Here is a 143161-nt window from a genome sequence, read left to right on the forward strand (position 1 = left end):
GACGCAGAAAATACAGCAGGCAGTTTGATACAACAAGGTCCTGCTGGCTAACGAAGCGGCAGAAATCCTCTCTTTATCTCTGGTACTGACCTTCAGTCCCAAGACAAACTCAGGCAGGGAAAAGTAGCGTAAAACAGAGAGGGCAGCGATGATGTCGAGTCATTTTTTATTTTCGTCATTTTTTTCATAGAAATGTGACCGGGGGGGACAGACAGCGAAGCATCCTGACCGTCCCGACGGAGGAGCAGTGGGCACTTCTCAGAAGCGGGACACGCTTACCCGGCTGCGCCCTGAGGGATACCCGGGCTCGGCCTGGACAGCCCACACCCCTGGCAGGGCGGCCATTGAAGCAGATGCGTGTTTAAAACACCGTCTGGTCAAAGTTTCTCCTCCGCAAAGACGCAGCGCCGCACCACACCGCTGCGAGATGGCGGCGGGCGGCCGCCATTTTCCCCCCCCCTCTGACCACCGCGCCCCGCCCTGCCCGGCCCAGCTCGGCCCTGCCCGGCCCTGCCCGGCCCAGCCCGGCTCGGGGGCGGTGCCGCCGCCGCCGCGTTGGTTCCTGCTTCCCAGGGAACCCGCGGCGGCGCCCGGCTCCGGCAAGTCCCTCCTCCGCCTCGGCAGTGAGGGCCGCCTCCCCCGGCCGCAGCCTCCTCCGGCCGCAGCGGCGGTGCCCGCCGGCCCCGCGGTGTCCATGGCGGCGGAGCCTCAGCCCAAGGCGTTGACTCGCAAGCCCCTCCTGCTCAACAAAGTGGAGGGCTCGCAGGAGGTGGTGAACATGGCAGCGATAGTGCCCAAGGAGGACGGGGTCATCAGCGTCTCTGAGGACAGGTACCGGGAGCGGGCTTCCACGGGTCTGTCACGGTGGTGGACCAGCACCGCAGGACCTGTCAGCTCCTGCCATCATCAGCTGCTGATGGTGCTGGACCACCAGCGCAGAACCCTGTGGTGCTGATCCAGCAGCACCATCCCTGACGAGTGATGGTGGGAGGTGACAGACCACCACCATCACTGCTGTGCCTGCGGACTCCACCGCCGGAGTCCAGGCAAGCCTCAGGCAGTGGTCATGGGGACATGGCTTTAGGCACCCACATCTGGTGCCAGAGGAGAAGGAAGGAGCTTGGGGCAGGGGTCTCCAGCCCGGTGTCCATCTCTTCCTCGGCTGCTATGTGGGTCAGGGGCTGGGGCGCTGCTAAAACTTGCAGGACTTGAGTGACTTTTCCTAACGTGGGTAAAATGTGGTTTGAGAGACCCTTGATCACGAGGATTGCAGGGAGGCTGTGGAGATCTTCGACCTTGCCTAAAGATTTTGGTAGCATTGGCCGAAACAGTAGTTTTGGTTCCTGTTTCCCCTCTCCAAACGTTTCAGGGCAATAGTTTAAAAATACCATGTATCGGTGATAAGATCTTGGAGTTAAATCCCGTGTTGTAAGGCTGCCAAAGAGGAAAATGTTCTCAGGCCATTTAGTTGGGCTCTGCGGGGTCTGAGGCTGCCCAGAGGCAGCTCAGTCTTCTCTGAGAGAGCTCAAACTTAATTCAGTTCTGCAGCTGGAGCTTCCAAACTTCATCGTGAAGGTTTTTTCTTTGAAGTAATAGCTTAATTTTTTTTTGTGGAGTCCATAAATCTGAAGCAGTTTCTTTCCAGCTTGGGTTCATCATGTCGCCTGTGTCCCCAGCTTGAAAGACAAATGTTGACCAGTGTGTGAATGTGTGTTGATTCTCAAGTTTTTTTGTGTGTGGACTGTTTCTCTTGGATGCCAGTTATCCTGTTGGGTGCCTGCTTTTATGTCTCCGCTAACCTTTCGGAAAACTGTCAGTATTCTTTCATCTTGTCTGTGAGTTACTTTTCAGCTAATTATTGTGCAAATTTAAGATAATTTAAGGTCATCTAAGCTGTTGCCTCCAAGTGAACTTTCATGCCTGATAGCAAAGAGGAACTGAGCTACATAAAACAAGTACACTGCCAAAGGGGCTTTAAGCAGAGTTTTACATCACTATGGGCTCCCGATTCTATTGTCTTTAGATTCCTAATGAATTTGTTGGGAAGCTGAATAAAGCTCGAGTATGTTTTGGCTCATTGTAGCTCATTAGACTTACTTAGGTAATTCTTTTTATCTCTGAGAAAGTATTTCTGAATTTAATTTGCTCTTATATAAGTCCCTCTCCCAGTCTCTGCCTCTTGCCACACCTTAGAAAATATAAGTAGCTTCTGCTGTGTTAGACCTATGAGTTGTTGAAAAATAGATTGATGCTCCAAGCTGATACTTCTGTGTAGAGAAAGAAATTGATCAGATATCACTAATAAGTGAGCTGTCAAGTACAAGAAGCAAGTGTTGAAGTGGGAACCGGGGGTTCCACACTAGGAAACTTACTTGTCCATAAGCAACCATCCCTCTTCTTTCTTGTTCAAGGACAAATACGTGGTCTAGGTCAGTTAAGTCCTACTTGCTAGTGACACTGGGTAGAGAGATCTGCTGTTAGTTTTGCTGATAGATGTCTAAAGTTTTGCTGGTGATACAGAATAGTGCTATGGACATTAAAATACTGTAGTAAGTCTGGAGGTTTCCAGGCTATTTTCTTGTTTAAAGGCACTTGCCAGGTAATTTGCCTGCTTGTGAGACTGGTTTGCAGTGTCTTTGAGATGCTACAAGCTACAATCGTGCCTTTTATTTCTTCAGGCATGAAGATGTTGATTGATGGCTCTTTTTTTTTTTTTTTTTTTTTTTTTTTTTTTTTTTTTTTTTTTTTTTTCCTGCCTGCATTAGCATTCTAATTGTAATTAAAATTTTCAGAGTCTAAAACTTACTTGGAAGGAATAGCAGGTTAAGAGTCAAACTTGGAGGTTTCAGGATACCTGTAGTGGAAGCATCGTTTACCAGGCTTTCAATACCTGTGGCTTATGCTTAGGCTTGTGCAGTTCCTCATGGCACCTTTTCCTGTTTGGACCTGCCCTCTAATGTTAGTGTTGACATGATTGTTTAATGGTCTTGGAATGTGGAGAGCTTTTAGATATTCCTGGAAACTGTAAAAGACATTTATAGAGATGTTATCTGTCTCTTGTTAGCTAAATAAGTGAGTTTTGGCCATGTTTCCCAGACTGTGATATGTACTGCTCATATGAGAGAAACAGTCTGAAATTTCTGCAGACAACTTCAGCTGGAATTACTTGCCATCTGCAGCACTTGCTCCAGGCTTGGGGAGGACCATTTTTCTGGAGATGAAGAGGAGGGAATCATCCCTTGGTTCACTGGTTACTGGCTGAACATGTCATTATTGAAGTTGCTGATAGCCTTAGCATACACAACAACCAGGTACAGCTTTAGAGGTTTTCTGTAGTGCATAATGTGGCTCTGTACCTGTAAACTCTTCAGAGCAGGAGTTTGGTCTCTAGTCTCTATTTTGTATGGCACCAGTGGGTTTATTTGGTTTAAAAGACACAGAAGTGACTTCAGCTATAGCTTACATTATATAGCATAGACGGGAAAAGAAGGAATCTAGGGGGGCTACATATTTAACTAGATTTTCTAAACTTTATGTAACCTGCAATGCTGGAGTTTCTTTTCAGTGCACATCACCCATAAGCTTTACCTCTTTTCTCTTCTAGTCAGCTGAACAATATGCATTGTGTCCTAGTCGTAGTTAATTTGGCTAATCCCTTACTAGGGCAAAACAGACTGAGTCTGTACCTCCGTACTGTGCAGCTCACATGCATTGGGAAAGATAAGAAGTAATTTTAATTTGTTCTTTTCCTCTAAGGAAAAGGGATGCACCTGTCTAGGCAGGTGAGAGTTAAAGGAATAGTAGCATTTGTTGTCCAAGAATGTATAAATCTATTGTAGGAGTCCTATAAGAAAGAAATCAATAGTTTTCATTCTTGCTCTTTCAGATGCCAGCAAATGGGAGGAATAGACAGGCACATATATCTGAGCATGTAGAGTCTTGAGTGATCAATAGCATCCAATGCCCTAGTGCTACACATGAGGCTAAAGTGGGATTTTCTTAATGTGCACAGCTGGCCCTAAGTTGTCATCAGCTTCCTACGTGTTAAAAGCCTGTGCTACTATTTCAAAATTGCTGAGCATCCAAGTCTTTTGTTGCCTTCAGAGGGAGATGTGGGTGTTGGGCACCTCTGAAAATTAGGTCACGGGCATGTCAAGTTTAGACATATCTAACTCTGTGCTCCAGAGAAGCTTTAGTGTCATTAATCTCACCTGAGCAGGGGGATACACTGGGAGAAGTGCACCGACTCACCCAGCTATCGATATGAGCAGTTTTGCTTGGTCTTGGCACAGTTATGTGTTTCTCAAGATCCTGCTGGTGATGTGAATGGTAACTCAGCCGTGTGCCTGTGATCATATGTCACCGTGCAAGACTAACAGGAGGGGGCTAGGTGTCATCATGGTAAACTTGCACTTCTCCACTAGGAATCTTTTTTTCCCACTAGCTAGACTGTAGGTGAGGAAATCTTAGACACACGTATTGGTGTAGGCGACTTTCCTGATAATTATGAATTCTGGTTTGAACCCTCTCCTGGGTGTGAGTTCTGTGCTCTCTTCCATCCTATGATCTGCTCAGGTCTTTGGAAATGTAGGTGATGTAGTTAAGAATTGTTCTCCTTAAAGTATTCAAAATTGTCAATTTTTTTTTTTTTTTTTTTTTTTTTAAAAAAAACAGATATTCTGGTCTCCTAGAAGGTGACAAAACTTAGGCTGAAAAATATTTTTTTAAAAATAAAGGAACACAGACCTTTGTGTTCTGCACTACATCATCTGTATCATCTTAAGTTCATTTTGAACAGAGATGTCTCAGCTTCTTTTTATGGATGGCTGTATAAGCAATGAGCCAAGAGTGTTTGTCATGTACCTTCATATTAGTGTCTTTATCTGGCACAGAGAAAACTGTGCAGAGCTTTTATTACTAGGTTTGATTTGCAGTTCAAGTTTTTTTAATGCAGATGTGTACTTAAAGTGTTCTCCAAGGCTTTTGGGTATACTTACTAGCAGTCTTTTTAGGGGTTACAAATAATGAATGACCATCTTGTGTAGACTCACTCTCAGCTTCGCTGAACTGATGGTGAACTAGGATTGGAAATTAATATGTGACAAGAAATGTAAGGGTTGTCTTTGGCATCCTGCTGATGTCCCTTCTAGCATCAAGAAGTGTGATCTTTTCATCCTTAAATATATCAAAAGCAATCTTTTGCTCCTTGTGGTTTTCTTCTCCAGATCCAGAACATTAAGCGTATAGCCTTGTAGTTCATGCCTGTGAAATACCTCTAAGAGGAAGGTGGGATTTTTCTCTTGGTGATGCATCCAGGCAGAATGTGAGGAACCACAGACCCTTGGTAAACTCTCTGTGCTTCCTTTCTCCTGTGGTGGAGTGGTAGAGAGCAATTCCTTTGCGGAGCTTTGGTTGCAACACAGGTTTACAGTCCTCATCCAAGCACAGGGTTGTGTCACTGATGGCCACTCCTCTTTGTGGGTGTTGGTTCACAGCAGAAGTGCAGGTGGTGTGAAAACTCATTTTGTTGCTGGCTGTTTGTGTATGTTCATTGGTCCAAGCCTGTAGGTTTCACACCCAGGCTATTGCAGCATGAGCAATAGATCAAGCAGTACAGAAGGTGTGGATGTTCTTCACAGGTGTAAAAAGACTTGTCCCTGCCTGGAGGTTCTTTACATTTTTATGAAAACATCAGTCACCTATAAAACTGTTGGGGAGAAATAAAGGAAATCTGCATGAACAGTGCAAAGCTTTGTAAGAGACTGATTGCCTCAGATGAAACTTGTTTGCTCTGACTTTTTTCAACTAAGTGGATGTGTTGCAACTTGATGACTGTGTTTGGAATAAAGCACAGGGTGGAGGTTAGTGCTGGCTGAGTGAAAGAAATGGATGCTGGCAGGAGGTTTAAGAGAAGACAGGAGGTCCAAAAATGCTTGGAATCAGAAATTGTTGCAGATGTTGAAAAGTAACTGTTCCTGATTTGACTAACATGTATCCTGTTGAAATGCTGAAATACTCGGCCTAAAACATAACATGTGTTGCTGCGTCCTTGCTGAGGATGATAAACTGTACTTGGTAACTTGTGGGAGACCTTGCAATCTATTTGCTTAACCCCTTGTGGCGCTTTGTTCCACCAGGAGATGACTTGAAGTCTGTCAAAGCCTGTATTTACCTTTCCTTATGATGCTCCCCCCTAAGTGTTTAATGTCAGCTGAAGATTTAAAGCACAGGCACCTCATCTTGTCTTTCTGATTTGAGCTATCCTGCAGCTCTAGCTCATGTAGGTCAATGCACAAATTGTTGCAGCTCCTGCAACTGTATCAAGTTAATGTCTTAACTGCAAGGTGTCAGCTGCAAAAACATGATGTGATGTGGCTTGGATCAGGACATGGATGGACCCAGTTTCATCAGCACAGTTGGACATGAAAATGGAGCAGAACGACAAATGCTGGAGCATTTTAGAGATTCAGTGGTTTGTACTCATAGAGATAGTGGTTTGTACTCAAAGAGTGGTTTGTACTCAAAGAGATAATTCTTTATAGAAAAGATGTAGATGCATCTATTGTATCTTACAAGCTATATTTGGACCAAAATTTGTTAGTTACAGTTTCCATTTGCCTTCTGGTGGCTTCTCTTTCTGCCAGTCGCTGAACAAAGCTCTTGAGTTGCAGCAAGTTTCAGGATGGTGCATCTACTTCCCCTATTAATGAGTTCTCATTTTAATTCTTGTCTTCCCTGACCCCGTCTTAATTTCAGCAGCATCTGCTTACACAGAGACTGGATCTTTCATCAGCGTGTCTCATGTCTGTTAGGCTTGGGTGACCTTCCCCTGCAGTTTCTCCAGTTCTGCAGCTGAGCAATGCTCCTTACTAAGAGGGACACACAGTGACACCTCAGTGTGTGCCCTGCAGTCCCTGGAAGAAAAAAGATTGCTGATTATGGAGTATGTACAGTACAGAGCCAGCATATAACTAAAAATGTATTGTTGCAGGAAAACTGTTTTGAGTTTTTTTCCTAAAGCTAAAGATGGCTGGAGAAGGCAGTGATGCTGCAGAGTTAGATGGCTGCAATACCTTAAAATAAAGGTATTGCAACAGTTTTGAAGCTACCAGGCTAGTTTGTTAAGCCTGGCCTCATTGAGGCCAGTCACTTGGCAGACTGAAAGTCTCAAATTCATGTGACATTGCAGCACAAATAACACACAAAGTTGTAGCACAAGAGAACTATGTCAGCCTGCTAAGATTTTGGTTACTAAAGTTTTCTCTTTCCCTCTTTCCAGTTGCACCAGTTCCTGGATGGTATCTGCAGACAGTGAACTGTGCACAGGTTTCCCAACAACATCTTTCAACTATGTGATAATAACATGCAAGACAAAGGTTTTAAAGTGGCATGAGGGTTTTGGTTTGGGTTTTTTGTTGTTGTTTTGTTTTGGTTTTTGTTTTGTTTGTTTTTTTTTTTTTAAATGTTGTTTGCAACAGTCTTAAGAGAACAAGTAGGATGGGTAAGATAAGAGGGTGTAATGCAGACACACACTGCTCCTGTGCTTGGGAGTTCTAAAAGCTTCATAAATGATGTGCAGTTTTCTAAGGAGAGCAACTGGCTTTTGCACAAATGTCTTATGTACATCACTATGTTCTGTGCTTGTAAACTCTTGGACATTGAAAGACTATTTGCATAAAAGCACTCCAGGATCCATGTTTATTTGCTTTGCCCATGGTGCTTCTGCCATACACCTGACAGATATATAAAACTCTGCCAGTGTCTGCATGTATTTGCTCAGGGTTCTGATGAGAATTGCAATAGTCCCTGGTGTATGTTGCTAAGATGAACAAGAAGAAGCACAGCTGTTTCCCTTCTCCATATGGTGTGAGGGAGTGGTGGATGCAGCTGTGATGCTGCGGGATGCAGCAAGTTGAGATGGGCACCATGGGAGGGGATGGGAGCAGTGGCTGGGGGGTATTGGGAATAGCCACACACAGCAGGATGCATCAAGGACGAGGAGAGCCTTGTCCTGCAGGGCTCATTTCAGGAAAAAGAAAATAAAACTTCTTTCTTTATACTTAAGTGAGATGAAATATGAGATGCAATAAATGGGGAAACTATTAAACAAATATCTACACAAGGCTGGGAAGTACCCCAGCAAGTAGGTTGGGTGAGTGGCTGGAGCAAGCCTGAAGTAGGAAAAGGTCAATTTTGGGAAAGGAGAAGCTGGAGAGGACAAGTTTACCAGGCAGTCCTCCAGGGAGGGGTCTTTACCTAATCACAAAACCATATGTATCTCACAGGGTTCTTCAGATGTCACAGTCTGCATGCCTGATGGCTTGAAATTGTGCATAAGAAACTGTCAGATTGGATGTTATTTGGGTATCAGAAAACCAGTACTAAATTTGTAAGTTAGACTGTGTTGAAATTTTAGACAGATAAAACACTGCCTTGATCCTTATAAGAGAGTGGTTGTGGAGGCTGGGTTAAAAAAAATGGTGTTTTAATTTTTGCTCTGAGTTAGGCTCCAGGAAATAGTGTTGTGTAACTAACCTTGGCCAGACTTTGAACATATGGGTTTGCTTGTCATACCATGTGTACTCAGCTCTTAATTTAAGTTTTTTGGGGAACTCTTACGATTTTGAGCACTGAATTGAAGGCAATGCCAAAGCTCAGTTCTGGGTAGAAGAGCTTTGCTCTTCTTCTGCCAAGTTGACTGAGGAGTTTGGTCTGAAGTTACCTTATATTGTCCAAATCCTGTACCATTCCCTCTTGTAATGAGGTAAGAGATCAATATTCTTAGCAGAGTAGGCAGCAGGCAATGCTTGTGAGCCCTACAAGTCTGTAATAGTAATTTCCTGAGGAGCCACATCCCATTGAGAGAAATCTGAAAAAGGGTTATCCTAATGTAATTTGGCCTATTTTGTCACCAGGGTGAATTATCTGGAGTAGAATTATCTGAATTCAGGTGAACAGAGCAAACACAGTGCCCTGTCTTGAAGGATATGGAGAGAAGATCCTTGCCTTGCCTATATTTAGAATATGACAGATAATGAGATTCTGCACCTCCACCAGTGAGTGCAAATTTGATAAATTTACCTTTGCCTTCAAATTTACTTAACTTATAATAACAAAACAAAGGCTTAACTGTATTCTTAATCAGCTGGTACATCTGCCTTGTGGGGTGCTTTAGGGTCTTAAAGTGAACAGCTTTTTTTAAAAAAAAAAAACAAAACAACTCTTGTAAGGCCTAATAATGATTTGGTGCTCAAGCTTTTACATTAGCTGAGAAGGTAATAAGGTACAGCAAAAACATAAATACATTTAAGCTAGCTAGTGCATGCTAGAGGATGGGAGATGAGAAGGGCTTTTTGGTGTTGGTTCAGTTAGGTATATCACTATCCTCCTAGTACGATGGTTTCAAGATTTAGATATATGTGAACCAGCAGTCTCCATCTTTCACACTGTCTAGCTTATCCATAGCTTGGAATAAAAGATATAGGCAGTGACTGAAAGAGGAAATCCAATCAGGTTAGAATCACAGAATCATAGAATTGGCTGGGTTGGAAGGGACATCAGGGATCATCAAGTCCAACCCTTGAACTGCCGTTGCAGTTACCAGACCATGGCACTGAGTGCCACATCCAGTCTCTTTTTAAATATCTCCAGGGATGGAGAATCCACTACTTCCCTGGGCAGCCCATTCCAATGTCTGATCACCCTCTCTGTAAAGAAATTCTTTCTAATATCCAACCTAAACCTCCCCCAGCACAACCTGAGACCATGCCCTCTTGTCTTACTGATGGCTGCCTGGGAAAAGAGAACAACCCCCACCTGGCTACCCCCTCCTTTCAGGGAGTTGTAGAGAGTGATGAGGTCTCCTCAGAGCCTCCTCTTCTCCAGGCTGAACAGCCCCAGCTCCCTCAGCCTCTCCTCATAGGATCTGTGCTGGAGTCCTTTCACCAGCTTAGTTGCCCTCCTTTGGACCTGCTCCAGGACCTCAATCTCCTTCCTGAACTGAGGGGCCCAGAACTGGACACAGGACTCGAGGTGTGGCCTCACCAGAGCTGAGTACTGGGGCAGAATCCCTTCCTTGGACCTGCTGGCCACGCTGTTCCTGATACAGGCCAGGATGCCATTGGCCTTCTTGGCCACCTGGTTATTGGTTATTGTGAAGCAAGATAAGATGAAGCAGGTGAGCACTGAAATATAGTCTGTTCTGATGCTTTCCTTCTGGTTGCTGTTTAGCCTTCCTGTAGCAGTACAGCAAAGCTTATCTTGTAGATGTTTCCTCTGATTTGGATGCTTCTCCGAGAACATATATGCTGAGGTTTCTCTCCTTGCAGATGTTGGCTCAATCACAGAATCACAAAATTGTCATGGTTGAAAAAGACCTCTAAGGTCACCAAGTCCAACTCTCAATCCCTTGAGAGTTGCCCTCTAGCCCTTTCACCAGCTTTGTTGCTCTTCTCTGGACATACTCCAGCACCTTCTTCTAGTGAGGGCCCCAAAACTGAACACAGCATTCAGTGGTTTGGCCTCACCAGTGCTGAGTACAGAGGCACGATCATTTCCTTTCTCCTGCTGGCCACACTGTTCCTGATACAAGCCAGGATGCTGCTGGCCTTCTTGATCACCTGGGCACAGTGCTGGCTCATGTTCAGACAGGTGTCAGTCAGCACCCCCAGGTCCTTTTCTGCTTTCCAGCCAGTCTTCCCCAAGCCTGTAGCATTGCATGGGCTGTTCTGACTGAAATACAGGACCTGGCACTTGGCCTTGTTCAACCTGGTACAGTGAGCCTCAGCTGATCAATCCAATACTATAGGGTTGAATTCAGTATCCTGTAAGGTGTTTGCCTATATGTGCGTTTCTGGGCCAGTTTATTACACAAAGATCCAGAAAGCATTGCCTTTTTGTTTAAAAGAGTTTCCCTGTATGCCTTCTAAGAGTTATATGTTGGAAATTTAAGGAATCTCAGGGCTGAGAAACTGGAAATGACAGGTTGCATTTTATTTGTAATTTTATTTGCACCCATTTTGCATATGTGCAGAACTATCTTTCCTGTAAATATTTTGTTCTTCATCTGTTATTAAGCTGTATATTCTCACTCCCTTATTCATGCCTGTTTTCCTGTTTGATACACGGTTAATCTCTCTCCTATCTCAGCTCTGTGGTTTGCCCAAGCACACGTGGGCTACAGTGTTAACCAACACGTGGTTCAAATTGACATCATGAAGACCTTTACAGCAGCCTGTGAATGGCATGGGGGGAAAGTAAAAATTCAGAGAGGATGCTTTGTGCTTTGATCGTTAGGACACAGCCTGTGGTTCAGCCTAGCTGTTCCTGCAGGCAGGGTTGACTGAAGACAGCAGCAGCATTTTGATGGCAGGGGAGACACCTCCAGACTCACAAATCATGCCTTTTCTTCACTGGCCATTTCAGCAGCTTCACCAACAATAAGCTGCTGGCGAAAGCTGATTGTGCTCCTGCAGTTACTGGAAGTTCAATAGGAAAGCTCATGCCTGTGGTGTTCTCCAGCCTCAGGCAGACAGATCTTGTGCCTGCTCCTGACCTCTTGCTCCCATTGCTTCAAGCTCCTGTGGTACAGGAGTCCGTGACTGGCAGCAGCTTCCTTGTAGCCTGCTTTCTGCTGGCCAGGAGCTCATGGGGAGATGGAAGGACCTTTGCTGAAGAGCCCTGCATTTGCCTTCCAGAGATGAATGATTGCTGTGCTTTTCATATGCCACAGTAATTGTTTTCTTTATTAGTATCTGCTTCTGCCTCTGCTTAAGTTCAAATTAGGGCAGTGTGTTAAGTGCTGAAAGGGGGAAGAGAGATCTAAAGTTGACACAATATTAATTGTGCCAAGTGGGGAGGGTGAGAAGATAATGTATCTGTCAAACCAAAATCAACTTTAGCTTTATTTTACCATAGGTCTGGACTAAAGTTATTTAATACCTGGAATTAAGAAGTTGATGCTTTTTGCTGCAGTCAAATTATGCATTTATTCTGTTCCACTGGGCCCTATTTTATGTCCCATTCAGTCAGAATAACTACAATGAATCTCTGAAAGACCATGTGGGTCTACCAGAGCCTTGCCTGGGCCAGTCTTTGTGCTTCTTTAGCAGGTAAGATTTTTAGCACTATCTGATGAGCAAAAGCCTGTTTGATACTACGTTATGTTCTCTGGGTTGTGTTGCATGTGAAGTCAGTAGTAAGAGGAGTTTTTGGGACTGCTTTAGCTGCCGTTGGTAGCTAAGAGTGGACAAATGCTGGATTTCTCCAGACAGGAGAAAGCAGGGAAAGCAGTTAGGTTAAACATTGGCCCAGCGTGTTACATAGCAGGGGTTGGTTACACAATGTATAGGCTAATACATTTCCAAAGAGGAGCACACTCTCTTCCCTTCAGGAAATGAATCAGAGTTCATAAACAAATCTCTTCTCACTAACTTCTGCAACTGGCAGTGAGTGGGAACAGATTAATCCACCATCGTGCTTTCAAAATATCTACTAGCAAATGGTCCTTCCGGACTTCAGAAGGATCATCAGTTCAAGTCTCATACAAACACTGACGGAATCTTCAGGTTCACACTCTGGTTCCTGTTGTTGCTTGGTTTATTTGTAGCCAAAAAGCAAAAGGACATAAAATTTTGGAAAACTTGCTGGAGTGCTTGAAGTTCTGCAGAACCCTGAGTTGCAGTGCACTGGCAGATGAGGAGCCCCATTGAGTGAGATGGGCTGTATCAGGGATGCCCTCTCAGCCTGGCTACAAGCAGGGTTTCTGCAGGCTGCACAGCTGTGGATCCTCCTCTGGGGAACATTTGAGACCTGTTATTTGGGACCTCTTCTCCCCTTTGTGTGCTCTTTATGGTTGGTTGTATGGTGGGGAGTATGTGACTATCAGGTCACCTTCGGAAAGGTAGTAAATTCCACAGTAGCTTCTACCACTTCAAATTCCAATGGTTTTGAAGTAAAAGATTGAAATAAAAGGTAGGGTTATTTTTTTGTTAAGCAAGAAGTATGCTATAAATACTTGTGAGCATGGTCCTTAACTTTCTAGTGGTTAACTTTTCCTCAACTACCTTGGCTAAGCTGTATTAGATACCAGAAAAAACAGTAGGGAAAGGAGTTATGAATATACTGATGAAAAAAACCCCACATACTGTATTGTCTGAAAATGAATGAATGTTATCAGAATTCCAAAAGTTTCTCTGTGATTTAGGATGCTGTTACTTCTTCTTTCCCTCCTCCCCAGCAGGTTCTTTGTTAGAAATGAGATAAGCTTGGTCAGGATTTCCATAATAAATTTTCATTAACAGGAAGTCAAGCCAAGACAGAAGTCTTCATCTCCTACTTGTTTCATCCATAGCATCCTTTTGGTCAGAGCTTACATTCATTCTTCTGAAAACCTGTTGACTTAAGAACTCTCTTTTGAGTGTTTAGGAAAGAACATCACTGTCTGCTTTTTATGAGGTGTGAACACATTTCCTGAACAGCCCAAGGACTGCAAATATTGAGGTCACCAGCAGGAATCTTGGATAAATCTTGGCCTGCCTCTGTCAGTGTCTTCTGTGGTATTTTCTTAGCTCTACAACTGAGCTTGTGTTCACGTGTACGTTTTGACCTGAACAGACACTTTTACATAGCTTTAAGAGCCAGGTTCTTTTAGAAACAACTGTAATTGTTATTCACCTCTTCATCACAAAACCTTGGCTATTAACTACGTAGGCAAATGCTTAGTATACAAATTGATATGGGAGAAGTAGATAAATAACCATTTTGACAAAAAATCTGGATGCTGGAAAAGCAAAAGACTTGGGTAATTGATTAGTGATCTGTGCTTGAGTGTTTTGCATGTGGGTTACAATGTGCAAACAGTGGTTTCAGAAACCAGTGTGTGTGTATGTATTGATGCTCAGACTCAGTGGAATTCTTCCAGAAATAAAGAGCACTGCCTGTGTTTGCAGGCTGGTGCCTAAATTAAAAGCCAGACGTTGTGGTGCTGTGAAGCATTATCCTGGAAATGTTCATCTTTCTGGTTTGAGTTTGATTTCCCATTATGTTTGTGTGTGATGACTCTATTTAAGCCAGATATTGCTGTTTATTCAGTCATCGGTGCCTTTACACTGACCTTAGGCTAATAAAAATGAAGGAGGCAAAGTGGGAAAATATGGACCACCTTGGGATATCATCGTGGTGAACAAGGTAAAAAGAAAGCAGGGCTTTTGTGAGCAGAGACAGCAAACCCCTTGTTGTTCTGACTTTCCAGTTCCTCTAAACAGGCCCAGTATTGCACAGGGTGGTACACATAGGGCAGGCAAACTTCAGTGGGATCAGGATTGTTCCCCTTTTCAACAACTGTGTGAATGAGCTGGGACTGATGGGCAGCTGAACTTGGAGCCAGTTGCTGTAATGACTGTATTTCTAATAAATTAAATAGCACAAGGGTATGTATTCAGGCACGGTGATCTGGCTGGCTGTACCTTATTGTTTTTGGTACCAGGCATTTTTTTTTCCATGAGCCAATTTGCATGGTGTCAGAAAATTCTCAGACAGGGTTTCAGAGTCAACTTGGGCCAGGAACCATTCCCAGTATAAAGCTTGGATGTTGCTGCTCATTTCTATGCCATGTGGCCTTGATGTCAGTCTGGTCCCAGGCCTATATCAATTATTATTCCAGGTGTGTTTCACATCTCTAGGACACCTGGATCATGTGGCTGTCCCTGTTGCTTGGGAGTCAGTTTGCCTACAGGATATTGGTTCAGTGATTTAGACAAAAAAACCAACAACAAACCAAAACCATAAAACTAAGGTGCTGGTTTAAACAAGATGCAGCCCTTGAAACTGGTCTGCCTGTAAACATTTCTACTAGTTTGAGATCTGTAAAATAAATTTTAAAAGCCTGGGTTTGAGGTTTGAGGTTCTTAAGACCAACTTCAGATGATGTCCAGGGAAGGGCAGCTCTCCTGGAGCTGCAGCACTGAGCTGCCAAATTCCTGCATGTGACACCAGCCACCAACCCACAGAACCACAACCATGGCTGGGACCCAACTGGAATGCAGAAGTGGCACTCATGGCCTCTCTTGCCACATCCTCTGGTCAGACCTCTGTTCATTTGCTGCATCACCAAGCATTGGACTTGTCACCTGTGTTGGGTACACATTCTTCAGCAGCCATCAAGATAAATTTGTCTCCACAGCGTTTGCTTCTGACATCCCGGGAAATATCTTTGATGGGTGTGAGCAGAGCATTGCTTCATCCTGTCCTGTAGTTCTGGGAGACAGGACATGAATGATTCCTTACATGCCACCTTGTTCCCTGCTTACACCGTCTTGGGGTGGCATTCTCCCAGTGGCCTTGGTGTCACTGGAGCTGCACTGTGACTGCACCATGTACTGCCAGTAGAAGAGCCCAGGAGCCAGATGTGATAACTATGATTGTCCCTCCACTGTTGCAGGCCAGGATGAAAGCTCTGGTCCTGTATTTTTGAAGTCATAGAACAGTGCTAAGCTGTAGTAATTACCAGTTTTGAAATACAAGCCACTAATTGGCTACCCCCTATAACACATATGTAATTAGGTGTTATGTGCTGAAGAGAGAATTCTTCATTGAGGTGATCCATGTGTTGAGGAAAGATTGGAGAAGATCAAGGAAGTTCAGAGACCCTCTCCTCATGGAGACTTTACTTAAGCTTTTCATCTTTGGGAAGACCTTTTCACACAGAAATTACATTTCTGCTTCTTTCAGTCGTTTAAATACTTGAAACAAGTTGGCATATGGTTGTCACAAACCTTACTCCAAGCATTGTTTTCCATCTATACATCCTTTCATGTAACCAAGGCTTCAATAAGACCTTTGGTGTTGCTGCCAAATGACTATAGAAAACTCTAATATGATAGATAGATTGTATTAAAACTTCAAGGTGGTTAGAAGATAAAAAACTTGAATTTCCTGGTAAAACTGGTAGTGCCACAAAGGAACCAAGAAGAGGAAGTGTTTCTACTTCAATAGCTTGTGAGCTTTTCTACCTGAGAAAAGTGGAGAAAACTACATGTACAATAATTAAATTAACCCTTTAAAGCACATTTGCAATAGAAAGCACAGTACAGTTGGAGATGCTTGTTCTGTAACTTGTGTAGATCTTTCTGCCTTGTCCACTTTATCTGCCACTGATAATGTAACAGAAGTTACACATGGTGTTGTGCAAAGGTTTGTAGTGAGAAACTCTCTCCTCTATAATCTTGCATAGCTTGTTTTTGTACAACGTGTTTCCATTTGGGTGTCTGGTTGAGGATTCACATGATATTTATCTCAGTACTTTTGTTTGTTTGTTTTATGTTTACCCACTGAAGTGGGGACACTGATGTGTCTCCCCTTCCTTAGGAGGAAATAAACTTGCTTTTGTTTCAATATATAAACAAACACTATAACAATCACAGTTGGTTTCATCCTGCTCCAGTTTGTTGCTGACCTCACTGTGAGCAGGACCAGATGAATCAGACAAGCATTTAAGTGCAGCTGATGATTTGCATTCCTGGAGAAGTGCATCTACAGCTGCTGTGGGAGGCAGAAGGCTGGGATGTAGCCACTCCTGAGCTTTCACTGCCATAGTAATTGGTGTGGAGCCAGAAGATACAGACTGGATGCAACATCCTTGTTCTCACACTTCTTGGTGTGGTGCTGCCTGGTGGCAGATACTTTCTGCTCCTGCTCCTCATCTTGGCCTAAATTGCTAAGATGGGTTTTATGTTTTGGAGTCAGGCTTTCCAGTGGTGAGGGGTCTTGGGCTTCCTCATCCTTCACAGTTTGAGAGAATTTATATGCTCTAGTTTGGGTTTCTTGCATGAAGTGTCTTGTTGTAGGAGCCTTTTGTGTTTACTCCTTTTCTATGAAAAATTTCTTGTTCAGTTTTTAATATAATTTTAATTGTTCTTAGGGTTTTCAGTCTGAACTTATCCACTGATATGGGTCCTCTGGTACTGAGGGAATACTATAAAGTTATTTTTGCCCAACCTTAAGATGTTACAAGATTACGATTCTTTTGTAAGGTCCAAGATCAAAGGATCAATCAAGCAAAGAGATTTTCCTTAGGATCATGTGTACTTTGAATACCCAGGACATAAAGGTTTTATGACAATACTTGTAGTATTTTTCTACATAATCTGCTGCTTTTGTTGTACCACAAGATTGCACTTTCTCACTCCAGACCCAAGCAGGAATTCTGCTCAGCCTCCATTGCATCAAATCTTATGGAAACAACAATTTCAACCAGATACTAAGGGGGAGAAGAGCAGAATTGGAGTAAAAGAAACTTAAATTATGAATAACTCTCAATTATGCAGAAGTAACATAAAAAGAAACAGACAAAATGTCTAGTTTGGCTCCCTTTCCTCTTATGTAACCAAATTGATAATTGTTGCCTGAAATCACAGATCAGAGTGACAGCAGTGTTACCATGTGGCCATGTGTTTTGGTTATGTGTAATCAGAGAACATATTAGGCAGTTGAGGGAAAAATAAATCAATTGCTGAAGCTCAAGTAGAAATGGGAAGTTCTTTTGTAGTAGGAGGGAGCATATGAGCATCCATCCTGACTTGCAGAGGATTTTAATTCTTGCTCAATTGGTGCATATCCACTCTCAATGGTATGTTGTTAACTGCTGTTGGAGCTGACTGCTTCATCTTTGGTAAGTTTTTATAAGTGGCTGATGCTGTAAGAACTTAGCAGGTACCATGAATTCTGAGTCTCCTGGGGAGAAAATGGCCAGGCTGATGTTCATCCTACCAGTGACCTTGCATCAACTTTAATTATTTCCTCCCTTAGACTCATGTTTGAAATTTGATTCCGGGGAGGGTGTTGTCAGTTCCTGCATGCTCAGTAGATCTTAGAGCTTACTTTGTTCTCCTGGTTGATCTCTTTTACAGCTATGTTGTTATGGAGTAAAATCCAGTGTCATGAGGCAGAAGTTTGGAAAACAGGTGCCAGCCCATATTAGGATTGCAAGAGTTATGCCTGGATCTGGGGAGGAGGTGGAGTTTCATACATCTTTTTGGCATTTTGCATTGGTTGGTTTGAATTGCCACCTTTAATGAGAGTCCCATTTCTGAGAGTCCCATTTTTGAGTATCTGCCTCTCTACTGGGCACAGTGCTGCTCCCAGACCTGGGTACTCACCTTAGACTTGCTTGTGTTTGGTACCCCTGTCTCTAAGTTGTCTTTTGGAGCTGGTTCCTGGTGCTGCTTTCTGCACCTCTCCAGGATTGACTTGGAAGCATCTCAGAGGTCTGGTTTTCAGTTTTGACTAATATTAATATTTTGTAAATATTCTGTAAACAGGACTGAGTTTGAATCCATGGTGTGTGTTTATTTATTCAAAAGGTATGCTTCCTTGATTAAAGAAAATAAAAGTTTTATTCTTGAGACTTGGTAGTGAGTTGACTGCAACTGGGGAGGGAGCAAGAGGAGGAACTCGTTAAGGTCCAGTGCTGAGAACTGAAACTTTCTATGAGCACTCACTCCCTGAAAAATTGTGCCATGAAAATGTTTAATTTCAAGTACTAATTCTGTAGTATGCATTTGGGAAAGATCACTTGAAATTGAGTTCAGATAGTCTCAGTTGGTCATTACTTCCTTTTTCAAACTACTGTTTATTTTCCTCTATGCTTTGTTTTGCAATGATAGATAATGAACCTTTGTTTGCCTTAAATGCAGAAAACAAAGTAACCCTGTTAACAGGAAACTGATAGAGCCTAATGGACTTAGTGTCCCAAGCAGCAGAGCAAGAACGTCCTATGTATGAGGTACTGAGGTACATGCAAGTGCATTATTTAGAGAAACCTTAATGTAGGAAATACCTTCCATGTTAGATACTTGGAAGTTACACACAGGGAAATATTAATTTGTTGAGTGCAGCTGGAAGGGTTTTCATTACCACGTCCATCACCACCTCAGTGCTTCATAAATGCCAAGTGTGAAGCTGGACTTCTTCCTTCATTCTGGGGTAGGACTGACCTCAAGCACAGACTTCTTGACACCCCACTATTTGGAGTGTGAGGAGAGCCTTAGGGTTTGAAATGTTTGTACTCATCCCGTTGCCTTAATTTTGATAGATTTATTACTAAAATACTGTGTTTCAATTTTCTTTACTAGGGGTTACTGAACTGGCTGCTGTCCTGAACTGCAGGCTTTGCATCAGTCAAACTTTATAGCCTGCTCCCTACTGCTTCTTGTCATTCATGTGTTATCTCTAACACAGTTCCTCTCAGCTCACTCTCTCCTTTCCTTGCCTCATTCCTTTGGTGGCCTCATCTTATCAATTTGAAATTCAGAGGAAGGACAGCTGCCTCCTTCCTGCATGAACTCTTGGAGCAGCAGCACATTCCTGCTAATGCTGACTCCCATTAAATACCAATATCCAAGACTCATCTGATAATAAGTCAAGTGGGGCAGCTTGGATCAGGAAAAACACTGGCACCAGAAATCTGATAAAAGAACATCTTGTGCTTCGGTGATGTGAAAGGTGTTTGGCATGTTTAGCAGTTTTTATCTGCCTTCTGAAAACCTGCAGTACCCACTGTATCCTTCTGTATTCCATCAGCTCTTTCCTACCAGCAGCCTGTAGTGATCCCTAGTTTATTGGGTTTTTTCCTTGTTTTTAACCTGTTTAAATAGTACTAAAATGCATTCAGGTGTTTTGAATAACTTAGAGATAGTGAATGTGTGATGTCTCTCAGACAATAAAGAGTAGAGAAATAGAAATCAAATGGGAAGAGATTCGTTCCTTTGCAGTGAGGTGGAGCAAATGGCAATATTTGCCTTTGTCTCATTGCTTCAAAACCATGTTTTGCTTGGTGAGGAAGGGGACAACAGCTGCTTTAGCAGGTATGTGGGCTATGTCTGCAGTTGCTTGAGGGTGCACAAGTGCTGAAGGCTTGCTGTTGCCAAGGAGAGGTGACCTTGGTAGTCTGGTACCTGCTGGTTAATGTTTTTTTTCTGAAAACAGGAGAACTAGGATGCAGAAGGGAGTATCTGCACCTGTCCCCCCCACACACATATGCATTGAAAGCTTACATTCTTGCAAATAGTGTGGGTATTTTTAAAAGGCCAAGTCTAGCAGGACTTGTAAATCACTGTCAGCCCTTGCTGAACCTGATTGCTGGAGCTAAAACTCTGGGGAGAGAAATAGCACGGTTGAAATGTGCATAAAAATGAAGGGGGCCAGAGGATCAAATGGTGAGGGATGGCTGAGAGAACTGATCAGAGTGCAGAAAAATGTCTCTAAGCTTAGAAGTACATGGTTTGGAAGCAGACTACTGGACTGTCTTCTTTGGTTCCTATGTCTTAAGTGACCAAGTGACCCCACTTACTGATCAACTACCAGGAAAACCGGGATGTAGCTCTCCAGTGTTTAGTGACATCTAATTAGCATGTCACTGCTGTATCATGAGCTTTTCTTTTCCTCCTTCAGAAGCACTTTCCCTTAAAAAACTTGATCAAGCAAAACTATAAAATGTTCTAGTAAAAACCCAAAAAAACCAAACAACCCCCCCCCCAAAAAAAAAAACCAAAAACCAATAGTAAAAGCAAAGACAAACCTTGGTGTTTCTGACATATGTGAGTGAAGCATATTTTAAAGGTGGAGTGCCAAAGGGAAAAAGATGCATTTCTGAAATGGTCTGATTGTTGCATTTCTAAGAGCCTTTGTTTATCTGCATACTGTGCAACACAGATGAAAATTTGCATGTATTTCCAAAATAACCCATTTGTTCACTGCAGTGCTCAAGGTCATAACTGTTGTGGGTCCTTCTTGTAAAGTTGCTGTTCCTGTTTATTGGCATTTGGAGCAAGCTGCCCAGCTGATCTGTTTCAGGAGCCAGATCCTGTCCTCAGGATAGCTTTGTCTAATATTCTTTGCCTCCAACTGGAATAAAATTTGATGAATTGTCAACTGCCTCTGAGTAAATTATTAAAATCCTGCCCTCCGTGTGTGTTGCCATCTCCAAATGCTCAGTAGCTGGGACATCTCTGAAAGTAAACTGCTTAATCTGCTGCAGATTGTTAATGATTTACATTGCTTGATAACTGCTCACAAATTGTGTATATTCCCCCAAAGCTCACTCTGTGTGTCTGATAAGAAGGCACAATTCACTTGTATTGGATATGACATGTGGAAGAGACTTACTGAACTGCTGGCTTGTTCCACCTGGATATTTTCAGGGTGTCTTTGATACTATAACAGGAGAGTGGGTGGAGGAACTGCTTGACACACCATAAACATAGGAATTTTGAAACAAAAAAAGTGGGATTTAGTTTGTGGGAAGAGTATCTCATGGCCTGAGGTAACAGGAGGTTTTGTCTCAGCTTTTTTTCATAGTAGCTTAATGGCCAACATGAAAAGTTGTTCCTCTGCTCCCAGCCCTGTCTGTAAGAAGCAATCCTATCTGACCTGTGCATAGTGAAGCCAGAATTACAAACCTAGTTTAATTTTTCAGGAAGTGCTGAGCCTGCAAGGCAGTGGGCTCATAAAAGACCCTACTCTTATTTACTGCCTTTACCCCATTTCAGTTCATTTTTTTTGCCTGGCAGATGCTGTGAGCAGATTTTATGCTTTAACTAATAGCACAAGGATTTGCTTGTCCCCTGTAGGTGGTCTCTATCTGCCTTTGATCTTGTACAACCATTTAAAATCTGGTGTCCTCTGCCAAGGTCAATGATAGATCCAGTCTGTGTTAAACTGCTGCCATCCTCTGCTTTCAACAGCCCTCAGCTAGCCCCAAGTTATCACTTCAGACAACTTCTTCACACTGTCCATGCCTGTGCTAACTAATAAGCAAGATCTCTGAATGAAGTGGCATGGAACAACCTGTGTTTTCTGTGCATGCAACCCCTATGCATGTAACTCAGACCACTGTGAAAATATTATTTAACTCCAAGGTCAGTGATGTGTAGTTGTCTTGGTTAACACTAAGTTATCCTTTCCTGGAGAGAAGCCTTACAAATCATCCTCTTGTTACTAGTAGAATAGCTTAGTCTGTCCTCATCTTGACTCTCCAAATCTTTACTTGAATGGGGGATTGCCTAATTTGCAGGCTGTAGTTACAGGCTCAGCACCATCCTGGACATGCTGGTGATGGGTGGTACAGTGCTTACACACAGCTCTGCACAGTGCATGCTCTGCTTTTAGTACCTGCAATGTGCTGTGCTGCTGTTGTAGGCCAGCTCTGGTACTTGTTGCAAAATGGCTTGGGTCTCTTGTAATCTCCTAATCTGTCAGTGTTCTTTTATGTGAGTTCAAAATATCTTGCCCGTCTGAATTAGTGTAGGCTGGGGGAGGGAGCTTGCTGAAAGGGAGGTCTCTGGTGAGGAAATCTGTCTCTGCTCAGGATGGGCAAAGCTGGTCGATTCTTTCCAGTGAATGTGTACAGTTGTTGAGTAGTTTAATCAACAATGACACAAAGTCCTTGCTCTGGAAGGAAGGACTGCCTCTAATCCCTGGTTTCTGTGAATATATAAACATTAACACCTTCATTGTGATCACTATGCCTGATGGCATGACCTTGTAAGAACTCAATACTTTTGAACTTCAGAATGTTCCCTTTTGTATTAGCTCAGAGTAAGATTTAAATGTGAGGGGTTGCTAAACAAAGAGGCAGATTTTAGAGCTGATTTTTTTCTCAAGACATCAAATCTGTTTCTTCCAAAATAATACTGATACTTCCCCTAAGAATGGCAGCAATAAATATCTGGAGAATACCAGATGAAACAGCATCTAGACAGGAATTGCAGAAAACTCTTCTTGCAACCCTCTAAAGAAAAACAGGTCCCTGAAATAAGTAAGAGAGGATTTCTATTAAAGTTTGATGCTTTTGCCATGAGCTGGAAGCTGTCACTTACTGCAAATCAGAAGTTACCCAGAAGGCAGTGACTAGATAAATGAACAGGAGCCACTACAGGCTTTATTGGTTTGGTGGATGGGTAGCAGTCACCTAAGCAGTAGCCTCCCATCATACACAGTCCCACCAGGCATCTCTACAAAGCTGCACCATAATATTTCACATACTCAAATCTCATATTTTTCCATGACTGAGGAGGGAGTTGGTCTTGTGTCCTCCCAATGCTTACATAATAGATGTGGCTTTCCTGTGCCATCTTCACCAGGAGAAAGTATGATGCATAGCATCAAGGTTTGCCCTGGCTTGTGATTATCTGCCTGTTGCTCTCTTTTATAATTTTCTTTCCACCTCTCTTTGCCAGGAACATATGGTTCTGGGATTTCCCATAAGAGCTGTAGCTGGTGAATCCTCTGTTCCCTCCCTTACCACAGTCTGGGCCAGTCATCTGTCCCAAATTAGCAGATAAGCTGATTGGGTCTGGAGAAGAACTGCAGAAGAACTGCAGGAGAACATAATAAGTGGGTAGTGATGTATTGCAAAAAGAATATAATACTGATAAATATATATTTTTCTTTTACCTATATTTTATAAGTTTCTAAATCATGCTACTGTGAATAAAAACCATATACAGCTGCTGCTGAAGAATCAAATACTGCTAGGGTATGTACAAGGAGATGGATAAAGAAAAGAATGTTAATACTCTTATAATTCAGCAGGATTGTCTGTGTCTGGATTGTTGCATTTAGTACAGAAGATGCCAGTTCAGACAGGATATTGCCTCATCAGAAGGACTGGAAGGCAGGTAAGGAGAACAGGGCTCAAGACCAGATTTCCCAAGAGATTGGAAAGATTGATTACTCCAAAGAGGAAGTTTGTAAAAAGTGATAGGAGTATAAACAGCAACTAACCAGAGAAGAAAGCAGAGAAAATAGAAACTTCTAACCCTGTTACACAAGAGCAAGAAGATCCTAATTGAAATTAGCGATCAATTACCTTAAAAATGATAGAATAAAATTATCACAGTATGACATTGAATAACAAAGTCTGGAAAAGCTGCAACAAAGCTGTATGAAAGAAATAGCTGGATGTTAAGAGGGACTGCATGTTTGAGATGGATTTTTCAATAATAAAACCTGGAGTTTAGGAGTTTCAGTTGTGTGATAAATGTTTGAAGACAGTTTCTATTCACTTGTCTTGATTTCCATCTCCCCACACAAAAAGGTGCAAAGGTGAAAAGTCATGACTGTCTTCTAAGCCCTTGAAATGCCAGATCACCTCTAAATCAGAAGTTTGGGCTTTGCTGGCACCTCACAAGGCACTCTTCAGTAAGAAGAAATCCGAGAACCCCTGGCATTGCACTTCAGGGTGGCAGTTCCCTTGCAGCTGAAAACCAAACATGTCAGGATGGGGTTGAGTTTGCATTGCTTTCCCTGCTTCCTCCATCCCTTTTTGCTGGCACTAAAATTGCTTGGCTTGCTGCTTGTCTTCCCAGAGACCACTGTGATTCCTTGATTCCCAAGCCAACGTTGTCCTGCTAGGTCAGAGCAGCAGAGGGGCATCTTGCTTCCTCTGGCAGGACAAAGCAGGTAGGATTTGTGTTTGTGTGAGGACAGTGAAAATATCTCTGATGCAGTCTGCCCTGAGAGGAAAATAGCAATGAGCAGAAAAGCTGAGGGAACATTTTGTCACCTGTGATTCATTGATCAAGTTCAACTGAAGGATCTGGGAATGGGATTCCTCTGCAGAAAATCCTTGCTCAAGGAGAGCATTTCCAGAGGCATCTTGGTGTGGCGCTGGGCATGCAAATGCATTCCAAGTAGATGTGTTTGCTCTCTCTGGAAAAGCAGTGCCATAATCAGTGTATAAAATATAAAAGCTTATCTGTTGTTAGAGTGTTTCAACACATCTTCCACATCTACAGTGACCATCTGATTGTCCTATTTGTTGGCTAAGGAACTGTTCTGTACCAAACAGGTATGAAGGGTTTTTTTGCTTTGTGTTTTTGTTGTAGGGTTTTTTTTCCCCACAAAGAACAAAACCAGAAGAACAACTAATTAAAGCCAAAGTTCATATGGCAACAAATAAATGTATAAATTCAGAGATAGTCACTTTCTGGGATCTGTGTGGATGTTAGGACTTACCAGCTGCTTGCTTGGAAAGGGGTTCATTTGCATCAGGATATAGTTGATACTCTACTCAAAGGTCCAAGAAACACAAGTTTTCCCCTGCAACTTTTTGTTGCATGAATTAAATGTGAAGTGCTTCCTGACTGTGATAAGTAAGTGGAAAAGAAGCCTTATACAGACTGCCCTTTTGCAGCTAGAACTCTATTTTCCTTACAGTAGGATTCTCAAATGTCTTCAATGAATGGGTATACTCTGTTTAATACATCAAATATCCTCCAAGAAACAGTGAAGTACTTAGTGGTTTAATTTAGTCTTTTGCAATGGATGATGCAGATGACTTATATCCAGAAATTTAAATGCTGAGAGAAAGCATAATCCTATGATTGTGGAAATGTGGGTTCTTTTCCCTGCAGTATTTCTTGGGCATCATTTACTACTTGTTACACTGTATAGTTAACCAAGGGAAACATTTATATGAAAAATAAATTTAGCCAGTCCTGTCTTCTTCTATAACACTTTATCACTTGCAAACTTTTTTCATCCACACTTAGGTCTCCTCTGAGGTTCTGTGCTGTTCTCTTATTGATGCCATGGTGTCATTGCAGGGCAGAATGAAAAAGGAAACTAAAACTGGGAACATTCTTTCTGCTCCAGCAGAGTAACATTTATGTGTTTTTCGAATTCCAGCTAGGGATGTAATTTTGTGCTTGGGATCAAATATCAATCTTTTTCCTGTAAATTACCTTTTTTAATGTATATAATTTCTTTAAATGGTCAGGCTTTTAGCATATATGTTGAAAATGGGTGTGTCCAGCTTCCACGTGATAGATTCAAAAGTGCAAACTTTTTTCTCTCTTGAGGAATGAGTCCATTTTTATGCAGAGTGAAGCATGCATAGGATACAAAATACCACTAACTGGGAAAAAAAAAATGAGTTATGTTATTTTGGACATATGTTGCTGCTGGACATCTGGAAGCAGGTTAATGACCTGGTAGGTTCTTGTTCTTCACCTTTGCTATCTGGATAATTTAGAGGGGAGCTGGAGGGTTGATTCCTGCAAAACACTGGTCTGCTAGATATTTTTAGCATGGTTCCACCGAGTCACTTATTACATAGCAGGCCTGTAGTTTAATCTAATGAGGATCTTTCTAATAACTTCCATTACTGAAATATTTGAATGTGGGAAGGTGGTGAAAGTAATTGGATTGCAATAATTAAATCATGCAATGCGATTACCTTCCAAAGGTTCTGTGTTTATGCTTCCTGAATACCAACAGGAATTAGTCAGTACAAGAAGCACCAAAGCTGCATCTGTTCTGGAAGGAAGGAAGCTGGAGGAGTGCAGGTGGGGGGTATCTGTGAGTAGGAGAGGGGAGGGGATGAAGATCATTTTATAATCCCAAAGATCCATAAGGAAGACTGATGCACAGGTCTTAGTGAGAGAAGTAATGTTGAAACTTTGCTTGAAGGAAATCCTAATACTTGTTTAATAATTCCCAAAGCTGAAGTCTTGATGCTCACTGAGAACTCCAGCCCTGCATTTACCTGCACCTGCAGATAAAATGAGCTTCATAAATGCTTCCCTACAGCGTTTATGCTGAATATGGCATAGTCCCTGCACTGCTTAGTCTGATACATGATAAGCAGTGCTGTTGTGGAGCTGCTGAAGACCTTAGGCAACTCAGATCTCTGTACCTTCTGCTAGTAACCACAAGGTTATAGGTTTTAGAATATTTTTCAACTGGTTCATGTATTTTTGGTGTCTCTTTACTTGCCCAAAGTTTCAGCAGTGGAAACTGGTCACAATCTGATTTTGGTGTGGTGCTTGAACAGAAGGGCATGTGCTGCTTCCAGGCATAGGTGCTTGTGTAACTGGAAAAATCAGTGAAATGCACTGTTTTTGTCCAGAAAACTGAAAAAATGGGTGAAAAATGTTTCACAGCTGAGTAGTAAAGCTGTCACATTGCTATCTTTTTTTTTTTTTTTTTTTTTTTTTTTTGTGAGTCATAGAAATCCATTTCTCTTGAGATTGTCACCTATGGATCTTTGTTTTCTAGTTACTTCCCACAAAATGCCAAACTATGTAAATACTATATAAACCAAAACTGTGTTAAATAAATAAAGTGATGCCTCTTTCTCTTAGGTTTAAGTTCCACTGGTGGTTGTAACAGTTTTTCCCTGACAAACCCATGCAATTCTATCACTGCATATAACCTACCAAAACTTTGACATTTTCCCTGTTATGCAATGTGCATTTGCATTTCGTTTACAACAGCATGAATTAAATGGGGAAATATCTTACAAAGCATGGTTTGAGTTAGGATGTCATATTATTAGCTTTGTGTGAAATAATCCTGCCTTTCAGTTTACCTGCCTGCCTGCTTGGCATACTGTTTTGTGCAATGTTTTTTATTTTCTGATGATAAGTGGTAAATGTCCAGTACTTTATATTTGCAGGTTTTTTTCCCTAGTGTACCTTTGCACAAACTTGGTTCCAAGACTTGTACTTCTAAGCAGAAAGGAACTAACAAGGTGCCCTGCAAGATCATTAACATCTGAGCTTACTTTGTATAACTCTTTATAGTTTGTTCCCTGCCTTCACTGGAGATGTTGGCTCAAAGTGAGATCATTCATAATCAAAAGTTTTATATAATGTGTATATTTTAATTTTTTGTGGGATCCAGGGACTTGCTGGGGACCACGGCAAGAAACTATAGTAGTGACTCTTGAGAATGGATGAGGAAAGAGATATTCACAGGAGAGGATTATGGAGTAGAGCAAATAAGACAGTTTAGATTTAATAAGGAGAATCCTTAAAGGTAGCAAAAATCAGGTGCATTGGTTAAAAGATCCCTTTGTGTGTTTCCCACTAACCTACTATCTGCACCAGGCTGTAGAGTGGCTCCTGGAGGTCCCTGCTCAGCATCAGATGGGTGCTTGCATTGCCAGTTCTGCATCTGGCAAGGTTGGTTTGTGGCAGGAGGAGAAACCAGAGTCTGGACTCCTATTGACCCCTGTCTGACCAGTGCTGTGTAGATCATTATCATGTAATAATTGTAGTGATGAACCTTACCCAAAATATTCTCTGCTAGCCTCAACATGGACTAATTAGAAGCAGTGGGATTTTGTATCACCAGGTGGAACTGACAGTGAGTGTGCTCAGAGATTCAAGGGCTCATTGGAATGCTCACCCTGGTACAGTCTGTTCCTGTGCTCCTTCTACCAGATCCAGCTGTGTCCGTGCAGGTTTTGGCACAATCCCTTTGCTGTTGACATCTAGGACTGCATACAGCCATGGTTTCATTCAGTTCCCTTGCTGTGGTCAGGTTTCTTGGGTGCTTCTGGGCTTTGTGCACAAGGGTTGCTGAACTGGTAGCAATGGCAGTGACATTTTGGATACAACAGTATCCAAACTGAATCCAGATCTTACTACTCCTATGGCTTTGTTGCTGGGTGAGGGACATACAGGATAAAGAGAGCAATTATTGCTCAAAAGGCTTTTATTTTGTAGGAAGCTGATGCTTGAGTTACAGACTGAATTTACAATGAAGATACTGTATTTTCTAGAAATACCCTTATGTAATCACTGCTAAGAGGGAACTTCTCTCTGAAACATCCCTGAAATAAAGCTCATTCTTCAAAACTCTCTATTTTTTTCCCCCTATGCATTGTCACCCCATTTATGACAAAGTGATAAATGAAAATTTCTGCACCAGGCACTTACTACAAATAGGAAATAAACCTCCTTTCCTACCTTGTACTGGGTTTGATGCTTACCCTCTTCATCCCCCAGCAAGATAAAAGATAAAAAACCCTCACAATCGATGGTCAGTGGTATAAACAATAATAAAGAGTATGTTAAAGTGCCATTTAAAACAGTTTCCTGAAGCCCAAGAATATCTACAAAACATTGCAGTAAATTGTATGTGTTGAGAGTTACCTCTGCTCTATTTTGCTTCTACCATATGCCTGGGGCAGGAAGGCAATAACATTACAGAATCAAGGGAAGATAAATATTTAAGAAGGCAGGAGTGAGGAAGGAGACCATTCACAAAGAGGAGAGGGTAACTGATCTAATGGATAGCTTTACTCACAGTGTACAACTAGAACTGGAGATTTTATGGATATTCTGGAGACATTCAGTGGAATAGGGATAACTTTTTTCTCAAGGTAATGGTAGTGTTGGGTCTCCCTGGAATCTTGTGACAGTGTTAGATATGTCTAGTATGTCTGTATTGTATGCAAGACCAGTATTTTTCTTTTCCCTTAATTTTATGCAATGCACCAAGGAGATAAGACAAAACCCCTGCCTTTGAGTAAGGCTCAGGGACTCAACTCTACAGCTCCAAGTGGCACCCCATTTTCCAGCAGTGAGATGCCAAGAAGCTCAGGCCATAGTAGAGACCAAGTAGAGAATATTGAATACTGCCTGGCAGGATTTCATAGACATTTGTAGAGCACACTGCAACATAAATGCACAAGCTAGGATTTGTATGAGCAAAATATCTTTGTCAAAGAGAAGATACCATAACTTCTACCCCTGATTGAATATATTGCTGTAGATGGTGAAGCACAGAGCTGCCCTGCTAAGGTGGATGTGCTGTTGTTTTATTGGCACCTCCATCAGTGGTAGCTGCTCAGCTGAAGCCTTCCTCCTGCACATCTACACAGCCTACCTTGTGCTTGAGACCTGTCAGTACCACCACAGCCACCTGGAGTTGAGACACAAAGAGAGACAATTTCTTCTTTTAAACTATACATTTTTCACATCTCCTTAATACATCAAGATGTAACCTGTCTTTTGCATGGCAGGATTATTTCTGTGTAGCCTGTGTCATTTAAAAATAAATCATCTCTGTTATGAAAAGACTAAAAGAATATCCATTGACTTGACATATTCTAAAAACCTTTCCAAGCCAATTCACTGGCAACAAAAAGGGACAACTCATTTCCATGGTGACACCAAATGAATCACTCCAGAACAGTTGAAGAATTAATCCTGACCTTGGGTGGGTGCTGTGTGTAATTCCAGTAACTGTGAAACCAGCAAGTACCCTTCATGCTATACATCCATAAAAAAGCTTGTTTTAATTCATGCTTGGAGTTTTTTAATTTACATTATTTAGAAGCTTCAGAAGCTCTGGGTTTAACTTCTAGTGGGTAGTATTTTGTTTAGAAGTACACAAAAATGTGCAGAACTGCAACTGAAAAAAAGGACACTCCTCCAAGGGCTTTTAGCTTCTCCCAGGTCCAGTTGCTAGGAGTTTTTTAGCCAGAATCTATTTTGAGAAAATTACCCAGAAAAGTTTAATGAACTCTGGTCAGTTTTTCTTCTTTCAATAAATTGCTTTCTATAATCTAGAGACCTTAAGAGAATAAAATAATGAGTCATCATTTTCTGACATAAGGAAGAATTCTTATGCTTTTATACCAGCTTATACATAGATATTAGAATTCCATTATAATGCTTAACATAACTTTGAAATGCTTGCTTCAAAGATATGCATAATAATAGTCCTTAATTTTAAAATAACTCCTTTACAAAGTCTTTTGTTTTTCTTTATTCAAAATGATTTAATGTGGAGATAAGTATTTCTGTAATGAGGTACATGAACTGACTTTTGGTTTTGTTTCCTTTCAAACATCTTAAAGTTAGAAAACATCCTCTCATATGCTTATCCTTTGAATGCTTTGTTTCTCGTTTTGCATGAGTCATTGAATGAAAATATATTTGACTACATAATGAAGATACTGTGTGTCTGCAAAAGAGGCCTACACGAGTAAAAGTAGTTTCACTCTTAACAAGGAACCTCCACATGTTTGGGGGTTTTATTAAACTTAAGTAGAAAATAGTTCTGTTTCGACAGCATCTTGCTATCACAGTCTTAACTTTGGTGTAACTGTCAAATTAATGAGTAAGTCTGTAGTGGGAGCAGTTTAAAAGCACCAAAGCCAATACAAAGCATCCAAATTATGGCCATTTGTGCAATTTTTAAAATTTCCTCTAGCTTTTGAAAAATGTTTTCTTGTACATAGTTCTTTTTTTAACAAGCTAAATATTCTGTACCATGTTGTACTGGATTTATTATTTGCCAGAATCTTGAAGTGGAGAGGAGAGGCAATCTTGTCAAAGCCTGGGATTTTTTAATTCGGGAGCACTGAATATATGGATTGGGATGGTCAAGAAAGACAAGTCACAGAATATTGGTACACTTCCTCAGGTCCATTTCATATGGAGTTATTTCAGCTCCCTGTGATTAATCTCATTAATTTTTTGTGAGAGAGCCTCAGTTAGAAAAAGGCTTCAGATTTTGGCCACACCAGGTGGATGATACTGAGGACTGAAATAATAAATATTTAATGGCCCAGATGATACATCAGTCCAGATACTCTGCTCAGAAAACAATCAACAAGTGTCTCAAGTGTGCAAAGGGCATGGATTTAGTGACAGGGACCTGCCAGAATGGAGTGACTCTGGGAGAGCAAAACTCTGGGATAGACTCCAGAGCAGAACTCTGGAGATTATTTTTGCTTTGAGATGCATTGAGTGGATCTTCCAGCAGAGAGGAAACCACTGCTGTGTGTTTTGGAGAGGCCTGGAGCACTGCATGGTTCTAGGTGCCTCTGTCTGACAACAGCATCTCCAAACTGATGGGGCAGTGGAGGTCTGCCAGGCTGCCTGTTGCCTTGATCATCCCAAAACCTTAGCTGAGGTATTGAATGAACAGTGGTGTTCCAGTCCTTGGGAAAGGCAAAGACCAAAAAGCCATATCAGTTTCCAAATGCTGTTGTGATGTGTTCAGTTAAGATGAATACTGCATGGAACCAAGGAATGGGCTACCATCAGAGTCTTTACAGAGATTAATCTGAGGTTGATGTAAAAGGCTGCTGTAGGAGTTTGCAGGGTTTTTTTTCCCCCTCTAAGCAAAATAATTTATTTTTGAAGAAGGTTTTGTGCATTCATCATCACCACTTTTTGTTTTCATTTCACCATTACTTTTTCATTCTTCCTCATGTGTGTGTTGTGCTTTTTCTTTTGTAGAACAGTTCGTGTCTGGCTGAAGAGAGACAGTGGGCAGTACTGGCCCAGCATATACCATGCAATGCCATGTAAGTATAAAGAAGTACTCACTATCTATTGTGTACTTGGAAAATGGCTTTTCTGATTTTGATGAAGCTTCATGTTTATTAGCATTTGCAAGTTTACTACTCTGTATTACATATTGTTCTTGAACAATCCTCTTGGTTTCTGTTAAGCTTTACTAAGTTGCATGCTGATGTTTCTGAGAGTTATCAGAAATTTCAGCAGCAAAAGGATACAGATAGAACTAGCAAGGGATGAGCATTTCATGCAAACATAGTTTAAAAAGTGTGGGAGCTCAAAATATAGTTTTGCATTCTGCCACTAATGGAGTCTGTAGAGCCTTGTAAGTCTTTACTATAAATCACTCTGCCCTTCCTACTCCATGCACTCAGTCCATTAGGGTGCAATGGTATTTTTGGTAAGAACTTTATTTTATTTGGTAAGAACTTAATAGCCTGAAGAAGTTAGATGATAGAGAGGGTACTAGACAGGGATGGTAGCTCTTCCAGCGAAGAAGGAGAATAATTTTACTTCTGCAATTAAGGGTGGAAAACCAAGTCTCCTTGATGGATCCCTTCAGTGTGATCTGTTGTGTATCCCTCTCCTAAATAGGGTGTTCATGCTTTAGCAGAAGCTGCAGATGGATGTCCATTTTTCCAAGAGGCAGTTGAAGAAATCATAGCCCTGGCTGTTTGTCATAACCCCTGTGCTGAGTGCAGCAGGGATGTGCTGATGCTTCTCAGTTATCTTAAGATGTGCTGGGTTACCCTGCCTTTGGGAAGCTTATGAAGCTGACCTTAAATCAGCAGACTGGAGAGCATTTGTCAGGTCCCATCAAGGTGTTCTTACTCTCTGGAGAAAGAAATTAAGCTAAGATAGCTAGATTTATAAGAGACATCTGTGCCCGTGATCTGTATAGTACATAATAGATACACAAGTTTTAGTACCACAGCAACATCAGCTTGGGAATAGCCGTGGTGTTTGCTCTAAGAAAGCATTCATTTGGTAGAGAGAAGGATCTCTCTTCTTCCTTTGGGGATGGACTAGCTCATAAGAATGCATCAATCCTCAAAGGTACTTTCTGCTCAAAGTTTTGCACAAAAAGGTACTGGAAACCAGCCAGTGATGTGACAATCTTTGGATCCCGAGCAGTAGCCTGAATGCCCTTGACCTGCCCTAAGAGTTTTGTTTTTTTCCCCAAACTGTTACAAAATAGCTATTTTAGCAGCTTGGCAGTTATGCTTCTCTATTTCATGTGATGCTTTTGCATAAGTTTGCCATTTAAAATCTTGTTACGTCCTCCTATGATCTTAGCAAGGTCTTATTGCCAGTAATAGAAATGATGCAGTAGACCCAGATCCATTTAAAGGGGACTATTTTAAAGCTCATTCATAAATTCAATCACCTGACACTCCTCCTTCACTTAAAAGGCTGGTAAGCTTTGATCCATGAGATTAAAATTATGCTGGTGTTATTCACCCATTTCAAGAAGGATCAGGGATAAATAATACCTGGAGCAATTGCAATATCATCCATGGCTTTAAGCTTGGAAGTTGTTGTAAGAGTTCTAAGTAAACTTCTGCACAAGTCTGCACTTGACTGGAAATGATCATTTTGTCTGGTTCCATGTGGATCAATCACCTTTTTGGTGGTCCTCAGCTTTAGGTTCACATTGGCTTTTGGTTTCTAGAGAACAACTTCTCAGAGGTTGTCTATGTGAAAACACTGTAGGCACCATGGTGCATTTGTGCTGCTTAGCAAGCTGTGAGTGGCTGTCCCACCTACGTTGTATCACCCACACCCTTTTCTGAGTTGATATCAAGTACCCTTAATAACTAAGTTTGTGTCCTGGATACTCTGGGAGATGAGGAGTTGGGCCAAGTAAGCCATGTGATTTGGTCAAGATCTGAACTCATGGGCTGGAGTAAAGGATTTATTGTTGTGAGGATCAGTGAAGAGTCAAAAATGAGGCAGAAGAAATGCTGTCTGTCTTATGATGGTTTTCACAGGTAATATTTTGCTTTGAACCAGGAGGCTAAAGTAGCTGCAAAGCAAAACATGCTCCTTTGGTCTTAAACCATGTTACTTTTAGGCAATGTAAAGGAGGGTTCCTGAAACTTCAGGTGCTAAGTTTGTATTTCCCTTCTCCTGCTGTCAGCCTCTAATAGAAGTGGCACACTGTTGAGTGCATGAAGGATGTAATTTGGCTTCTCCTTAATTCATTTCCCAAAGGCTAAAATCAGTGTGTATTTGCCCTGCATTTAAGATAAATACTACAGCCAGGCTTCTGCATCAGTAATATCCTGTCTGTCCTCTCTAGCAGTTCAGATCCATCTTTTTCTGGTCTAAAATCTAAATCATAGCTAGGTACTGAAGCAGAGGGCCTTAGAGTGCTGGGTTTTTTTCCTGTTTACATCTCACAATTTTCAGAGTTTGGTTTGAGGTGTTTTTTTTCCTTTCTTTTTTTTTTTTTCCCTTTTTTTTTTTTTCCTTTTTTTTTTCCTCTCGTCCTCTTCTTAATGAACTTTATTCCTGAAATATCTGAATGTCATCTTATTTTCAGTAAAGCATAAGGTACTGCAGTTTTGTTATAGCTGGCATCACTTGAAGTACAGTAGTGTAGCTAATGTGGACATAATTTTAGTACTGACAATGGTTTTTTGAAGGGCAGCATGTAGTACTGGAGAATCCCCCTAGGGAACAATTATAGCAAAATGAGTATCTTTACACCACTCTGACTGTGTACACATAGGTCTGGAATTTAGAAGTGACTTTTTTTTATCAACCTGTTTCAAGAGGTTGCTTGCACCTTTCTTGTCTGAAGTGTTTGAGGCTATTTGGGAAAAGCATACTTTAAATAGCTACTTTACCTGAGGATTTTTTTTTCTGTGAGCTGTTTGTTACCTTCAGAGCTACTAGTAGCTCTTTCAATGTGTGCACAATGTCTGACATTTGAAAGCTGATATATAGATTATGCTTGTTCTGGCATTAAGTGTGCCTTTAAAAGTATTTGATGTTTGTTCTGCTTAGGAATGCTTTTTTCCCCCCACCTTTTTCCTACATATGTCCTGTTCTGTTACAGCCCTAGAAGACTTAATGTAATAGCAGTGCACCAGCAACCCAAGGCATGATTCAGGTTTGCCTTTTCTGGGGGAAAGTTGCAGGAAAGAACAATTTTGTTCTTTCCCTAATTTTAAGTGTTTCCCTTATAGCAATTTTCTTGAACTGAAGTATTTTCTTTGATTTAATTCATTCGACTCTTCCAGATGAGAAATAAATCAAGGTGCCTGCCTGGATATAGATCTGGTGTAGTCTTTATGCTTGCAGCTGGTTGTCTTTTAGGAAATGTTTCAAGGGGAAATCAATGCTGAAGGTAGAACAAGTTCCTTTACACGGTCAACATAGATTCTCCTCTTCTTCATGTAGCTTTGCTGCCAACTTAAACTATCAAGGAAGATTTGCTGAGCTACAGAGTGCTTAATCCTAGGTGAGATGTTACACACATTGAGAATACACCAGATATACTTTACCACAAAAGAGAGGAGTCCAAGCTTGTTAGCAACACAACTGTAATCACAGTGTAGAGCAGAAACCAAGAAGGGGGAGGGGGGGGAAGCAGAATTAAAAGCACATCTAACTGTGCTCAACATTTATCACAAGAATATGGTTTAAAAACCACTCATCACTATTGAAGGAGTAAGAATACCTGTGCTTAGATGCAGTTGGCAATTGCTGATCAAAAAGGGTTACTGAAGGTTTCTTTTGGAACATCAGGACTCTCAGCTGCATGCTGCTGTATTGAGGGGCAAAAATGATTCTTGTCTTCTGAAACAGCTTCAGTTGCTCAATTAAACTAAGCATAGCTCCTGAATTCTTGCAACAAAATACTGATTTCACTCTTGATGCCAGATTCTTGAAGGAGAGTAGTATGACTCACTTGTATTCAATTTAAGAGTATATCCTTATGCTTGGTAGAGTAATACTGATATAATAAAGCAGTGGTTAGTTTTTTAAACAGTCTTTTCTTTTGGCCATAATATGTGATAGTGTCATAGTGTTGTCTATGATGAAACCAGACTAAGGGACAGCTGAACTCTAGAGTCCTTCATATTGGCCAATATGTTGATTTCTACATGTTAACTTCCTTACTGCAGGTATAGGATGCAGGCCTCTGATTTAATAAAGTGTTTTCTTATATTGTTAGTAAAGTTCAGGCAAATGTAATAAACTAAGTTATACAGATAAATAATCTCTCAGATTTACACTGAAATGTCAGGTGTCTCATATCAAAACACCACCACTGCTCTTGTGTGGCATGCCTATTTTCAGATAACTGTAAGAAAAAATTAAGCAAGAAGTAGCTGTTGTTCCATGTCTAATAGGATAGGGTTGAATGACTTGCAAGAATGGGGTTTTTTTGTTTGTTTGTTTGAGTTTTTTAATTCTTGTCAGTTAGAAGGGGCAAAATGCTGAACAGTATCATAAAGCATGTTAGCCTAGTTATAGGCTTTCCAGAACTTCAAGAAAATGAGAATCTCAGTTTTGTTAACTTCATCAACATGTTCATTTTTTTCAGCTCCATGTTCATGCATGTCTTTTAACCCGGAAACCAGAAGGCTGTCCATAGGTCTAGACAATGGTACAATCTCAGTAAGTACATCCAAAGATTTCTAGTTGAAATCCTTCCCTTTTGAGAAGTATATGTGTGATGTTGTGGTGAGGATATTTTTGCTAGACTTTGGGAGAGACACTTTTTATTGCTAATGAAACTGAATCTGTAGTGTAGAAAATGGCAGATTATTACAAATTTCATTCCTACCACCACAAAGAGATTGAGTGGGGTTTACAATATTTATTAGGCAACTCAACAAACTGTCAATTTGCATATCTCAAAAATATCAATGCATAAAACCAGCTGCTCTTTTAATAAATTTAAATACCTTATCAACCATACCATACCAAACCAAAGTTTTCTGAAAGCAAAAACTAGGAGGGGAAAAGTGATCTTCTGAGGGGCAAAAGGTGGATTTCTGTTCCATATCTACCTGCTTCTCCAAACTTCATTCAGATTTTGTTTTCCCCTCACTTCCTTCAAAAGAGTTGCTCCTAACTGGAAGTGCTGTTGCTGAAAGATTTGGTTCATTAGCATCTAAGAGATATCTGTGTATGTGGAAAGGAAGCAGGGTATTAAAGCAAGAATCTCTCTTGTAAATCTGGGGCAGAAAGTCTCAGTTGACCTTATTCATTGGATGTTTCTTGAGGGATGATGAGGAAAGTGTTATATTGCTTTGTGGGAGGGTCATGGGTCAGAGACATATTTTTCACCTAGTCATTTCATCATTAGACTCCTCTTCCAGTTTAAGATCATTTTACCATCAGTTCAGATTTTCACTGCTGTTGTCTCTGCCTTAAGGGCATTATAACTGAATTAGTTTGCAGGTTGACACAAGGGCAGCTGTCTGCACCAAGGCTGAGATGGTATTTGAGGAAGGCTGTGACCCTTTTAGCTGCTGCCTGTGAGCTGTATCAGAGATGTGAAGGTTTTGACCTATAAAGCTATTAGTGGCTAATAGGTGAGATTGGGGTTTTTTTGTGCCCACTGGAGATTTCTACTTTTGCATCTAGGAGATGGGACAGCTGCCAGAGAATTCCCTGAACTGCTGAAATTCCCTCCTTCCCACTAGCTGTAATTTGCCAGTCCTACTTTTGTTCTCACCAGACCTTTGAGGAATTTGAAGGCAACTGTAAATAAGGCATTTAAATACTCTGGCATAATGGAAGAGATGTCTTCTTTGTCCTCAGGCATTTTGCCTTCAAGAGTCAGAGGGTGCTGGAGTCTGAATGGAATCATAATGTTTCCCATTCTGAAGCTAAAGAAGGTGAATGAGATATGTAGGTGTTAAACCAATGTGTGTCTTAGGGTCACCATGGTCTGCCAACCATGATTCTGTTCCTTGCTAAGCTGGGCTTCTCTTTTCTATGTCTTCTGGATATAAGTACATAGGAAGAGTGAAGTCCCTTGTAGATGCAGACAGTCATGTGGTAGAGGATTGTGCAGAAAATGCACTCACAAGCTTCCACAAATGAAGAAATGTTTCCCTCTGGAGAAAACCTGAGGTTTTTAAGAGAAGCTCCCAACTGTAATGTGCTACAGGAACTGGTGGAGATGGGAATGGAAGAAGTGCAAGGGGATCCCAGTATTCAAGTCCCAGCAATATTGGGGTATTAGAGAAATTCCCTGGGTACTTGGAAGTGGGTTACAAATCACCCTCTGGATTTTCATTCCTGGGAACAGCTGTGATGATCAGGTTATCACAGGAGTATGGGAGCAGGGCACACTGACCACAGAATAGAGAACACAGAATGTTGTCACTGCAACAAGGTGACCTTAGTGCTCTTACTTTTAACTGTGTAGCCCTCTAAGTGAAAGCACAGATTATTTACTTGAGCAGCTTGAAATATTTAAGAAGTGGTCAGATGTTCTATGTTAACACTTCTGGTAATGCTGAGCACCCTTGTGTATGCTGAGTACAGGACCAAAAAAAAAAAAAAAAAAAAATTAATCTAAAAATCATTCAACATCTTCACTTTGTGTAGAAAGAAAGGACTCCTGGCAAGGGCTCTAAGCTGCTAAAATACTCATGAAGGTGCCACACAATCTCAAACTGATATTTTTGCAGTGCAAGAAGATACTGGTTTTACTTTCAGTTGTATACTTACATAAAAAAGTGGCACTGCCATTTTTATTTTACATGAATCTTTTTTAAGCTGTATAGATTTTGGTTATAAGCCTGGTAATTCAGAAATGTATATAGGACATTTTGTGAAGGATTGGCTTTAATGCTGCTATCCAAGAAAGATGGTCCAGCAAAGTCCCCATGTTTCTTTGTGAAACAGGGTAACAATTTTTGCTTCTACAAAGGTGAAGAGATTGTTTTCAGCCTTTTGTAATTTCTCAACATGAAGGCTGCACAAATGTGTGAAGCATAGGAGAACATTCTCTTGAGCAAAAGATTGTCTAACATCTTGCTTGAAGTGTAGTGCTACATAAATTAAAAAAAAAAGAAAAAAGAAAAAAAGCAAGCTATGATCTTTCTTTTTTACACTTTGCTAGCCTTTTGCTTCAGGAGAAAATGCATTTTGGTTATTTTATGTCTTAGGGGTTGCCTGAGGTCCCTTTTGTAAGCCAAAAGCCTTTATTGTGGTCGTAATTCCTTGCTCTGAAGTGGAGAAAAACATGATTTAGTGGGTGAAAGTCTCTCAAGATACAAGAAGTAACATAGGAAAGGTCTGTTATCTGCAATAGACAGGAGACTTCCACAGCCACGATGAGACTTCTCACCTAGTTTCATCCATCTGAAAGTTAGCTTCCTAGATGAAGTTAATCATTAGGTTCTGCAGCCAGTTGAGGAAAGGTGAATTGCCTTTGGACATAGGCATGTTACTTAACCTAGAAACTGGTTTAGAAAGGCATAAATCTCTTTCCCCATTCTTGGGGAGATTTTAATGAGGGATGTAGCTTTTAGGTAGCTGAGACTGAATTAAATTGATCTTTTTTGCTGATGATGCTTGGGTCAGGATGGAGCTGTTACAGACTTAGAGCAGCGCCACAAGGAAAACAGGGCACCAGAAAAAAACATGTCCAAATTCTTCCTTGGGAATGGTACTTATTAAGATAGATTTATCTTCCATAACATTTGATCTTGCAGGTGTCTACAGGTTTTGCCATAAAAACCACTTTGAATACATGAGACTGAGTCAGAGTCTACTTGCTGATGTGCACCCTTCTCCTCTGCCTCTGTGGGAAGTTTACTGTTCTTTCCTTCAAGAAAACTACATGTCCTCTCCTAGTTTTTTTTACTTTATAAAGTGAAAAGGCTGTGATCATTTTATAGAGATTTCTTTGCAACAGACATAGGTGTAGGGTCTGACAGTAGTTTTAAGAGTTCATTCTCTTCCATTTCTGAAGCAGAATTATTGTTCTCTGATGAGAGTGCTGCCACTCACTTGTGTTAATAGGGCAGAGTCAAGTTTTTAAAGAGATCCCCAATGTGCCATCAAAATGGCATCCTCTATCAGAGAATGAATAGTAAATTGCCTGGGGTGGCTACTAGGTTGTGAATGGGTAGCAGATAATATATAAAGATTATTAACTCTTAGAAATTGGTTCTGTTGCCTACACAGAGGTCTCTGGTGCTTTTTTGGGATACACCAGCTGGCATCCACTGGCAGCTCTGGAAAGGCATGGGTCTCACTAAAGCCTGGGTTATGTCAGCCAGCCCCTTGGCCAAGGACTCTGAGGTGGCACATATATAAGCATGGATTTCCTTTGCCTTAAGAAGAGTAATTTGAAGCAAGTTCACAGAAATCACAGAGTGTTAGGGGTTGGAAAGAACCTCGAGAGATCATCTAGTCCAACCCCCCTGCCAGAGCAGGACCACCAAGTGTAGGTCACACAGGAATGTGTCCAGGTGGGCTTTGAATGTCTCCAGGGAAGGAGACTCCTCAACCTCCCTGGGCAGCCTGTTCCAGTGCTCTGTCACCCTCACAGTGAAAAAGCTTTTTCTTATGTTTACAGGGAACCTCCTATGCTTCAACTTACACCAATTACTCCTTGTCCTATTGCTGGTCATCACTGAGAAGATGCTGATAATCTTTCTAGGGAGAGGATTTACAGAGGTTTTAGGCTCAAGAAAAGTTTGTAGTGGGTGTATATGTCTCCATATATGCTCCATGAAGACATAGTAGGTTCTCTGTGTAACAGTGAGCACTAGATTGGATGATATTTTCAGATGCTCAAGATTTCTCCTTTCTGCATTATGTAAGTTTTCATGGCATCAAGTTACCATTGTAATAATAACCTTGCCAGGAGTGATCCCTAACATTCTCAGGATGGCAGAAAAAAATCATGAAGTAGCTCCAAAAAAAGCTTTGAAGAGCAAAGCGCAATCTTGCCAGAAAAATAACCCCACAAAACTTCTAATCCCTGCAAGGAGGGGTTTTGGCTTTGCCAACTTGTGTGCTCTGATAAATCTTATCTTCTCCTGAGCAAAAGGGCTCACACAGGACTTGGAAATCTTTCTGTGTTCTCTTAACAAGCACTGACTGAGCTGTGTGAGTGACCTCAGCCTTTTTAGCTCATTAAGAATCAAAAAGCTGCCTAATGAGAACTGAGCATCAGTAGCTCTGAGAGGAGCAAAACATCTACGTAAGGAAGGATGAAAAAGCAGTTTCTGCTGGTACAATGTTGAAGAGATGTTGTCGGTGTTTTTCTAGTGCAGATGACACAAAGTGTGTGCAATAGGGCATGAATTTCTTGAGCAAGGTGCCCTGTGCTAAAATACCTGCCTATTGATGCAACTGATGCATTTGGCCTTGAGAGGAAGAGGGGAATGAGTGCAATGGAAGAACATGTGATAGTGTACAGGGAGCAGGGGGTAAAGGACCCAAAGAAAGATTAGAAGGCACAAAACAAGAAAATGCATTGCCAATTACCATGTGCTTTCAAAGGAGAAAATGAGAAGCAAGAAGCTTTCAGGAAAAAAAAAATTAAAAAAAATAAAAATTCTATCCAGTATTCACGTTAATGAAACTGTGTTTATTTTGTACTGCGTTTATCTCCTTGGATGGAATAATACATTAATAGTACATAGCTGTGGTTTGTATAAAAGCATACAGAGCTAATCAATACTTGGGTAAACCTTACAAATCAAACACTGCTTACTGTGTTGGATTCACAGTACTGTAACAGAGAGGCTCAAAAGCCTTTTCAGTCTCTCACTGAAACTGTGGGACTGTCCGGATCATGGAGCAGAGTGGCCAAGGGAAAAATGCAAAGAAGTATGAGAATTCAAACTACTCTTTTCATCCCACCCAAAGTCACCAGGATCTGTGTACTGCCAAATTGGAGGGAAGGGCAGACACACTCTCCCACCATGTGTTGCAGCAACTGAAGCTGTTGCCCTTTAGGTAACAGTAGCAGAAAGTTTGTATTTTTAGCAAAGGGTCTTGCTTTGTAGTAAAGCATTTCATGTGGTGGTTTAGCATTCTTCAGGCAGTGGTTAATGAAATAATTTCCCCTGTAAAAACAGGGATAGCTCAGGTATAGCAGATTTTTAACTTTCTGTGGTTTACAGAGTTAAGGTGACCCTGTTATAGAAATCCTGCTGACTTAATTGATTTGTTACTGCTGTTTAAATAACACTCCCCACTGCAGTCCTCAGATGCCAGGGGAAAGCTAGTGGGAGGTGGAGCAGGCCAAGGAAAGTAAGATGAAGTAGATCAATTAAAGAGAACATGTTTATAACTAACTTACGAGCAGAAACCTAGAAACACCAAACTATGCAGCTGTCTCAACTCTCTTGTGGTTGCTTTTCTGGAAGCTGGGATCTGCAGATATTCCACGGCGGACTACTGTAGCCTCTCCACCTTGGTGCCAAGCAGTAGATGTGAAGTGTTAGGGTAATCCTGGTGCTGGAAAGCTATGCAGATTATCCATAGAAAATGCAGAGTGACTTTGTTTATTTAATTCCAGTTTGGAAACTGTGGGTAAATAAATACTGGCTTTTCAGTGGTTAGAACAACTTTTTGGCACTAAATGTTTGGTTTGCCTTAAATATAATCTGTAGGTTCCTGAAGTGAAGTCCACTGCATCTGCATGTTGCACAGTTCTTTTGCTAGTACTTATTCATGAGGATGTCACAGGTGTATGCTTTGAAATTTAACCTGTGTTTATAATGCTTCTTGTATTTTTGCCTGATTTCCAGATTAGATGAGTTAAGTTTTACTTTTTCTGTCCACAAGGCAGATTAACTCTGGGAGTTTCTGTATAGTTTGCTATAGAACATTAAAAATTACATCTGTTTTACACTCCTTGCTTTTTCTTTGTGTGTTTCTGAGTGTGTGGTGTTTGTGTATAGATACCTGACAGCAGTTTGAAGGCTAATTCATGTGGTAAGGCTGCAGGGTCACCCTTTGCCTGGGTGTTTCCCCTAGAAAGATGTTGCAGGAGTTTTGTTGTGGCCACTTTATTTCCTTTCCTTTGAGCAACCTTTCCTCTTCAAAACAAACCACAGGGACATCCAGGTGCTCAGTCAGTTAACCCACAGAAGGTTTTTCAAGGAGCTGAGGCTGCTGTGCTGACTGTTAGCTGCTGGTTTCATCGTTTCCTCACTCAGAAGCCATTACAGGTGGTGAGGCAGGAGCCCCAGGGCAGCAGAGCTGCAGATCCAGTCCCCATCAGTGTTCTCTTCCCTGGCCACAGGAGCCAGCCTGGCTGGGGCGCTCCATGTAGCTCTCCCCACGGGGTTTAGCACCCATGCTAAGCCACCCAGTATCCCAAGAACAACTGCTTTTTTAGCCAAAATAGCAAAGCAAGAGAGTCTGTTTCTGAGATAGCAGAATAAATATTATTCAGCAGCGGGTTAAAATCAAGGAGGGGCAAAGTCTGACTGTCTGTCTGAGGTGCCAAGAGGCTTTTGAACAGAAACCTGAAGTGTATTCCCATCATGGATTTATGCCACCTAGTTTGGACTGGCCAGCTTGAAGGAGCTCTAACATATCTATACTGGGCTTCCTGAGTGCTCAGGTTGGGGTGTACTGTGTGCTCACACAGGGATACAACCTTATACACACATGCACAGTGCTGTACACATTCAGGTACCTGCCCAGGCAGTCCTGAGCAATAGTTGTTTGCTACATGCCAGATCTCAGGTCTCATTTTGTGGTGCCTCAGCTCACAGCCAGGTCTTTCTGTCAGCTCTTTTGACTTTTTCAATAATGTTTTTCAATAATTCCTCTTTTATCCCCACCATTCTGTTCAGAAGCACTCGTGATGTTGTTTCTTAGGCAGCTTTAAAAAGTGAAATAATTTAGGTTTTTTAGATAGAGGTTCTTGAAATTAGCAAAAGTGAAAACACTCCCAAACACTTTATATCTCTAAGCATTGTTTCTTTTTTTTTTTTCTTTTCCCCTCCCTCAGGAATTCATTTTATCTGAAGATTACAACAAGATGACACTAGTGAAAAGTTACCAGGGTAAGATCGGTGTTAATTAGTTGGTATTGTCATTAATTTTTGTTAATGTTCTCTTGAGTAGTGTGAATGGTAAGGAATCTCCTTTACAGTGATTTATTTGGGTTCTTAAACTACTGTAAATGGTGGTTTTATCAATAGATCAATAATGTGCTTTCTTCTGAGATTACAAGACTTTTAAAGAGCTGTTTCATGTTCTGTTTTTCCTTTTAAATGTTCCTTTAGACAGCAAACTGTCCAAAACCCAGACTGTGTTTGGGGAAGAAGAGTATTAATTTTTAATCCTTAGTAATCCCCTGTATGAAATGAAATTATTTAGGAAGCCAACCTGTTCTTTAGGGCTCTGAGGCATTTGGGTTTTTTGTTAGTCTGGCTGTATTTCAATAATTGTTGGTTTCAGTAATCTCAAAATTATCAGTGAACACTTGTCATAATGAAAGGTCAAGAAATACTAATTCATAGCTCTCCTAATTATATCCTGGTATTCACTAATATGGTCTTTTAAGAAACCTAGCTATTTATTCTTGTCAGACTTCTAAAGGACACTCCACGCGGGTCGGGTATTCTTATAAGAGTAATAAATACATGCAATAATTTATTTTTATTCTCTTTTGCTGTTAGACTAATAGGTGGCATGGTATTATATGGTACCATTTCATTATATGCTAAGCATTGCATTTCTGTATAGAATCCTCTGACATTTAGGCTTGAGATTTCTCACATATGCTTTAAACTATGTATTAACTCATATATTTCGAGCTTTTTACTTAGAAAGGTTGAGACATTAATTTAAATCTCTCAGTAGAGGCTCTGGCTTTGTAACATTTAGATTTTAAGGTACAAGGAGAATCTTGATTTTTGCAGAACATGGCTAACAGTCATCAGCTTTTGAGTGTTTTACTTCAGTTCTCTCATGAATGCCTGGTGTGTTGTAAAGTTAAGCTAGAATGTCTGCATTTTTCCTTAGCTTATAAAACCTGAAGAAAAATATCCAATGAAGATAATATATATACATATATATATAGGATTCTTATAAAAGATTGTGCAATCTGACTGCACAAGTCTTTAGTATCCAAATTTGTGATTGCTCCACAATCACCAGTTTGGCATAGCTGGGTTTCATATTTAAGTGTTGTTGCACTAAAGAGTCTTAATGACTGTTCTGCAGCCTTCTTTATTATTAGTTTATCTATTTGCATGCTTGGATTCAATCCTGCAGACTAATCAGAGCATAGGAAAGGTGAGCTGAAGTATTTTCTTCTGATGTTTTGCATATGCAGAACAATACACACATAAGACCATTTTTCTTGCCAAGTTCATCAGGGAGAAGGCTGAAAATTTTGGAAGGGGGGAAGATATGTCTTGGCAGTGTGGCAAAACAGCCAGTTGACTTTGGCAGCCCACCCCAGGCCTGGGGAGCACCTCATAAAATTAAAAAAAAATAAATAAGGAAAATGAAGGCTGTTCTCATGATCTACTGCAGCGTGCCAGATAAGCTGCTCCTGCAGAGCATTGGAGGAGGCCTTTGGATAGGAAGATGCCTTTGGAGAACCTGTGTGGGTTATCCTGTGGGAGTTCAGATGGCATCCCTCAAAGTCTGGACAACAGAGGACTGTAATGAGAGTCCATAAGCATCAGTAGAGAGAGGCAACACAACTGATCACATTCCCAACTGGAGTCACCTCATTCCTAGGCTGCCTGTCAGCATGGGAAGGATTTGGATCAGTTCTGGTCATTTTGTGCCAGAACTCTCAGACATTGTGTTAGAAAATTATATCTGAATATTGTGGACTTTATTTTAAGGCAAGAGAAGCAATGCTTGTGCCCAGAATAGGCATCATTTCAGTTCTAGCCCAGACCATGGTGATCATCTTCAGGCACTTAAATCAGTGCATGTGACACCTCCTGCATCCTTCAGGGGCACAGAGTCCTTACCCAACATTCCTACTTTGCTTCCAGAGTTTGATGTTGGGATTTCATTGTTCAAGCTGATGAAAAATGTATTCCCCTAGTTTAAAAAACAGTGGCAATGTGCAACTGACCTCCTAGTTTTAGGAGTGGTGACCCCAGGCTGCTGGGATCCCTCACATTCATGGAGGAGGATGTCTACACACTAACCTCCTCTATGCAAGGGTTACAGAAGCATTAGGGTTGTTCTTCTGCTTCCTTCACATTGCCAGCTGTGTGGGCAAAAGTTTGGTTTTGGAAAAATCTACTCTCAAATACTGTTGGAGGTGTTTCTCCCTCTCCTGCTGGCTTAGGAAGACCAGACTGCTGTTAGTGCTTCAAATGAAGATGGCAACCAGGGACCGGGGGACATGGGTCCCAATTCATTGGTACAGGCAGGACAAGAATCTGTGAAGGGCCAGTAGGAAACTTTCCCTGGAACAGTGGTCAACACCTTCCCCAACCCAGCCAGACAGGGTCTGGGAATGGAGGAGAGCATGAAGACACACTCTGCCCATCTCACCAGTAGTGCAGGAACCACACACTGAGCCACAGACCCCTCTGGGCCTCTCCCCTCTCCAGACCAGCAATGAAATGGCAATGAGTAGGTTACAGCAACCCAGGGACAATCTCTTCTTGCTTCAGCTCCACTGGAAAGTGTCACTCAAAGTCCCAAGGGACAGTTGAAGAGAGCAAGTTTTTGACAGTGTAAGGGAGTTAAAACAAAGCAGATATTCCCCACTGTTTGCTGGGCACCAGTGACCAGAGACTGCAGCACAGTGCCTCCCAGCACTCCCATCCATAGAGACATGCTCCCTGGTTGTCCACTCCTCACCCTGGGTGTTGGTAGGGGAGCACAGCATCCCCTCTGCCACTTTCCTGGGCTTGACTGGACCTGTAGGGGAGGTCTGAGATCCTGGGGAAGCATCATGCAAGAGAGATGCTCTAGGACCTGCTGTTACTCAGAACCTCCTACAGCTTCACTGGGCCATGCACCAGGAGGTGCTTCTGTGCTCCTCACAGTTGCCTCCATCCAGGACATTGGATCTGGGCTTACAAGGGACATCACTGGCACCGGAGTCCAACAGCACTGCCAGGACACAGCAATGTGGGAAAGGCCCTGTGTTCATTATGCTCTCTGGGAGAATACACAATGAAAGGCCACTTAATCCTTTGGGTAGGGATGTCATGACACAACAGAAATGAACCTTCCTCATCTCGTCTGGGGTGACGCCCCTCTATAGTCTCATGCCTGTAGGACACCTTCCTGACAGGGCTCTGCCTAGGTAAAGGGGTTGGTGTAACCATCTGAGCAAAGATTTTGGGCAAGGAAGACATAATTAAAAAGGACCATATAGTTTTGCTGAGTATGGTGGCCTTCTAGTGGTTCATTTTGTTTGCTAAAAACCTTACTTTTAAAAGTGTTGGGTGTTTAGTTTTGTTTAAAATCTTCAAGTAAGCTCTTTATATTATTTAAAGATGTTTTAAGGGGAGTAAATAATTTTATTTAGTCCACCAAGAAGCTTTAACTTAGCCATGTTGACTGGTTTTGCTTGTGTTAGCTTTGTAAATGTTCAGCACCTTGCCCAGCAACTGGCGATTGATCATGTCCTACCAAGTATCATTATAAGTAGCTGAAGCTGCTGTAGTGATTAAAGAACACTAATTTCATCCTGAAAGGCCACGAATATGCTTGCCAAATGGTCTTCTAGTGACAGAGGATGCAGCATAGGCTGCATTTTGGTCTTGGCAGGGGTCTGTGGCCAGATCCAGTGCTGTATGGAGGCCCAGCATGAGCAGCAGAGGTGGCATGCTGTGCTCTAACTGTGGATAGAGTTTCAAAATGTTCCTTTTCTGGAAAGGGATCAACCTACAGAGGTTGAGGATCAAGCTACAGAGGTTGGGGATGTGATACACTGTTAGTCAGAACTCCAGGGTGGGTCACAGGGCGTCAGCTTCCTACAAGCACTCGCTCTTTCTCTTGACACACAAGCTCCTGGAAGTTTGTATACGAGCTCATCAGGTGCTTGTAGCACTGTGCATCCCATCATGGCCCTTTCTGCTCTGCACCACTCCACCAGGTACTGCAGGTGGGGAGACCAACAGCTGGGTAAAGACACCCCTGGGGTCACTGAATTTCTTCCCAGAGAAGAAATCTGGAGGGTGGAGGGAAGAGAGGATCAACTTGCAAGAGGTCAAAGGACTCCTGGGTGTTCCTCTCCCTCTATCTTGATTGCAAACATGGAGTTTAAGAGGGTATGGAAACAAGAGCCAAAGTCTGAGCTCTTCTAAGGGCAGGGGTGAATGCATCTGGACACAGTTCAACTCTGATGCTGTAAACTAGTCCAGCTGCCAAATCAGAGTTATGATAACTTGTGTCAATGCATCTATTGACTTTTCTCCTCAGGGAATCTAGATTTTAAAAGCATTATGGATCAGGGGCAGATGTTGGCTTGTACTAACTTCCTGTTCTTTGCTACAACTGGTTCCCCCTCACAGGATTTGAACACCACTCTCATCTGAGCTGTGTGTTTGTGTAGGGCAGGCAGCAATATTCCCAGACTGTTCTGAGGAATTTCTCTAAGTTTCAAACAGCGGTCTTGGGCTGGTTTTTTGAGCTTACAAAGATACTTAATCTTTCCAGTGTGTCAGCTTTAATATAAACAAATACAAGCAGGCTGTTTTGTGAAACACATGTTGCTGGGTCTCAGAACAGTAACAAACCAGTAGGGCCATAGATTGAGGAGTAAGACATTTGCTGCAATGTTACAGATGGGAATAATTCTGCAAGTCTTTCCAGCTGCTTGTTTTATTAAAAAGTTGGCTCAGTCAGCACTCCATGACCAAGAGCACTGGTCATTCATACAAAACAATGTCTGAACAAGCCTGGGTTCCCTCTCTTTAATGAAAAGGTTTTGATTGCTTAATTTAGATAGCAGTAGAAATTTATTCCTTGAGCTTTTTTATTCTTCTTGCACAGCTGTGTTTTTTTATCATTTTTATTTTCAGTTGGGGTGGTATTCTATTTTATTGCCATTTCCTTATTAGCTGCTTTACATGTGATGTTAAAACTTCCTTTGGTGCATTGTTCTGCTGGGGTACCACAGTCAGCAGCCTTGATCCACCAGACCTCACAGCCAGAAGAGCAGCACTGGGGGCATCTGCACTGCTGTCATAAAACAAGCTCAAAAGGGTTTTACATAGAGCCCAGAGTGCTTTCCATAATGAGAGCTTTGTTGGTGATGATACGAAGAAGAAGATGAATGGCTGGAATAGGCATGGAAGGAATTAAGTCTTGCTTCTGCTCTTCCTGATAAAAACACTGCACATGCAGAGCAGGGACCTTACAAGCTTGCATGGTAACTCATGTCAACAGGATTATTAAACACAGCTTCTTCTCTAGGGGAGGGTGAATGGGTGAGCAGGGAGCGGAGGAATGGGGTGCAGTTGGTATCTGCATCAGTGTTTTGCCCCCATGTTGTTCTCTACAATTATACATCTGTCTGCTTAATTTTCAGCTCATCAAAGCAGAGTTATGATGATTCTGTTTGTCCTGGAGATGGAGTGGGTGTTAAGCACTGGACAAGACAAACACTTCACGTGGCACTGTTCGGAGAGCGGGCAGAGGCTGGGAGGCTACCGCACCAGCGCAGGCGCCTGCGGCCTGCAGTATCCTTTGCTGAGCTCTCAGGTTTTTTTCTGCTCTTTGGCACTTAAACAGCCCCTTTCCTTTATTTTTCTAGTTCCATGCCCCATATGGGTTCAGTGCTTTGTTGCAAGAACCATTGCTTAAAGACAATTTTAAAAACTGTCTCTTCTCCTTGCTTTGTCTCCTTAATGCATGATGGCATATGTAGGTCTGAGCATTTTTGAGCAAAACAATGGGTGATCTGCAACCTATTGTGGTCTGCTTTTGTAGTAAATCTGAACAGGGCCTTCATTTAAACATGCAGCTCATGCCTTTCTTCTTGGAATTAACAGTAGCAAAGTAGGTCGGTTATCAGGTCAGCAGGCCTGCATGTGTGCATGGTAAAAATTAAATTACTTTAATATAAAAAAATGAGTGCTTGTCCTTCACTCTGGAGCAGCCAAGTATGTGTTGGGAATTTGGGGTAACTAAGGAGTGAATGGCTCCAGAAATGGCACTCCAGTGGCTTATTCACCTAGAGCTGCCCCAGCTGCCTGACAATAAAAGAAATAATAATTCAGCTTTATTGCAAATGAAAAGGGAAGTGGAAAAGTATGAGCTCTTAAGCTGAAACCAGGGGTTAGCATAAACAGACCTTTTAGTGCCCCATGGTGTATGTGATACAGATGATGTGTGCTTTGCTAGTTCATGGGAAGTGAGACTGACTCTAAATGATAGTCTGAACATGGACTTGCTTTATATTATGTGAATATTCGGCTCATATAAATGGCATAAAGAAACCTTAATTTTTAATTGCATTATAAATGCTTCTGGTATTTCCTAAACCGCTCTAGAGAATGGTCCATTTTGACTAATTCAGAAGGGTACTTTAATTTGGGTCATCAGATCATTCTGGTGGATGGTTGAGAAAGGGAGAATTGTTCACAAATACTGCAAAAAGCTTGGCAGAACCAGGAAGGTTGTTTTGGTTTGGTTCAGTTTGATTTTTTGTTTTGTTTTGTTTTTAGCCAATGCCCTGTGTGCATAAAATCAGTGATAAGCAGTTACTCTTTAAATATCCAGTACAGACTCAATGTGGAATTAAACTGGATGAAGAGGTCAGCATCTGCTCAGATATGTGGTTCCAGTAAGTGATTGAATGGCTCCAGTTTATTCAGTTTAGAATATGTGTGATGCAGCTGATGTAGCTGACACTTCTCTAAATATGATATAAACTAATGTTCTTCATTGCATTTGTAAACTTAACCATGATGAAGGAGCATAAAACTAGTAATAGCTGTTTCATACAATTTGGGGTATGGGGGAAGAAAGAGTGGACACCATCCAACTCTATCACCCAAGTTATAGAATCTGGGGAGATGGCTCCTCTTTTCATGGCAAAGGGCTACTTTGAAGGTGTTTCATAATAAAAACACAAATTTCATCTTCTGGAACAGTCTTTTTTTTTGTTTTGTTTTGTAATGCTTCAGTCCACTCAGGAAGACAGCACTATTAATATGAACAGTTATGAGCTTGATGCCTAAAATTACACTCTGAATACCTCCTTGAGACTGAAGTACTATTCACCAGGTTGCAGTACACTCGTGTTAAAAGAATTAACAAGTCATGAAAGGAATGCAAAGCTTGTATAAGCAATGTATTTTTCTCAGCATTTATCCATCAGATTTGATGTGGAAACCCGGCACGTGTTTGTTGGTGATCATTCTGGGCAAGTGACTATACTCAAACTAGAGCAAGAGTCCTGCAGCCTTGTTACAACATTTAAGGGGCACACAGGTAAGGAAAGCCTCAGGAGGACACAAAATTTGGTTCTCCATCTATGTTTAGTGTCATGGTGGTTTGAGTCTCCTGTGAAACACCAGGAGGGCTTGTGTCAGTGCATAGTGTGGGAGGGAGATAGACCTCTAACTCTCACTACAGCTCATGTAAGTTTACTCTTTATTGGTAAAAAAGAGAGTGATCAGACTTCTGACCAGAAAACTTCCATGGCAGAAAATGCCACAATCAGTAACTGCTAATTAGAGTGAGAGTAGAGCAAGTTATGGTAATTGTTGATGGAAAAGGATGCACCTCAAGGAAGGACCTGTATAGGAAGACTCTTTTGTCCAAGAGAAATAGGCACAACTTAGAGGCACTAGTTACTTGCTTCACTGCTGGGACTTGTGCCCCATCAAACTTTTAAAATAGCAATGCTGGGATGTGATCCTGCCATGCAACAGAAAGCATTTCAAATCATTTCTCAGCATTTTCTCTTTATATCCCTCCTCTGATTGAACACTAATAGCTCAATCATGAGGTAGCGCAAGGTGGTGTAACCCATGTGCTAGGATACTGTGAAAATGCCTATAATATTCCACACTTGCTTCTCTTTTGTAATCTCCTGTGAATGATAGAAATGAAAAGCTGTGTAGTAACACCTTCACCATCCTTCTACCACACTTTACTGTTCAGAGGATTCATCCATGAGAGTGACAGCAGAGCCCTCTGCCCTGCAAAAGAGCAGGATGGGCTTCAGGAGGTTTTCTAGGCTTTTAGTTTTCAGCTGGCAAGGACAGTGTCTGCATGGCCTTTGTTGAAGTGACCTGCCTTTTAGTTGCTCTCTCTCCATATTTTTTTGTTGTTGTATCTTTTGTTTACCTATTTAGCTACATTCCTACCTTCCACTTTCTGTAATGAAATGACTGTTGTGTGCATCTCCAATTTCAGGTGGTGTCACTGCTCTCTGTTGGGACCCAATACAGCGAGTTTTATTCTCAGGCAGTTCTGATCATTCCATTATAATGTGGGATATTGGAGGAAGAAAAGGAACAGCCATTGAGCTGCAAGGACATAAGTATGTTAAAAGCCTTTCCTCCTGCTTTTAGGGGTGAAAAGCTAAAGGCAGAAGCCACATCTCAAAACAAACAGCCCAAAGGTTGTAGTCTTCACATGCCTCAGGCTTGTGTGTGTGTGACTCCCTGTGGTCCATATACAACTAGAAAGCATGTTTTTCAGCATTAGGCCCACAGGCTGGTTTGAGAGTCTGCAAAGGGCACTGAAGGAAAGCACAATATCTATAGCTGTGAATGCTTTACTCCAGAGTCTGCACCTTTGTTTGAAAGAGGGGTGTCTTTACGAGAAAAGCTGCAGGGAAATTCTCACTTTTCAGGTGTCAGGGTCTTTCCTTCCCCTAGAGGGAGCATCAGGCTTGGACAATTAATCCCTTTTTCCTCGACACTAACTTTTTAATGCCACTTTACCTACAGCTTGAATTCTAAGTAATGTGTGTGACTCTTCGGGGCCTTCATCATCTCCTCAATGCAAAGAGGCTTCATCTTTGCACATGCAGACCTCACGTTCATGCAGCTTAGGAGATGTTTTCAAAGAAGAGTAAACCCATACTGGGCACTAAGTAGAGATCAGAATGGCTCTAGTTGCAATGATCTAGCCTATTAATGCTGGCAGTGCAACAAATTTGTTTTAATATATTAGGAATGCATATTTGTGGTAATGTATGTCAGACTCAGATCTGGACAGGCAAAATCCCACAGTGGTTTTAGTGGCTTCTTACATATTCATGTTTCTTTTGAGTGGTGCTGCACTCTGCTTAGCAATTTGGATGTTGGTGAGATTTCAGAGTGGTGCCTATATTAATTTTGAACTCCCTGTGCTTTATAGTGCTGAAAAAAATCTTCAGTAGTTCCTCATTGCTTCATTCCTAGATGTTGCAATGATTTATGAAAAAAAAAACAACTTATACTGCCTTTCTGACAAGAAGATACCTTACCAGGACTGCGTTTATGCATCCTCCAGATGTGCCCTCAGAACTGCAGCTCTGTTCAGGGCTCCCAATGCAGCTGGCTCCTCCCTTCTCAGGAGCAGCAAAAGCAGTTATCAAAAAATGTCTTTGCTTTTGTAAATACTGCCCAGATGAGCAACACTCTGCTTCTGGTCCCAGTTGCATAAGAAAGACTGATGTATCCAATGGATGTAGTGAGTGCAGTGAGGAGAGGAAGGGAAATGTGGGCAAACAAGTGGTTTACACTGCTTTACTGTATATTCTGCACCTACTTGTGTGCTATCCAAGATGGTTGATTAGTAACTGTCTTGTTTCTTTTTCAGTGATAAAGTTCAGTCTCTCTCCTATGCTCACCACACTCGGCAGCTCATTTCCTGCGGTGCAGATGGGGGAATCGTCGTCTGGAACATGGATGTTGAGAGGCAGGAGGTAGATACTTAGTTCTTGTTGATTTGATCAGAATGTGGAACTTTCGACCTGAACGAGATCATTCCAGGCTTTAAAAATGCTTATTTTTGTTGTTTTTACATGCTCCAGTTGTTATACAGCAATTATGCTGTGCCTTTGATAATACGGTACAGGGGAAGCAGCCTGACAGAAAATGTGTATTAAGTGGGCTGCTAAATGACTCTTACCCTTCACATTACTGCTCCAAAAGACAGACTCTAAGGAGGGTAATGTGAAATGTTCTGCTTTGTTTTTCAGGGCATTATGAGAAATATTGTCAGTTCAGAGGTGCATAGATGGAATGATAATTATTAGGCATTTTTAACAAAACAAGAAAGCTCTTTGTTATCTCTGAAAACCTGCAACCCCTGCAACAGGGTTTTTTCCTGTTCTTACTAAAAAGACATTTAGCTAGGGCTTCAATCTCACCTGCTACTCAGTCTTGCTTCCCTCTGGTGTAACCATGTCAAAGTGGGGTAAACAATGACTTTGCCAGTCCAGACAGTAAGATTTCACCTACGCTCTCCTAATTGCTTTTGTGCTGTGCAGCCAACAAATGTAAGTGGGTGCAAAAATGAACCCCAGGTCTTTGGCACTGTGGAAGCAGCCTCCGCTCAGCAATTTCTGAGCCCTGACTCAGAGAGGGGGAGCAAGAGCTGTGCTGGTGAGTCAGGCACCAGCCCTGCTTGGCACTGTGGCAAATCCTGGCAACATGAATCATGGCAAACCACTACCCTGTTCCTGGGGGGGGATGTGTGCACCCCAGGTCTGGACAGGGACAACTGTCCATGTTAACTGTCAGCCACAAAGTATTCTCCACTGTCAGCTACCTCCCTGACAAATTTCTGCTGGACACTTCTAAACTGCTGACTCTGTGCTGGGACCCCTGTGCAGATCTGCAGGTGGTGCATGGATCTGCAGATGATGCATGGATCTGCACATCTCCTCCCTGCTCCATGTCTCCCCAGTGCAGTGCCAGTCCTTCCCACTGTAAGGCATCACCATGCTGCTGGTCCCCCCTGGCACAGGGAGCTCCACGAAACCTTTGAACATTAGTGGGTGCTCTGCGTGCTTGACAGCGAGGGTCTCTCATGGGGGTGAGTGGTGGGGAAGGCAGGGAGAGAAGCTGAACACCTGAGCACTGCCATTTTGTCGTAAAAGCCTTGCCATTTTGAAAGACAAAAATTAAAATTTTTGGCCAGCATAAACACAGCCAGATAATGCGTAAGCAGGATGGAAGGTGGGTGGAGGGAATTATAGGAGGATTTTGCTTGGGAAGCTGGGGAGCAAGCAGCTGCTCTGTTGCAGGGAGTACCTGTGGGATGATGCTGCACAGCAGGGAGGTTTGTGGCACCAGTTCCCAATCCTCATAGAGTTGCCCAGTTGAGAGTCAGCAGTATAGAAGCATCGGGCAGAGAGCTGGCAGTGGACAACTGGTGGCAGACAGCTGTCCTAAACCCCCCTCCCATGTCCCCACACTGGGTAGTTCTGAGCAAAGCTTTTGGCAGCGTGGGGTTTTCAGCAGCTTTGCTGGTTTACTTCAAGGGTTTTTGCCTTTCTGGGTTGTAGGAGTCTCCCTGGAGCAAGGAGAAAAGCTAACTGGAAAATCGGATTAAAAAACTGATCCAGGCCTAGGCAGGAACTGAGCTCCCTTTTTAATGTGAATTAGCATTCCAGTTGGCTCTCTTTAATTACTAATCTAATAGCCAATTATGTCATCAGCTCCAAAAGTGAGATGAAAGAGGAGCAATTTCCTTCTTCCCAACAGATGTTTCCTTTTTGCTGCAACTCAAACTTCCAGAAATGAAAATTTTTATTTATTCACTCTCTTCAGAAGGCTACAGTAAGGGTTAAGACTGGCTTGTCACAAAACAGCTGGCAAGTCTGTAAGAGGTCTGGTTTAAAAAGTGAAGATGACATATAATTAGCTAAATTTAGAGGGTTTAGCAGCAGGTCTGACTATGGCTATGTGAGCTTGTTCATTTTATCAGTATTGCAATAGCATGTTCATGGTGCTAAACCACTCCCAAGACAGTAGCCTTTGAGATTTTAATACCACACCTTGGTTTGGGATCCTAGAGCATTTTCTTCTGGATTTTGACTTTGGTATTTTTGCCTTAGTTAAGGGTTTTCTCTGTGTGATATGTGCTCAGTACTCACTTTGATGCTGGCAGATTTTCCCACAAGTCTGAGATTTCATTAGAATGAATTAAGCCATTGTAGACCTTGACTCTTTATTTAATCTCTGTTTTTAAAAAGCTGTGAGAAGACAACATCTGAAAGATGCCAGAAGCTGTGTTTCTGTTTGGCTACAAAGCACTTACTTGTCACTAGCAAAATGTCTTCATCTATAGTGTTCAGATACTTAAGAGATTAAAACTTATACACACAAATGCAAATCTGTAGGCATTAAACAGAAAGCCTGTTGTGAGTAGAAGAGACAAGGATTTGCCCTGGCACAATGAGCTGCCTTCAAAGTAACTGGCAGAGAAGCTGAAGCAGACAGTTGCTGTATTGCTGGAGGTCAAAGCTATCCTGGGAGCTGAGGGTGTCCATCAGCCTTACCTTAATTTTGCCTGGCTTTTATATGGCTTTTAATTCTTAATTTCAGCTGTATTTCTTGCCATTTCAAATTGCAGCATGTGAGAAGCCACTGGCTGTGCTAAGCCAACTGCAGTTTGCCAATAACATGTTCTTACAAAGTATTAAACATTATTTGGTGTTTATTTAATTTCATGGGGTGGGTGGGGCTGTTGGAGGTGTGTTGCAGTGGTGGCAGGGATGGGATGGGATGGGATGGGATGGGATGGGATGGGATGGGATGGGATGGGATGGGATGGGATGGGATGGCCTGGTCTGCCTGGTGCTGCCCCACTTGAGGGCTGGGACAGACCTGCTTGCTATGGGCTGAGCTGGAGAGAGGAAGACAAGAGGACCAGAAGTCACCTGCTGGGAAGGAGCATTGCTCTTCCTAGGCCAGGTTAGGACAGCCAGACAGAGAGAGGGGTCAAGAACCAAGAGTCCTGAGTCTTATGTCTCCTGGAGGATTTCCCAAACGTTGTGGGGAGATGTACTGCATATCCCCCAGCAGTTCAATGGAAGACAAGTGTTGGGGGACTTAAATGTAAGGGAGGAGATCAGCTGCCCCCTCCGTGTGCCCCTCTGCTGCTTCAGGTGTTTCTAGAGCTTTTTCAGGATCTGGTAAGATTTGCTTCCTCACAGGGTGTCTGATCCATGCTGTTCTGCATAGCAAAACCCAGCTGCAGAAGAGAGAAGTGCCTCGAATATTTTCTTCCTTTTCTTTAAGTCTTCTCTACCTGCTTCACCCCCAGCTTGAGCACAAAGCTGCATGCTATGCTAGGAAAGAGAAGACCTTCATCTTTGTGTGAAAGCAGGGAAAAGAAATGGTTTGGGGTTTTAGGTTTGTTCACGTCACTCTCATCTCTCTCACCCCATTGTGTCATCTGTAATACAGATACCTCTGACAGCAGGGACACCTTTTACAGTATTAAATAAATAAATAAATAATAATAAAAGCACATCATCATTTCAGGTACCTTCCCTTTCTATACAAATGAGTAGCTTGACTATTGGAAATATTAATTGAACCCCATCCCCACCAGAGGCAATAGCAGATGGTAAATGCTCTTCAGACAAGACAGGACAGAATATTTTAAAATGCTTATATTCTAGACTTAGAGAGGTGGGGGAGGTTTGTTTCTTCTTGGGTTATTCTTATGGTCTTATAATCAAACTCTGTTTCAAAATCTGAGTGAGATTTCTTCCTGTGTCCTTCAAGGCTCAGAGCTGGGCCAAAAAAAACCAACCCAGTGAACAGTCAAAATGGCATCTTGTGAAAATGGTGATTTTTAATTAAGTTCAGTTGTCCACATTACTGCACCCCAATACATCTTTTTTGTTCTGTCTGTGGGCTCTATTGGAAGCCTTTCTGTTTGTTGCTTACTCCTAATTTGTGTTTGTGTGTGTGTTGCAGACCCCGGAGTGGCTGGATAGTGACTCCTGCCAAAAATGTGACCAACCTTTCTTCTGGAACTTCAAGCAAATGTGGGACAGTAAGAAAATAGGCCTCAGGCAGGTTCGTATGCATCCTTTGCTGTCTTAACATGCTGCAATTAGGCTTTTCTCTCAAAACAGATCACAGTAACATTTTTTTTCCCTGAAGCCTTAAGAACTTGCACTTTGTTCTTCCACAAAGTGCTCAATAATGAGACAGTGGGCTCCCCTCAGATGAATCTTGGTTTCCTGATGAACTTACTTATCTTTTATTCTTTTTTTTTTTTTTTTTTTTTTTTTTTTTTTTTTTTTTTTTTTTTTTTTTTTTTTTTTTTGTTGGTTTGTTTGTTTTTTGTTTGCTTGCTTTTTGTTTGGGTTTTTTTGTTTGTTTGTTTTGTTTCATTTTGTTATTTCTTTTTGTTCCCCCAGCCAATCCCAGTAGCAAATGGATATAATGAGCCTTGGGCTGAGCAGACTGGTTTTGGACCTTCCATGGCTTTAGCCCTGAGAGATTTTACTTATTGTTAGCTGAATGTGTTGCAGAAAGAAATCTGCAGCTGATTTTTGGAAACTGCATAAACCAAAGCTGTTTTCAATGATCCTGGGTAAACATCTGTAACTGCTCAGGCTGTGTTGGTGAGGGCTTGTTGGAGTGCCTGGAACAAACCACTCTGTTTTCATGCCCAGCAGGAGAGGGCTGCACAACTCAGATTTTGGGAGAGGGACATAAAGATGATGGAAGGGATGTACCTGTGAAGCTTGGAGAAGTTGAGTGTGTGTGACAAAGCTGAGCTCATCACCAGAAGGCCCCTGACCTGTGACTGGCAAGGCACCCGCTGGGTCCTACACAGCCAGAGCATGAGGAAACAGCCAAGGCTGGTGGCACCAAAATGCAGAAGCATTGGTGCTTCTGGGGCAGAAAATGGCCAAAGATGTTGACTGAGAGGAATAGTTGGTAGATGTCTGTGCTTAGAGGCTGGAATGGGACTAGGGAGTGACATTGGGATAATGTAGATCTCTCCTACCTCAACCTAGAGATGTCTTAACATGTCGTGTGCTGCTGAGCAATGGTGTCATCCCCTACACCCCCAAAATGAGACTCCCCTGTTCAGGGGTAATTCCAGCTCTTAGCCCTGTGGCAGCTGGCTGGCTGGCAGGGACACATCTTCTGGGTGTATAACGTGACTCTTTGTCCTGTTCTCCCATCTCAAGTTGTACCAATGAAAATATGTCAGCTTGGACTTGCTTCTTCTGCCTTCTACCCTGTTGAAGACCCCCTGTAACACTGGCCATGCTCAGCATAGAAGCCCTGGCCCACAGCTACATTCACAGATGTCAAGTGATGGAGGCAGCAACAATTTGCTCAGTAGTGTATGATGCCACCCTGGAGCCAGGGAGAGAGGTAGAATCCACCTAGCCTGCGTAGTGCTCTACCTCCACTTCCCAGTGTCCGTGCTATTGATCAGCTGCTGCTTGCCCTAGGTAGTGGAGAAGGGGAAAAAAAAGTAAGATTTCCCTCCCCCCTGCCATTTATTCTGAAGACCTTGTCTGTTTTCCTTCATCTTCCTTCGGAATCACTTTCCTGCTTGCTGCAACTTCTTCTGGGTCTTACTGGAGTGAGATGGTAGAACCAGTGGGACCTGAACAACGAGCTGGGTTTGTTGCTGAAGGTGTCTTTCCATGTGTTGTCTCCTACAGCACCACTGCAGGAAATGTGGGAAAGCTGTGTGTGGCAAATGCAGCTCCAAGCGCTCCTCCATCCCTCTGATGGGCTTCGAGTTCGAAGTGAGGGTCTGTGACAGCTGCCACGAGTCTATAACAGATGAAGAGTAAGTGTGGGCACTGAGCTAGTTTGCACTGGAGGGAGAGGGGCAAAACTGCATCCAGGAGGGCCTGGGTAGATGCAAAGCTCCAGGAGCAGCACAGAAGGGGGGTCCCTGGGCTCTTCCAGCAGGATAAGCCCCTGCGGTGCCCACCAGAACAGGAGGGAGGGAGGGAGTGGCTTCCACCCCTGCTGTACTTATGACTTTGCAGAAGCATTCAAATGTTTGTTGCCTCTACAGAGAAGACTGGGGCAAAATTCTGCAGTCTCCCAGACTTTGCTGATTCCTGGCTCTCTTTCCTCAGGCGGGCACCCACAGCCACTTTCCATGACAGCAAGCACAACATCGTGCACGTACACTTTGATGCCACCAGGGGATGGCTGCTGACCTCGGGGACAGACAAGGTTATAAAGGTAGGAGCAAGGAGATGATTGCTTCTAGCTCCTGAGTTTCATTTCCCCTTTCTCTCTCGTGGGGTTCCAGGTATGTCTTACCTGCTTTCTTCCCCCCTGCAACCTTTCACTGGTGGAATTCTGCCCAACAGGGACCAAGAAGGTCTTGGTCTGTAAAGATATTGCCTGAAAGGGCTGTGACAGGTGCTCCCTGTAGCTTTTCCTCTGGGAAGACAAACTGTATCTCAACATGGTGAATCTTTGTGTGGCTAGGTGAATAAATAGACTATATATATATATATATATCTCAAGTGTATAACAAAGCTTGAATAATGTCTTAACTCACAATGTGTTATGACTATGCTAATCACACAATCACAGATCATTCAAGTTAGCAACATAGTGTGGGTTTTTTGGTTTCTCTGAAGGCCAGCTGTGAATCTGGCTTATCTGGCTAAAGCACTGTGACATACAGAATCTTACTTGGTTACCCTCTGCCAGGCTGATGTGAGTGCTGGCAAATGGAATCAAACCTCATCAGACTTGCTGCATACATGTAGCTTCCCTTAGCCCCAAAAAAAGAAAAGAAAAAGAAAAAAAAAAGGTTCAAATTATTTAGAGAAGAGATTTTATTACAATTTGCCATTGTTCACTATATTGTCATATTTTATTGTATTAACAGCTGTGGGATATGACACCAGTAGTGTCTTGATGGTACATCAGTGGAACTTGAAAGGTGATATGTACAGAAGAAACAGATTTCCTAACCCTAATCAGACAGCAGAAGACAGGCAAGGCTGGCTGCAGTGGCAGATGAGAAAGGAACAAATGTGTTTACAACGATTTTATGTCCTCTGCTTGATCAAGGCTGAACATTTGCACGAAGACTCTTTCCACTTATTCTCAAAATATACAAGAAGGTATTTTTTTAACTAATGGTTTGTACGATCTGACTTCGGTTGTCTTGAGTTTGTTTGGAACATCCGTGTGCAGCCCAGTTTTTCAGTTTCTGCATTTCACTGTGTCAGGATATTTGCTGCTTTGTACCGAGGGTTCTCGGGTTGTGTCTTACCACGTGAGTGTTCAGTCATTGCCTCTCCCCACAGGGAGTACCCATTGATTTGGGGTGTTTCAGCTGACCAGGCTCTCTGCAGTGGCTGAACTCCAGGCACGGTGTTGCGTGTCCTCTAGGTGTGCCACTGGGGAGCTGAGGGACTATTGCAATTCCTAAAAGGGCTCTACTGTCTGCTTGTCCTAACAAACATCATCTGGAGGGCATTGTGTTGGTTTGAAGTAGCTAAAATCCAGCTTCCTGCCTCTTTCCTTCTCTACAAGTTGCAAAGCCAGGGGGCCAGGTTGCTTAGCAACAAAATTCTACAAAAACTGAAATAATTTTCCATCTCAGAGCATTGCAAGGAGCACACAGACCCATTTGAGTTTGATGAGGCTGGCAGGCTAATTAAAAATAAATTATTGGCAACAGGAACTTTTGGTAGTGTGTACATGGATGGGGGGGGGAGGGTGGGGCGGGGGGCATGGACCTAATATAGGTCTAGGTCTGAAAAGTCTGGTTTATCTCTACCTCTACCTTGAGCAGCAACATTTCAGCATTTATACCTGTCTGTGTTGTTGATGATGAATTTGATTTTCCTGTTTTCCATACGGTTAGTCATATTTATTTTTTTAAAATGCTGATGGTTTTTATTAATTTCCACTACAGAGCAGAAACTGATATTGCTGAATTATGCCCATTGTCCTGTTGTCATATTTTACAGTTTCTTGTAAAAATAAAAAAAGTATTTAAAAACCTGCATTGACCAAAATTACTTTTTAAAAAGGGCATTGTCAAGGTGAATAATAATTTTAAAAAAAGCCCTTTTTTCCAAAGGGATCTTATCTGAAGTGTTAACTCTGTTCCCTTAATCCAGTTCACTTTTTATCATGCTGTTGCTGATGAACTTTGAAACTGGTGTGGAGAATGGAACTGCAGACCAGACCTAGGGCTCTCCTGTACCTGCTGTCCAAGCAAGGCCTCGTGCTCTGCAGCTGCTGCCACTCAGCAGATCAATGCTGGTCTTGCCCCATTTTGAACTTTACTTTTCCCCTCCAAGGTGGGGAGGCCGTGGTATTTCCCACTACAGAGCACATTGCTACTTAGAGAAGCCTGGTGTTTTCCTGTAAGTGATAATGCCAAGAGAAAATAAAGCTCCTCCTTTGTTTGCCTGGCAGTTATTCACTTTTGAGGAACCACAAAAGTTAGCACAATCCAGGACATTAATTCTTGACCAGTGAGCTGCTGCAGTAAAGAGTGAGTGGACTTCCACGTGCATGTTGCAGGAGTTTCAAGGAAAATGTATTTTCAGGGAAAATTCTCTTTTTAAACATCCTATAAAATATACTTAATCATTTTGCATTCGTGTTCTTTGAAATGATGCTACCTTGGCTTTCCTGGTCATACAGCCTGTTGTTGGTTCCCCTCAAGGCAGCATGTTTTAAAGCATATTTTGAAACATGATTCACACAGCACTGAAAACATTCTTTTTCCAGCTTGAATCTTATTTTTTTTTTTTAAGTCCTCCCACTTTCTCTCCTGGAAGCTAGATGCTTGTTTCCTCTTGGAAGGCTTTTCATTACACCTTTGTGCCTGTTTTCTGATGACTGGAGCGTTTTTGGCTGACAAAGCCATGCGAGATGACCAAGCTGCCTGCCAATATTTCATTCCAGCTGGAGAAGTTGTATGAAACTTTACTGGACTGCACTGTTCCACGTTACTTTGGGCTCTGGGCCTTTTGGCTGAAGACCTGACTTGCTTTGCTGTGCAGAGTCTCTCTCCTGGTGGCAGCAGCAGGGGAGCACCAAAGTGAGCATAAATCACTGTTCTGTGCCCTGTTCTGGAGCAGAAGTCAGGCTTGCAAGAAGCCTGGGACCCCAGTGAGAATTCTGCTTGTGCTGATGGAGCAGCAGAGTCAGCAAGCTGAGGATCTGCCCCCAAAGTCAGTTCCTGGCCCTTTGGAACATGTAAGGTTCACACAGAGGTGAGGAACTGAATCCAGAGGAGTCTGAATTTGGGAGTGAGGTGAGTTTGGACTGCTTTGCAGTGAACTCTTGCCCACATTCCCTTCTCTTCTGAGCAGTTGTGGGTTTAGTGTTGCGTGAATGTTGGGTATACAGAAGCATTCTGCAAAACTTCCCATGCTGTTGTTTCTGACTAAATTACCTGCAAGGTTATCAGAATTTAACCTGAACATTCCCTTATCTTACAGTTCCGGGACAGACTGTTCTTGCTTAGAAAAGTGATAGAAGCTGAAAGTGAAGCTGATGGAGAAGGGGAAGTGTGTCCCTTTTCTATGACTTTTATAGCTGTATTTAGAGATATGAAGGGAAAATGGGTGTCAGTAATTTAAGCAATAATTCCTTTACCTCCCAAATGAAGCCAGGACTTCATGCTGGTCAAGGTACAAAGCCTGCCCTCCTGTTCTGATGTGTTAGGGTAACAGACTCAATTTCTTCTGCCTCCTAGCTCAACACAAAAAGGGATCCCTGTTGCCTGGTCCTTTTACTTTCATTTTAGCTTCTGAATAACAAATCTGAGCTATTTTTATTAACTGCATTATTGGGGATGGGAGGTAGGGTGCTTTTTGGTACAAATGTAACTGTGCAGCACCCCACACACACTCACCCACACACAAACAAAGCCAAGTCCCTTCTCAGGGTTGCTGCAGTGCCGGCCTCTAGTGGTGCCGAGGGGTGTACAGACAGTCCTAGGCTTCCTCTGCCCCTCACTTTAGAAAACTGCTTTTCATTTATGCCCTGACCAGTGTTTGCTTTGGGGAAGAAGCAGTGTTCCTCACAGCATCTGCCTGCTGATCTTGGTTTTAACATGAGCAGTACCTGTAGCTTGTAGGTGCTGGGGCAGTTGCTGCTCACACACACGGTACCTGAGCAGATGATTGGAGCCACTCGTGTTCCAGGTTGGCTGAAAGAAGGTCAGCCCCAAACTTAAGGTTTTTAACCTGAAAATACTTAAATAAAGGGAAAAGTATGTGGGCAACTTTTTGCAGTGATGGAATAATCCTGGAAGAGGACATCAGTGTGCTGAGCTGTTAGCACTCTTGTCTGTATAGAGCTGCTCTTTCTAGGTGAAGCCCAGGTGACCTCCCCACCTGCATTCCAGCACAGTGACTCTTAGCACATCAGAGGTGACTGCTGACTGAGAGGGTGCCATGAGTGTCTCCAATACTGGGGAAAAGAGGGATGAGTTCCATCTGCGTGGGATTGGTTGCTGATAAGAAGGTGGATGGCTGGATGTTCAGTTGTTCCTGATCCAAAAAACAGGGTATGGGAAAAAAGTTTGCTTTAAACCTGCTGAGGAAATAATTGTTAGAGAGGAATATGCTTTTTTTTTTTTTTTCCCAGTTGTGTCCAATTCAAAGCTTCCCAGTGCAAGAGAGAGATGAAGCTACTGGGTGGAGTCCAGCAAAGATGATGGTGGTGTTGGAGCCCCTCTCCTGCCAGGAAAGGCTGTGAGAGCTGGGACTGCTCAGCCTAGAGAAGGCTCAGGGGGGATCTCATCCATGTGTATAAATACCTGAAGGGAGGGTGCACAGAGGACACAGCCAGGCTCTGCCAGTGACAGGACTAGAAGCAATGGGCACACACTGACACACAGGAGGCTCCCCTTGAACATCAAGAACACATTTCCACTGTGAAGGTGACAGAGCACTGGCACAGGCTGCACAGGGTTTGTGGATTCTCCATCCTTGGAGACATTCAGAAGCCTTCTAGACATGGTCCTGGGCAATGGGCTTTAGGTAGGAAGTTTGGACAAATGGCTGCCAGAGGTGCTGTCCAACCTGAACCTACTGGAAATTAAAAAATTAAGAAAAAAAGATGGATCTTACTTTAAATCTAAAATACAAAGCCTACCAACACATTAATGAACACTACATATGTTTGTTCTTGATGTTCCAAATAGGACTGGGGTAAGAACAACCAACATTCTGTTTTGTACCACATAGGAAACAGGCCTACACTGTGGTGTTTTCCAGGGCCATGCCATTTCCAGGAGATCCTGTCCTGGAGCAGGTCCAAAGGAGGGCAACCAGGCTGGTGAAGGGACTCTAGCACAGACCCTATGAGGAGAGGCTGAGAGAGCTGGGGCTGTTCAGCCTGGAGAAGAGGAGGCTCAGGGGAGACCTCATCGCTGTCTACAACTCCCTGAAAGGAGGGTGTAACCGGGTGGGGGTTGGGCTCTTTTGCCAGACGACTTTCAACAAGACAAGAGGACATGGTCTTAAGTTGTGCCAGGGGAAATTTAGGTTAGATATTAGGAAGAATTTCTTTACGGAGAGGGTGACCAGACATTGGAATGGGCTGCCCAGGGAAGTAGTGGATTCTCCATCCCTGGAGATATTTAAAAAGAGACTGGATGTGGCACTCAGTGCCATGGTCTGGTAACTGCAGCGGTGGTTCAAGGGTTGGACTCGATGATCTCTGAGGTCCCTTCCAACCCAGCCAATTCTATGATTCTATGATTCTATGATCGGATTGAACACTTGGGATGTTTTCAGTTAGATTTTGTTTCTATATGTAACAATGATATGCAGCAATAACAACAAACTTGGTGCTTTCTTTCAGGATGGATTAGTGCACAAACTCCCTTCAGCATCGACCTCTTGTGTAATATACTGGTGAAGAACCAGATCTTTCTCTTCAAAATTGCATATGAAATTTGGCAGGAAATCTTTGCTCTTCAGAAGAAAAAAGTGGTTCTCCATTTGTCAATAACCTGAAATTCTGAAATATGAGTTTAAGATTAAATCTGTGTGGTCACATGTGGCTTTTGATTGCATTTTCTCAGTTTGGAGGATTTTCCCTCGTGACCACTCTTTAGCCATCTCTGAAATTCTGTGTGCTGCAGGACAACATTATGTTGCTAAGAACAGAAAGAGGCTGAATTCAAAGGCATTGAAATTGGTGCCATGCGGGGACATCGAATTCAAAACAAAATAAACACAAGAGAGCACAGTCTACTGGCAAAGTCTGAGCAAGGAAGAGATGCCAAAAGAGCATGAAAAAAAAAAAAAAAAAGGCAAGCCATTAGTGTAGAAAATGAATATTCATCAGAGCTGTACAAAGCCAAACCATCCCCTGTCCCTGAGCACTGTAAGGTGACCAGCAGTCCTGTCAGGATCCAGAAGCCACGAGGAGTATAAAGTTGTTCTAGTGAAGGGAGATGGAGTCTATGAAGATCTGACTTAATTTTCTTCTTCAGTTTAATTGCCCAAATGGTATCTATCTGCCTCACGTAGAGCTGGGAGGAATGCAGTATATGGGGCAGCACTTTGTGTTTAAATAATGGGATTGTCACCATTGAGATGGTGCCAAGAGGTGTTAACCCTTATATAGATACAGGTTTTATCATCCTCCAGTTACTTGTTCCCTAGACACTAAATAATATTAATTTATTAAAGGTTTGATCACCTTTGCATTTTCCAGGTTAGTTTACAGAGCTTTTTTCATCCCTGTTCATTGTATTCAGCACCTTTGCAAAAACCAACCAATTATGCACAGTTTCACAGCAGCTCATGGCTTCTCTCAGATGTGGAAGACCTGTTAATTAACACCTCCACCTCAAGAGAAAATTATGTGGGGTTGCCACCACCAAATAGCCAAGAAAATTTTAGAAAAAAACGAATACATGAACCCGATTCATCTTTGTCATTACCACTAGTTTCAAATAAGTTTCTTGAAGTTTCCACCATGCTGTCTGATGTTGAATAAAATATATTCCTTATCTTCCTGCTCTGTCTGGAGCCAGGACCATAGTTCCCTGGTCTACAGCTTGGGGTACAGCTCAAGTACTGTGTCCAGTTCTGGGCCCCTCAGTTCAGGAAGGATATCGAGGTCCTGGAGCAGGTCCAAAGGAGGGCAACCAGGCTGGTGAAGGGACTCGAGCACAGACCCTGTGAGGAGAGGCTGAGGGAGCTGGGGCTGTTCAGCCTGGAGAAGAGGAGGCTCAGGGGAGACCTCATCACTCTCTACAACTCCCTGAAAAGAGGGTGTAGCCGGGGGGGGGGTTGGGCTCTTTTGCCAAACGACTTTCAACAAGACAAGAGGGCACGGTCTTAAGTTGTGCCAGGGGAAGTTTAGGTTGGATATTAGAAAGAATTTCTTTACGGAGAGGGTGATCAGACATTGGAATGGGCTGCCCAGGGAAGTAGTGGATTCTCCATCCCTGGAGATATTTAAAAAGAGACTGGATGTGGCACTCAGTGCCATGGTCTAGCAACCGCAACGGTGGTTCAAGGGTTGGACTCGATGATCTCAGAGGTCCCTTCCAACCCAGCCAATTCTGATTCTATGAAAACTAATTAACTCTGCCTTGGGGACTGAAGTTTTCTTGCTCTGTGCCCAGGCACTGCTATAGCCAAGGGAGAAGTCCAGCTGCAGTTATGCTTTAAGACCAGAGTGACTGAACAAAAAGCCACATCTTGATAAAAACCTGTCTATTAGGCACCTGCTCCATGAAATTGTTACTTCAGAAAAGATGACTTTATTCACTAGTTAAAACACATGTTTTTTAGTTTTCTAACACTGCTCCTGACTCTGCTTGGTAAGTTAAGTTCACCACACTGACCAATATCTTGTGGGTTTCACTTTCTTCCAGTATAGAGGGTTTTTACAGTGTTTTCTAGGAGTACTGCTCAGCAATTTGCTCATCTTTTCCTCTCATACTTTGTAACGTGTTCCAGTTCTGTTCAACTATGTAAATATCTCCAACATAACTGAATAAATTGTGCTGGTTTAACCCCACTGAGCCAATTTCTGTCAGCTTTTGGCTATTACTTTCCCTTCTCTACTTGTGCCAAAGAATTTGGGTTACTGAGTTTTCACTGGACCTGCTCATCTACCTGTCCTGGCACTTGGCATAACACTGACAACAATTCTGAGGGTGTGCAGGGCCATTCCTTTGCCACAACAAATCCTGACTCTGGCTGCCTGGCAGTGGGGGAGCAGCCAAGATGGGTGTTTGGGCAGTGAGGGAACTGCAGTTCTCCGACAGCTCCCACCTGAGAGATTCACAGAGGGAAAGCAAAGGGAAGATGCTCACGAGGAAGATTTTACCACCAAGGAAATCTCCACTTCCTGGGAGCTGCTCACAGTTTGCACCAGTGCAGGTTTCACACTTTTTCCTCTGTTCTAGCAACATTTTTATCTGTGAAATACTCCTGACACTGCTGGCACTGCAAAGGGTGGAGTTGTTTCTCACCATGGTCGGCTGAAAACCTGGCCTGCTGAAGACCTCTGGCTAGGCTGGCACTGTGTCTCCTTGAAAGGCTGAGCATCACCTTTTGTCTTGAGAAAGAATAAGTTTCCTTCAGATGAGCACATCATTTTTCCTAACATTTATCTGATGGCTCCCTCTAGAGAGAGGAAAATAAATACTGACCTACTTCACAAACTGAAGCTCTTGGGATTTGGTCACTTTTAGCTGCAGAAGTGTTTTTGTTACACTTGCTCCCCATCAGATTCCTTGTCTTATCAATACCTTTTTTTTTTCTCTCACTGTTTAGATGAGTGCTGTGAGGATGGCTGCAGGAAGAGAGTTTTCATGTCATCTTATTTGAATTACAAAATTACCTCCTGTAAGCAGCAGGTGGGTCTGCCCAAAGGCACCCAGAACACTTCACTCAACAAAAAAAGGGATGGAAGCCTGATAGACAGACAGGAAAATACTCTCAGCTGAGTCAGGAGAGAGCTGAAGCTTCCTGCTGCCAGTCAGAGGAGTGGATGGATGTTGTCCAGCTCTAATTTTAGATAAGCAGGATCTGGTGTCATGAGAAGGGGAGTGTGAGACAGCAACACTCAAATGGAATGAATGAAGGGCACAGGCAAAAGGAACTTAGGGATTAAAATAGTTCCCAGCTGCAATTCACTGGAGTCAGTGACCACCAGGTTGTTCTCTGAAAGAGTAACTCAAGCTTCACTTTCAGCTCACTGAGTTAAACAACAGTTACTGAAAACTTGTACTGCTCCTACTGCTATGGGTTTAAAAATGCTCTGTTATTCCAATACCACAATTAGTTATTGAACTGAAAATTGAAATGTCTGGCCCAGGGCTATGTCCCACTGAAAACACTGGTTACACAGAGGTTTTCAGCACTGGTTTAAGTCTGCTTACAGTGAAGTCTGTAGGAAAACTCCCCTCTTTGAGCCTAGGCAGGGCATGTTCAGTATCCTGAGTTTTGTTTAACAGAAAGGAGTGGCCCTGCTTCCATCTTGTTCCCAGTAAGCATGGAGAGCCCAAAAGCTGGTGGGAGTGTTGGTGTAAATGCCAACAGCCAGCAGTTGCAGTTCACTCCAAAGCGTATACAGGAATGCCAAAGGCAGCAAACAGTTGTTTATACCTTTACCTTACCACAGGCTGCTGGGGTTGTTTTTCACAAAGCCTATAAATGAACCTGAAATGAAAGAAAATGCAGTTCACAAAATCATCTGATATCTGTTACACTGACCTAAAATCTTCAAGACAGAGAAACATTTCAGTGCCTCCTGCATTGCTGCAGTCAGTCCCACTGCACTGCTGATGGGCTGTGCCTTTCCAATAGGACATGGGGAAATGATTCTGCACATGGCCTGGCACACTGAGTTCCTTTCCCTGCAAAATCCCCAAGAGCAAAAACCTTCTGGCTAGCTAACTTCATAACATGAATGAAAAGTGCCAAAGCCTTCAGAAAGTGAAAAAACAGCTGAGGTCAGAGTCTTTAGCAGCAGTAGAAAGATACAGGAAAACAAAAACTAGATCCAGTAAATCACTGTGAAAAAGCCTGTCTGCTCTCTACTGATTTACAGTGAGAATCCCAATGAGTAACTCAAACGCCCACAGGCCAGGTAAGATGAATCCCATCCTCCATGTCTGGAAATAAACAGTTCCAGGCCAAATAAAATGCTCACATCCAAAAGTGAACTTCTCCTTTAAAACCTGTGCACCTCAGTGCTCCCTTCCCCCTCTTAATCCACTCCTAATGATAAAGCAATTCCCTTTGACCCATCACAGGAACAGCAAACACATACAGCTTAGCATGTTTTTCTTTTCACTCCTGGAGCCATGCAGCCATTTCTCCACTGGATCCAACCATGCCTGGGTGCAATTTGTGTTGAAACCTCCAACTTCATGGTGCCTTCACATGAACAGTGTAACATTCAGCCCTGGCTCCATGAAGTAATGGGGAAAGCATCTGACAGCATTCCTAAATTCTTGCTGTTCAAACATGAGGAAGCAGATCACTTTTGCATACCAGCACTGATTTATAGAAACAGAAGGCCATGAGGAATCCTTCCATTTAAACCAAGCAGGAAATGCAAAAGTTCCTGCATCCCCGTGTAGAGGTTTGAGCCCAGGCCCACCCACGCAGTGAAGGAAGCCACCAACCTGTCAAATACACTGGTGTTTAAGCACTGTTTAAAAATATTTACCACTTCTTTCCTGAAGCCTTTCATGAGGGCTACTGAAGGGCTAAACCTCTGCATTTCTCTATGCTGAGAGTTTTAAAAGATGTTAACTTCACAAAGCTTTGGTTCTTATTTTAATTTCCAATTTTTCTTCCAATCAGAGAATACAGCCTTACTGTCTTGAGACAGCTGGTGCATATTTACAATGGGAGAGACTCAGCAGCAGAAAAAAAAAAAATGGTTGCAGGCATCATTCTCCCCCATGATGAGGACACCTGAACACAATTTATTTTTGACAGGCCTATGGCATCCTACAGAGCTCTCCTCACCAGCAGCCACACTACAGCACTGTTACTGTGCAGTTAGAAACATTGTGGTTACACAGAGTCAGCAGTGACACTAAGTTCCTGGAGAAGTGGGTTTAAACTTCTGGGAGAACTCTTCCAGAACCTCCATTAGCTTTTCCTCATCTTCTGGTGGACTGTGAGTGCTTGCCAGGGGTAAGTGTGTAGAGACTGGCTGCCTGTCTGGAATAAAAAAAAAAAAAAAAAAATTAAATCCTTATGGATCCATTATAGGAGTTGGAATCAATGATCTTTATGGGTCCCTTCCAACTTGAGACACAACATGATTCTACATTTTAGTTACCTCTCCCAGCACAAAGGAGGTTTTTCTGCTGGGCAATACACTTCCCAAACATAGCTTATGGTCTTGATGCCAGGAATCATCTTTTGGATTGCCATACCCAATGTTAGTTAAGTGTATTTCCCAAACCAGAAATTAAACTAATTTTGTTTATATTCTGGAACTAGACTGACTGTCCTGTTGCACAATATGACTTCAGACTGTGGAGCAAGAGACCTCACTTGCAGCTAGGGACAGGGCAGATAAAGGAAGATCTTCCTGCAGGGTTATTCCTGCCCCCTGTCACCAGCACAGCTCTTGTAGACAAAGACCAATAACTTGAAATCATTGCTGCAGGCAGAGGTTGCTTTGTCAGCATGAGACAGGGCTTTTCCCTGCCTCCTGGATAATGTTGTTTCAACTGCTACAGAAATTCCCAAGCTGGAACTTTGTAGTTTGGCTTGTATCTTAAAATGCTTACTTTCATCCTTACTGGTTAAATTCTAATTGCTAAAGAACTTAGGCTAATTGCTCAGTCACAATAAATAATATGTATTCAACAGAAAGACTTCTGACCAAATTTGCTCAATTTGATGCTTTGCTTTTCCAAATCTCATACTCCTCACTTGCTCTGTGTAAACACTGTCCATTTTAAGGGATTCTTCTCTCCCCCAAAAAAGGTACCTAGAGCCTAGGAACCTCATGACAGTGCTCTCAGATGTTTGTGAAGTAACCATCAGAGCTACAGTGCAGCACTGTTAGTCTTAGTTATTTTATTAAGTCCAACTTCTGCTGTAGCCAGCTGAGACTGTAAGCACAAGCTGTAGCAACACTGGGCAGCAGATTTCTCTGAAAACCTATCAGGCTGCCATCAGGCTTCCCAGGGGAGCAGAGATGTTTGCTCTCTTTAAGAGCAAACATTGTAACTGGCTGCACACACCCCACAACCTCTGCTTATGGAAAACTGTGGAGAGAGAAACATGCAGAGGAACCTTCCCTTCTCCATCACTGCATGTGAACTGCTTCCTACCTGACTGTAGTGCTTCCAGCAGCCTGACCTAAAGTTTGGGAACTGTGTGTGAAAGCCAAGTTCAGCATCACAAAGAAGATGCTTTTAGTCTTTGGAAAGCAGGACTCTGTCAAACTTTTTTATAATTATTATTTTGGCAGATGAAGAGAATTCTGGCTGTACAAGTCTTTTGGTTGGTTGGTTGGTTTTTCTCTCTAAGGGAAAAAAAATGCTGGCTTTGGTTTGCACTCAAAGGGGTTGGAATAAAAGAAAACAGAGGAAATGGAGGGAAGGTGTGACTGAGTCAGGAAATGGTCATCTAGGACCAGGAGAGCAGGGTTTGTGGTCAAGTACTCCTGCACACAGAGCCCTCTACTGAAAGAGCTTGAGGAAGGCCCATGCTAACTTGTGGCTTCCAGAGGGCAGGAAGAGAGAGAAATAAGTGACTTTATCACTATTTGATAAGCATGGGACGTGGACACAAGACTTCTCATGCAGCCTGAAAAGCAGTCATGCCAAGACCAAAACTCTCAAGAGTGATTATATAGAGCTAAAGACCCAAGGTATGTACCCTGTTTAATAAAGCTGGGGGCAGACAAAGGCCAAAGACAAGAGCCTGGTAGAGTTATGATCTAGAGCAGAAGTGTTAGGACCAGAACATGGTGACAGGAGTACAAAAGACAAAGCCTGGTTCTACAGAGAACACTGACCAGCTGGGATATCTGGTTTCTGCATGTACCACATGGAAAAGGTCTGGTTAAATACCTGTCAGCCAAGCCTGTGTGACTGTCTGGGAAGGGACAGAAGGGTCAAAATCAACACAACTCCAGAAAAGTCTGAACTTCCTGCATGCTGTGCAAGAAATTCAGTGAATTGGGATTTGAGCACCACATCCAACAGAAGCACTGGGCACCTGTAAGCTATTACCCTGAGCTTTTCCTTTCTCCTACAGAACTGACCTGCATCACCATTAAGACACCTGTGCTTCCAGATGGTCCTACTAAGATGCCTGTCTTAGAAAAAAGAATAGCTCTATTTTTCCATTCCCTATGCCTAAAGTGTCAAAAATGCCACTGTGCTCAAGTCTCTGTCCAGCATTAGAGAAAGGAGGAGCTGGCAGTATTAACAAGTATGGAGCAGTAGGAGCCTGTCAAAGCAAAGCAACCCCCAGCACTCTGTGAGAAGAATTCTACTTTCCCAGCATCATAAAAGATGCTGTTTGACTGCTGTGATTCACCTTCCCTTGGCACAGTCTTGCACACAGCCATTTTAATTAAAAAAGCAAAGCAAGACAAAACCCAACCCTCCCTAAAGAAATGCTTTGAATTCTCTATCAGCTACTTTATAGGACAAAAGCAGGAACATAACCACACAGTTGTTCCCTGGTTGCACAATGCTCACTTGAACCTTTAATCTTGGAACCATTTGAAGAAATACTTTATCCTTTAAAAAAGGGCTTCTTGGTTGAGCCTTCATTCCCCTCCAGGCCAGATGGGGATCCTGCAATGTAAATACGATTGTGCTGCCTTACCTTGGAAGAACAAGCCACTAGGTAACTTTGTTGCTTCAGAGGATACTGCCAACCAAACAACAGTATCAGCCCCCTGGGCCTCAGTGCGTAGAGAATTCTTCATTTTCTCATAGAAATCTGGCATTGCTGATCTCACAGCTATAAAGAATAACAATGGGATGATAGTCTGCCATGCAAGGCTTTTTTAATTAAAAAAAAAAAAAAAAAAGCCCCCCAAAACAAAAGCAGCTTAAAATTCACCATTAGGAGTGCAGGAAGAAGAGAAAGCATCTTGAAGTTTATGAAAGAGAAGGAGCATTTCCCCATAGGCTGGAGTACAATGAGTTGTGGTGAAACAGTGCTGAACTGCCAAATGATCCCCCAGTTGTTTGTTTGAGTCAAATTACAGGGACAAAACTGGTATGAGCTGAAAAGAGGATCAGCAAGAGGATACTGAGCCAATTCCTTTCCCAACTGCAAAGATGTAAGACATGAAGCAAACAGAAATACAGAAAAACAGGTATTCTAACAGGAGTTCTAGCTCTTGTTTTCTCATCAGTTTTAGGAAACCAGTTGTAAGCACTGCACTTAGAAACTGTATGATAAACCTAAACCAACTAGGTAACTCTAAACTCTTATTTCTTTTTATTTTGTCCAACAAGTGGTGATTGAAGGCCCATCCCCGGCAGTTGCTTATTTTTGGAGGTTGGAGAATCCTTGAACTTTAAGGTGGGATAACTTTATGGTTTGTTAGGTTTGAAACCCACAGAGGACATGCAAAACCAGATGTATTTTAAATTAAATACCAGGATATCTGGCTGGATAGGGCAGTTTTCAAGCATCATGTAGTCAGGTTAAGTTGTACTGTTTTCAGAAGCAAACTTGGAAAACTGCATTGCTTGAAAAGGCCTAGAGATAGGATGTTGCTGTCTGCATCCCAAGCTTGGGTGTCAGGGGCTGGTAAGATATTGCAGAATACAAGGTGTGCTGAGTTGGGGGGGCCCACCTGCTCAGAGACAGGCACTGCAGAGCAGCTGCAGCTCAGCCAAAGGGCTCTCTGGCCAAACACTGCTTCTCCACAGCAGTCAATGTTCTGAGGAAGAGCAGAGGAACCAGGCTTGTACAATGGTGCATGTTCCTTTTTCCTATATACCCTTCCAAATTTCCAACATCTGCAGATGATACTCATGCAGGCAAAAAGCTCTTGTCTGCGTGTTTAATAGTCCCACTATAAATGTAACTTAAAGGTTAGCTTAATGCACTGTGGCTCTGCTGTGCATTTGTGCAGAGCTGGAAGCATTCACTGCCCATTATTAGTCTCTGGCTACACACTGAAAGCAGACACTGTGCAGAACAGAGCTACCCAAGGGGGTACAAAACTACTTCAAGTAGTGGAGCCAAGAAATCACTGCACCTGTTGGAGAAACCTAGTGGAAAGTCTCATTTCTCATTGCTTTTAGACTAATCCCCAAAAGAAAAAAAAAAAGCCAAACCCAAAACCAGTCAAATCATCAGGCAGATGTTACCTGGAGTGTCTGCCCAGCCAGGGTGCATAACAGAGAAATGGATGTTTCTGTGAGCTTTTGCCCATTGTTCTGTCAAGACAACTTGCTGTCTCTAGGATAGAGCAAAAAGAGGCAGATTGGCATCAAGTTCAATAGACTGTCCACCAAGTTAGCTCCCAGGGAGATAAACTACACCAAATATGCTGCAAGTACCAGGAGATTTATAAATAGCAGAGATGTATCCTTGCTCATCTTCACTGGATTTATTGGATAGTTTTGTCAGAGACCACCACGGTCACTGCAATCCATACCCTGCCCACAACCCTACTTTTAAAGTGGTTAAATTGCTTTTACTGACCACATCTACTTGCTGCAGACTGCAGGTAAGGACTAAGCAGGCAGAAAATGTTTGTAAGCTGGAGAGTTTTCACCCCTTGAGACTTAAATCAAATCAAGAGAAAGTCTAGCCACACTCTCTGTCCAAGAAGGGATACACTCAGAGGTGTATGCCCATCCTACTCCTGAAGGTTACAGCTCTGTGCAGGTTGGATACAATGGGGAAGCAGCAGTGAACAACAGGCTTTTTGCCAAGCAGATGGTACAAGCTACCCAGAAAACCAGTGCTGGGCTTTGTTTTCACACCCATGGACTGTACCTTGTTTTGTGCATACACCATAGTTCCATCAAATGTCCCATTTCCCGACTGCAAGTCAGATATGTTTAATTTCTGAACTAGCATCCCCCCAGAAGAGACAGTTATCTGTAATCAAACGAATGGAAAGCAAATGAATGAAAAGCAAATGAATGAAAAATAAAAGCAGAACTCCCCACAACAAACACTCTCATGCAGGCAATGTGATCTTCAGGCCATATTTTGAAGACCTTAGGAGCAGGATTCCTCTGCATGCTCTTTGTATCATGCTTGTGCTCACGTGCAGAGTGTACCTGGGGATGAGCTGGAAGAAACAGAGTTTTTTTAGAATGTGATTTTCAATCGAAGTGGTGCCAGCTCCACTGGGGGAACTCTGTGCTTCTTCCTTTTGAAAAGTAATTGGGACAAAGAATATAGCAGAACAGCACCATTAGTAGTTTATATGTTTAGTGTTTATAGAAGTTAATTAGAAAGCAAGAGGCTTTGTAATAAACTTAGGAAAAATCAATTTTAAAATGCACCTGCTGCCCTGTTTTACACCAGGATCTTTAAGGTTTTTTTAAGCCTATCCTCCTGCCACAGGTATTTTGCATTATGCTGCAAGTGGTCACTTGCCCCAGGGAAAGGAAAAGGGGAAATTTTCAGAAGAAGTGTCTTGCTTTGCTTTCCAATGAAAGGGTGAGAGTAGCAGACAGGAGTTTTGCCTTGGAGAAGGAGGGGTTCTGTTAGAGAAATCCAAGAGGATTCTGGAGATGCTGACAGCACTATAACTAATCTTGCATTGCTAGCAGAGTCAAAGAAATGCTGTCACCAAACAGAAGGTAAGAAAAGTAAAACACCCCTTTTCAACATCATCACAGACTCACCACTCTGGCATCAGCTTCTTTTTCCAGGAGGGGCAGCAGGGCAGTTGTCAGAATGTAGGTACCTACAAGACAAAGCAGACACTGACATCAGCTTTTCTGTTTTTACAAAAGCTTTCTTCTCTCTCCATCTCCTATAACAACATCTGTTTAGTTCTAAACCACCATCTGAATGTAAAGACTTTCTTGCTGCTTTACCTGAAGTGTGGCTGTTCAACTTAGAGTGGTCCACATTGCTTCACACTTCTCAAAAGGCACATCAGTTATTTTACAGAGCTATATGTTTACTGTACCTATAGAACAAACTGATCACTGCATTCCAGCCATGACTGTGAAAGCAAAATGGCTCATGGACTTCCTTGTGGAGCAGGTGGTGCCAGTGAAGAAACAGGGAAAGCATTTTCCCTCCATGAGTGGCATTTACAAGTGTATCAGTGAAGGGAACCATGCTTGGCACTTGTGTTTCTTTGGCCTTTGAATATTCACTTATGACTTCTTGCTGTGAAACCACTCAGAGCACCCTGACAATTCTGATTGGTGTTGCACACAAAATCTGCCTCTTAAATCCCCAGCATGACTGTTACAGAAGATAAGCAGCCTTGGGGGGGAATATTAATGTTGCATGCCCCAGGCTGAGCTAAGATTACTTGGGGGAATTTAACCACATTCTTCCCCCCCTTTTAAGTGTTCATTTAGCACAGATTTTTACACCACACAAATATTGTCCACTACAGTTGTTACCATGACTGGTGAAGTTTGTTATTCAAAACACTGTTCAACAGCTAACGTGTTTGATTCAGACACACCCAGAGGTGTTTCACCCATTCAAGTGCAACACAGGGATTTTTTACTGTTTTTTATCAAATCAGAGATACTATTTTTTCCCTTTATATTGGTCTTTTTGTTGTTGTTTTGGTTTTTTTTTATCTGTTTAATTCAGAATTAACCTAGCCCATTTAGCCTAGTGTTTTTGCACAGTGCAGAAAACTCCTGTCTCTTCACAAATGGCTCCAGTTCAACAATTCTATGTCAGTGATACATGTATTTTTTTCCACAAGCTACCAAGGCCACGTTAATCACTAAACATGAAGACATTTCAACATTTGTCTTTATAACCACTCTTCCACAGAGGCAATGAGATCACCCAGTTAAAGCACAGCATGTTTATAAATATGCTACCAAAGTCAAACGTGTGTCAAATGCTCAGTGAACAAACTGTTCAGCTCCTCCTTCAGTCACAACAATCTCCCTTTCCTCTGGATAATCAGAGGGACATTCAGATGCACATGATATATTTAAAACCCTGGCAAAGCAAACAAAGCAAATGCAGAGCAGATGAGTAAATGCAGCCTCTCCTCAGCAGAAAATGCAGGCAGAGGCAGTTGCCAGGGAATAACAAGAGCCTGGATGTCTCCCCTGGTAGTGGCGGGGAGTCTGAACGGTGACATCATTAGGACAAGAACTCCCACTGATCGTCACGGGAGACTGCGCCGTGGTGTTAAAAAAAAAATAATAAATACATCACTTCAGTACAAGCTGAGAGCCTGGATTAAATTTTGATTTGCTATGGTTCTTCAAATGCAAAGTAACATCATGTCTTGGTTAAATAAGCTGCAGAGCTTATTTAAAGGCAGAGCTGCAATGCACCAGCATGACGATGCTTGATTTCACTGTCCCGCTAAATAAATCACACTTTCAGGGGCTTCAGTGTTTTGTTAATTCTAAAGGGATGGAAAGATGAATGCATTAACATTGCCTTATTAACAACTGAGTTTTGGGTTTTTTATCCAGCTGAATGAGAGAAATGTTCAAAGCCTAAAATGCTGCTTATAGCAGCTACAGCTTGTCAGAAGTTTATGTGCTTATTTTCAAACCACAAACTAATGGCAAAGCCAGCATCCCCTCTCTCCCTCAAGTTTATTAAGAATTCAGTAAATCCCACAAAGCCAGAGCATTCTGCCTTTTTGTCTCACAAAACCACTCGCTCATTTGCTTTGAGACAGAGCACAAAAAAGACCAGTTTCGACCCCAGCTTCAAGCATTAATATCTCAAAACACAAAGAGATGCAAAGCACTGAGCATTAAAACTAAAGCATTTCATTTCTCTCACTACTAAATATTTCACCAACAACTGTCTCTGTTTTAAGTGCTAACACAAACTCCTTAGTACTTTAGCAAACACACTTTGGATATTACACATTCTTATTTGCACAGGCTGGTCTGTCAGGTAAATCAGCCTGGACAAGAAATTTAGTGCAATAATAGTAGAATGGATATGCCTTATTAATTATTATTATTATTATCACTATTATTATTGTTGTTGTTGTTATTATTATATTATATAAGGCATATTGTTGGTTGGACTACAGTATCATCAACTGAAACCTTCATATAAAAAGATGGCACACAGTTTTAAAGTTATATTCAGATAAATAAGAATAATGCTGAATACAGCCAAGGTACAGGCCTGGTACAGCCGTGTACCTCACAGCATGAATTTTGCCAAGCAGAGCTGTACTGCAGCATCAGAAATACAGACATAATTTTCTAAGCAAAAGGAGAAGCTGAAAATGTATGTGTTGCCTGGCATAGTTATATGTTATAGTTATAAAACCATGAATCACATTAACAATATTAAAAAGAAAAAAAAAAAAGGAAATTTTTCTTATATTACTAAAAAAATTTTGCTAGGAAAATCAAGACTGATTTGGTTGAAGACTACATCCCCCTCTCCCCCCACTTAAGGAAATTAAGGCAACATCCAAACTGTCCATCTTTTTTCTAATACTTTATTAATATCATTGCACTGGGCATCTGCCTTTATGAAATAAACACTTCAGCATGCTTCCTTAAGACAAAAATAATTTGTCTGTTAAAGGAGAAATGACCTCCCACAGAGCTTAGTTAAAAATGGTAAAGCATTTCAAATGTGACTAATGCTTAAATATCACTGTGTTCAAACTACAGAGATTTTTTTTGAGGTTTCCTTTTTTTTAAAATTGATTCAGAAGACCAAGAGAGAACACAAAGCTACATGGGGGAAAAGGCTATCAACAATGATGCACCTTGCACTGATAGAATTAAGTATTGGGAACCTTAGTAATCCTGTCCCTCTTCTGAGAGGATCTTCAGAATTCTGTCAGAAAAAAAGGAAGACCTTTTTCCCCAGAAAACAAAAACTGCCACTATTCCTGGGGGATTCTGCAGAAAGAAGGTTCTTGTCTTAAGGAGACACTGTAAGAGAAGGAACTGAGCCTTCTGGGACACATAGCAACTGGGAGCAGGATTTTTTTCTGAACAGTCCTCCTGGACTGCTGCCCATTTCTTGAGCAGGTCTGAGGAGTGCCTGTAGAAATCAGCAGGCTACTCTCAATTACGCACATGGCAGAAACTCAAGCAGCAGCTTCTCTTGCAGAGGCAGCTGGGCTAGAGATGAAGTGTCCCTGGGTGCAGGGCAGGGAGCTATGAGAACACTTACAAGAGAGTGCTGGACATTGTTGTACTACCTCCATCTACAATTGTGTGACAGCTCAGACTCTTACTGATCACTTTTTCCTGCTATTGGAAGGAAGGTGTATTGTCTACATGGCCCAAAAGCCACTGGTGTAACAAAGAAAAAGAAAAACAAAATGCAGTGAAATGGCATTAAACATTTCCCTTTGCAAAGGAGAATTTGCTGTGCTACAACAGAATGCAGTAAGATAAATCTGGGAGCTTGCTCAGAAGCAGCAGCAATGTGGAAGGGGGTGAGTAACCATCCAATCTATCACCCCCACACAGAGGATTTCATCTTTCCCTCACTGAGCTGTGGTGAAGAGTTAAACTGGAGAAACCCACTTAACCAGCTACAGCCCTGTTCCATGTTACAAGTTTTGACACAGTACTTTCTGGACATGCTTTCTGCAGTTAAATAGCCTCCTGGGATTAATGCATAATTTCTTTTAAAGATAAACATCCTTTCAATGTTTTATTTCTTTGGAAAAATTCCTCTAAGTTTTATGTCTGGAAGCTGAGCTGACAGAACGGGAAATCATGTATAATACAGTGTAAGTAAAACCTTGCTGTAAGGATACAGCAACTCTACCACTGAACCAACTCTATCACACAGAAGATCAGACAGTGTGGGTTGTCAGCCTGTGCATTACATGTGGTAATTCCAGTAAAACCAACGAGCGTGGCACTTGATGGGAACACACTCTGTTCATACACACTCCCTCCCAAGTGCTGCTCACACGGATGCTTAAGTTTCATGTTTACTTGCTCAAAAATAATAATAAAATCACTGTATTTAATCACTACACATTCCCTTGTGTCTTCTTTTGTAATCGCTCCTCTTGCTCTGAGGTCTCTATTTAGCTGAGTAATCTGATTGTGCTCTAATTAGCAACTGTGGTTTACAACTCTATAGAGTGAACTCATCTGTCAACCTGTATGAGCAGTAAGTCACTGCTTTTGCTATCACAGAGTGAAACTTTAAATGATGCAAGTGTAGAAAATGAGGAGCTGTTACAGAGATAAACATTCAAGTCATATGCCAAGTTTTTTAAAAGAAACAACAACAAAAATACTACCAAAATCATCTTGTTTCATAAATTCCAAAATAAAATCAGGCTACCTTTTGCGTGACCTGAAGTAAAAGCTAAAGGGGTCTCCATGAAAAGCACTATTATTAGTAGTAGAGAAGGTAATTCTGCATATTACAACACTCATCTCTTATGAGTTTATACCACAGTAAAAGCAAAATGAAAGCTCTGCCTATGCAAAGGGACAGTGCATTAGACACTGCTCTGCCCCACAGAAGGCTGCAAATCTTTCTGTATAAGAAAATGAAACTAAGCAAAGCATAGAATAGACTTAAGAGAAAATATAAATGAACACTCTGAAGGCAGATTTCCAAAGCACCTGTGTTGTAACTCAGCTTTAGAGTGCTAACAACTGGAAGACTCCTTAGGATTCATATATTTTAAACTTGGAAATCAACAGGATATCACATACAATCCTAGTACCTGAACACATACTCCTATCTGCATTTGAGGTGACCTCAAAACCTGTACTTTAAAATTGATTTATAAAGAAAATAATGGTTTCAGCAAAAGTAATACTGTAAAGCTACTACCTGTTTATAGAATCAAATTAAGTGATGATGCAACTACTGCAGACTCAAGTGTCTTTGTGGATTCTAGATTAGTTTTTGCTTGATGTTCTATCTGGCAATTAGTGGTAAATCATTGGTGAGGTTTTTAATCTGCTAACATTCAGATAAGGGCAGGCAGCCAGCACCATACTCAGGGAAATTTTCCATCTGCCTGAGCTTTGCAGTATTATTATGAACAGTGTTATTTCAACTGTGAAAAAAGTGGGAACAAAAAAAAAACCAAAAAACCCAACCAGAACAACACACTTTTATTGTTCAGATTTCAATGGCTCATTCATCTGGTAAAAATCAGTTAAATTGTTTTGCTTTTCTTATGTCCAAATTTAAAAGAAATAATTAAAAAAAAAAACCCAAACAAAACCTGACACTCTTCCTTGACCTGGTTATCTTTTCAAGCCTTCTATTCATCCAGATCCAAGTAAGCCACATCCCTGAGAACAAGATTAGGAATGAAGATTTTAGTGTGCTGCCTCAGAGGGCTAATTCCACCACACTACCAATAACTAAGAATGCACAGGAAGAGATGATGAACATGAAAGATAAAACAAAGGTTTACCTTTCCCTTGAATTACAAAGCTCAGCTTGCAAGGGTTCCTCTGTGTCTCAGGAGCTTAGGCTTCAGTATAGCAAGCAGAAGTTCAATTATATTCAAACTTAGCCTTTCATGAAGAAACTCTCATCCATAAGTTTCAAAGGTCTTTAGAAAGAAAATTGGTTTTAAGAGCCCTCTTTTCACATGGAAGGTTGTCCTGCCAGAGATCAGGCACTGACCTTACACAGAATGACAGCTGCTATACAAGCTGCCTGACTTCAAATTGCTTCAGAACACAGTTCACCAGGGCACACTGGCTTGTGTGAAACACCAGGTAGATATACTGCTTATGTGTAGGGAAAAGACTGACAAATATCCATGCAGATCAAGCAAACTGCCATAAATGGGCTGTATACAGAAAAGTATTTTATTTACGCTGTGTTTATTTCTCCTCATCCTACCCCTTCCTGCACACAGAGTAAATGTATACATCTATATTATTAAAATATGAGAGCACATCAGACTGAAGAAAAGATGTGTCATTTATCTCCCAGTGTGTTTTAGCATCCCCTCAGCTGGTAAGTAGCAAAAAACCCAAAATGTAACACATATGCCAGCTTTCCATGTCAAGCAAGTGTTTAGTAAAGTGAAGCAACCTACAAAACAGAGGAACAAGGACTGTGCCAGCTAAATGCCTAGTGCTTCAATAAGAACACACTTCTGAGGCCTCCACTTGCCTAGCAAGGCTGACAGGTTGGTTTTGGGTTTGTTTTGTTGTTTTTTCCCAGAATGACTGAATACTGTCTTTGCTGGGAATTTTACTAAAACAAAACACCAAAACACCAAAAGCACCAAAACACCAAAAGCAAACAAACAAACAAAAAACCAACTCCAACAAAACCACCAAAACCCCCACAAAAACCAAAATTAAGCCTAAAATATTAAAAAAAAAAAAAAAAGAAAAAAAAAAGTGTTGACTCAAAGGTCTGAGAGTCTCTTCATGAGAAATGATTGCTTGTCCCTGTCCAGCTCCTCAACACAACCCTGAGTACAAAGGCAGCCCACAGGAGGAAAAGGGCAACAAAACACAAATTAAAGGCCACACAATTAAAATCTGCCCATCAAGATTGGCAGCTCCCCAGGAAACCTCCCATATTACCTCAAGCCAGTCGTTCATTTTCATACTGAAGGTGTGAGTCAGCCAGCAATGTGCCATTTCAGCCCCATGTCTGGCTGGTGCTCCCACATTAGTCTAAGTGCTCCACGGCTATTCTGCTCTCTCCACCTTCATTAAGCTTCACCAGCAATCACAGCAATAAACCTTGGGGATCTAGCAGGGCAAATAAGGCAAGACATTTTCTGTGACAGCAACAAGACAACCACAAGCCACGTGGCATTTGTGCCTGAGCCCCATTTTAAGGATGTTTAGGCACCAGCCTGGATATAGCTGCTGTTGCCTGCTCAGAGCAGTTTATGGTTTGAAACCATACAAACCATACAAAACCTAAACTACCAATCTGCATTTTGCATTTTCATGACCTTCAACCACCTGTATATTCTGACTACATCAGAGAGGCCTCTGCATTTCCTTTTTCAGTGACCTGTCCTCCATCAGCCAGCCAGTGGTTAACATTAAGTGAAGTCTAGAATTTTCTATTCTAACCAGTATTATTTTTCTGCATATTCATCTTATCTACCAGAGGACTTACACATTAATATTTGTTCCATATATAACTAAGAAAAGATTATATGAAGTATGAGTATTTTCAGAAGTCAGTTCAATTAGAACTCGTAACATCCATTAAGCTTGAAAAGACACTAACAAGTTAGTCAAGGGGCAAATGTTCCTAGCCTGGATTTAAAAGCTCTGTAGCACGTTAGACACCTAAATGAACAGTTCTACAGTTTATAGAAATGTTAATCAGATACAGAATTCAAAGGTTCTGCTCTGCATTTTAAGCACTTTATAGTTCAGAGCTTGCATTCTTAGGTAGTTGCAACTTACACATTCCTTCATTAGACCAGAGCACCAAGATCCAGGGCAGAAATAAACATGTGAAAGAAACATCTAAGAAACACCCTGCATGTGAAGATTTGGGGAAAAAAAATAAAATTCTCATCTCATTTCTGCAGAAATCAAGCAATCATGAGATGTTGTTTCCATGCTGCTGCCCAGGGGACAACTGCAGCTTTTCAAAACAAGGGCCCCAAGTCCATGTCACTCTTTAGGCTTTGGCTTTTCTGGGGAAACACACAAAGAGAGGAAATCAGTTTGTTCTCTCAGACCACATTCCAGTTTACAGCCAACCTATATACAAGCCACAACTAATTTAGCCAAGTTTTTCTCTGGGAACCTATAACCACAGACAGTCACTGATACAAAAACATATTCTCCAAAGAAAAGCACAGCCAAAGTTACAGTGTTTATGGAAATGACTTAACACAGCATCTCCTTTGAACATGCACTTCTCCACACAGCTATCTGCAGCCACAACTCCGGATTTATTGCCCCATCTCTGAAGAAAAAAACCCCTATCCTGTTGATAGCATTGGTCCTTCATGTGTGTCTGACCTTCAAGCACAGAAGCTTTCTGTTGCAGCCTCCTCCAGCTCAACTAAGTCCCACTGTGTTATACAAGCTTCAAAATTTAATCCATACTGTTTCCTAGATGGAACCAGTCTAAACAACAACCCAGTCCTTGTATGAACTCTGCAGAAGTTGGACAGAGGATGAGTTACCTGTTTTACCTTCTCTCTCAAATTTGCAGGTCACTCCCTTGACCTTCTTATACAGTCACGCAGCAAGCCAATAAAGGAGATCTACACATAACATTCATAAAAGATAATAAAAGCATTTTCCTAGTTCAGTACAATCATAATTCAGCTTCCTCTGTGCAGCTGTGTGTCTCTAGTGTGACTGATTTAAAGCTGGGAAAATATAAAAGCAGAACTTGCTGCTTCTACTTGTTTGATAAAATCTAAATCAAGTGATGCACCAGTACAGTTCCTCAGCAATTAATCTCCTCAATGTTTAAAGCTAAACCAAAACAGATTGTTGTATTTGTTTCACTCAGCTTCTCTCCAGACAAACTGCATCTTTGCACATTGCTGGAACTTTGTCTGAAAGACCACAAGAGGATTAAACTGAATTAAGGTGAATAAATTTCTCAAGGTAGAAGTTCTTGTAGTCCTGCAGCCAGGGGAAACTTGATGGCAAAAATCAAATTAATTTTGACCACAAGAAAGAGAAAAATTTTAGCTCAAAACTAACTTGAAGAAAATGAATCTATGCCATTATTCTTGAATTAATTGAGTTTAAGGTGATGAGATCTGCAGAAAAAACAAGCTGTACTCACCACATCAGTTAAGCACAGAACATCTGGATGTAAAATGTTAGTTTTCAAAAGTAGATAGAAGGTAAGGAAGCAACACAGAAAAAAGACTAAGAATAAAACACAGCAATGGTTTCCAGGTTATATTAGTTCTATAAATACCTGATCTTTATACCCTCAACTTCCCCCTTCCTCATCCCAGATACTGATGAACAGGAGGGAAACACAGAAACAAAACACCACAGCTCCTCCTTAATGTGTCCCTTCTAAATATATTAAAGACAGTTTCTTGAGAAAGCCACAGACCCTGCACAGAGACAGAGGGAAAAGAGTGGTGGCTGATGCTACCACCACACCTCTCCTGCAGCTTTCAGCCCTGAAAAGGTGTCAGTTGTGGCAGGCAGGTCTCTCTGCTGACTGCCTGGCTGTTTGCTCATGTATTTTCCAAAGCTCTTATGGGGGAATCTTCCATTTAGCTTGCAGTCTTCCCTGGTCATCCATATCCTTTTCTTTCTCCCTGTACAGCTCCCCTTAATTTGTCCCTTTTATACTACCATCACAAAGTTCATGGGATATGCCCCTTGAATGTGGAGTGCCTAAGACTTCCCCAGTTCTGTTCAATCACTTGATCACAGATACTGCATCTGTTCAAGTGTCCAGGACACCATGTAAAGCACAGCCTTCCTACACAGTGCCTCTGCCACCTCAAATAGGGCTGTTCAAGCCTACAGAAACATTTGAATGCCTTTTAAACATTTGATGCTGCTCCAAGATCTATCCAAGCCCCAAGAGCACACTTACTACAAAGAGAGCATCATTAGCAGCACTAATTTGTACAAAGTTTCCTAGCAAATTTCATATTCAATTTTAATTAAATTTTATCTGTATTTGTCCTCTGCTGCTATGATAAATAAAGGCACTGATATGAGGACAAATGAAAAAATGGAGAAATTTTTAAAAATGACATTGCAACCAAGCTGTAATGTCTATTCTTTCCTTTTCTTGCATCCTCCCTGGCATAGCAATGGTGTGATCTCTTTGAGCAGGAATACATGTCTTAGGAACTCAGCTGTAAAAACATACATGTGTAACAAAAATTAGCATATTTAAAAACTAAGCCTTCAATACTCACCCAAAGTGTTTGTTGCAAAGTTCTTTTCAAGTCCATCTTCTGTTAATTCTCTGTTATTCACCATACATCCTGCATTGTTGATCTGTAAGACAACTCCTGTAAACAAATATAATCTACACAAATATAGACAAAGTAGTTCATGATTACTTTTCTGTTTTCTGACACTGCAACAAAAAGCTACTAACTGTTTCAATGCACCATGCCATTCACCTCTCAGCCACTGATCACAAAGGTTTTTCACAAAAGAAAGGTTCTCTAGAGAAACAAGTCACTTAAACTAAGAGCCAATGTTCCTTAGTGCCTTCCTCCATATTTTAAAACAATTTCCTCACAGAAAATAATATGCTAGCTGTAGAGCAGCTATTAGAAAATACATATGCAGTGTAGTTTGTTGGTCTCATCTGAGATGCACACTGATCCCACACTGCCTGTGCTATGTGGTGATGTATTCTGCTAGAGATTTCTGTATCAGGGAAAATTCACCAAGGGAAGCTGTCTGACACACAGCCTGTGCCCACAGGCACCCCCACCACCTTCAGCAAATTAAATTAATTAGCTCCAAACTTGGCAGCAGTTTAGCCAGGTCAGCAGGTTAGCCCTGAGAAGAGCAGAGCTAACCAGCAGAGGTTCATATTATTGACTTTGTAACCTGGTTGTATGGAGCACAGCTTTTCTCTGCCTGGCAACCCTGCAGAGATATCCCACCTGACTGGCCTGGTGCTGAAGCAGCAGAGTACCACACACCACAGATGGGAAGGCAAAACCTCATGAATATTAAGCAGCTTCCTGTGTGTAGCCAGCATATTCTCAGACACACTCCTTTCTCTGCCTTACCTTCTAAAGGAAGCTGAAGGTTTTCTTTCCTACATCAAAAAGAGATCTGCCCCTACATACCTCTTTGCTCTTTCACTGCCACTCCTCAAAACTTGTTTTCCAATTATTACCAAAATTCCCTCATCTAGTAAGCACCAAAACAGCTGCTCCAGGTGCCTCACTGACTGCACCCCTTGGAGCAGACTTTCACTGCTAAATGAAGAGGAGAGGATACTGAGCCCTTTACCATCCTTGCTGCTTAACTGTTAGCTCACTCCCTGGCTTGGTTTTAGACTGCTCTAACCAGACTTTCTATAAAAGTGTAATCTTTACATGGGATTAGCTCAAAGCAAGTGTAATCTGCCTGTGGGAGGAGGCATCAGTCCCTGCCACACTCTTGTAGCAGAATATGCAGAGCCTGATATGCTATCTAAAGGCCACTATGTTTGCACAGTGAGAACCTCAAAAGATGCAGATGAAAAAATACTGCATTTCTCTATTTTATTTTACATCCCATTTGCATATGTCAACTGAGAGTAGATAAGGGAAAGCAGACCATGGAGTCTACTGCAGAAACATCTAGACAAAATTAAGCAGAGAACTACAGGTCAAATTGTAAAATCTAGACTACCCACTGGACAAGTTCAGAGGCTACACACTCCAAAGAAAGACACATGATTTAAGTATGCAGACTTACCAACACATGTAATTTATGTTCAGCTTTGAATTTTTCAGCAAACTTCCAGATTTCCTTGGGATTAGATATATCCAAAATATGCAAGAAGATATTCTAAAGGGAAAAAAAAAAAAAAAAAGAAAGCTATGATCCATATCTAGAGAGCATAGACACTGTTAACTACTAAGGTCTGTCCAGGTGAAAAGGTATTTAAGTAGTATGGAGAAAATATTCTCTCCAGAACACAACCGAAATACTTATGGTTAATAAAGACCACTGGGAAATATAATTCTAGGCTTTAAAACATGTTAGTCACTTGATTTAGTGACTTCTGTTATATATATATAGATATATATTATATATATCTATATATATATACAGACACATACTGCTGTAGTTTATTAATCCTAATTTATTAAAAGAGAACCCTACTTAGATAAATGTAGGTGACAGGCAGTCAGGCATAGCAGAGAACCAGAAAAATATTGCAAGGCTCTATTTAAACAATTCTTACAGCAGCTTCCTCTTTAGCTGAAAGCTGCTTCCCAAAGCAATGCTCAAGGTCACAGCATCCGAGATTAATTTAGGTTGCAAGGGACCTCTGGAGGTGGCTTTGTCCCACTCCTATCTCAAGGCAGATAACAGAGATCAGGTTGTCCAGGGAAGTTTTATTTTCAAAGACGGACATTCACCAGCTTCTCTGAGCACCCTGCTTCAGTGTATTGCCACCCTCCATGGTGAAAAAAAAACCCAACAGATTTTCTACTACCCAGGAAGAATTTTTCACTGTTACAACCTATGTCTGGTGCCTCTAGTCCTTTCACTGCAGCCCTCTAAGAGAAGCATGACCCTGCCTTACCTACACCCTCCCATCATGTGGCTTCAGGTCAAAGCAAGACCTCTCTCACTCAGCCTTCTCTTCTAAACACTGAGCAAAAGCAGCCATCTCAGCCTCTCCTTGCACATCATGTGTCCCATCTTCCTAGTCACCTCAAAAGCCCTCAACTGGACTTGCTACAGGACATCAATGATTTCCTCATGCCAGGGAGCCCAAAATTGGGCACAGGACTCCTGCTGTGGTCTCACAAAAGCTTAACAGAGAGGAAGATGCAATTCTCTCAGTCCACTGGCTATGCCACTCACTCAAGGACAACTTGTCACCTCCAGGTCCTTTTCTGCAAAGCTGCTTTCCAGACAGCTAGTGCCAGCCTGTACTGCTCCGCAGGGTTATTCCATCCCAGGGCAGGGTTGTGCATCAGCTCTTGGTGACCTTCAAGAGGTTCCTGTCAGCCTGTTTTCCCACCTGCTAAATCCCTCTGAACAGCAACCTCATTCTCCATCTCTCCTCCCTGTGCCATTTAAAATCATCTGCAATCTGATGAAGATTTCACTTTGCTCCATCATCCAAGTTGTTAAAAGAGGTATGAAACAGTTCTTTTCCTCTGCATTGATTCATGAGGGATACAACCTAAAAAAATTTAGCAGATCAACTTAGTACTACTGATTACTGCTTTCAGAGCCAAATGTTCCAGACAGTTTTCCACCCAGCTTGCTATCCAGCCATTCAACCTACATCTCTCCAAACTGGCAAGAGGGATGCTATGGCAGATCCTGTAAAAAGCCTGGGCAGAGTTCAGGTTCAGCTGTTTCCAACACCTCCCCTGACAGAGCTTGTTCTTCTTTATCTGTTGCCATGGCACTATAAGTGCTATAAGTGCACATCTGTAGGCAGATGTAGCCTGCTTTCTGTTGCCAGCAGCCACAAGCTTCCATTCCTTCTCATCTCAGGAGTCTCTATCCACCACTTGTTCAATCACAGCTTCCAGATGTTCCTCCTTCCATGCAAGGTGGGCTTTGTGGTCTTCTACTCTGCAAAGACCTTTTCAACCTCCTGCTTCTGTTCCCTATGGCTATCCAGCCTGCTTACCTCCTGCTGTTGCTTCACCTGGCATTCCAGCATCTGGGCCACAGCAGAACCCAACAGATGAAGCCACAATCATCCTCTGCTCCAGGCTCAGGGAAAAGTACCAGTTCCTCCCTGCAGCCCAACATCTGCCTCATCATTCCTCTGAGCTCTGTTTGGACCAGCCTTCCACTTGCCAGGCACAGTCACTCCAACCAGAGCAGGAGAGCAGGCTCTCAGGCGCATCATTTCACCCACACCAGCTGTCTCTGAGTGTTAAGTGCCTTCTCCACTCCCTTCCATGCTAAATGCTGCATTAACTGCTAAATCACTGAATGGTTTGGGTAGGAAGGGACCTTAAAGATCATCCAGTCCCAACACCCCTGCATCAGCAGGGTCCCTTACTACTAAATCAGGTTGTTCCATGCCCCATCCAATTTGACTTTCAGCACTTCCATGGATGAGGCATGCACACCATCCCAGTTCCAGTGTCTCACCACCCTCACACTACATCCTTATTAATCACCCCATGCCAAATCATTCTTGCAATGTTTTGAAATAGTATGGCCAAGAATGTGGATGCATTAGAATAAATAAAAATTTTTAAAAAAGGAAAAGCTTGACATAAAGTGAAATTGCAATTTTCTAAACCACTAATCCTAGAAGTATTTCCTTCATCCAAAACATCAAAATCCTTTTACTGTTTTTACAGGCAATTCTTCTGCTTTTTGCAGGTCTGTGTTCTACCTAGTACAAGAACAGTGGCATTTATCAGCATACAAAAGGCATGTCAACTCCTACTCTTTTTCTAGATAGTACTTAGTCTCAAAGTCTCAAAGACACACCACAGATAGTCTTATGATGTATCTCAAGAAAAGGCAGTTCTAAAATAATTATGCAGAGGATGTGTTCTCATGCAAAACAACATATAATCATTAAAGGACCTCCTCTCTTTCCAAGTTGTTTCTTTAAATACTCATTATACAAGCAAATGAGATAAGTGAAGAAGCTAAGAAAATTATAAGGCGTTATTCTCTGCCTATAATTCTGCTTCCCTGCAGATAAACACATGGCTTCTTCTCTCCAGGCACTGGGTTTCAGCTCCTTAGTTGAATCAGGTCAGAATTTTCTCATTTTAGTGTTCATTTCTGACCAAAAACTTATCACTTCACTACTGTTTCTAACTGGATACCTTTCTAAAAACTTTCTACTTTTAAAAGCTACCATTACCTCTTAGAACAGAAGAGCTGAAGTTTTTTGGGAAAATGTTTGTTCTGGTTTGAGCCAGGACAAAACCTATTTTCGTTTTAGTAATTTTACTTTTCAATGAAGTCTCTAAGTAACTGTGCTTTTTAAAATCAGCAGCATGGTTTTCAGTCAGTGTCTGTTTCTAGGACTGATAACTCTCAATGCCCATAGTTACTGCTGGAGAGTAGAATGTGGGACCAAGGTCACTGCTTGGTTCTGCTGAGTTTCTTGTGCACCAGAAAAAAAAAAAAAGGGGGTAAAAAGGGTCACAGTTGCAACCCTCCTGTGGGGAGAAGTGGACTGAAAAGGTGACACAAAACTGACCAAATGAAGTATTCCTCTCATATGCATCATACCCTGTATAAATCTGGGGGATCACGAAGGTCAAGCTCTCTTGGTTCATGGCCAGCATCCTGGGAGAACTCTGCCTTTGACCTTGCTTCCTCTGTTCCTGGATCTTTGTGTTCCTGCATCCAGATCCCACCTCCCGTGGAGTCCAGAAATCCAGACTGGGTCTTTCCCGGGGCCTGCTCTGCAGCCTCAGCAGTGATGTGAGCATTACAGGGGAAGCACTATATTGGTTTTGTGTTTTGTCTTTTTTTATAGCTCATTATTTTCTTTTTCATCATTACTGATTTAATTAAAGCTGTACAGCTTAATTTCCAACCCGTAAGTCTCTCTCCCATATGCTCTCTCCTTTCCCTTTCTGGAAAGGGAGAAGGCTTAATAGATGGCATCTATCACTGCTTTTCTCACCCAGCATTAAACCTTGACAGTGCTTAATACTACAAGAGATTTCAGAGATTGAAAAAGATCTAAATCAACACTTATTTGCTGAAGATTGTCACAATGGATCAGAAAAAAGGACCCACCAGCCTGTTCCCTACAAAAGTCCTCAATAGCAGCAAAGTTGTTTTCAAAGTGAGACAATCTTGATGATTATATCTACTTTAAGAGATCAGGAGAATGTCACAGTTCACAGATCTAGGTGCAGCTGCCTGCCAAATAATAACTCAATTTCAGCACCAAACTCTGCTGCTGTGGAAGATGGGAAAAGCCTTTGGTGTACACTACAACAGGATCTTCATCCACGTGATCAGGAAGTTAAATTTGGATACAACTTGTAAAGTTGCAGAAAAAGCACTTTACTACCTCCCTGGATTGCTACTGAATGAGGACTTAACAGAAAGATGTTCTGTGGACTCCTTATTAAAATGTGTCTTCCCAGTGCAGCCACAAGTCCCACTGGGCCTCTTGTACAGCTTGTGTAACACTTCACTGAATGTTGCTTTCAATACAGGTGCCCAGTCTCCAGGGTTACAAACAAGCTCTGCATTGCCCTCATACTCTTCCATGAGTAGAAAAACTACAGGTTTGCAGCCTACCAAAAAAACCAGGGAATATGGTGATCCTGCTGCTTTTGGAGGAAGAACATTATTTGCCTCAAGTTTGGTTGGTTGTTCTTTTTCACCAAATGACAGAAAACAGAACATGTAGAAACCTTCAGAAGTGAACAAACTCACACCTCTTCCCCAGCTGTCTGGCTGCAGCTAGAAAAGGAGGTAACACAGATAATCACCAGTCCTACTATAGCCCTGGGATTACACAATTATAGACAGCTGGAAGGTATCTATTTCTACAGAAAGCCTTATCTAATTCACCTCCATTAAAGAACCAAAGTTTAATGTTGGTTGTGTCACACTAGGGAGCTGGAACCAAATAGCAGAAACTTAGTCAATACAGTATCTCTAACCATAAAAAGTCTTCAGAATTTTTGATCCATGGTAAAAACAATTACTGGAACTAAATACTGTAGGTAAATACTTAGGTTGGACATTAGAAAGAATTTCTTTACCGAGAGGGTGATCAAACACTGGAATGGGCTGCCCAGGGAAGTAGTGGATTCTCCATCCCTGGAGATATTTAAAAAGAGATTGGATGTGGCACTCAGTGCCATGGTCTGGTAACTGCAGCAGTAGTGGATCAAGGTTTGGACTTGATGATCTCTGAGGTCCCTTCCAACCCAGCCAATTCTATGATTCTATGACTGTTCAAGAGACAGGTCACCATTTAAAATGAAGATAGCCCTCCATCCACTGGGGCTTAACCCCAGCAAGCAGTTAAGGCCCACACAACCAGTCACTCACCCCCGACCCAATGCAGTGATAGACACAATTGGAAGGGTAAAACAGACAAAATTTGTGGGTTGACATAAAGACGATGTAATAAGTGAAGCAGATCCCTGTGTGCAAAGCAAAACGAGGAATTAATTCACTATTTCTCAATGTCAGGCAGGCATTTAGCAATCCACAGGAAGGCACGGTGTTATCATATGCATCAGTGATTTGGAAAGCCAAACATCATAACTGTGACTGTCCCTTCCTTCTTCCTCCCTCAGCTTTTATTTCTGAGCGTGACATCATACAGCATGGGACATCCCTTGGGTCACCTACCCAAGTCTGTCCTCTCACAATGTCTTATGCACTCCCAACCCTCTTGTTGGTGAGGCAATATGAGAACCAGAAAAGCCCTGATGCTGTGCTATTCAGCAATAACTAAACCATGGCTTGTCAGCACTGTTTCAGTCACAAATCCAAAACAGAGCACTGCAGGAGCTGGCATGAAGAAAATTAACTCTAATAGCCAAAACCATTACACCAAGATAGAAAGATGATGATTGTACTTCTCCATAAGCACACCCTCCTGAATAATTAGCAAAAGCAACAGTGACAGCTACAGGGGTATACTGTAGAATGATAAAAAGAATTTGTAACAGAAGGGAGGAGGTAAGGAAGAGATATTGTCAGAAAAGGAGATGGAAATAGGACATCACACAGCAAACCTTAACAAATTGAGAGCATGTTATTTAGACAGAAAAAACCTTCAACTTCAATGTTTTAAACTTCAAAATGTTGTAAGAGTGTTGCGATGCATGAACTTTTAAAAGCCTCAGCCACATAGTTAGAAATAATAAGCAGGACATCACAAAACATATCAACCAGAAAAAATAAAACAGCATCACAGAAAACATCAGCTAGTGAAATTAAATCACTTCAAGCCACGTCGATAATAAACCACTGGATGTTTCCATGTCCGTATGAAAATAGCAAATATGCAATAGCAAAATGACAACACAAAACAAAACATCCCAAAGCCTCTGAGGTCTTTAGTATGAACAATGTTCCTAAGAGTAAACAAAATACTGAAAAACAGTTCACCTGATTGCCCGTTTCTGTCACTATTTCATCTCTGGCGACCTCAGCCCGTTCCTTATTTCGGCAAACCAGATGAACCGTGCCACCTGGTGGATTTTGACAAGAAACACATTTCAGAATCAATTACTATGGAAGAGGGGCAGGGGGGAGGCATCAGAAACGAGGGAGGACCAGGAAGTGATGTGCAATTGGCAGTTTCTTGTTTGGGGTTAGCTTTTGATACAATCCAAGTGAAACAAAAAGCCTTTTGTGATTGCATTCCAGTTTGTGGCAAATCTTTAGCCTGCAAGTAGCAGTGCCAATGTTGATCAGACGGTCACAACAACATCACAGGAGCTTCACAGCAGGCAGAATGTTCCTGAGCTGTGAGCAGCCAACAGTCCCATTTCCCTGTTGCAAAGAGCTGAGCAGTGGCTTTTCATCACTGCTGCTGAAGCTGCAGTGCTCTCAGAAGCTCCTAAATCTGGGATAATCATACAAATGACACTACTTGATGTTTAATAAAGTTTAACCTTCAGTTGTGTGAAACATATACCATGCATAGAAGGAGCCACAAATTGACAGGTACTGGATAGGCACACACAGACCAGAAGGAAAGACAGCCTTTGCCTCAGGAAAATAAATTACATGAATGAAAGAAAAGGGCAGTGTCCAATGCTCACCTTCCTGGACATTCTCACAGTGACTGCAGGCTTCACTGCCAAAAAGAGCTTTAGTTACAGACCTTAAGACAAGCCATGATGTGTATTTGAAGATGTTTAGGGAGTTCTCCCAAAACAGAGGGGACAGCACAAGTACTGTGTGCAGGTACAAACTGAGCACATGGAAGAAGCAGCTGTCCTGCAAGCTGATCAGGAACATTCTCACAGACTACAGTGGAAAACATTAATAAAAAGAGAGGTGGGTTTTGAGGCCTTTGAATATGAAATTTCCTCTTGCTGTTGAGAAGAGAGGGAAGTTCTGATGTGACCTATGGACTAGGAAAAGGATTTAAATATATTTTCTATGGTAAAGATTGAAATTATATGACCCTAAACAACAGGTGGGAATTGTTGGTAGGTCCACCAAACTCAAAGTGCAGTTCACAAGGCATACAAGGAAAGGTCAAATCTGCAATACCTGTAAGACACTGATTCAGAGAAAAGCTAACCTGGGCTAAAGAAATTTTTGTCAAGACCAGCATTATTTACAAACTTCTAAAGTTCTTGAAGGTAAAGGCAATGTGGCCTGGTTACTCTTTTGCTGAGTCTGAATTTCTTATTTTATTGTCATGGTGTACCTGAAGAGATTCAACACGAAGCTAGAACTCCAACAGCTGACACTGAGTTTCAGAAGGACATGTGCAAGGACAGGATCAGAAAGACATTGTTAAGTTATCTTAATTTCTATGCACAGCACTGCCCACTCAAGATACTAGGCAAGCAGTCTGAGCCCCAGGTTGTTCTTTGGGCTCCAAACACTAGATATGGTGAACAAATCCTATCCAGATCTGGTCAGATTGACAGCTTGCAAAACCATGTGCCAGCAGGCATGTCCATTTCTGAGCAAAGCCAGGCAAAGCAATACTTACATAATGTGACTGCATGTAATGGCAGTAGTGAGAACCTGAAATCAGTCACATACTGGCACTGGTGGGGATCGTTAACCCAAAGGCTCTTTGATGCTACTGATGTTGAATTATTTTAATTTAACCAAGTCATCGCTTTTCTTCTTAAGACAGTTATGAAACCTAAGCAGGCAAAGAGAGAACAAAGAACTGCAAGATCCTCTCTTTTATTCTCCCTGCCAAAACTCCTCTATCACTCTTGCACACAAGAAATTATTGTCAGTTCTGAAAGGGATTAGGTTTATACTTCACCACTATTTAGTTCCAGTTCACACCATCTCCTTGCTTATAAAGAGCAGCAGAAAAAATGGTTGCATGTAATCAGTTAAAGGGTACAAACTCCAGGTTAATACCATCAAGATCAAGCACAACTACTACAATGGCTTCTTTTGAACTCTCTCATCCCAGCTTAGCAAAGCCAACCGTTTTCTTCCAATGTATGATACATCTCTAAGTTCTTCAAAACAGTTCAAATTCAGCCAGGCTGCTACTTGTATGGAATCAGCCTGAAACAGACCTGATTTATCACCAACATCCTTAGATGCCACTGTAACACCAATAGTTTTGGTAAACGTGCATTTTGCAGATCCTCACAATAAATTTTGCTTTGTTATTCCAGTTTTTCACAGCACTGATCATGCTTAAACCTCCAATCCACACTAACAGCCCTGTAAAATAACACTCCTGACTCCTCAACTCAGTGAGTTGTGTCTCTGTGTTTGCCCTGGAAGGCCAAACCTGCCTCCTTCCATCTTCTTGACACTGACCCCTCCGAGCTCCTCCTTACAGCCCACCTCACCTCTCCTCGCTATCTCTTTGGCTGTGGCCTTGCCAATGCCACTGTTTGCGCCGGTGACCAGAAAACACCTTCCAGCCACGTTCACCTCCACATCATCTGGATTGAAGTGCAGGGAAGCAGCCTCATAGCCACACCTGAACGAAACAAGAGACACCTGTGAGAAACTGTTAAGAGAGGACTTAAAAAAAAATACACAGGGGAGGCTTGAAAATCGCTTTCCCCTCAGAGCCCGCCCTCCCCGTGGGATGGGCCAAAAAGAAGCACCGGTGAGGCTGCAATGAGCTCTGTCGGAACAACTCGAGGTGTTTGCCCACCACACGCCCCAAACTCCCACCCTCAGGAGGCGGCCCGGCTGCAGCCCCGGGGCGGGTGCCTGCGAAAGCCCGGGACGGGGTGGGGCGGGCCCACGCAGCTCCGCGGAGCAGCTCTGACCGATAACTCCCTGAAGTTTGCCCGCTCTGAGAAGGCTTCGAAATCCACCCCCTCGCAATGGTTAAACGCCCCACGGACGCACAGAACCGCCCCCAGTCCGGCCGCAGTGCCTGTCCTGCCCCGCCCCACAGTTCGCCGGCGGGGCGGCGGCCCCCACCCCTACCTCGTGTACTCCCGCAGCCCCTTCACGAACCACACAGCGTTGCGGTACCAGGACATGGTGCCGGTGCTGCTGCTGCCGCCGCCGCAACGGTGTCGGCCCCGCCTCTGACCTTACATAATGCGCCCGGTCGGGCCCTGCCCGCCCTCCGTTAGGTAAGGGCCGAGGGGCGGCCGCGCCCCGATCTGCCCGCAGCCGCCATGACGGGCGGGACATCGACGGGGAGAGGGGTGCGAGGGCGGGAACGGAGTGTTGGGGAGGGGAGTGCTGCCTCCTTCCTCTTTCTTCCTCCCGCCTCAGGGGCTGGGGGGATGGAATTTCTTTTCTCTTTTAGTTTTCCTCACTTATTCAGTAGGCAGCGAGGGCAGGGAGGTGTTCTTTGTGGGACTGTGCCCAGTGCATGGGCCCCCAGTGTAAGGACATGGAGCGGTTTCAGCGAAGCTGGAAGAGGGCCCCGAAGATGATGAGAGGGCTGGAGCAGCCCTGCTGTGAACACAGACTGAGAGTTGGGGCTGTTCAGCCCGAAAAAGAGAAGGCTCTGAGGAGACCTTATAGTGTCCTTCCAGTACCTGAAGGGAGCTACAGGAAAGCTGGGAGGGGACTTTTTACAAGGGCATGGAGTGACAGGATGAGGGGGGATGGCTTCAAGCTAAAAGAGGGTAGATTTAGGTTACACATTAGGAAGAATTTTTTTGCATGAGGTGAGACGCTGGCACAGGTTGCCCAGAGAAGTTGTGGCTGCCCCCTCCCTGTCAGTGTTCAAGGCCAGATTGGATGGGGCTCTGAGCAACCTGGTCTGGTGGGAGGTGTCCTTGCCCATGCAGAGGGGTTGGAACTGGGTGATCTTTAAGGTCCCTTTCAACCCAAACCATTCTATGGTTTCAGCTGCCTGATCCAAGTGCTTCTAGGCAGCCATGGATTTTTCTGAGTTCTGCAGTTAGCCCCTGTGGCACAGGAGACTGAAATGCAAATGTTTCCCAGGCCACCTGCCTGGGACAGATCCTGCTGACAAACCAAAATGGGGCTGGGAGTGGGGAGCCATGTTTTGGAAATAGGGAGCACTTCTACAGGACCTGGGACTGCGTCCTATGTTCTGGAACGCTTTCGAAGATTTGCTTGTGCAGAAACATAAACAACTGTGTTGTGCCATGCCAAGCAGTATTTTATGTAACAACCCATGAAATTCCCATCTCCTGGTAATGGGATAAAGTCAACCAGTAGGGTACACAAGTGGCCATTGCAGTAGGGGAAATGAAAACTGAAACGTGTTTCCAGTTTCTCTGGTATGTGCACTGGAGCTATGAAGCCCAAGAGAATCACTTGGAGATGTACATCTGGACAGCCCATGTCAGCCATGAGGAAGTTCTTATTATAAATCGTTTGTAACATTTAAGGGGCTATGCCTTTACAAAGTTAATTGTGCAAGTAAGATAAACCCATTCATTCTATGTGGTATGCAGGGCCACAATCAGAGAAGCTGCTTTGAGAATCCTATCTTAAGTTTTCAAGAGCGTAAATTACTTGATTTCAATAGCAGAGTTAGGGCATGGATGGGAATATTCTGTCTTTTTTGACCCTATGTTATAGCCTAATACTTTTTTTTTCTAACTTTCATCACTCTGGCAAAGGCCTCATACTAAAGTCTTCCACTTTTTCAGCATCTTGTGTGACTATTAGGCTCACACCAAAGGTATTACCCACCCTGAAGTGAGGGTGGGAATTCTGCACTGTCTACTTGTACTGAGTAGTGTGTGTGAAACACAAGTTTTCAGAGGGCAAAAAGACAGATTTTCATAGCAATAGGCTCTTCCCTCCGGCGAGCATCAAGCTAAGTGTCATACCTTTGTATACCTGAATTTTTTTATTCTTTTTAAAACAACTGAATTCATTTAAACCCAGCGGCCCGAGTTGGTTTTAACTGATTTTGTTCTTGGACATGGCCAGGAGGTTTTGACTGAAGTGTCCTTAAACAATTTGCCTTGATTCTGATACTCAAAATGGAGACTGCTGGCTTAGAAAGGAATAGCTTGGCAATAGTGTGAGTGGCAGAACATTATTTCATATTATGGGAAATGAATGGCAGCCCGAGCTACAAATGCATACTATGATGTCTGTAACTATATAATTGTGATCTATAAGAGTCTTGTGATCACCACCTACAACCAGTTCACAACCAAAACTGTAAAGCTTAGACTGCTATAATGATGTTAGATAATCACACTTGCTGTGAACAAGGCAGATGTTGTGTACAGGCTGAGATAATGTCCTCTGTTCCTGTTCTGAATCCCTTGACCTGCCAGTCTTTCAGCTTCTCCCTTTTTCTCACAGTCTGCCTGGTTACTCTCTTTAAAGCCCAGCTCAGGGAAAACACGCAGCAGGGGAACACTAGAGAATTATGTGGGCATGGCTGCTGTTTTGAGTATCCAGACAGAAAGCTGCAGTGCTGTCCCACATTTTTATAGTAGTTGGAAAATGTCTCACCTTAAACTCTGTAACCCACGGGGCATCTCAGTGTGCTGTAAGGAGAACCATAATGTTCCAAGGTGGCTTAGCCTACAGAATTATCTGAGTTCTTTACAGAGAATGTGGTTTCAGTTTGAAAAGCATTAGCAACCCCCCAAAAAAACCCAAAAGCCCTGTGGAAGTTTCTGTGAGTAAATAGAAAAAGCCAGGTTCTGCTTTATTCCCTTGTGATTTCCTTGTTTACCCTGTTTATTTCTTAAGCACTCCGAGTATGGCATAGTACAGGCAAAACTGAATGATGGCTTTGATGTGTTTTATTTGTAGTTTTAAGTCTTTGTTCTTACAGATTGAGAGATACAACCCTGCAGCCCGCTGACCTCTGAAAGCAAACGGGGAGTTTGCAGAAACACAGGATTCCTTGCAGGCTAAATCATTTGGCCTGTTATCAGCAAGATGCTGGATGGTGAAGCCCTGAGGTACTAACCAATGTGAGTATGCATGGCAGAAGCTGCCCATGAGTCAAACACAAAAATACATTATGACAGCCAGACAATGGGAGCAGCTCATAATATTTTGGTGTTTAAGGAGTAATGGGCAATTACAGCATATTACTCATAGTAACATGAGAGGAGATAAAGTTGTTAGGAAGACATTTTTATGTAGGGCTGGGAAGCAGTGTCACCCTGGTGCACACAACAGTCTCTGAGAATATTACCTAAATACTGTGGCACTGCTACTATGATGCTGTCCATACCCTTCTAAGAAATGCCATTTTCAGGAGATTCTGTAAATTATGAGAAATGGTGCCCTTGCTGAAGTGCAACATTCCCTGAGCACGTTCAGCTGAGAAATTTCTCCTTAGAAACGTTTGCTTTTTCCATAGTGAGGGCCCAAGCTTGTACCCAGAAAGGAATCCTCACAGCACAGTGTTGACATTGTTGTGCATGAATATTTCAGCCATGAAATCTCTGTCTGAACAGCTTCACATCAGAAGCAAGCCATGCACACTCTCCTAATGCCTAGATGTTTCTGCTACCTCATTTCAGCCCCTATGATGTTTTTGTTTTGTGTTATTCAGGAGGCTGTAGAGATTGTATGGGTGCTCTCTGCTAATCCAGCCATCACAGTCATGAGGCAGCATGTGTTATGTGCAGGAGAAAGGTAAGACATAGTTTTGCTAAGAGTCAGCTGGTACCAATGAAGAGTGTGCCTCACAGCACTCTCACAGGCAAAGTTTCTGCTCACAGCAAGAGTTTTGGCTGCATGTTGCATTTTGTGCTGAATTCCAGTTTGATATACCTAGTTAGCTGGATTAGAATCCATTCTGGGGCTTTGGAAATTTGGAAACTTACAGCTTTTTGGTTTTTTTCATGATTGCTACTAGCTTAGCATTAAGTTCCAATAGGACACTGCTCCAACTATGAGGGAATTTTTAAGCAAGAATTTCTTCTCATGGACTGGCAGCCAACATCTCAGATAGATAACACAACCTGATGCATATGTAACCTGGCTTCCCCACTGGAAGTGAGGGGATCAGGAGAGTCACAAGCCTGCTGAGCTCCTGTAATTTCCTCCATTTGAGCACAGAGCAAAATGGCTTCACCCTAGCAAAGCACAATGCAGTGTTTAATCCTGGGTTAATACCTAACTTGGTATTAACACTGGGTTAATACCCAACACCCTCTGAGAACTATAACACTTGAGGTATATCTACACTGTTGAATAACTCATAGCATATTCCCAGGTCCCGAGCCTCTTGTTGCATATACTAGGCAAACAGTTGTTGATGCCCACTGTCTTTAAGTATTAAATAGATAACTTTACCCAAAACAAGCTCAAACATTGTCAGGGTGTGTATTTTGCTCAAGGAGTAATTAATTCCCAAGCACAATGGGTAACACTGCATACTTTGGCCTGGCACTGGTGATCCCACTTTCAGGTGTCTGCATAATCCAGTATAGAAATAGCAGGCATCCATGAATGCAGATAATCTTCAGGGTAAACATAAATTCTGGACTGCTGTGACTGTGAGTCTCCAGATACTTGGATTTTTCATGTAGTAATGAGTTGAGAATCTTGGCATTTTCTTAAAACAAAAGAGCTGGTGAAAAATACCTCTCTGGCTCCCAGCTGTAGTAATATGAAAAACACACCTTAGATTTGATCCATCTTTGTGCCTGTCAAAGAGAAGGGTGTTTTAAGCAGTTTTAATTGCCTCCCAACACAAAAGAAAAGTTGGAAATACTGATTGTTGTTAAGGGCTTTGTGTTTCAGTATGTTTCATATTTTCTTCCCAGGGGACAGAACTAAAAGCAATTATATATTATACAAGAAATGTAAAAGCAGATTCAAGGCCATCTTGCCAATCTCTTTTTTGTTTTGTTTTTTGTTTGTTTGTGGGTTTTTTTGTTTTGGTTTGGTATTTTTTGGAGGGGGGGAGGCTAGAATATCTGTCTGAACAACTGGCTCCTTTACTTGCTTTCTACTAGAGATCTGGCAAGCTATTGTGCATTCTCTCCTTTCCTTGCAGCTACCAATTTTCTAATTAAGTTTCTGTGCCTGCCCTCATTAAATCAATCAGAATGTCACCACTGATTGTAATGGGAACAGGAGCAGGCTTTAAGGGCCCATTTTACAGAAAATCTCACCATCTTTAATTGGGGCCAGATTTTCAAAGGAAGTGGCAGCCATGTGGAAGCCACTGTGGCAGTGGGAGCTACTCCCAGCCCTGCATTTGCCATGCTGGCCTCAGCTGTGGATGCAGAACACTTGGCAACTCCAGCTTTAGAAACTAGTGCTGCTCCAGTGTGTGTAATACCAATTAAGAGCTGTCAGCAGCTTGGGGAGAGGCAGTCAGCACTCTTTCTTTTGCCTCTCTGAAGCAGAGGGTTTGGTGAGTGGTCTAAAAGGAAAACACCCAGGCCCTGAGGTCTCAGGGATATGTCTGAAGTGCCTTATGCTATTAGCAGGGTCAGAGAAGCAAAAGCTGCTCATCCTGAACACAGGGAGGGGTCAGAGTTCTGGTGTGTGTAGTGTTTTTTATGAACAGTAGGAGGGATTTTTGTTGTGTGCTCTTACACCCAAGTCATTGGTAAGTTTGCCAGCCACTGTCATCAGCAGTTTTGTTTCCAGTGAACAGTCAGGCTCTCCCCAGATCAAATAGCTTTTTTGTTCTCGAGAAACAAATGTGGCAGTAGGCACCAGCTCAGCTTCAAGTGCTCCCTTTTACTCAGGGGCAAGTAAAAGGAATCTCTTACTTTGCTCTATCAAAAGCTAAGGCTTGTTCCATCAGCTTTTGAGGGCCCTGGTCTCTGAGAGCCTGTGGGGCTTTCCAGGGACAGGCACGTCCTTGCAGGAAGGGGGACTGCTGAGTGTCCTCCCTGAGTGAATAGCATTGACTGGGAACAGCAGCTAAACCTGCTGCTAACCTAGTGCATCTATATATCTAATAGTTTCTGCATGTTTTAATATGTAACTTTTTAAAATAATAATTTGATTTTAATCTTTAAATAAATATTTTTTAATCAATAAATCACCAATTTTATGATTCCTATTACTGAAAATTATCTTGGTGTCCTTACAGTAAGCAACATACAGACATGCATACATGTCTGCTGCTGGGCTGTGACAGTAATACAGTTATCTCTAATAATATTTTCTGCAGCTACCCTTTCCACTTCTCATTACTCTTCTGGTGGATCTCACTGTTTTTACTGCCAGCTCATGGACAGAGGTGCTCAGGAGCATATTAAGTCAGGTCAGTTCTGCTGTACACTCTTCATTTCTCTTATTTTTCTTATTCTTCCTCAAAACTTGTAGCTCATCTGGGTTGAATATTTCAGCCCAGTTGTTACCACCAAGCTGCAGTTTTTATCTTGGATCTAGTAGTATGTATCCAGCAAGATGTATTTACAAGCAGAGCAATAGACACACCTCAGCTTATATGGTTGACAAACATGGTGTGCAAAGTTTAAAGGAATGGACTGAAGTGTGGTGCCCATCAGCAGTGGTAACAGAAACCAAAGAGATGTGTGAAACTTACCCATGTAAAGCTATGGAGCCAAACCCTGCCCTGCAGATAACCGCCAGACTTATTTATTAGAAGTCTTATTTAACCTGTTGTTTGACAAATTATTAAAAAATAAAATAATTTAAAATAATGAAGCAACTTTTCTCATCTCTTCTGAAAATAACTAGAATTTATCACAGAATCACAAACTGGTTTGGGTTGGAAAGCAGCCTACATATCATCAGGTTTCAACCCCTCTGCCATGGACAAGGACATCTCTCACTAGACCAGGTTGCTCCAAGCTCCATCCAACCTGGCCTTAAACACTTCCAGGGAAGGGGCAGCCACAGCTTCTCTGGGCAACCTGTGCCAGTGTCTCACCACCCTCACAGCAAATAATTTCTTCCTAATATCCAGTCTAAATCTACCTTCTTTCAGTTTCAAAATGTTCCCCCTCATCCTATCACTCCGTGCCCTTGTAAAAAGTCCCTCTCCAGCTTTCCTGTAGCCCCTTCAGGTACTGGAAGGTGCTCTTGGGTCTCCTTGGAGCCTTCTCTTTGCCAGACTGAAAAACCCCAACTCTCTCAGCCTCTCCAGAGCAGAGGTGCTCCAGCTCTCTGACCATCTTCATGGCCTGAAATACTATGAAATAGTAATGTGAAATCCATGCAGAAGTAGTATAGCAATATGAAGAGCAGCATCTTTTTATAATAAATGCTTAGTTTAGCCTCATTATCAAGATGAAAAGAGCACATAGGGTGCAGCTTGTGAATAAGCCTACATAGGGGCTTTTTTTCTCCACTGTATGCACCCTGTGTACTCTTTTCATCTTGACACCAAAAAAGTATTTTTTTCCAAAGGACTGAAAATCAAGTCTGTAAGATATGCAGGTACCTAAATCACACAGAAATAATTTTTTGTTGTTGTTAAAAAAAAAGCTTTCATGCATGTTGGTCTACGGGCTTACGTTTCACTTCTCTGGGCACTTCTCACTTTTGAGCTGTTGCACTGCATTTATTATATGTACGTGTCTACAGTCTGTATGTGCATGCAGAAATGTCTTTCTATCTTTATATTGTTACGTTTCTCTAGTACCCACAACTAGCAGTGAGCAGGTTATCTAATCCACTGAAATACTGTACATTTTTTTCCTTTAAAAGCTAGAAATAAGCATTTGTTTCTAAAGAAGGGGGGTGATTTAACTGGAATTGTTACAGCTTATTTCCTGCATTGTAGTCAACACATTTCTGAGTTCCTAATAACTTGTTTAAGGGTATATTTTCTCCAGTTTCCAGAAGCCATTTATATTACTGTGTTTAAAAAAAAAAAAAAAAAAAAAGAACATTTCAAGCTATGCTGCTGGTGGGTCAGGAACTCAGTAAGTCACTGTAACACAGTTGTATTTAATCATATGCCCAAACCCAGATGTCTTTGCTCCACACCTGAATGATTCCAGCCTCCTGAAAGAGGCAGTAGCAGTGAAAGTGCAGAAGGAATACTCTTATCTGAATACAGAATTGATGGCTCCAACAGTTTTGGAGATGTTGATGTTCACACCATAGGTTATTGATGTACACAAGTAAAGGTAAATCCTATCAATTCATAACTTCCCTCTCCCAGTCCTAAGAAAGCTTTATGTGTACTTTATATACCTTTGAAATATTTCACAAATGCCTTATGCTTCATTAATAACTCCTCTGTCATTCTGTGTTTATTCCATCCAGGTACTGAGCACAGCAATGTGATTTGACAGCACTTTCCCAAGATGTCAGTGAGTGCACTGGATTCTCATATCTAAAGCCTCCTTGGTAGTCTATAGAGAATCAGTCAGTCTTAGCCTGCCATGAGTGAGACATGGGCCTCAGGCTTGCTGGAATTTGATAAATTATTGCACATCTGCTGGAGCTGCTGTAACTAAGCTCACACAGGCAGGCAGAAAATGCAAGCAGCAAGACTTAGCTTGCATCTCTTCTCTTTCAGGCTGAACTAAAATCACCTCGTATCTGCTCAGATAGGAGTGAACACATCATCACTTGCTGCAAGGTCACTGGATGCACAGACACATGGGAGTTAATTCACACTTAATCAGGAATATGAGCCCTGGATTCTTTGTGATCAAGGATGATTCTAGCAGCATTTTGCAAGGACAGGAGAGTTCCTACTGGAGTCCTGTGGATGGAGAGTGTGTAGCTACTTTCCTGTTAAATTTCTTCTGCATTATCAAATGAGTATAAAATTCTTTTTTATGCCTGTTCCAAGCTTTTGGATGAAGTTCATGTGTAAACAGCTCATGCTAACCATCATGTTCATGATAAACAGCTGTTCTGTTGCATTCGAGTAATGGGTAGAGTTATGTCTGCTGATGGGCAATTTCTTAATTACTTCAGCATCTTATGAATGAAAGATGCTCTCCCCTCAAGGGAAAATCACTTAGATCAGTTCAGAACTGAACACTAAAGCCCAGGTTCTGAGCCAGTGAAGTATTCAGGGTGGGAAGGAATTCTAACATTCCACCACTGGCAGCAGCTACGTTTCAGAACTATGTAGAACCTTTAGAGAGGCAGTGGAAAGCATGGGGTGGAGCAGCTTGTGGGAAAACACTGCCTGTGATTTCTCCCAGGCACAACCTGAGTCCCACAAATAAAAATTCCCATTGGTCATATTTCCCTGCATACAACCATGCGTGGCCTTAGTTAGGCAGCAGTGTGAGTAATTCCCATTCCATGGATTTCTGAGCGGAGACAGCCTGACTGTGACTTACTCCTGAGTGGCTGCTGTAGAGCAGAGGAGTGCTACACCCTTTATCCTTCCTTCTGGCTGCCCTCTTGCCAGACTCTTTCACCATTTATCCAACCTTCTTTCTCAAGTTATTATTTTTTTTTTTTAATAAACAATTCTCACAGGCAGGGCCTGAATTAAAATCTTTATATACCAAACATACCCTTAGTTACCTATACAGTTGTCCTTGATATAAATGTTCAGGGTTGAAGACAGGTGTTTCCCAAAGATGTTACCCTGTGTTTAGCCTCTGTCCCAGGAAGGATGGTTGAGCAGAGCCTGTTCAGCTGTGGGATATTGTTGAAGTTCTTTTACAGATCTCACCTTTCCACAGACATAGGATAACTTACAGGTTTCTCCAAAACATAGTTTTCAATTGTGTGGGTTTTAACAGAAAAAATGCCCCAAACACACATCCTCTTCCTGTGCCTGGGGCCACCCTTGTGCTTGTATAGAGGGGAGCCCTTCCATTCTTACCATTTTCACAGAGGTGTACAAAAGCAAAAGCAGAAAGAGCATTTTACACTGCATTCATCAACGAGTGAAAAAACAATCTACCAGAACCAGTTATGGGCTCGTTCCTTTACATGTCACAAAACGACTCTCTCTGTGCATGCTGGTGCTTTTGACTTAAAAGCTGTTTGGGTTACATCTCTCCATCAATTACAGTTTTTCACATGTATAACACCAAGGTGAAAAAATCAGACTCACACATCACAACCAGAGAACTGCAGAAATTAACATATCCCCCTGAAATTCTCACATCCCTGCCTATGTCTTATAATATTTTATATTAAAAATACCAACATTACATCATTAGATTTTCTATGAATTTGATCACGATGGGTTGAGAACCATCTTTGCGTTCATGTGCTATTGACAAATTACTGTTACACAAAAAGTGGGGAAAAGGAATCTACCCAGACTGAGGAATGCTGAGCACTGGATGAAGCACTGATCTGACACACAGTAGCTCAGTTCCTTGTTCTGCTGAAGACTTGCAAAGCAGTTTTGCTTCAGTTTGGATGTATTTGATAGAGATGGATATATGCAGACTATTTTAGCACCGAAATTGGATAATGGATGCTTTCTAATCCAAGTGCAGAAGAAACCTGGGGGCCATATCCAGGCTGCTTTTTACACATGCCTGTATGGCTATCATAGCTGCTTCCTGGCTGGTCTGAGAGTGGCCTGGGTAGCTCTCTAGGGAGCATCTAAGTTACTGTCAAAGTCCATGTGCCATGCCAGGTGACCTGAACACAGCTCTTCATCTCTGTCTCAGCTCCCTCCTCTGTAATGCAGGGACAGTGACCTCAGCAAGGCTACAGAGAGGTTCAGATCCCAGTAAAAGGGACAATGTGGCTGCTCCTCTAGGCAAAGATTTACCATGCCAAAATGACTGTAGGGGGGTCTGATTTTGAGGAGTTTGCCATCTGCAAGACCTTCCTCCAGACAGAATATCCAAGAGTTAAAAGCAGGAATGTAGAAGTTAGCAAAAGTGTGCCCTGGCATCTGTAGCAGCAATTTTACATTGGCTGTGCTGTACTCCAGCTTAGCTATTTCCAGATGGCACTGTGTTTTACAATTTCCTCTTGCAGTTGACTGCTATCTTACATATAAATAGTACAACAAAGATGCACACAGGGGTGAATTATTGCCTGTTCTTTGTCGTACACTCTTTCCCAAACATCTGGGGCTTTTTTTTTTATGTGGCATTTAGTCTTCCTCAGAAGAGTATCTTTGCCTGGAAAACAAGTATACACAGCAGCTACAAAAGATAAGGAGAAAGAGAACAGTGTGGCTAACAATGAGAACACCGACAGCAAAAATGTACAAGGTTTTGTCACAATAATCCTGAGGCTGATGGAAAGGTGGAATGAAATTTGGCAAGTACACAGAAAAAACCCAGTAGTTCCCAAGAATGAACCAGAGAAAGAGGAAAAGGCTGAGGGTTAGATGGATGTAGTACTTGTGAGCATTCTGCCTCCAGGGATATTCATCGTCATCATCATCATCAATCACAACAGACTTGGAAAGCAGCTGCCTCATCCTGGTGGAGTCATACAGCAGGAGAGTCACCTGGAAGTGTTGAGGGAGAAAAGGAACAAGTAAATAGGCTGTGGGAAGTCTGGACACCTTCTGAACTCTGCCAGCCTTTGGGCCAAATTAAAATTGAGTGTAGGAAAATCAAGTAAGAGAAAGCTGAGGAGCCACGAATGAGGCAGATACATCTGGAAAATAATGCATTTCCCCACTACAGTTTATTTGCCAGTGAGATTTAGGCCAGGGACTGGAAACAACTTGTCAGTGGTACTGATGGAAAGGCATGAGAACAGATAGGGTGTAGGGGGATGGCAGCAGCTCCCACGCTGGAGACTTAAGAACAGATTAGAGTAACTGCTAAGTAACTTAAGTAGGGTATTTCCTGCCTTCTAGTGGGTGGGCTTGTCTCTCCTAAGTCCATTTTCCACGGCTATGTGGGAGAATCAGCTCAAATAAAATTCTGAAGGATCTAGACTTCAACCTAAATCCCATCTTCTCTGACTTTATCAAAACCAATGCTCGTCTGCCATGGTTGAGCTTGGTGAAGCTTGAGCAGAGGCAGCTGCCTACATGCCAAGCTTACCTCAAAGCCAATGAACTGCACAGACCTTCAGGTCAACCCCCAGGGCCCCATGGGGAATCCTCAGACCCACTGACCAGGTGGACTTACGCCTCCTCTGTGTCATGATTCTGCCCTAAAGTAAATGTTCACCTCAGAAGATGCTCAGCTGCTTTGGACAAGTCTACCAGTTTGAGTGCTCAGCTGAATGTGAGATACTCAGTAGAAACACCCTTTGTTTTCCTATGTTGGTGCTGGGACTTACAGTCTTATTTAGGGTGAGAAAAGGTGAATTTAAACGTGAAATAGCTAAGAAAAAGGGAACAGTTTTGATGAAAGCTTCAGTGCATTGTCATGAAAATTTCCTTTAATTCTACTCTAATCTTTTCTGAACTCTTATTAGATGAACCTTTGATTATACAGATAAGTCCACTGGTGTGATTCAGTGACTAAGCATTTCCAGTAGAACTCATAGCATGGCAAATTCCTTGTAACAGCAAATTCCTTATAACAAGATTAAGCGCTTTCTTTTTTCTCCATTTACTTATTTACTGACCAAAGGTCCTCGGGGGGACGATTCATATCCCAGTGATGTACCGTGGTCTGGTTACCACTGTGAAAGAGAGCAGGGGAGTATTTTTCCCCCTTCTTTCAAGCCTGGCAAATAAGAGGGGCTAGAAACATTATCAAAGGGGAACAGAGCTGAAGTGGCTTCAGTGGCTGCTGGCTGCAACATGAAGTGCTGTCAAGTTGGAGACTGCCAGGTTCCCTTTCAAAGTATAGGCTGCCTGTACTGAAACATTAGACCACGACCCACCAGGTCTGTTCTCTAGTTCCCTAGAGCTCTACCAGTTCCCATCTCCTGGGAGGGCAGGCTGGATGCCAGGCTGCAGCTGTCCCCATTAGCTGTGCAGGACAGAGTGATACCAGTACAGACACTGCCTTCAGCAGCAGCACTTGCTGACTTGCTGTCCTTAGCCCTTCATGCCCCAGTGGTGTGATTCCAAAGCTTTCCCTTCAGCTCTGCCCCTTTTCCTTCCTTTGGCAGGAGTGTCACTGGGAAAGCAAAAACCAGTTATGCTTAATCCTGTTGAGAAGCCTGGGAGTAGCTCTGCAGTCTGTTGTGACAAGCACTCTTTGTGCCCACGGTTAGCAGTCTGCAAAGAGACTGTCAGAACAGGGCAATGCTTTACCCTACAGTCAATGCAGAGTTACAGATTTATAGTGACTGGGGTGTGACATGGACACGGGGGTGTTTCTACTTGTCAAGCAGCCAGGCTCTGGCTCAGCAAATACATAAGTGAGCACACAGGTAGCTGTGGCTAGAAATTGCTGTGTCTGGATTAATAAACCCTGCTGTGAGGCAAGGATGTATTTTCTCTGGAAGAGGGTCATGCTGCTGCATAGTCATTGCTTCTGGTCAGGTCAGAGTGGGAGTGAACTGAACTTGTGAAGGACTATGCACAAACACCTATAGTTCTATAGTGTTCCCAAAGCTAGGAGAGTAACTTCACTTTTTGTCCAGCCTGAGTATCTGAAAATGAAGGAGAAACATCTGGAAGGTTTGGAGGACTGGTGTGGAAATAGGACCCCATTTACCCCAGGCATCCATGTTATGCAGTAATTTCCTCGAGTGGGAATGGTGGCACAGATGCTGTGATGTGGGAGAAAATCACACCACAGTGTGTGGGACAGTGCTGAATGAACTCATCAGTGTCTCACTTGACTGATAGGTGCTTTAGGTGCTGGAACAAAAGCAATGGAATCCAGACAGCTCTCTTCAGCACTGCATGCACATGGCTTGTCTGGAGCCATCGTGGTGTCTAAACTAGCAAGTCAAAGTCTAGTCACACAGAATATTTTTCACACGTAGGAAGCACATTACCTTTAAGCTGCCAATCACACCACCCACCAACAGATATAATGGAATTAGTGGCTGAACTGGGCAATCTTCCAAAAACTTCATTCCTGAACAGCAAAAATTAATAACATTTGTTATCTCAATGTTCAAAGAGTGCAACAAGCTGTAGAGTGAAAATTAAAGATGCTGTGAGTGAAATATAGTCCTTTGACCAAATAACTGCATCCAGTGTCTATTGGAATGGGGGCCAAATTAAATGGGGTTTGCATCTTCCACCACAGGAGTGAGGGTCATGGACAAGCAAAAGGCAGGAGAAGGGAGGGAGAGAACAAAGGTAACACCAGCATTGCTGCTGTTCTGGGATTACAGATCTGAACCACGTACACAGGTCATAAGCTTCAGCCACTGCATCTTTGATAAGTGAACAATTGACTGAACTGGACAGGAAATTTTCATCAGCAGTTAAAAACCCATTGAAAATCAAAACCATTTGTGAAAAGAAGTTTTTGTGATAAGCTTCTCTCATGGCCTTCCTCCTCACTGTCACTTGTGTGTGAGATGTTCTTGAGTCAGATGCCCTGAAGCTTGAGACCCCATAGGAGCTCCTGAAACCATTTTAGCTCCCCAGGCAGCTGACAGAGAACCACAGAAGCTCTTGTTTTCCAGGCTGTTTTGGTTGCTGGAGGCTAGCTAACAGCATTGGTTGTTATGGCACCAAGGATCCTGGCAACCCTCAAATCTACTGCAAGGAGGAGAGAGCTGAGTAAGTTTTCAGGAGGACAGTGTATGGCAGTGTAAGGATGTTGCTGGCAATACACACTGAAGCTTGTGATCCAGGTCTGTGGCAGGGAGACTCATCTGTCCAAATATAGATGTCTGCAATGCAGGCATCCATATCTGAACTAGTTTCCTAGAGTCTTTGTAGTCAATAGGGAGAAATAGAGACTTGTAAAATTAAATTCATCTCATCTGAAGATGGGCATTTAAAATAGGTCAGATGAGTTGGGCCCTGGCAGTGCCTCTTTCTCTCTGTGGCAATACAAAGAATCTGAACATCCAGGTGTAGGCATCTAAAGGTAGCTGAGATGAATCCCCTGCCCAAGTCTCCTGCCCAGTGGTATCTTTAATAAATTTTAAACAGTTCCTTACACTTTAATTTTATTGTTACTGATCCCGTGTTTCAGTGCTTCCACCAGTCAGTTGTAGATGACAGAAAGGATTTTCTGTATTCTACTTGTCAAATAAGTCATTTTGAAGCAGAAAATTTTGCCTTCTCTCTGAGTAGTTGGGGTTCTCTAGATGAAGGATACTGGAAGCAGTCTGCTGGTCTTAGTGCTATAAAAATCTCTCAGGTGGAACCTCTTGCCTTCCTGTTTAGAACTACACCGAACAAAAAGAATCAGGAAAGCAGTACCAGTGGGATTGTTTTGTTGGATTTTTTTCCTTCTTCTGTAGCTGCAGTTCTTTTCAGCTTGTTAATTTGCCCACCAAATCCACTGCTATTGCTCATCCAGAACATTGCTGATATCCTGAACCCCTCCTGCAATACTTGTGTAGTATAATACAAGCTTTCTGGATTGTGCTTGCTTACTACAGATCTAGCATTGCATGTAGTGGTTAAAAAAATACATATACATGGCCCTGTAGCACATGCTCTAGTGGGGATAGTGGGTTTTTCTGGGTTGATGGATTCAGTGCTTTGGAGGTCCTTTCCAACCATAAAAAAAAATTTAAAAACATAAAAAAGGATACAGGGCAGTGTTTTGTGATCTGCTGTGTGTAAGGGCTATGGAGTTCAGTGGACTCTTCTACACAAAGTATTTATTACCAGCTTTCTAATTGAAAAGGGCTGGATATAGATGGGTTTGGGCTCTCTCTCATTTTGTCCCCTATTTCAAGGCTGTAAATTTTTTTTCCATTTTTTCCAATATGTAACACTGAGACCTGCTCAAACTCCCAGCTTTACAGAGGTGGGTATAGGGGAATGGTCAAAAATTGTATCATTTTCAGACAGCAGCTGCCAGGGTTTCCAGGGTCCTTGGCTCTGTAATAGCCTAGCACAAAAGCAGCTGGCCAGGGATCTCAGGGAATATATTTCAGTTTAGGAACCTAGGCAATTGCTGTTTCCAGTATATCACTGTGATTTTGATTTGAGGCCAAAAAAATAATGATCAAGAAAACATGCCAGGTGTTTTGTTTTGTTTTGTTTTTTCGCAGAGCTATGATTTCATTTCCCTTATAAATATATTATGGAGTCCTTTCAGAAATGTATCATGAGAGCAGTCAGTCTTGGGATGGGTTTGAATGACAGGCAGTGGTACTCTGTAGACTTTTGCAGGCAGATATGACAGTAGAAAAGGAAATAAAGAGGGGGTAATACTGTAGTAACTTTTAAAATACAGCACTATGGGCACATGGGAAATATGGACCTACTGTTGACAGATGGGAACTGATAATTTGTTACAGTAAAATCTAGGCACACACATCATGTGCCAATCAATTCACACACAGCACTTGTCTGATTCTCCTACAAAACTAGTAGGAAAGCATCAGTGCTAGCTTTTCTTTCCCACGAGCATCATGGATGTTTTCCCTTGACTCTAAATGATGGGATATATGGACCATGACAGATGAAAGCTCTGCTTCTGGTCCAAGGTTCCCTGCAAACCAGAGCAATCTTTGGTTTAGAGTGAAGAGCAATAGAACCTGACCACTGGATAGATCAATACGTGAGTCCAAATGAATAAGCCAGAACCTCTGCAAGATCAGAACAACTTTTTTTTTTTTTTTTTTTTCAATGGAGAGTAAGAGATGAGAGGCTTGGAGAAGCAGAGGCACTTGCACATTTTACCTCCTGGGTACCACAGAACAACACTCCAGGACACAAAGTCCAGCGAAGTGGAAAGAGCACTCATGAGCACTCAGGATGTGACTTGCCCTAAGGACAGCAGTGTGGGTAGTGTTGTGGCATGGCCCAGAATGGATCACTACACCCAAGTGTTTTTGTGACTCTGATTATCCATGAAATGAAGGGAAGCCAGTACAGCATTGGCCTCATTTTACTTGCTTTGCTCTTCTCAGGTAGCTATAGGTAGCTGCAAATGGCTGAAGTGCACCACAAAGTAAAGGAGGGCTCCTGCAGAGCAAGGATCATCTGGGGTCTGGTACCTGCTCCCCACCTTCTCTTGTAATAGGAGGCATAGGACAGAACATGCCAGGCTGTGTTGTGGGTGACTGCAGCTGCCATCACATAGAGCAGACCTCATCTGGGCTCTGGGCAATGGGCTTTACACTAGGTTCTAGGTGCTGCAGAGGATTTATCTTAAATTATTTCTGGGCATTATTTTTTCAGAAAGCATATCAGCAAATGAGGAAACCCACAAAAATCGTGAAGTGGCTGAAGGAGTGAAATGCAAGGAAAAATCACATAAACAAGAACTCTTAAAGAACAAGACTAGCTCCCATGTAAAGGTACAGAATATGAGAACGGGCTTCAGATAATGGGAGCACTTGAGAGTTGAGGAATTATTTGGTGTAGATATGAGCATGAGGAATATAGTACCGGTTTAAATTTGATCAGGGGAGAATTTTGGCTGTCTATTAAAAAAACTATGTCATCAGCTTACAAATGTGATTTAGCTACCCCTGGAGAACACTATGTATGAAGGTAGTCTGGACAATGTACAAGAATGTGTTATTGGGAGCAATCCTTCACTGTCCCAGAAACAAAACAATTCTCAGAACAACTCAATGAGGTTCTTCCATAGCTCACTCTATTTTTGGAGTGGTTAGTGGAAAAAAAAAAAAAAAAAAAAGGGAACATCTCTATCAGTAAAAGTTAAAAAGCTGCTAAACAATCTGTGGCTTAAATGTTGTCACAGGTCTGGAACCTGGAAAAATTGCTGTAGTCCTTTACATGGATCTTAACTTATGCTGTGATTTACAGAACTACCAAATTATAAAAGTGCATAATGTTACCTAGTGTTATTACTGGGGCTACCAGTTATCCATCTCTGAGGAGTTTTAACAAATGTTATTGTCATTTATTTGTTTAACATTTGAAAATATCTCACGGTTTTTCTCTGAAAAAAAGCAGGAGCCAAAATGAGTAGAGACACATCAACACCTTATTCTCCAAGATCACAGTAACAGAACATCAGAGGCTTTTGCTTGGATAGTAAATATCTGCATTTTCCTTGACATTGTATTTTCCTAAAATTGCCATTGCAGGTATGTAGCTGCAGGAAACCAATATCCTCTGACAACATTATATTACAGTGACATTATCTCTTAATTTCAGTAAGCTGTGGGGAAAAAGGGCTCTGTATCTGATGCAGGAGATACCCAGAGATCCAGCCTACTATCTTCCCATAACAATTTGCAGTTCTCACTGATCTTAAAGATATGATGAAGTATTCCTTGGAAATTATGTTTACAAGTGGTCAGATGCCAGCCCTGGATTACTTTCCAGAAGGCTTTCAATATGCATGCAATCTGTACCACACTTTGAATTATACCTTCCCACCCCTGTTCCACTTCTCAGGAGTATTCAGCCTGGGGAAAAGCTAAAGCTAAAATCCTCTTATGGGATAAATAGCAATTTTAAGTCATGGACAAGCATAAGAGCCTAAAAGTTGAGATGTAACAGCTTAGTCCATCTCTCTCTACTTCTTAATTGCTCCTTAATCCTTCATTAGAACTCCCTAATTCCTAATTAGGATGTCCTAATTAGAATCCTACCAGTCATCACTGGTACTCACCAGGTCCCAGATCAAGGAAGCAGCACCAACCTTCAGCTGAACACTTTTTTTCTGGGTTTGGCCATCTATAGATGCCAATATCTGTCCTGACCCCCTCAAAAGTCATCTCATCTCAATACAGGCATCTAAAAGATGATATGAGACCTTCACTGCCAAAAATGCCCATTTCTCTGAACTGGCTCCCAGGGCTACACACACAGCACTTTGCTTGGTTCCATATGTGTGCAGTCCAAATCTAGGTGTGATGCCTCTTGCCCACAGCATCTGCATGTGGAGTTCATTTGCACCATCTTTCATGAATAATGAGGCAGAAGGTGAACAACTTTATAAGGACACCCATCTGGAATGATTGTAAGGGCTCTCGAGGACAAGACTTAAAATTCAAAGTGATCTTGAATACACTGGAAAAAGACATAAAAAAACCTGAGATGACAGCTGATAAAGCTGAACAGTGCATCTAGGAGAGAAAATTTCAATGTTAATAGAAAAGGAGAAATGTCTGATAAGGAGCAGCACTGCCAAAAACCATCTGGTCTTACAATGCACCATAAACTAAATTGGAACCAATGAATTGGTGCAGAGAGAGCATCTCTCATTCTGAGGTGTGTTTACAGGAATCTTGCATGTTAAACAGTGGAGCTAATTATTCTGCACTGCTCATATCTCAGGACTCACCTGGAGTCCTGTATTTGGTCTTCTTACTTTTTTTTTCTCTCTTTTTTTCCTTTTTTAAAATTTTCTTCTTTTTTTACATTTTTTTCCAGGGGAAAAAAGTAGTTACAGTGGATGGAGGCCAAAGGAATTGAGGCAAAAATGTCAAAAAACAAGAGCTACAGAAACATTGACCTGTGATGTCAGGTTCAAAGAAGCAGAATTTTGAGATCTCTGAGGAAAAAGAAAAAAAAAAAGATGGAGTGGGGTTATAATAGCAGCCTTGGAACACTTCAAACTTTGTCTTGAGTCGGACAGTGACCAATCTGTCTTTGTGACCATGGCGTGTAGGACAGGCTGTAATCTGTTTAATTTGCCACAGGGAAGATTTAGGTTGGATGTGGTGAAAAATATTTTGTCTGTGAGAGCAATAAAAAGCTGAAATAGGCTTCTTGGGAAGCTCTGGAATTTCCTTGAGCAAGGGCAAGTCAGACATCTGTCAGGGATGCTGTAAGCATGCAAGCCTGTCTGAAAGGGGAGGTGGCCTGATGGCTCTACCAATGTTTCTCAAGGTGGGGGGGGGTTCTTGTTTTCTTTTTAAAACAAGAAAAATCTGTATTAATGATGAGGAAAAGGTGATTCTTAAAAAAGAAAAGAAGAGCCTTACGTAGTTTAAAAATATACAAAATTCTGCAGCTCAAAGGATATTCCTTTATTTTCTTAAATATTTGATCTTGAAATGCTTCTCACAAATCCAGCCTTTGGGGGGTAGAAAGAGACAGACCATCCAAAAAACAAATCTCACTTTTGGTGGATATATAGCAACCTGCTTCCCTTCCATCCCTACACTTCCTAAGATTTTTGCAATGCAGTCCATACAGAGGTATCCTGATTAATGAAATCTTTCTCGTGTCAGATTCTGGGCTTCCTCCCACAGACAGAGCCAAAACACCCACAACCCTTTGCCAGGTGATGGTAGCTTAAGCAGCAACTGAGCTGAAGTAAATACACCAGTAAAAAAGTGAGTTAAAATTGATCAGAGGCATGCCAGCAGCTTCACGTTAAAAATAAATGATGGGAAGCACATCCAAAACCAGGCAACACACAAGCAGAAATTTCAGAGTTATGGTTAAATTTAAAGAAACTCGAACATTGTGGGGTATAATAAATGTATTGGTAAGGTCTCCAAGTACCCTGCCTCCTACCCTGTATTGAGGTGAGACACACTGGGAGGGGTATTTAAAACAAATAGGGTCCAAATTCAAGCCCTGTGTACTCTCCACCATGCTGTGTGGGCTGTGATTCTGTCTGAAGCTAAAATACCAACCCACCAGTTTAACTGTTAAGTTCTCCAACTTCTTTCGCTCCCACAAGATGTGGTAGCCTGCCACATGTTGCCACCAAGTTTGTATTTTTAGATTGCTTTAGTAGCCAGCTTACCTGTAAATGTCATGGACAGTGGTAAGGCAAGGAAAGCAAGGAGCCCAAATATAAAGAATGCTGTGGAAGAGAAAAGAAAACAGTGTTATTGGGGCTCATTAAAGTTAAGAGAGCTGGAGTTCCACCCAGTGCTGTACAGATGCTTTTGACCCATGAAGCTGTGTAACAAGAAATGCAGTGCAGTCAGTGGAGAGCAGATAGCATGATTATGGTGCAGCAGTAGAGATGATGGGACCACCAAGTGGTTTATCACTCCCCCAGAGATCAAGCTTCCATTTTTTAACACCTACACAATTAGTCCTTGTATCAGTGGAAGAATAATGACAGACATAAGCTGCTTTTGTTGCTGCTTCTTCTAGCTATCTTATTGCAGGGGCAAAGACTCAACCACTGCTCCCTGGCCTGCACCAGCTCCAGGGACACTGCCAAGTGACTGTAGAGTAACAAGTAACTTTGCACCAGCTAATCCATGGCAACTGCTGAACCGTGTCTGTTTGCTAAGGAAATAGCAGTTTTAATGCTATTCCACCCATTTTTCACTGACAGCTAAATGAACTGTCTTTATTGCAGATTTGAATAGTTTCTGGCTGGTCTAACTCCCAGCTCAGCTCATGAACACAGAGGCAGCAGCCCCACTGCAAGGCAGGGGACGTGTCATTGATCAGCTGAAGCTGAGTGGAAGGATACTCCTGGGGATGCTCATAGACTGTTCCCAAAGATGAGAGGATCTGAGGTGCTTCATTACTCCCCAGAATGTTGCTTGTGTATCTGAGCCCTGATATTTTCCCAGCACAGCCAGAGGACTGATGCTTACCTTTGCAGAAAGTAAGAAACAACAGTGTCAAGAGCAGCATGAGAAACCTGCCTTACAAGAGCTGTCACCTCTGTGCCTAATCATGAATGCCTGGCAATATTACAGTGAAAAGCTGCCCTGCAAAATTAGAGTAAAACATAACGAGGACAGTTTGTGGTGAGCATCCCTGCAGAGCACTGCTGGAGATGGTTCAATCTGCAAGTAGATGCCTAAGGAGGCAAATGGGTGGCAAGAGGAGGTGTCCATAGATTGCAGAGGGGCTGAGGAGGTGCACAGATAAGAAACGATGTCTCCTGGGAGGCTTATGAAAAAAAAATCTTGGAGCAAGCAGCATTCAGGGTTGGTTTGGGACCAGCCCTTCCCCAGGCAAAGTGTGTCAGGCAGTTCCCTGTGCCAGAGATCTGCAACTGCAAGGTGGGTTGTGTCCTCCTTGCCGCACAGGAGCAGGGACACTGCCAGCACCCCGTGTACAGTGCCACTGGCAAGCTGCAGTGCTGCCAGAACGTCACCCTCAGGGTGCCTTAGAGAAAAAGGGAAGCATCATTGCTTCCATTTTATGGAAGGAGAAACTGAGGACACAGGAGCTGCATCATAATTCAGGGCAGACCCACCAGGCTTTGTGACTTGCAGACATTTTTCATGGGAACACACCATCCCCCACATGCTGCTCGTGCTTTCTCTGCAGAGAGCAAGGATCTTACACTTCAATGCTTCAGAGAGACATCTTTCTCTCTCAGAAGTAGCATGTTCGTTATCTCTATGAATTGATAGAGACTGAGGATAGTTGGAGCTGAGGAAAGCACTTCTGTTCCTTTGTGCCACCCCCTCTCCCTCTCCCCACCAGCCGATCTTTCTCTTACACACACACATTTTTGCTGAGGCTCTTCTATCTCTTGAATGCTTCACAGTACAGAAATTCTTCCTCTGTTTGAATAGTGTCCTACACTTGACTAAGCTCTTTCAAACACTGACAACCCCTCATTAGAACAACTCAGCCTCGAGCCTCCCTTGTCACCACATGTCACATTTCATGCTAAGTCCTCTCACTGTTACATTATCTAGGCTGCTATTTTCATATTCAGAAGCAATGCTATTGTAGCCGAGTTGGGCTTCCAAAACACATCCGTGAACATCACCTGAAAATAGTACCCACAGCCTGGGCAACTCATTTATCTGGTATCCAAATGAGTGCACTTTATGCCTGCAGGAGCTGTATTGGCTGCCTGGTGTTGCCAGAAGTCCTGTCATCACTGCACAGATCTGGGAGCAGCATCACTCTCCTGCCTGTGCTTTCACAGCCACCTCCTGTTTCTGCCCTGGTGCATGGGCAAGTACTCAGGAGCCTGGAAGGAGAAGGCATCGTGTAATTTCTTAATCATGAGGTGTATGGTCTGTGACCCCCCGGGGAAGGATGCTCTGATAAACTCTGTAGAAGACTTGGGGGAGGCCACGTATCTGTGGGGCTGTGCATCTGGCACGGGGGCATCTGTGTTTGCTTGTGTCTAGCATCTACCCAACAGCTTGATTTTGGAGGGGAGAAATGGGAGGTAGGGACAACGAGGAGCTCAAGAGAGAAAGATAATGGCTCATTAATTCCCCTCCCAAAGCAGTTGATGGGAATATATTTACTCATTATCTCCCCATTCAGCTACAGCCTCTTAGGTCTCGAATTGGAGGGGCAGATGCATAGTCTGGGAAGGTTTCCAGATCCATGCTTAACAAAATGAGACTCTCAACAATTGACTACACAACTGGCAGGGTTCTGCAGCAGCTCTCGATGCTGCTAGGAGCACTATAGACTGGTTTCCACAAAATATGTGGGGTTTTCACAGAAATGCTGCTCAGTTGGGCTACACACACTCTTTGCCTGAATTTATCTGGGCTGCGCTGCCCCGTTCTGGTCCAAAGATAAATTGCTCAAGAAAATGGTATTTACTGCAGGCTAGCACAGCTCTGCAGAGAGGATGCTGATCTCTGGGCAGTTTCATATTTGGTGCTTGTGATGTTTTAAAGCTGGTGATATCACTAACTTAAATATTGGTCAGAGAACCCCTGGACCCATTCCTAGATAATGTAGAAAACAAGGGCTGGTAGTCTCTGAAATCACAGTGGAGGGAGGGATTGCTTTCCAGCCATATCCCAGGAGGACATCTCCCCCAGCCAGCTGGTGTCAGGGCATCAGGCAGGAGAGCCCTGCTTTGTATCCCTGGGGCAGTGGGTGATGGGGCAGCTATTCTGTGTTTGGCACCAGTGAAGTTCTGCTTTGGGAGGCATTAGTGAGCAAATTCAGAAATGGGTGAAGGGAAGAGCTCATGTCTGAGATCACAACAGAGGAAGAGGGAAGGAAGTGGATGTATATCTTGCATATTCCTTGAGATCTGTGGGCACAGAAATCAGATCGGTGGGCACGGATTTTGTATCTCCTGCCCAACAGGAGGGGTAACTGCTATAAAACTGCTGTTTAGCTGAATTACTCTGGCCATGGTCTCCCCACACTCTTCCACAACGCAAAAGAAAAAGAACTTGAAATCACCATTACCATTATGGCTGTACACATACATTTCTCTCCTTCTTCACATCCTCTGTAACAATTCCCCTGTACCACAGCTCTCCTCCTCTACCTCTGCTACTCCCTTGTTCTCCATCCCCAGATATGTGCCTGGCCTCAGGGCATGCAGCAGGTGAGTTGTCCTCTGGGTGTGAGACAGCTCTGGAGGCAAAATTGGAGGTGACACCAGTTGGGCTCCTCAGATATTGTTTTGCTGCCATGATTTTTCCAAGCACTTGAAGATTTCAAATCAATTCCAGCACTCAATATTTACTTTGAAGATAGAGTAAGACTTTTTGAGTAAGAGTCTTCAAGGTATTTTCAGAAGTGATTTATGAGTATAAATCTCAACCTACCCACTGCTTAGGTAGTATGCTAATATTGCTGGAGTGCAACCTGCTCAGTGTGACAAGCTCTTTGATAATAAATACAGTAATAAATGAAGTGTTGTGTACATTAGCCATCACTCACAAAGTCTGTTTGTCCAACAGCCTGGCAGGTTTTTGCCACAACTGTATATCCTGATAAAAAAAAGGTGAAAAGAAAATTTTTTTTAAAAGCTGCTCCCAACTTCCAAACAAATTCTGCAGCTACCCCTGGATTTATCTGCATGGACAAGCTGGGGAGCAGAAGTCTGAGTGTAAAGTCACAGTACCCCCTTTGGACACCCCATGGGAATGCTGATCTGAAGGGGACTGACTCTCAGCTGTCTGGATTCGAGCAAATTCAGGTCAGTTGGCCTGACCCCAGGATGAATCATGCCCAGAGCCAGATGCAGATGGCAGTGCATTAAGCTCAGTCAGGGTCACAGTGTGCTGTATAGCAGCATGGACACTGACAGTACCACAGGGTGGAGTGCAGAAAGATAGCAGATATTTTAATCCGTCTTTTATTCCTTCTCAGGCATCCCCTGAGGTATTGATAGGGATGTGGAGAAAAGAAAGGGTGCAGGGTGGGTGGGTGCTGCAGTGGCAGAGCAAGTCTCAATGGACCACTCTAGGGAGCCAGCCCCAGCAAGGGCATCTGTTTTATAGACCAGGCAGGACACTGTCCATGGCTTTGGTAGGTGTGGATACTGTGTGCCTTTCTGGGCTTTTGAGTGGCAGGAGAATGTCACTACATCAGACAAGGTATGCTGAAGAAACTTGAATGAACTGACTTTGAAGGAAAAGCATTACCTCTGTTCAGCCTGGCTAGCCAACAGCCCAGTGAGAGAAAATAACAGCAAGGTTTGAGCAGTCCACAGAGGACCTGTGAGTGATCCAAAGAGTTGGGAAGGTAGACATATGAGGTGAGCTTAAGCAGAAAAAAAGATTGCTCTGTCTATGAGACTAGTCATAGCAAGAAGATAAACAGATGGAATAGCCTCTTGGGACAAATTGCAGGAATTAATTCATTAGTTAATTTTAAAAATATGTTTAGTCCCTTGACCTAACAAGATACTAAATAGGTAGCTGGCTCAGTGTGAGGATCAGCCATTCCCATGGAGGTCTCTAGTCCCAGGGCAAACCCACCCTAGGAATCAGGGGAAATGTGATAAAACTGATTGCAGACAAAATCCAATCTCAGGGCCCCGAGCTGTTTGCCACCTGCCACCACAATTTACTTAGACAAGGTTGTGTTACTGTGGAATAGCACTTTGATATTCAGATAAACTGTGCCAGAATCATAACACCTAAAATTTAAGTTCCAGGTTCCAGCTCTGACACCAGCAATGCCACTCTCATCAGAAATGGTGGAGAACAAAAAAGTGCCAATGACCTGGGAACCTTCAAGATGGGGAGGTACTTTGGGTGTTAATCACTATTGCAGAATGGCTTGTGCTGTGCCTCCAGCTATTGAAATACAGATGGTCCAGGTTCTACATTTGGCCGCTTTTGAGTTATGGGCCCAGCACTTGAAGAAAGATATTGAGGTGCTGGAGTGAGTCCAGTGGAGAGCAACGAGGCTGGGAAGGGACCCGGGGGAAAGTCTTACAAGGAGAGGCTGAGAACACTGGGGATGTTCAGCCTGGAGAGGAGACTCAGGGGAGATCTCATCAGTCTCTACAACTCCCTGAAAGGAGGGTGTAGCCGGGGGGGGGGGGCTCTTTTCACACACAACAAGAGACAGGATGAGAGGGCATGGCCTGAAGCTGTGCCAGGGGAGGTTTAGGTTGGATATCAGAAAGCACTTCCTTATGGAGAGGGTGATCAGGCATTGGGATGGAGGTGGAGTTACTATCCCTGGAGGTGTTTAAGGAAAGGCTGGATGTGGCACTTAGTGCCATGGTCTAGCCAGTGTGGTGGTGTTCGGTCATGGGCTGGACTTGATGATATCAGAAGTCTTGTTCCAGCCTTAACAATTCTGTGATTCCGTGATAATTTCCAGATTTACTTCTTAGACAAGATTTAGACATTGCATATAGAAGCACTGTTTACTTTGCAGTAGACCTAGGGTAGTGAATCAGCCTTTTTTTTTTTTTTTTTTTTTTTGTCTGTTAATTAAAGGTTGCCCTAATGTTCTGAGCTTAAATTGCTGCATAGGTAGCTTGACTCTTCAGAGTCATTTAGATATCAAGAGACCATGGATACAAATGTGGGGCTGTGGTGAAATGCCCTGAAAAATATACACAGAATAATGAGAAAAAGTGAAATTGAGTGCCACTATGCTTCAGAAGGGTTTGCATTTTAAGGAACAGAAAATCAATTGTGAATGCACTAGCTGATCCATAGCTGAAGTTGAGCTGATTTTCAACTTAAATGTAATGAAAAACTAAAGGTAATGGGTTTCCTGGAATTGTATCTCTGAGTTACCTTACTCATGGGTAACTTTGCAGGTACCCGAGAGGATGCTCCTGGTTAAAGAGAGCATAGATGAGATCAGAACTATTCCCAGTCTTTAAAAAAAAAAAAAAGATAGAAAGTTCATTAATTTTTTTTTTTGGCATCACTAAAGTCCCTGTGGCATTATAATACCAACAGGGGACAGTGACATTTTCTTGCAACTGGTAGGAACAAAAATCAGAGGAAATACTACATTTGGCCTTTTTTGCTGTGATATTCACCTATGGGCTGTCTGTCCCCCTGGATTGCTTTTCTCTGAAGGGTTGTGAGACAGCAAGGAGTTAAGGGGCTTCATCATGAATAAAAGTCCATTCTGAACTTTGAGAGCCTTTCAAGTGAAGCCAAATGCATGAATACAAAAGACTCCAAGGTAACAGTCCTAGACTGGCAAATACAGCAATTAGAGTGGGTGAAGTATCAATTATGGTGAGTGGTCAAGGAGTTTTCTTCTTCTGTATTTGAGTGGAATTAGAAATTGCTGCTGCCTAGAACAGAAAGTGAAAAGCACTTTCAGCTCCAAGTGAAAAGGCAATGCCGTCAGCAGGAGTAAGCTGCTTCAAAATCCTTGGATTTTAACCTCCTGACAACAACACTGCTTCCCTGGTCTTACATAAACCCATCCCTGAAGCTTATTTCCCCTGTGCCTCTTTGGGCAACTTGCAGGGCCCCTGGCCCAGGTGACTTTCCTGCTTCCCTGCTCCTCAGAGAGCAAGAGCCAGCCTGGTCACCCAACCTGGGAGCTGTCAGCTCCTTACACCCCTCTGAATCCTCCACTGTGGGTGGGATGAAATTGTTGCTTTAAAGACTCAGGGAGCCCAGGCTCTTGTGCAGTAGAGCTAAATTCATAGAATCACAGAATGGTTTGGGTTGGAAAGGACCTGAAAGTTCATCTAGTTCCAGCCCCCCTGCATGGGCAGGGACACCTCCCACCAGACCAGGTTGCTCCAAGCACCATCCAACCTGGCCTTGAACACTGACAGGGCTGGAATTTTGTGCAATTGGAAGGCTGCTATAAGGTCTCCTTGCAGCCTTCTCTTCTCCAGGCTGAACAATTCAGATAACCAATGCCTCCCACCCACAAGACATGGGTGCTACCTGCTCCTCCAGTGGCCAGTGTGCAAAGAAGGCTCAACCTGACAGTTCTCTATCCCCAGCTTCATGTCAGCACACAGACTGGCAGCATCTTTGCTTCACAGGGGAGTTTGTTCTCAGCCTGGCTGTGATGCTCTTTACCAGGAAGCTTTCCCTGCAGATACTTCTGCTGGACTACAAGGTACGACTTGAAACAGGAGAGAAACAGATTTTATTGCTTAGCTTTTCTGCTGCAGGCCATATTTAGGTATTTGGTGGAGTTTGTATTTGTTTGAAATTTTACAGTCCCCTGATCTGATCCAAATACTGCAGCAGGCAGGTGCTGTCAGGGTAGAGCTACTACTGTGTGCTTCAGCAGAGAATTGTACAGGGAAGGAAATATCTCAGAAAGGTAGGAAGAAGGGGAAACTTCAGTGGAAGATTCAGGCAGGGCTCTGGTATCTACTTCATTCTTTTATATTCCTGGCTTAGCAACAGGAGTGCTTAAAGACAGAGGCAATTACTACCAGAAGTGCCTTACCATTGCTGGCAATTTTAGATATGCACCGGTGGCAGGCTTTCTCCAGCCCTGCAGCCATTGTGAAGAGCCTTTGGGGTGTCTGTGGGGATACAGAAATGAATATGGTTATGAGAAAATTCTTTAACATATGAAATATCTTGACTCAGAGTCACACACTTCAGCAGGCTTTCACTACCCTCAAAAAACTCAAAGCATCCACAAATCCAGAGAGCAGCCATCAGCCAGAGCCAAGTATGACTTCCAGCATCCTTTGGGCTTCCCTTCTGGTGATGCTAGAGCCTTGGGGTCACAGGAAGGCTGGAGGAGAAGTATTAATGCTGTCTCCCTGAAAAATATAAAAGGTTCTGTCGTGACTTGAGGATGTGGAGTCTCTTTCTCTGGAGACATTCAAAATGTGCCTGGATGCAATCATGTTTAATGTGTTGTAGGTAATCCTGCTTTAGCAGGGTGGTTGGACTAGATTATCTCTGCAGCTCCCTTCCAACTCCAATGATTCTGTTATTCCATGACTTTGATTAGGGTTGGGGCAGGATAAAGGGTATTTCACTGTTATTAGAAGACCCAGTAAAACAGGTAAAGTTTGCAAACTTCTGCAAAAAATATTTAGTTAGAAAAAAACTAGTTAAAGAGAAGGGGAGGAGAGACGGTGAAAAGAGTTCTAAGATGGTCGAATATTCTGAAGAGGAACTTAGGATAAAAAACTGCAAACCACACGGAGCCCAGAACAACGTGCCTTTGATTAAAAAGTAGCTGGATTAGAAAGTAACTCTTTGTAAAGAAGAATTTTTATGAGGTGGGGTGAGGAATGAGCAAGCAGCCAGGCATCCAAGGGCTGAGCAGCAGACAGCAACAGATGGCTAAGTAGCATCCAGCATCAATGGGAGTGTGGAAAGCTCACACACACACACACAGAGACACACACACAACCTCCAAGCCTTAGCCTCTGGCCAGGACCAGCACAGATCTAACACCAAGTGAAGGTGTGTGCAGAGGAGACTGGAACAGGGGAAGCAGCAATTTTGTACATACCACAGATTAGTCCCTCTAAAATGTCTAATCATTAATGAGCAATATTTTAAGTTTAGCCTTATTTTGCTCTAAGATGACATATCATCATGCAGTGCTGTGCCCAGCCTTGCCCAAACCCTACTAGGGACCACAGGGCCCATACTGGAACACTTGTATGTAGCACCTGACCACCAACATATATATTCAGGTTTCAAGTCTGCATCATCAGATCAGGTGTCTCATGAATTTTAGGTCTCATCCAGCTCTCTTTCAGCCCTCATCTTCATACTGTGCCACAAACCTCATTTGATGAGTGGTTACTGCTGTAATAAGCCTTCCAAATCACAGTGAACATCTCCATGAATACTGAGCAGTGGACTGGAATGGAGATTGTACCTGAGTGCCTGATCTCTGGGGAATGCATACTTCTCATTCCAGCCACCAGACCTTCCTCAGAAGAGCACATACTGTGCCTTTGGGCTGCAGTTATTGACTAATATTTTAAGGGAGGGGATAAGCACTGGTGTGTGCTCATAAAATCACAGAATGAGTTGGGTTGGACATTAAAGATCATCTTAGTCCAACTCCAAAGGGAAAACAGGAAGGAGGAAAGGAAACTGCAACCAAATGACACATTAATTTAAAACATTTTAAAAACATTTATTTAAAAACTTTGGGTGCAGATTTGTGCCTAGAAAGGGCATAAACAGACATTCAATTTGAGAATAATGCTGGCTGCTGACAAGTGTGTTCTAAGTCACGTAGAGATCAGTAATATTAGTTGTTATATAAATGTTCATGTCTAGAATTATTTTTATAGCAGTAATTCTTACACATATAATGTTAACAAAACCAATGCCATGTTAAAAAATGGTTGAATACCAAATTATCTTGAGCAGAACTGTGTGTGGCTGGGAATGATGTATTTCCATAAGTAGAGGGTAAACCATATGTTTTGTCTAAATTTGCTGTTATTTTAGACTAAAGGAAAAAAGACTAACTGAAGGAGAACTCGGTATCTGGGAGCATGTCACCATCTAGTGATGGAGCCCAGAAATGACTGTGAATCAAGGCTCTGTGCAGTTTTAATGGGTGAGAGAAAGAAAGCAAATTAGTGATGGCTGTACACAAAATGTGTTCCAAAAAGGACACAGCACACATAACCACCAGGTGATTGTTTCAGTCCTTCCTCAGACATTTGCTTTGACTCCTACAGGAAAAATCCCCCAGAGAAGTCATTATGTTTGCTGGATAAATAGGTGTTGCCCCTTTCCCCTAGCTAATACCCTGCAGAAGGGTGTTAAAGATGAATATTTTCTTGTGCATGAGGGTGCTAAAGTGCAACTCAGCAGCCAGGCAGCTGTGGAACACTTTCCCAGATGAAATGGGGAAATGACTGCTGAAACTCCCAGGACACTGCAAGTGGTGCAGCATGGAGACTGGTGGCAGGCAGAGGCAGATGTCCTGCCACACGATGCCTGCTCCCTCTTTGGTGAATTAGAAAGCCATGTAAAAAATGGAAAACAGACACAAGTAAAAAAAAAAGAGTTAAAGACCTAAGCCATCTTCTGGACCTCTTCCCCTTAGTCCTTCCTTGGGGTCATTTCCCTATATGAAGGGACCTGCTCTTGTATTACAAGGGCCAACAAAAGGGGGGAAAGTTCCTGAGCCCCTTGCAGGAGGCTGGGATCTCTCCACACAGCTGCTTTTTGGGGTTGTAGGTTTCAACTCAGCCACAGCAGAGCCACAACATCCCTCTACCTCCCCCAGATTAACAGGAATCAAAAGAAGAGGACCACTGATTGACTGGTGCATCCCTGACCCATGATGAAGCCGAAAGGCAGCTTCACACTGGCCCCACCACACACCAGCCCAGACAAGAGCCACTTCCACTCTTGTCCTACCCAGTTCAGTCTTCTCAAACTGAGCTCTGCCCTCTCCCACTGATGAACACAGCAGGCAGAGCTACTGGGGTTTCCAAAGGCTCCAATTCCCTCCCAGCAGTTCCCAGCTGCCAGGAGGTCCTGCTGGGACACACTGGGTGCACATGGATCAGCAAGCCCCTCCCAAGCGAAGTGTCTTTTCTGAAGACTGCTAGAGGGAATGGTTCCTTTCTATTTTTCTAAAATATTCAGAGCAAAGTCTTCTTCTAGATCCAATTCCTTCCTAACAAACCACAAAGCCCCATGCTAGCTTTTATCCTGGCACATCACCCACTTCCCAGCAAATTGCTCTTACCTGAGAGTGCCGTAGGTGCCAGAGATGTTCACCTGCACGCCTGGGAGAGACTCAGCAGAGGAACCACAAACTCCAGCCTTCAGTGAAAGCTGTCTGAGAGAGTTCTCTCCAGTGGGACCCCAGAGCTGTGCTTGGATCCCCGGGACCCTTTCTGCGGGAGATGGGGTGCAGCGGGGGGGCTCGGTTGCTTTTATTCCTCCTGTCCTCCTGCTCACACACCTCCCAGCAGCAGCAGGGTGGGAGCTGTGGGATGCGGGAGGGCTTGTTGGCAGAGCCCACCCTCATTAGTTTCCCCACTCCCACGGCTGGCTGGAGACACAGCCCACCCTGCACCGTTCGAGGGTGTCAGCAGGGGGAAGCAAAGAACCCCACACATCTGTGACTGTACTGAAGGGGGAAGAAGGGGGAGGGGGAAGAAAAAAAAACTATCTTTCACAAAGTATTTTATTTTAGGGAAAAAAAAAATAAATTCTGAAATCAGCAGTGAGTACTTGGGTCATTCTTCGTGCAATTTTTTCCCCCTTCTTATTCCCCCCCTTCCTATTGATGCTGTTGATAGAGCTCTTTGCAGACAGCCACATATATATCATTAAGCTTTGGGTAGTTTACAAGTCTTGTGTCACCCTGTCAAACCCTGTCACTCTCTGTCAAACCAGGCAGTTTGGCTTTGTGTGGTCCTAGTTCTTTTTTGCCACCATCTAATAAAGCTTAGTCCAGAGGAGCGAGCTGCTTTTCCCACTGTTGTTCCCAGGCCAGTGCCTGACAGGGGACACTAACAAAGATTTTGTTTCTTTCCAATGTCAGTACCTTCTTTGTGGTGCTTTTTCTCTCCCTTGCAAAGCTTGCAAGTTTTGGGTTGACTGAGACTGCAGAGGTCATGGCACAGTGGCCACGCTATGGATTTCTGCCTTGTGGAGTCACCAGGCTGAGCTGAGCAGAGGATGTCAGTGACACCACCACCCAAACCACAAGCCAGAGCTTCCTAAAACACAGGTCCCTTCTCAGACCATGAGGAACTTTCACATCCCCCCATAATATACATTTGGGATTCCTTCACTAGATGGCTTTTTTGGAACAAGTTGTACCTCAGCATGGATTTTCCTGGCTACTTGGTGATCAGGGTGGAGAAGGTAGGGGCCCTGTAGAGATGCTGTCTTTGCTTTTCAGTTTGCATTTATTTTCAGTTTATTTCACCCTCTATATAGAGTAAGTACTTCTGCCACAGGGCTTATTCCTAACTTGATGACTCAGAAGTAAAAATCAAGGTAAAAATAGTCCCCCATCTCCCATGTCATTTAGTTCTGTTCAAATTGAAGGAGTTTGACTTTTTTCTTAAATGCTGCATGCGATCAGGAATGTTTTTTCTTCTATAAATTATCCTTGTATATTGAATTTTCTTCTATAAATTATCCTTGTATATTGAAACGTAAACAGACCGTGGGAAAGAAATTCAATGTACCTTTCATTTTTTCCACTGTCAAGGCAAAAAAATGTGTACCTACGTGCTGGGAAATGCTCTGCTCACACAGGGGAAACCAATGATCAGCTCTGACTTACCAGTGTTTTAATGACTGCCTGGTGGGATTCCAAAAATTATAACATTCAATCATCACAAGAAGACCGTGGCAAAAAATTACGGGGACCAAGAGTCCCTGTGGCAAGTGCAGCTTGGGATACCATTAGGCTGCTGGATTCTGATGATTCTGAAGGAAAATTTTAGGCAACCTTAGGAAGATACTGGGACTAGAAGTGCTGTCAGTTCAGTGACTCACTGTGTGCCCTGTCCAAAGTCCCCTGGCTGTGAGAGACAGGAGGTGACCACCTACATCTCCTGGGGTGGTCTGGAAGCTGTGGAACTCATTGCAGTGCAGACACTGTGAAACCCTTCAGCCTGCCAACACTCACAAGTTCAGAGCAGGAGCTTTCTTCTCACTCGCATCACCTGGGAGACATTTTTGTGTGGCTGCCACAATCAATTGCAGAGCCACGTGAAGCCTGCTGCTGGGGATGTTTCTGTTCCTTGGCTTTTTCCTACAAGTGAGGTTCATTGCTGGGCTCCATGGCATCTTTAACTTGGCCAGTGCCCAAGAGACAAAGCAGAAAATGAGAAAATAACAGACTGACTTATTCATGCTGCTTCTTTCTTCGGACAATTTATCATAATGTAACCTAGGCTTAAGAAACAGAGACACAAAGGACAAAATGTGCTGGATGGGAATTTATTGAAGTCTAGTAAGGGATAACTGCTTGTGCTGCAGTTTTCCCTCAGCTGGGTTACTTAGAGAATCTCTTTTTTCGACTTTAAATATGCAACACACAAGGCGGAGCAGCACTTATGTCTGTAGGAAAGGAGATAGTGAGACACAAAGGTACCACCTGTGGCTGAGGGTATTTTTATATTTTTATACATGCATATATAAATATTTTTTTTAAATATATAAAGATTTTTTTTAATGTTTATATATATTAGCCTTGGATGCTGGGGAATGACCCTGGAAAAATAAGAGGAGTTCCCTGGGTCTGTAGCCACTGTCTAGGGCAGGGTGGTGGGCTGGGTGTCCTGACCACATTTACTTGTATTTCTAAGTCTTTAGTTATTCTGTCAACTGAAATCAGCAAGTGGATTCAAAAGTTATTTGGAACAACCATTCAAGACCCAAGGCTACAAATGCACTCAGCATGTTTCCATAGGAAGCCAGGCTAAAGCAAAAGGCCAGTGTTTGAAAAGTTACTAATCAAATTATTTCCCTAGGCATGTTTGTTTGTTCCTCACAGGGAAAAAAAATTAGAAAAAAAAAGCAAAAGCTTTCTTTCATCCCAGGTTGTCTACCACTGGTAACTCAGGATGTGAATCTGTGCATTGTTCTGTAAAAAGAAAATCTTCCTTGAAACAACACATACCTTGATTTAAAAAACCCAGGCCTCTGTCCCACTGCTTACCCACCAAAGGAACAAGTTGCCCGATTCACGTGAGCAAAATTTATCCATAAGCCCAGAGTCTTAGCCAGGAAATTCCAGGGCTCTTGAAATTTGCAGTAAGAGAAAATGGATTTACTAAAATTGTGAAAGCCAAAACTCCTGTTGAGGTTCATGTATTCCTTGTTGATGCCACTGCAGATTGTGCTTAGCAAATATGTAGAATTTTTTAAATCCTTTGGGAATTCCTGAAAAATGAAGCGAGTGAAAAAAAAGATGAGCTCCTCACACAGGGGCATCATAAAACTACTGAATGTTTCTGTCTTGTTTGTGCTTCATCCTGGAGTCGAAGGGAAAGTTATCACAGCTGAATAAAATGCTGAACTCTTCTGGCCACAAAATGCCTCCTTTAATGTAATATCAGGAATAAACCTCTTACTTCTAAAATATAGTTGACAAAAAAAGCCTAATAACTCATAAAATTTTGCATACAGTAAAGAAAAAAAGTCAAAGCCTGTAATGTTACTATGCATGACATATAATAATCTAAATCAACAGTATAATTTGCACTTCTGAAGATCAGAGCTAATATTCCTATTGCATGCAGCCATAATAAAGCATACTGTTCCACCAACAACAGAAGAGAACATTGTGCATTTTCATTTGTGTTATTTAATTTTCTCACTCATAAAATATGCCTTTTGCCACCTGTTAGTGCCTTTATCCTCCTGAGCTGCAGGATAGCAAACCACACTTGACACAATATCTGTCCAACAGAACTGAAAATACCAAACTTTCAAAAGCAAGGACCAAAATCCCTCTTTGTAGTCTTAACTCACGGATAAGAGAACCATACATTTAGTGTATTTACAGCAAACAAAAGCAAGAAAAGTTTCTGAGGGAGTTTCAAAGCAGGGGTACCCCTGAACGTCTAAGTGATGCAAGTGAGTTAGGATGGAATCCAGTGCAGTACTGAGATACATGGAGTTTGGAATATCCAATGGAGTTTTCTACCCAAGAATTTCCTTTAAGGCCTGGTGAGAGTAATGGCTTGATTTGTGATATCTCTCAATAAAAAAGAAGGCTTAGGGAACACCTTATGGTGTTCCAGTACTTAAAGGGGAGCTAGATGGAAACTCCCTATTTACAAGAAGTCACATTGTTAAGACAAAGAGCAATGGGCACAAGTTGCTGCTGGAGAGATTCTGACTGAACACAGAAGGAAAATTCTTCACTCTGAGGACAGTCAGACATTGGAATGGTTTCCTAAGGGAAGTGGTGGATTCTCACACTTCGGAAAGTTTTAAGTCTCAGCTCGATGGGATGCTGACACATTTCATATAAAAAATAATAGTAGAAGGGTTGGACCAGATGATCTTTGAGGTCCCTTCCAAGCTGACATTCTATGATTCTGTGATTTAGTTCCCTTGATGTAGGCTTTTAGTCCCACCTGGGGTGCTCCAGGTATCCTGACAGCCACCAGACCAGAAGGGTGAATGTCTCCTGTAGCTCCTGTCTCATACCTGCCAGACCTGGATAGATGCCCTGTGTAGTTAAGGGAACCTCAAACAGTTCTAGAGGCTTACATTTGCCTGAACAGCAGCTGCATTGGCTGGGTATAGACTGTGATGTGGGCACCTGTCCTGAGTGTGGATGCTGGTATCACTGACAGTCTCATTTAGGTACCTGCAGTCTGGAACTCAATGCCACATCTCTGTGCCACATCACATTTCCCAGCAGGAAAAGCAGCAATTGGTTAAATTTGTGTTTCTTTCTTCTGTAGGGCCATGTCAGTACTGGAGCCCCTGTGCAATGAGAAATAACCCTCCACTCTATAGATCTGTCTATATGTATATTTAGGTGATGCATTTAAATACCTGCTTCTGGAGATGAAGTCTTGCCTTATGCAGACCCTCTAAGTCACACAAACAAGGACTCACCCCACCATCTCCTGATCCCCATCACCCACCCACAGGACTCTCTCCCCATCTGCATCCCAGAGGTGGGAACCTGGGCTCATGGGATGCTTGTGAGGAAGTTGCTTCAGTGGCAGCCAGGCCCATGGCCTCCCACAGCCCCATCTTTCCATGTACAGAACATCACCTCATGGCCTGAGAAGAAGACACCAAGAGTAGGACCTAAGTCTCTTGTAAAGAAAACACCTCCCCAACAGTGGCATTTCCTTCCAGACAGTCTCTATTTTCCAGATAGTTTCCAGGTTGCTGATGCAGTATTCACACAAATCAAATATTTTGGGCTCTTTTAAAAGCTCTTTGTGTCCTGGGTTTCTGGTATCAAAAGATAGAATGTTAAACCTAGTTTCCAGTGGATGAAAGCTGGGTTAGGGGCCAACTCAGTAAATTTGGCCTCTGGCTGATGCCTGTGTAGAGTTTGTCAGATCCTCTGGTGTCCCTGAAAAATGACTCATTTGTGCAAATGATCCATTTTTGATGTAATGCTGGGTCTCTCATAGCTTCTCCTGCTGAAAATGTATTTTGGAGTTGTGTTGGCATTTAGGCCAAATTTTAAGGGGCCTGTGAGGGAGATGCGGTGGTGTTTGGGTTACACGAGTGCCTCACATCTCAGCAGATGGCACTGCACACCCAGGCTGACTCCAGATGGCAGAGGGGAGGACAAGGTGTCCAAGCAGAAGGTGTGGAGTTGCTCATATGGAGTGTAGATGGAGAGATTCCTAGTTCCTGGGTGCTGAGCTGCAGTTCCTGGTGTAGATGGAGAGATTCCCAGTTCCTGGGTACTGAGCTGCAGCTCCTGGTGCACAACCTTAGCATACCCCAAGTGAGACTCCACTCAAAAGTGGGGGAAGATGTTGAAACTCAGTCATCTTCTGGTGAATGTAGGGTGGGTTCCAAGTGCCCCCATCACAACCCTTGGTGGAAGCACCTTGGTTGAAGCTCCTGGGGGAACATAGTGCTTTCCACAAGCAAGGGCTATATTGAGCACACCACAGCAACCCCATTCTCAGGATGTCTTGTGTTTTCTACTATCTCGTAGAGGCAGTGTAGCAGGAAGGAGCCTTTCTTGCTCCTGAGGCTCAATGAGCTGCTAGCTTCTCCATTGCCTCGCACCAGAGTGAGCTTTCCCTCTGTGGGTGTGTGTTCCACCTTTATTGGCCCCTTGGTAATAGGGGGCCTGTCCTAACCAGGCACAGGTGGACTCACACCCACTCATTGGCAACTCGAGGCACCTGGATGTCTTGTTTCTCTACATTTCCCCCCCCCCCTTTTTTTTTTTTCCTTCTGACACAAACATACACTCATAGCTTACAGGATTTAACCCTAGCTTACAAACATACAAACATTACATTTTTTTACATCAACTGACACAAACATACATATTTTTTTCAACTGACACAAACATACACTTATAGCTTGTGGGATTTAAGCCTAGCTTACAAACATACAAAGATACACTTCTGCAGCCCAGGCAAAAAGTCTCTGCCTTTCTGACTTCAGTTGTTCTTCTCCCTCCTGTATCTGCTCTTCTCTTGGCTTTTCTCTGCTCAGGGGCTTCCAAAGAGAGAATCCTTATCTTGGCTTCCCTCTGCTCAGGGGTTTCCAAAGAGCTTGCTGGTTCCTCATGGGATTACGGGATTTAACCCTTCCTCATGGGATTCCATACATGGGTTTTAACCCTTCTTCATGGGATTCCATCCTTCTGGCTTCCCTCTGCTCAGGGGCTTCCAAAGAGAGAATCCTTATCTTGGCTTCCCTCTTCTCAGAGGTTTCCAATCCAAAGAGCTTGGATTGGAAATACCTTTCAGGGAGAGTGTTAGCCCAGGCATTTTTCAAATCAGGGAGAATGTTCCTGTTGCCAGCTCCTCACACTGCTGCTTCTTTAGATGTCTGTATGTTGCCCGCATTCTCCACCAAACATAGCGGGAAGGAGCCTTTCTTGCTCCTGAGGCTCAACGAGCTGCTAGCTTCTCCATTGCCTCACACCAGAGTGAGCTGCCCTCTGTGGGTGTGTGTCCCACCTTTATTGGCCCCCTGGTAATAGGGGGCCTGCCCTAACCAGGCACAGGTGGACTCACACCCACTCATTGGCAACTCAAGGCACCTGGATGTCTTGTTTCTCTACAAGGCAGCACTTTCAGAAATCCTCTTCAGATGAAATCAGCAGTAAGACTTAGGGCCTGCCAGAAAGCTTTGCTCATTGCCACAGTCCATGGGGTTAATGTGTATGGAATGGCCTGGACAGAGGTCTCCTGGGGGACAGTTCTTGGAGCTCTGTTGTAGGTACCATCAGGAGATAACCTCTCCTGCACCATAGTCACCAGCTCTCCGGCATGTGGCCAGCTGTCTACAGCTGTGCTGTAGCTGCCTGGCCAATGGGGGCCATGGTTGTAACCAGCCATGTCCAGATGCCCTCTAGGAGAATGAGGAAAAGAAGGGAATGCTGAGCAGGGACTGAGCAAATACTGTGCTGAGTAATGAAAGGAATGAAACAAACTGAGAAATGAAAAAAAATTCTTTCCACAACCCAAGGTAACCCATTTTCAAAGAGAAATATTCGGGAAGAAGAGTAACAAGAGGCTTATCAGGACAGCAAAAGTTTCTTGATTAACAGGACTGTATCTGAACTAGTCCCATTAAAATAAAATAAAATAAAATCCTGAACTTCAGACAAAGAACATCATAGCCATCCCACAAGAAAAAAGCATATTGGTAGAAACTGCTGCTATCTGAAGTATTGTGACTTTTTAAGGTCTGAAAAAGCCCTGAAACAGAAAAACAGGAAGAGATTTCTAAGGGTTCTCTCATAGCAATCATGACTCTTTTTGATTTTGGTTTCTCCTACAGTCCTCTCAAAGCATCTAGTTTTTTCTGTCTGTCCTCCATTCCTAGCTGGAGACTTGGTTTAATAAAATAAAGATGGATTAAATAAATTTGGATGGATGGATTTAAATAAAAAAAATCCATTTATAAATAAATGGATTTAATAAAAAAAAGATGGATTATGGAGATGAATTTGGCTTAAGGTCTCATGAACAGAGAGATCACTGTCTCAGTGAAGAACTCAACAAGCAAAGAGGAATTTTTTCTATAAATTTTAACACAATTCCAGCAGAAAAAGAGAGACATCTTCTTCTGTAAGTAAAACACCTCTTTCACATCCTGTAATATCAGGTGCCAAGTTGCACAAAATGCATTTCCAGTGCATACAATTAAACCATTGCACGCTTTCACAGGAAGAAGTTCAACTGACCAAACACTGAAGGACTAGGAAGATAAATCCAGGTGAAAATACCTAGTGTAAAGACAGACCTGATTTTCAAACCCACACATCCACCACTTCTTCCTGATGAACGTAGTAGGAGGTACCCATTTAAAACTCAGGCTATGCTTTCCAAGCAAGCTTCAAGGTAGACTTAAGATGACAGATTTACTCCTGAAAACCATCTGGATTTGGCCATGTCTCTGTTCAGCTTTAGCTCCATCCTTTGGTCTTGTTCTAATGACACAAAATAGAGTAGCACTTGAGCTGGGTGCTGAATTTAGACACACATGGTGACACCATCAAGATACCCAGCTGCCTACATGGCTGCACTTCTCTAAGCATTGCATGTCCCTCTTAGAGACTTTTACAAACGTTAAATTCATGATCACAATTACTAGGTATCTTTTGGACTTTATTTTTCTGGTAGGAGGAGACAGTAGAAGCAAAAAGAATAACAAAAGTCATAGAAAATAAAGTAATAGTTTCATCAATTAATTTGACACCTATCAGTCAGCCCTTACTGTAATAAGAGAACAGACCTGAACAAGCATCAGACGTGTTAGCCATTAGTTCTGCACTCTTGGAGATGTCTGAAGCAACAAAATTACTATTATTTTGATGACAATTGGAAGAGTGTTTGCAGACCTGTGGGAAAATATTATATAATTTAGTAATCTTCTGTGTAGTAATAATAATGTTCTTATTGAAAAAATGTACTCTGATATAATTATTCTACATCTTTATAAGCCTGTCTCTGTAGTACAGTAAAAAAAAAAAAAAAAAGGAATATTTTTACCTATCTTATGAGAAAAAACTTCTTGATGCTTTATTTGTATCAGCTGATGCATGTTCAAGAGATGGAAGCCTCATAGCAGCAAAATGGCTCCCTGATTTGGTCTGCTAACCTCTTGGGAAAGGATTCAAAGGAAGTTTTAGCCACATAATTCAGAGACAGAATTGCCCCATGCCCTGGTATTTGTTGGGATATCTCCTCTGGCTTCTACCTGTGTCTCCCAAAGGACAGGAGTCACCTCTGCTTTATCTTCTGCCAGTCCATCTGCAGATAGGTTATAAGATGTGCAGGTGTGGTGCTTAGGGACATGGTTTAGTGGTGGATTTCACAGTGTTCTGCTAACAGACTTAATTATCCTAAAGGTCTTTTCCAACCAAACCAGTTCTATGATTTTAAATTCCTGAGTATCTAAAATGGCATTGGATGTCTATGTTCAGGTACCTGGGTTGCTTCCTCCATGTTACAGTGAAAATATTTCGCTAAGAAGTTATCGAGTTGAAGCCTGGAAGGGCAGATGGGAAGTCAAACCATAGAATCCTTTAGGTTGGAAGGGACCTTTAAGATAATTGGGTCCAACTGTAAACCTAACACTAGCAAGTCCCATGAAACCGTGTCCCTAAAATATGAATATGAGGAAAAGATACCATGTTTCTCCCTGCCCTGGCTTGCTGATCCTCGTTCTGCCATGTTTTCAAGAGCAAGTCTGCTGTACTTTTTGGGGAGAAACTAGTCCAAAACTGCTGTACAGGGCAGTCTGCCCCCAGGAGAGGCATCCTGGGGCCATGAGGCAGGTGTGGGACATCCCCCCACCTTCTTGATGCTCATGCAGAAGTGATGAGCATTGGCATGAGCTACACTGCATCTGCTGCCCCTGAGGCCATTCCTGAGGGTACAGAAAAGGATAGGCTCATAATGTATTAATAAGAAAGAGCTTTTTATATATAAGGCAACCTGCTCCCTGCTATGAAGCTGGAGGCATTGTGCAATAAGTTATAATAAATCTGATGAAGCAGTATAAACAAGAAACCAGTTTTAATCCTTCCTCTAGAGTTATTAGGAAAATCAGTGAATTTCCATTCACTATTAGATTTTTGTTTTCATCGTTCAAGTTTCTCATGTTTCTGGAATCTGTAAACTTTTGGGAGGAGTCTGTGAAGGGAGAGAAGATGTAGCCATGGGTCAGAGAGACCAGAGTGTTTGGAGTACCAGGGGGAAAAGGACAGAGGTGTCTGTCCTTATGGTGCTCACTGGAGCTGGGATGTGCAGTGCAGTGCTAAAGGCTGGTCCTGGCACAGCCCCTCACCCCTCTCTAGACCAGCAGCACCTGGAGTCATGTTGGGAAATGACTTGGAGAAATCCCAGCCTTTGCCCTGCACAGCAGAGGTTGACCCCAGCTGCCACTGTCAGCTGATGTCCTGCACTCCCTACTAAACCTGCTGCCAGCAGAAGCTGATCAAGAAGCTGCAGGCTGAGAAAGCCTTTTGGGAGGAGATTCAGAGTTTTCAGGAGTCAATGAAGAGCTTTTGGGAGAATCACAGGTTCACAGAATGGTTGGTGTTGGAAGGGATATTTAAGATCATCTGGTTACAACCCCTCTGCCATCAACATGGACACCTCCCACCAGACCAGGTTGCTCAAAGCCCCATCCAACCTGGCCTTGAACACTTCTAGGTAGGGGGCAGCCACATCTTCCCTGGGCAACCTGTGCCAGTGTCTCTCCACCCTCACACAAAAAAATTTCTTTTTAACATCAAATTCTAAATCAACCCTCTTCCAGTTTAAAGCCATTAACTCTTGCCCTCTTGCTACATGCCCTCGTTAAAAGTCCCTCCCCAACTTTTCTGCACTGGAAAGCTGCTATAAGGTTTCCCTGGAGCCTTCCTTCTCTTCTCCAGGCTGAGCAACCCCAACTCCCTCAGCCTGTCTTCATAGGAGAGGGGCTCCCAACCTTTGGTCAGCTTCATGGCCTCCTCTGGTTTCACTTCAGCAGGTCCTTGCCCTTCTTATGCTGGGGGATCCAGAACTTGACACAGTACTCCAGGTGTGGTCTCAGAAGAGCAGAGTGGAGGTGGAGGATCAAGGTTATTGGGAAAAAATCAGAGACTTCAAGGCAGCCATTCAAGCCTTCTGAGGGGAAGAAAAGTGAATCTGGAAGAAGATGCATTTTGTGAGGAAGAAAAGGCTATTCAGAAGGAAGCAGAGGACTTCTGGAGGGTGTATTGTGACTTCTGGAAGGACTATATTGTTTTCTAGAAGAAGGCCAAGGATTTCTGGAAGGATGAACAGTTCCTCTGGGAGAACGAGTTCTGGAGGTAGACAGGGGCTTATGGGCAGAAGAAGCAGCTCTGTGGGCAGATGTAACAGCTCTCCTGGAAGAGGAATGAGCTTTCCAGGAAGACAGAAATCCCTTAGGGAGTATGAAATGTTGAGCTGGGAGGAGGCCTTTGGTCCTGAGAGAGAGAGGCTATTTCCAGGGCTACTGCTGTCCACAGGGGAAAGGCACAAATTGTTCTGCTAGGCTCAGAACCATGTGGAAAGCCATGTAGAGTGATGCAGATACTTTATTAAGCAGTCCTGTGCTTCAACCAGCTCTCTGAAACAGCATCTCTACTTCTAGGGGTAAATCAGAGAGGGTGTGTTTTTAACATGAGTTACTTCAAAGCCATTGTGTTTATGTTTTCAGGTCATTATTTTTTAAGGTCCTGTAGCCTGAGGAATGGGGTAAACCTCTGGTTTGCTGGCTTGTCACCAGATAGACAAGTGTGGGTGGGTAAAGTCACAAGAAGCTGAGAGCTTAATGGCTGAGATTATCTTCTGGAGCTCAGAATACTTCACCTGACTCAAGCAGTTTGTATCAACTGAGTCAGTGCTATAAAAAGGCACTGATAAATATAACCTTTGGATCCCCCCATATTTAAGAGTCACAGTTAATGCTCCTGATCCTTAATGAGGCAACTCATGCTATTCCACCACCATTTAACTTCTCAGGAGCCTGATGAGAATGTTCACCCACTCTGGTGAGCTCCCTCGTCCACTGTCTGGCTGAGAGCATCTTTGGCATCATCCCTGCTGGTGTGGGCAAAGGACAGAGTGAGAAGTGGGAGGGATTCCAGGAGTCAGTAGTATGTAGGAAAAGGTTCAAGCCAGAGGGAAAGTTGGCAGGGAGTCCATCATCAAGAAGGAAATAAATTTAATAGTGTGAGTGTATGTGTCTGGTTCAGAGCAGGAGAGGGTGCACACAGGGTGACTGCTCACTTGTTGGATCCTGTTGGCAGAGCAGGTACAGGAGACTCTAGGAGAAAAGCCTGTGTAACTGCAGTGCAATGTGTGGTCAGTATTTCACAATATTTTATGTGATGTGAGTACAGAGCCAGTGCCTTTTGCTGAACTGAGGCACAGGAACTGCATTTTTTTCTTGCTTCCTGAACTCAGGAACTGAACTCAGGTGCTTCACATTTTTGGTGACTGAGCTGCAAAGGTTGGTCTAGAGGGAAACATACACCTAACCCACTGTGCTGGAAAGTGGAGCATCAGTGGAAAGTACTCAGTGAAAAGCCAAACCAAGCATTTCATCTTTCTCTGGTAGGGTAGCATTAGGAACTCATTTCCCTTCAATATGGTATTTTATGCTGAAAAGGCTCAAGGACACAACATCAGAAGCCTTTGCAAGTGTGATTGAAGAGTTTGATGACTTCTGTAACTCTCAGGAATACTTAGGCTGTCACTCAAGTTCAGTCCTGTGTGATCTGCTGTAGGACAAGGCTGCCTGTCCTGTTTCATTGTGCTGAAGACAAATTACACAATGTCTTTCCTGAAAAATCCATGAATATTTATTGCTCAGTGAATAGCCAGCCCATAAAAAAAGCCAGCTGAACCACCCATGGCAGGAATATAACCTTTGTTATTATTATTCAATTATTACCATGTAAAGCCAGAGATTAAAACGACCTATTAGACTATTCAATGCAACTCCTTGAAAGTTCAGTACTCTTATGCATTAGAGCTTTATCATTAGATGCTATACAGAGAAAGAACCTTTCAGAAAATCACAGGATGCAAAAAGCACTTGTCACTTATTATGTTTTAATGTCAAAAAGCCAAGAATTAATCTCAGTTATTTCAATCCACACGTTACATTAACATACATTTAAACTAAAATTAGGTGTGCTTTCACTTGCAAAGAACTTGAAGCCCATGAAATGTACTTAGGAGAGCTCTCAGTCACCTCTTTCACAGCAGAGAACAGTGTTTCCCTGGTGAGAATGCTGTAAAATACAACAGTTCTGAAATTTAAGGCATCACTCAATGCAGCAGAGAAGCCAGAGGAAGAAAAGTACATACCAATATGGTTTTAAACTAGTCAGTTCCCTTGAATATTACATCCACCTTGTAGTTTCAGAGTGGCCCTTCCTTGAGCAGAATTGCTGAAGGGAGACCACATTCCAAAGGTTTGCCAGGGCTGGGCATTTAAAGTGGGAAGGTGGAGGTCACCTGCCCTGCTCCCAACAGCTCTGGACTGAGGATGGATTTTGGTGGCAAAGCCATTCCCTGCTAACACTCTGGAGTGGGAAAGTAACATGGAACACAAGTAAAATAACTACTAGAAGGAAAAGGTCAGTAACATTTATCACCCTAAAACATGAATGTGGAGTATTTTGAGATGTAAAATTCCAAATGAAAAAAATGCATAAATATACCTCTCTGGAAGAGCAGGTCTGCTGGTCTGGTTTGAGTTGGCTGTTGGCACCAGGAGAGAATTGGGCATGTCTGAAGAACTGAAGGTATTTGAAGCACAGACTCACCTAAAGTGGGGTGGAA

General features: G+C 42.7%; 3 protein-coding genes and 1 long non-coding RNA gene across 7 annotated transcripts; 2 read left to right on the forward strand and 2 right to left on the reverse strand.

Annotated features, from left to right (window-relative positions):
• The first annotated feature begins 610 nt into the window (after positions 1 to 610).
• WDFY2 (WD repeat and FYVE domain containing 2) lies at positions 611 to 61641 on the forward strand. Its single transcript, XM_030469075.1, has 12 exons — positions 611 to 831; positions 32043 to 32110; positions 36661 to 36734; positions 44065 to 44119; positions 49582 to 49732; positions 51376 to 51488; positions 52419 to 52545; positions 53814 to 53919; positions 57932 to 58033; positions 59650 to 59780; positions 60079 to 60187; positions 60849 to 61641. The coding sequence occupies exons 1-12, from the start codon at positions 695 to 697 to the stop codon at positions 60876 to 60878; spliced, it is 1203 nt and encodes a 400-aa protein (XP_030324935.1). The 5' UTR covers positions 611 to 694; the 3' UTR covers positions 60879 to 61641.
• Positions 61642 to 70709: 9068 nt separating this feature from the next.
• DHRS12 (dehydrogenase/reductase 12) lies at positions 70710 to 97846 on the reverse strand. Of its 2 annotated transcripts, XM_030458615.1 has the most exons (10): positions 97791 to 97846; positions 97196 to 97329; positions 94794 to 94876; positions 88446 to 88538; positions 86936 to 87017; positions 76788 to 76849; positions 75925 to 76029; positions 75291 to 75381; positions 73786 to 73923; positions 70716 to 71148 (listed from the first exon to the last, which is right to left on the reverse strand). In XM_030458615.1, the coding sequence occupies exons 1-10, from the start codon at positions 97844 to 97846 to the stop codon at positions 71021 to 71023; spliced, it is 972 nt and encodes a 323-aa protein (XP_030314475.1). In that variant the 3' UTR covers positions 70716 to 71020. The 2 variants fall into 2 exon arrangements, with proteins under 2 accessions (XP_030314480.1, XP_030314475.1); XM_030458620.1 differs by lacking the exon at positions 75925 to 76029 and having other exon boundaries at positions 70710 to 71148.
• A 16-nt stretch (positions 97847 to 97862) lies between these two features.
• On the forward strand, positions 97863 to 106104 carry LOC115599020. Of its 3 annotated transcripts, XR_003988083.1 has the most exons (7): positions 97863 to 97942; positions 99063 to 99169; positions 100597 to 100738; positions 101329 to 101411; positions 103915 to 104007; positions 105685 to 105844; positions 105984 to 106104. It is a non-coding gene; the product is annotated as an uncharacterized LOC115599020 (long non-coding RNA). The 3 variants fall into 3 exon arrangements; XR_003988084.1 differs by lacking the exon at positions 103915 to 104007 and having other exon boundaries at positions 105984 to 106101; XR_003988085.1 differs by lacking the exons at positions 103915 to 104007; positions 105685 to 105844 and having other exon boundaries at positions 105984 to 106027.
• Positions 106105 to 107171: 1067 nt separating this feature from the next.
• TMEM272 (transmembrane protein 272) lies at positions 107172 to 129625 on the reverse strand. Its single transcript, XM_030469133.1, has 5 exons — positions 129397 to 129625; positions 126151 to 126229; positions 118352 to 118411; positions 111525 to 111607; positions 107172 to 109116 (listed from the first exon to the last, which is right to left on the reverse strand). The coding sequence occupies exons 2-5, from the start codon at positions 126206 to 126208 to the stop codon at positions 108754 to 108756; spliced, it is 564 nt and encodes a 187-aa protein (XP_030324993.1). The 5' UTR covers positions 126209 to 126229; positions 129397 to 129625; the 3' UTR covers positions 107172 to 108753.
• Between the last annotated feature and the right edge of the window lie 13536 nt (positions 129626 to 143161).

This window comes from Calypte anna, chromosome 1, assembly GCF_003957555.1.
Source record: "Calypte anna isolate BGI_N300 chromosome 1, bCalAnn1_v1.p, whole genome shotgun sequence".
NCBI classification, from domain to species: domain Eukaryota; kingdom Metazoa; phylum Chordata; class Aves; order Apodiformes; family Trochilidae; genus Calypte; species Calypte anna.

What these genes read in the sequence shown, in the direction of transcription:
- WDFY2 (XM_030469075.1), top strand. Translation starts at nt 695, where the DNA reads ATGGCGGCGGAGCCTCAGCCCAAGGCGTTGACTCGCAAGCCCCTCCTG. An exon ending in CATATACCATGCAATGCCAT is followed by an intron (nt 32,111 to 36,660) that starts GTAAGTATAAAG and finishes CATTTTTTTCAG; the next exon opens with CTCCATGTTCATGCATGTCT. An exon ending in AGAAAATAGGCCTCAGGCAG is followed by an intron (nt 58,034 to 59,649) that starts GTTCGTATGCAT and finishes TGTCTCCTACAG; the next exon opens with CACCACTGCAGGAAATGTGG.
- DHRS12 (XM_030458615.1), bottom strand. Translation starts at nt 97,846, where the DNA reads ATGTCCTGGTACCGCAACGCTGTGTGGTTCGTGAAGGGGCTGCGGGAG. An exon ending in TGACAGAAACGGGCAATCAG is followed by an intron (nt 88,539 to 94,793) that starts GTGAACTGTTTT and finishes TTTTCCCTTTAG; the next exon opens with AATATCTTCTTGCATATTTT. An exon ending in AACATAAATTACATGTGTTG is followed by an intron (nt 87,018 to 88,445) that starts GTAAGTCTGCAT and finishes GTTGTCTTACAG; the next exon opens with ATCAACAATGCAGGATGTAT.
- TMEM272 (XM_030469133.1), bottom strand. Translation starts at nt 126,208, where the DNA reads ATGGCTGCAGGGCTGGAGAAAGCCTGCCACCGGTGCATATCTAAAATT. An exon ending in ACTGTCCATGACATTTACAG is followed by an intron (nt 111,608 to 118,351) that starts GTAAGCTGGCTA and finishes TTTGCTGTTCAG; the next exon opens with GAATGAAGTTTTTGGAAGAT. An exon ending in GTGTGATTGGCAGCTTAAAG is followed by an intron (nt 109,117 to 111,524) that starts GTAATGTGCTTC and finishes CAACACTTCCAG; the next exon opens with GTGACTCTCCTGCTGTATGA.